Source organism: Eubalaena glacialis, chromosome 5, assembly GCF_028564815.1.
Source record: "Eubalaena glacialis isolate mEubGla1 chromosome 5, mEubGla1.1.hap2.+ XY, whole genome shotgun sequence".
Classification (NCBI taxonomy): Eukaryota; Metazoa; Chordata; class Mammalia; order Artiodactyla; family Balaenidae; genus Eubalaena; species Eubalaena glacialis.
In genome coordinates, this window is record NC_083720.1 from 19,936,106 (window position 1) to 20,080,284 (window position 144,179).

The following is a 144,179-nucleotide window of genomic DNA, read 5'->3' on the forward strand; positions in this document are numbered from 1 at the left end:
AAGAGATTCAACAACCTTCCTTATAAAGGCAATTATTCACAGATTTGACTCACTGATTAAGATGTAGTCCACACAATTAATTTTTCCCCCAGCATCTGAAACTCTTCTAAGAAAGGATTTATTGAACTAGAAAAGAATCTACAGTGGCATGTGGATGGTGTTTTTTAAAACTGTTGACATTATAAAAATATTAACATATATGTTCGAACATTTAGCCAGGACAGTGCAGAGGGATTCAAGCATTATAATGTGATCAGACTAGATGTCCTTTAAGATACATTTCAAATCCACATAGTTCATGATTTTTTAGACAGTATAATCTCCTCCCTTTTTCTTTATCCCTAAAGTCCTTAAAGACATTCTACTGATTATAATATCATGTCAAAAGTATTAATAATTGAGCCATATGTTTTATGTTGCTGTGTGACTATCTTGTAATTTTAATTTTTAATCAAAGTTTGCATTAAAATTAGACCATTGAGCATCCCATGTATGTGGATATTTCCTACATATTTAAGATAATTTATTCCAGGTGAATATAGGGAGGGAGAAGCAGAAAACATTGTCTTCTCTCCCATTTCTCTTTCCTTTTGTATTCTCTTAACTCTTTGCCTAAATTGAGTTACAAGATAAAGGAGTTACATTTGAAGATTAGGGATAGCTAATTGGGGTCTGGGGAGGAAGGGCATGGTTTAAAGCAATGGGGAAACATTGTCCTTTATATATCCAGAATGTTTAAGTGAGGCCCACTTTCCCCTCCCTAAATCCATACCTAGTTAGACCTGATTAGGCATCAGAAAGTCAAGTCTCTCTTCATCCACTGGTGGTGAGTAGATATTTATGCTTTTAAACAAAACAAAGGAAGCTAAACTGCTAATATGGAGACTAACAACTTAATTCTATTACTGAACAATTCAGACCTTAGAATGGGATTGCATTTGCAACCTGTAAGTCATGTGCATGTAGCACAGAGTAAATTTGACATTAAAGAGCTATATGAGTAGGAAAAGGAAAGAGAATTGCACTTTAGTTTTTATCACCATTATTATTAATATGTTCTAAGGAGTCACCCTGCACAAAAATAATATGAATAAGAAATGATTTTAGCTCATTTCACTTATGGTGAATATACTATGATTGGAAAACTTGAACTACTCTATTTTCTCAAACTCCCTTTCTGACAGGTGACTTACATAGACACATTTCTGCCAGTTTTCCATTTGTAAGTGATCAGTACTTTTTCCTCCCTCAAGGAAGGACAAATATAACTTTGAGGAACATGTCTTTAAATAGGTTTTGGAAGAGGGTGGGCAGGGATCATAGGGATTAGGAAGAAGCAGAGTTGTTTTTGCCCATGCCAAAAATAGAGGCTGGACAGATTTGATTTCTGTATGTACGTGCAGACAGAGGTCGAGGAAATGAAAGCTAAATATTCACCCTCACCTCTCCTCAAGTCTCCAAACACAACAGCATTCGAAGCCTTGAGTAGCAGTGTTGGCTGAGTAGCAATGTCAAGCCACTCCTCAGATTGTCAACACAAAACTATTAGCACTCATAAAGTCTGTATCTTAAAAAGTAGAGGATATTGGGGCTTCCCTGGAGGTCTAGTGGTTAAGACTTCTCCTTCCAATGCAGGGGGTGAGGGTTCGATCCCTGGTGGGGAGCTAAGATCCCACATGCCTCGCGGCCAAAAAAACAAAACATAAAACAGAAGCAATATTGTAACAAATTCAATAAAGACTTTAAAAAAATGGTCCACATCAAAAAAAAATCTTATAAAAAAAATTTTTTTTAAAGTAGAGGGTATTGATTTCCTTTGGTACTGATTTCACATAAAAAATCATTAGCAAATATTGAAAAATTAATTAATAAATTAATGCATTTATTCTCGTGGGAAAGTTAATACAACCCCTCTCAGAACCTTATATACTCTTGGAGATTTCTGCTCTGGGGAGAGCTGTGAATTTTTTCACCTGTAAAATATAATAATTGTCAAGCACTCTGAGATTTTACACTCTTTGCAAGCTAACAAGTTGGTCAGTCACAGTTTCGTGGATGCTGGCAGAAGGCACAAAACTCCCAGACCAGAAACAAAGGACAGTTTTTTACTCACAGCCATAGCAGTAGCTAGAGTGTCACCATTCGTGCTAGTTCCCTGAGTCCCAACTCCCACAAAGTAACAGGAAGGGGGCCAGATGATCCCTGTACATGCAGTGGGTTGCATTACAAGAGAGGAACCCCACGCTTAGGTAACTGAATCTTTTATAAGGGTCAGTAAGCCTCCCTGCCCTTTGCCCAGTGGGAGCACCATCTTTATTATACTGGACAGTAAACAAACGTAGTCTTTGCTCCAGAGAGGGACACTCCCTCTGCCTTCCTAAGCTGTTAGCCTTACAAACACCCTTGAAAAGATATTCCAGAACAAAGGCAGACTCTCTCTGCTTGCAAGATGTATAGAAATGGGAGGCACTCATGGAGAATTGTCTTCCAAAAATAATACACTTCTATTCCTATTTTCTCAAGATTGAGACTACACATAAAGTCTCTAGCTCTGCCTCTTAGCCCTTTTTCCACTCCCTCCTCAAACTGCACCCTTTCTTGACAGTGCCATGGGAAGATGCTGATGAGGGGGCGGAGCGGGTGAATGTAAAATGTTTGGGAATGGTAACTTTAGTAACAGGGAAGATAAAAGTCAGAAACCCTGTAGGAAAGTTCCTCCTCGGCCAGCTTGCTACCTGGCAGTTCCTCACCCCTCCCCACCCCTGTAAAAAGTATCTTCCTTTCACTTCACTTTAATACACAGCTAGTAATTCCGCTAAATGGATATTCACTGCAGTTTTTGAAAAACGTAAATCTCTCAGAGCACTAAGGACTCCTAGATGTTCACACACATTAGTGTGAATTTGTGTAAGACCCTTTCCCTTTAATAGCTAGCTGAGGTTGGTTGCCCTGAAGGAAGAGCAATTTTGACTGGCAGGAGATAGAAGGGTGATTGTAAAGCATGGAGCACTTTTTGGGTTCAGCAGGCCAGAGAGATAACATTGTGGGATAATTCAAGCAACATGAAGGCACTGAGTCCATAGGTGCCAGGGAAGGCAGGCACCATAAGGTGGGAAAAGATGTGAGAGAAAGAGTAGAAAGATACCAGAGAGGAATTTTGCCCATTCCCAGATTTTGTTTGAAGTTGGCACTGTGCCCAAAGCAGAGGAAGTTCTCTCCCTCCTTCTCCTCGTACCTGGATTTTCATTCCATAAATATTTATCGAGCATCTGCTACTGCCACTGCCACTGCTACTATTACTAGTTACCGCTTACTGAACACTTGCTGTTTTCAGGTTTATGATTACACAGTGTGACAGTGTCAGATAAGACACTGTCCCTGCCTTCAATAGAGCTTACCGTCCAGTGGGGGAGACAGACAAATAAGTCAACAGCTTAGCAAATGCTATTTACTAAATACAATTATACAATTTAGTAAATGCTTTTATATGGAGGGGCATCTAAATCAGACATGGCAGCTCCCTGCCTTAGGATCCAGACTTCAGACTTCTATTGTAAGTTCTATAGTTTACAATAGTGAACTAATAATAGATAATTCTTACCAGTACCTATTAGGTGCAAGGCACAGTTTTCCATGCCTTTAACACCTAGAATCTTTATAGCAGCCTTATGAAATAGGTACTATGATTATATCTTCATTTTACGGAGGAAGAAACTGAAGCTCAGAGAGGTTAGGTAGCTTCCCTAAAGTCACAGAGCAGAAGAGGTGGGACTGGACTCCAGGCCTCTGGCCTAGAGTATATGTTCTTACACACCTCTCTATACTGTCACTGAAACAAGTTTAAGTTAAGTAAGCTTTTGTGAGCTGTCCAAGAACTATACCCGTCACTTACAACTTATTTCTGTGATAAAGTAAATGTGGAGTTCTAAACTTGTGACCCATGAACAAATTTTCAAAACAAACGTTTTAAGGTAGGAAACTACCTGAGACCTCCTGGGCCTGTAAGAGAGCTGCAAGCATTCGTGAGACCCTGTTAATAGAACCCTGCCAATTCTGTGTAAAAAGCACTAGAGTACTAATTACCACATCATACATTCAGGGATCCTCCTTTTTCAGGTTCAATTATCCCGATATGCAGCATTCCCCATCTTACTAGTTTATGTTGCTAAGAAAAATTAATGACTTATGTTTCCTTTAAAAAGCAAAAAATCAAGAGCATGAGAAGACAAGCCACAGACTGGGAGAAAATACACTAGTTTCCCCTTATCCTCAAGGGATATGTTCCAGGACCCCCAGTGGATGCCTGAAACTGCGGATAGTATCCAACCCTACATATACACTAAGTCTTTTCTTATACATGCATACCTATGGTAAAGTTTAATTTATAAACGAGGCACAGTAAGAGATTACCAACAATAACTAATAAAACAGAACAATTACAACAACATTCTTTGACAAAAGTTATGTAAATGTGGTCTGTCTCTCTCAAAATATTGTACAAATGTAATGCCTTTTCCATCTTAACTGAGCACTTATCATGCACTGTGGCTATAACTTCCGCAGTTTGAAGTGTGACAGCAAAACTAGCACAAATTTCTTTTTCCTTCCTCAAAATTTCATGAATAGAAGACTCATTCTTACCATAGATCTTAGCAAACGCAGCATACGAGTTCTTTTTTTTTCTTTCCTTAAATCAAGAACTTTCACCTTTTCACCTAAAGGAAGCATTTTATGGCTTCTCTTTGGCATATTCAAATTGCCAGAACCACTGCTCTTGTGCTTTGGGGCCATTATCAAGTAAAATAAGGTTTACTTGAGCACAGGCACTGCAATACCACAACAGTGGATCTGATAACTGAGGTGGCTACTAAGTGACTAACAGATACCTTACGTCCTGAGTAACGATAATTCACGTCCTGAGTGGGATCGAGCGAGATTTCATCATGCTACTCAGAAAAGCGTGCAGTTTAAAACTTATGAATTGTTTGTTTTCTGGAATTTTCCATTTAATATTTTTGAACCATGGAACATGAAACTGCAGATAAGCGGGGGCTACTGTATTTGCAAAAGACATATCTGATAAAAGGCTGTTATCCAAAATTTACAAAGAACTCTTAAAACTCAACTATAAGAAAACAAACAACCAGATTAAAAATGGGCCAAAGATCTTAACAGATGCCTCACCAAAGAAGATATACAGATGGCAAATAAGCATATGAAAAGATGCTCCATACCATACCTCATCAGGGAAATTCAAATTAAAACAACGAGATACCACTACATACCTATTAGAACGGCCAAAATCCAGAACAGTGACACCACCAAACGTTGGCAAGAATGTGGAGCAACAGGAACTTTCATTCAGCACTGGCGGAAATGCAAAATGGTGCAGTCATTTTGAGAGACAGGTTGGAGGTTTCTTATAGAATGAAACATACTTTTACCATATCCAATAACTGTGCTCCTTGATGTGTACCCAAAGGAGCTGAAAACTTATGTCTACACAAAAACCTGCACACAGATGTTTATAGCAGCTTTGTTCATTATTGCCAAAATTTTGAAGCAACCAAGATGTCCTTCAGTAGGGAAATGGATAAAGAAACTGTGGTGCATTCAGTTAATGAAATATTATTCAGTGCTGAAAAGAAATGAACTATCAAGCTATGAAAAGACATGATAGAAACCTAAATACATCTCACTAAGTGGGAAAAAAAGCCAATCTGAAAAGGCTACATACTGTATAATTCCAACTATATAACATTTTGGAAAAGGCAAAACTATAGAGACAATAAAAAGATCAGTGGTTGCCAGAGACGGGGGGAAGGGTGGGATGAATAGGCAAAGCACAGAGGATTTTTAGGGCAGCGAAACTACTCTGTGTGAGAGATATATGTCATTATAAATTCGTCCAAACCCATAGCATGTACAAGACAAAAAGTGAACTCTAATGTAAACTCTGGGCTCTGGGTGATAAAAATGTGTCAATGAAGGTTCATCAGTGGTAGCAAATGTACGGTCCTGGTGGCAGGTGTTGGTATTGGGGGAGGCTGTGCGTGTCAGGGTAGGGGGTCTATGGGAACTCTCTGTACCTTACACTCATTTTTGCTGTGAATCTAAAACTGCTCTAAAAAATAAAGTTTATTTTTTTTAAAGCAAAGCAAAATCCACTTGGAAGAGAACTTCTATTCTTAAGGAGGAAAAAAATGTGCACTGGGGCTCCCCTGGTGGCGCAGTGGTTAAGAATGCACCTGCCAATGCAGGGGACACGGGTTCGAGCCCTGGTCCGGGAAGATCCCACATGCCGCGGAGCAACGAAGCCTGTGCACCACAACTACTGAGCCTGTGCTCTAGAGTCGAGAGCCACAACTATGGAGCCTGCACTCTAGAGCCCAAGAGCCACAACTACTTAGCCCACGTGCCACAACTACTGAAGCCCGCGCGCCTATAGCCCGTGCTCCGAGACAAGAGAAGACACCCCAATGAGAAGCCCAGGCACCTCAATGAAGAGTAGCTCCTGCTCGCCGCAACTAGAGAAAGCCCGCACGCAGCAATGAAGACCCTGCTCGCTGCAACTAGAGAAAGTCTGCACGCAGCAATGAAGACCCAACGCAGCCAAAAATAAATGATAATAAATAAAAAATTTTTTTAAAATGTGCACTGTTTGGAACATTATACCTGTTTCCATGCTCTTGCTCCCTTGAGAAAACTGCTAAGTCTAAACTTCATCCTGGGGTGCAAGAATTACTGCTCAACAGTGTCTTCTTATTAGGTGTGTTACAGACAACCCTGGAAGAAGAGAGGGGGAGAGAAAGGAGACAGAGAGACAGAGAACAGAGCCTTCCACAGTGTGTGAAACAGATTTTAAAGAAGGTATAGCATTTCTTAGAGATTCAGGGGGAAAACTGGAATCCATCTTCTGCTACCAGGTTTTAAAAATTTGCTTTTATTTAATTTGGACTTATCATGAAAGTTATGCTTCTCTTCTGCCTCAGTGACCACCTCTACTTGAAAATAACCAGCCTCAACAGTTGATTTTCTGAATACTGAATACTGATTTTGTTGTTGTCGTTCTCCAAAGGAGTAATGGATTTTGAATGCATGTTAGGCACTTATTTCATGAGTACACAGACAGCCAACAACATATATACAGTGATAGACCCTCTTTTACAAAAGAAGAAAACCAAAAAGACAAAGCTGGCTTATGCCAAGGAGGTCCCTATTTCCTCTCTCTTCTAAGAACCTACTTTCTTTAGATTTCCTCTCCTCTGGGTTTTCGTTAATCTCATGAATGCACTTCTTAAGAATAAAAATGTTGGCAGACTCTGGATGAAACAGTTCCCTCAGCCCAGGAGAGTTAGTTTGTGTTATGGGCTGAATTGTGCCCCTGTCCCTCATTTATATGTTGAAGTCCTAACCACCAGTACCTAAGAATGTGACTGTATTTGGAGATAGGGTCTTTAAAGAGGTAATTAAGCTAAAAGTGAGGTCATTACAGCGGGCCCTAATCCAATCTGACTTGTGTTGTTATAAGAAGAGGAGATTAGGACACAGACACAGAGGGAGGACCATGTGAAGACTCAGGGAGAAGACAGTCAAGAGAGAGGCCTTGGAAGAAACCAACCCTGTCAACATCTTGATCTCAGACCTGCAGCCTCCAGAATTATCAGAAAACAAATTTCTATTGTTTAAACCACCCAGCCTGTGATACTTCGTTAGGGCAGCCCTAGGAAACTAACACCGTATGTAAGAGTAAACCCTCGTGAGTCCAGCATTCCCACAGTGCTTCTATCCAGAGCCTCATAAAAGCAGTTCATGCAGTTGTTAACATAATTATAAAGAACCTGTAGACTTCCTGAATTCATTCAACATTTATTGAGCTTCTCCTGCACATCAGGTACTGAGCTAAATGCAAAGACAAAAAGATAAACTCTCAAGAAGCTCAAGGTAAATAAGACCCCAAACCATCCTCAAGGAATTCAGTCTTAAAAGAGACAGGAATATAAGGAGTTAATTTCAATGTGCTATGACTACTGGTAAGATTGTAGTATGCACAGAGTGCCATGCGTGAGGACCATGAGCTGTGGGAACTTACTGGGAGGCAGGAGGGATATCAGATTGGATGCCGTACCTAATCTAGGTCTTTAGGGAAAGTAAAAGTGTGCCAGGTGGTTGAGGGGAGAGAGATGTTTCAGTGACAGGAATACCACAGACAAAGGCAGGGAAACAGGAAAGTGGCTAGAATGTAGGGTGATGAATGAGAAGTTCAGCGTAACTGGAGTTAGGATGTATATGAAGGAGGATGGGAGGAGAGACTGAAGAATTAAGGTCAGACCACAAAGGGCTGGGCATGCCAAATTTGGATTTTAACCTGAAAGCAGTGGGAAGCCACCAGAGATTTTTACAGTGAAAAGTCATGATCAGACTTGCTCTGAGCATAGTCTGTCTAGCAGCGTGGAGAATGAAATGGTGTGGGAAGAGGTGGGCTGCAGAAAGACTAGATGGCAGGGAGGGTGATGGGAGCCTTCACTGAAGCAGTGGTTTTGGGGTACGGAAAGCAGTCCTGCTTTAGAGATAGTTCAGAGGTGGAATTGAAGGGGTCTGGAAACTTGCATTGTGAGGATTTTGACACTTCTACTTCTATATGTGCTGGTATGGGAAGGGTGCTTCCAACTGTAAAACACCAGACATTATTTGTTTTTTCTGTACCAGATGTATAAATAAACATCATTGCTTCCTAAAACATACAGACATTATCATCTTAATAAAACACACAATATATTATTTACTTTTTAAGACTGACTGTAGTTCAAAAGAGCTAAATTTCCTTGTGCTTTGTTTAAATTTGAGAAGAATTGCTCTTCAAAAAAATACAGTATAATTGAACAGTGGTAAAAATGAGTATCTTATTTCATAGTAGCGTACTTGGTATTTTTGTGATTCTTCCAAGTTGGACTTGCTGGAAAGCTGTTTATTTGAGGCAATAGAAAGCTTTAGAAAATACACTTGCCTAGGTCTCATCTGAGTTTTCTATTACCTACCTTGAGTAGTTTACTCAGTCTCTCTAGGCCTCAGTTTTCTTATTTCTAAAACGAGGGATAAATTCCTTGATCCCTAAAACTCCTTCTGACTAAAATTCCACAAGTCTTTTCTCCCAGAAGAAATACTGCTCTTGAATTTTAAAATGCAATTTTTAAGTTTTAAAAAGAATACTTTAAATTTTGCTGGAAAATATTTCTTGGAAAGTATATAAATCTTGTTAGATGTTTTGAGATTCATTTAAAAACACACACACACACACACACACAAAAAACCCCTGAAGCATCATGCACGATTAAAACATTACCATTCTTGGCACTCAGGGAAATGTACTTAAACCTCTGTAGGTTCAACGAAGTCTTAGAGTAAGTAACACAACGAACCAATGGTGCTTGTTGAAACAAATATAAAGTTGAACAGGGTAAATACAACTGCAGGAAAATTAACAACCCAGACGACTTCCTTTTCCCTTCCTTGGGAAACTTGTATCTCTAAATGGAGAAAGGCTGTTTTGGAAGAGAAAGGGGAAATTGCGGAGGGAAGTTTCTCTGATTTCCTTACTCGCTACCTGCTGGTCTGTCTGATTTCCTCTCGAGCTTTCACTGTCTGATAAGGAATTGATTCTTCCCCTCTTCTCCCTCCCTCCCTCCCCCCTCTCCTTCCCTCCCTCCCTCCCTTCCTCCCTCCCTCCCTCTCCTTCACCCTGAGTAACTGTACTGTCCTAGCAAGTGATGCTGTCGGAGACAGGAGACGGGCACGGAGGAGGCATCGCCGTCGCCGCCGCCGCGGGGCGGGAGAGCGTTTCCCAGCACCAGCGGCCCGCTCGGCCCCGGGCTTCCTCCTCACAGCCACGGGCGTGGCGGCTGCCCCCACGGTTTGATGGTGGGCGGCGGCGGCGGCGACACGGCTTTGGTTCCCGCCTCTAACTGCTCGGTCTCGGGCCGCGCCGTTCTCTCTTCCTGCCTCCCCGCCCGGGGCTGCCCGGGACTGCTGGAGCCGCGGGAGGTAGGGAAGGGGCGCCGCGGGGAGACCGCGCGGCGGCGGCGGTGGAGAAGGAGGCCGCCGGCCGGCATCCCCGCGCTCGGACCGCGGCCGGCGCGATGTCCACCAAGGTCAGCAAGTGCAAGGAGCAAGCGAGGGTGACCTTCCCCGCGCCGGAGGAGGAGGAGGAGGGCGAGGACGAAGGCGCGGAGCCGCAGCGCCGCCGACGGGGCTGGAGGGGCGTCAACGGGGGGCTCGAGCCGCGCTTGGCGCCCTGGCAGCGGGAACCGTACGACTACTGCCTGCCGCCCTTCCCGCCGGGGCCCGACATGTGAGTACCCGGCCGGCCCGCGGCCCGCGCCTCGGGAGGACGGCGCCTGGCGGGGGGCGGGAAGGCGCGCCCACGGCCGCCTCGCGATTTGCCCCGGACCCTCAAAGCCCACCCTCCACGGCAGTCCTATGCGGGGCGGCTCGGGTGTACGGTGGACCTAGGGCGGGGTCTCGCACCCTTGGTGCTGCTCGGTAGAGGGACTTGGGGGGCGCCGAAGGCGTGGCCGGGGTGTCCGTCCCGGCTCGAGCGCACGAAACAGCCCCGCGGACTGACACAGCGGTCGCCAGGCACGCTTTCCAGTAAGCAGACGCCTGCTCTCCTGCAACCGAGGACCGGCGTGCCCCTGCCCGTGGTCAGGGGACCCCGGGGTCCCGGAGCTTACCCCGGGAGGTCAAAGAAGGGGAAGGTGTGCTTAGACCCCGGCGCGAGCTCGAACCCGGCCTCCTCCCGGCGTCCAGCGTGGAGCCACCCTGGGAGCCTCAGTCCCCGCCGACGCTCCCGGCCGTCGGGCGTGGGGAGAAGGGAGGGGCGGTGTGCGATACAGTGTGGGGTGAAGGTTTGCCCTGTCACCTCTTCTCCCGACGGTCCAGTCACAGTCTGGGGGTAAACTGGAGCCGAAGCCCCAGCGGGTCTCCCGGGGAGAGAGCGGGCGCGGGGCGGCCGCCGGCACCGCTTTGAGGTACTTGGTTGTGGTTCCCAGGCGGCTCAGGGTCAGTAGCTGTTTCTTTTTTAAAGAAAGGTAGAGGCCCGCGCTTTAATGTGTGAGAAAGAACAACTTTTCTTAATTGCTAAATCTTGGAAACAGCCTTTAACCAGCTGCGAGACGCAGAGAAGATGAAGAAGAGAGTGGTTCGTTTTATAGGGCGCGTGCTCTCTGTTTCTTTTGTCACGTACCTTGGGCGTCTGTCTTTTTTAGGATGTAGAGAACTTGGGGCCAGTCGTGACGGGCTGCACTAACCGCCTGGGCCGGGGAAGGGGTTCCCCCGGGAAGGGACGTAGGTTCCGCAGCGCCCCCTGCTGCCCACAAGCTGCGCAAGGCGGGGTGCGAGGTCTCTGGGGCGACCTCGAACCGGTCGGGTCGCGCACTGCTCGGCTGGTCAGAGACCGCACCTGGCTCGGCCGGACTTGTCTATTAAAAACGCAAATCATTGGCTGGGAGTAGATCGTCTAGGGAAGGTTTCTGATTTAAAACGAGCGACGCTTCCCAATGTGGTTCACTTATTGCTGAAGATTAGCCTGGATTGGAAATGGCCCAGGAAATGGAGGGAAGGTAGGTCCTTTCGGATTAAAGCGCGGCCAGCTCGCTTCCCCGCCTCCCTAAGGTTTTAAGACATTGTCCATTTTTCCTTTTGCCAATTTGGTTTTTATAACCCAGCTCAACTTCTTGATTCTTTAATTTTTTTTTCTTTTATCGTAAATCCACAATAAATGGGACACCAGAGCACTCTTATCTGAGAAAGTAGGGCGGAGCAGAGATTACACACTTTGCTTTTTGAAGCTTGAGGTCAATTACACAAAGCACTGGGACAAATTCTAATGTAGACTCGATGTCTAACTCGTAAGAGAACATCTTTCCTATCTATCTTCTGACTTTACATAATTCAACAGGTAAATGTTGTAGTGTACTTATTTTGTAAAGTAAATACAGCTGGCTGAAAAGACCCAGTCATTTGAAGGAGATATCCATTAATAAAGGTTCCTTTTAGAGGTAGAGCAGCAAGCTCTTCTTGTTTCTTTGAGGCCTGTCACTTGGTAACTGGCAGAGACTAACTTGATATCTGTAGCAGAGATTAGCTCTTTATTCCACCTTTGAGTAGAATATGGCCACAGTTTAATAGCTCAGAAAGTGAACATAGAGCCCCAGGATGGAATTGGAGAAGGATACCCAGTCTACCAAAGCCCCAGGGTCATTTTCAGTAGGCAGAATAGAATAGCCGAATTTAACATCCAGCAGAATGCCCAGGGTAGAATCCCACTTTTACCAAAAGGATTCCTTAGCATAACCCTGTTGCTCATTTCACTGCTCCGTGCTCCAGTATTCCATCTGGGAATTTTAAACAGACTGACTTAGGAGGAAAAGTGTCATCTACTATATCACTAAGAAGACTTTTTTTTTTATCCTTTGATAGAACTCTTTATCCAACCATTGATTCAAAACAAGACTTCTTTTTTCCCAATTGTTTGCAAATCTAGGACCAAGTAGTATGTCACTGGCAAGATTAACTCATTCTCGAGGTTTTTAGTTATTAAATATGTCTGATGAACTCCAAAAGCCTTTGAAGGCAGTTCTTATGAGTTTTAATTCAAAGGCATTTCTTAAGCATTTACATATGCAAAGTGAAGACTAGGTACAGTAAGCCACAAAGATGAGTATGACAACTTTACTGCACTCAAGGAGTTTAAAATCTCATAAGGGAGAGGTGGAAATGAAACTACGTATGAACAATTATGCTATAAGTTAGAGTAAAATAAGTGCTTAAATACACACACACAGGATAGAGCTCTGATGAGTCAAGTGTAAAGAAGAAATAGACAACACAAGGTTGTGGAGAAATCAAGAAAACCTTTATGAGCCTTAAAAAGTAAATAGGATAGGAGGCAGAGACAGGGTGGGCAATTAATTCAAGCCCTCCCACTTCCAAAATGCCAGGCATGTCCAGGGAATATTAATTGAGTTTTACTGAAACATAGCTTATTTGGGACATTAATGTATAGGATCTTGTATGTCAAGGGGAGGCAATAGGGAGCCATTGATTGTTTCAAAGCAACAACAGTTTGATCAAAGCCACTCTGAGAACAGGATGGATTGAAGTGGCAATTGACAGAATGTGAATAAATAAATTAGGGGGCTATTGTAGCTTTCCAGGCTGAGATTAGGATCTGTAATAGTGTAGGACTGGTGGGATGGAATGGGGAGAGATAAGAAAAGAGAATACACAAAGAATCTATGGGAATTTGCAGCTAACTGTCCATCAGGGGTTTAAAGAGAAAGCAGGGTCAGAGATGACTTGGTGATTTTGATGTAGATGACTAAGATCGTGATGTCATTGTTGAAAAGAAAAGAACAAACAGAGTAGAATCTGATTTTTCAGATAATTTTGATAGAAGTGTCAAGCAGGAAGATGGAATTGCAAGTTTAAAGCTTGGGAGAATTTGAGCGTCTACTGTCTAATGGGAATTGTTATAGAGTTGTGTGAGTTCATGATATTACCCAAGGAAGGAGTGGGAAGAGAGGAACAAAGGGAGCCTGAGCTAGTTTTCTGAGGGGAACTTTTTTGTTTAGAGGGGCGGAAAGAAAGAGTAGCAAGCAGAAGACATGGAAAAAGATGAAGGAGCAGGTGGTACTAAGACAAGGCTGCCTAGAGAGAAGAGGTTCAAGAAAAGGGAAGAATTGACCCATAGTTGGCAAATACTTGGTAAATAAAGAGAAAAACGTTGTGTTTTGTCTTACTTTTAGTAAGAAGACTCAATCCTTACTTATTAACATACATGCAAGAAATCATTAGATTTCTCAGCAGTGTTACCTTTAAGAGAGAAAGGCTTCTAGAAGAGAGGATTCTGGGGAATTCCCTGGTGGTCCAGTGGTTAGGACTCAGCGCTTTCACTGCCGTGGCCCGGCTTCAGTCCCTGGTCTGGGGAACTAAGATCCCGCAAGCCTCTCGGCCAAAAAAAAAATTATAATAAACATACTTAAAAAAAAAAAAAAAGAAGAGAGGATTCTGTTTAGTTTTTCTTGAGGAAGTGCTGCCAAAAATTTGTCATAATTAAAGCAGTAATTTGTGTTTATATAATACCTCATGCTGTCATTTAAATGAATTAACTTGAATCACACCTCTTTAAAGCAGGTTTTCTCATTTGGCAAATGAGGAAATTGATACACAGTGAAGTTAAGTCAATTGCTAAAGATTATTTAGTAAATCAATAATAGAGCTTCTGTATTCAATATAGTATTATTAACTATAGTCCCCATACTCTATAGATCTCTAGACTTATTCATCCTACATAACTGCAACTTTGTACCCTTTGACCAACATCTCCCCAATTTCCCCACCTCCCAGCCCCTGGTAACTACAGTTCTACTCTCTCCTTCTATGTATTTGACTTTTTTAGATTCCACTTATAAGTGAGATCATGCAGTTTTTTTCTTTCTGTGTCTGGCTTATTTCATTTAGCCTAATGTCTTCCAGGTTCGTCCATGTTGTCACAAATCGCAGGATCTCCTTTGTAGAGGCTGAATAATATTGATATTACATTGTGTATATATATATATATATATATATATATATATATATATATATATATATATATATATACACATACACCACAGTTTCTTTTAACATTCATGGGTCTATGACACTTAGGTTGTTTCCATATTTGGGCTATTTGCTAAGAGGGTAGATTTCAGGTTTCTTCATCACACACACACAAAAGGTAACTATGTGAGGAGCTGGATATATTAATTACCTTGCCTGTAGTAATCACTTCACTATGTACAGCTGACTCTTGAATAAGCCAGAGGTTAGGGGTGCCGACTCCCCGCACAGTCTAAAATCCATGTATAACTTTTGACTCCTCCTAAAACTTAACTACTAATAGCCTACTGTTGACCAGAGCCTTGCCGATAACATAAACAGTTGATTAACACAGATTTTGTATGTTATATGTACATATTATATAATTGTATTCTTCAATAGAGTAAGAGCAAGAAAACGTTATTAAGAAAAGCATAAGGAAGAGAAAATACGTTTACAGTATTGTACTGTATTTATTGATACCATGCTTATGTCATCTGTTTACAAAATGAATCATCTGTCAGTACCTACAACGATATTGTCTTATATGATACAAAACACTGCAGACATTATATGTATTATTGATACTAACACTAGACATCAAAAATGAAAAAATTATGTGATAAAGAAATTCATATTTATTTGCAGGTATAATGATTCATGCATTGATAACGAAGAAGCAGCAATATGATTGCTTTATGGTAGCCTAGTGTAATCGATATGGCTGCTTCACAGTAGCCTATAAACTAACAAATGAACCGTTATAAAATTCTGGTGGCATATGGTATTATTACCATGCCATATTCATAATACAGTATTGGAAACATGATTATGTTTTTTTAAAACAACTTACCTGTGATGATAGGCTGACACACATCTTCTCCAATTGAAAGAAAGAGAGAGAGAGAAGCATACTATATGGTAATGTAATTCTTTGAAAGCAAAGTTATAAAACAGTAAGAAAACTAACATTATTGCTATTATTAAATATATTTAAAGTATATTATTTAATTATTTAAACATTATAATTAAATGTCACTCACCTTATGCCTATGTAAGGATAGGCTAGTATCTACATATATCTTAGGCATTCATGACATACCTAACTTTTTCTTAGTTTTTTCAATATTTCCAGGCTACAGAGTTTGCCTGTGAGTTTTTTCAAATTGTCACAAATCTCCAAAACTTTTTCCAATATACTTGTTAAAAAAATATGTGTACAAATGGACTTGCACAGTTCAAACCCGTGTTGTTCAAGGGTCAACTGTATATGTATATCAAATCATCATATTATATACCATAAATATATACAATTTTTATTTTGAAAGTTATATAAAATAAAGCCACAGAGTGATTAGAAGATTTAAAAGAATAATAGAGCTTCTGATGCTCAACTTTGTATGATAGGGGATCTGAAGATGAGTACACAATGCCTCGTAACCCAGATTGTCTACTTGGATGTTAGTTTCTGTGGTGCTGGCCTGTGAAAACGTTCCAGTACAGGTTTAGCTTGGCTGTGGGATTGAGAACAGTGTTGTGCATGTTGGCTTGTGTTTCAGACTGGAAGCAGCACTTCCCTTCCACCGCTGGAGTGGAAATCAGAGATTTGCCAAGTCACTGTTGAATCTCCAGGGATAGGAATTTGGACTTTAAGGACTGAAGTCAAACTAGCATTATTAAGGAAGGGGCAGGTTTCTCCATAGTTAATAATTTTCAAGAATAGTACAGCACGGCATTAGACTTGAGACCTTTAATAATCTGAAACTTTGAATTATATTTTTAGTTTATCCCGTAGAGTAGTAATTTCACTATGTACAGTAGAGAGTTGTCATTTTTGTTGGTTTGTTGTAAATTATTTTATATAGTATCAAAGTAATGCAAGAATATAGTTTTAAAACTTAATGCTAAAAATAGTGGCTTATAAGAACAACAGCAAACCCATGGCAGTTCCCTGGTTTTCTCCTTTTTTCTTCTTGTCCCCTCCATTTCATTCCACTTACAACTCCTTCAGGTATAGCTATCTTGTTATTCATGTTTTTAGATGTCATCAGTATTCTCAGGCAACAATTTTCACTCACTTATACCTTTTATTCTCCCCCATCCTCCATCACATGGTTTGGTACAATTTGTGGTTAATATCTTACTTAAAGTCTTCGTTATTATGATCATGTAACTATTATTCACTGCTGAGTCAAGTAGTATAGTATGATTGCATTTCTTTTCTTTTATAATTAGTTGTTTTTCATGGAGTAAATATTTGTTCCATCTTGTTCTTGCCTCTTTAGCAAAATCTTTTACAGTCTCTTACTGTGTGTGTTTTCCTGAAGACATCCCTTCCAAAACCCTCTGACTTCCTTTGTTTGTGGTTTTTAATTTTTTTTTTCTTCAGGAAGCTTTTAGAATGATCTCATCATTAGTGTTGCTCTGAAATGTCTAGATGATATGCCTTGATATGGGTCTTTTTTTCATTCAGTGAACTGGATACTTGGTGAACCCTTTCAGTATTTGGAGATTATGCCCTTTGGTTCTGGGAAGTTTTCTTGTATTATTTCTTTTATTATTTCCTACCTGTTATTTTCATATTTCTTCTTTCTTTCTGGAATCCTATTATTTGGACTTTGGATCTCCTGGGCTGATCCCCTAGTTTTTGTATCTCTTCTATCCTGTTTTCCAGTGATTGTCTTTTCTGTTCTTTCTGAGATATTTCCTCAGCTATATTTCCCAACTCTTTCACTGAATTTTTTTCCATTTTATCTATTATATTTTTAATCTCTAAGAGCTCTTTTTGTCTTATGAGTATTCCTTTGTTATAGCATTCTTTCTTTTTTCAGAGATGCAGTATCTTTTTTTTTTAATGTCACAAGGGAGAAGGGGTTGGGAGATAATAAACCTGGCTGCTAGTATTCTGGAACTGGCCAGGGTTCCCCCCATTCTTAGTCCCTCCCCTCCCCTGGGTCTGGTATCCCCACATTTAGAGAATCTCTGTTTCTATTTCTCCAGAGATTTCGTATCCTATATTTCTTATAGGGATGTGGGAGGGTTGTCACTTGATCATATCAGTTGGAGGTTAGCAATCTAGGGGGAGGGTTACTACACACCACTTACACAAAATTTCAGCTGATTCCTCCATTTTAGGCTCCTGCCTTGTCTCTGCTTTCTGAGATTTCTTTTGCCTTTAGTTTCCAAGTCTTTTCTGGTATTGGGTGGATCAGCTTATTTTTTGTTACAGGCACTCCGGTTAGACCTTCCTTCTCTCTGTTAAATCATTCACCATTCTTCCAACTTATCTCCTTTTCATATATTGTGGAGTGTGGTTACAAATACTTCTGGTTTCATGGAAGATGAAATTTGTGTTCTTTGTTTTCTGTGTTGTTTAGGGGGTAATTTTTGAGAGGTGAAGGGGTGAGAAAGGCCTTTATTCCATCATCTTGAAACCAACATCCTTACAATTGTGTTTTAGGTATTCATTTAAGCCCAAATGAAGACAGTATTATTAACAGAACCAAGGTTGCAGAAGGAAGACTATTCTTAATTATGACTGATCTTATTAGGCAAATGAAGTAGATAGTAATCTATACAGTGTGATTTGAGGATCATCTGAAGTCCCCCAACTAAAATCATCTTAGAATCACACTTCCTAAATTTAACTGATGTAGAATATGATGAAGAATAGAATGTTTGAGTCGAAAAGGATTTCATCTAGTCCAGTTGAGAAACTGAAGCTGAAGCTTGACATTGAATTCACAGCAGCCCCAGGCCTTGTGAAATCTCCAGTTTCCTTTGACTGTAATGTTTACACTGTGGCTGAGTTTGGGTTAAGCATTTCTCTCTTCCTCAAAGAAATTTTCGATGCATTTACTCCTAGGAGGAGCAACACAGGAAACTAATAATTAGTATTAACTCATTTATGAGATTCAATTAATTCATCATTTCAATTTGACTACTGATGGCAGATCAACTTGAAAAAGTTTTAAACTAAGTAGGAGGATTAAGAATTGGGCGGGGGTGGGTGGGTGGAGATAAGAATATCTCAAGGAACAATTGACCCCTTCCAAATATCATTTTTGGTTTTCTCTTTTCTTAATATCAAAGAGGTAAAAGGATCCTGGACAACATCTGAAGAGTAGGTTAGAACTTTAGGAATTTTTCATTACCGTGCTAGGATAGCAAACGTCTGTCTGTTCATGTTTTCTCCTTATAAAACTTCACAGGAAATGTAATGGGAGGAAGACAGCTGTTTTTGCAGAGCTCTCTGCTCTCCATAGGAAGGAATACTTTCAACTTCCTGGCTCAGGATTGAGATAGCCCCCTTCAGGCAATCAACACTACGTAGTTATCAGTCTGGCAGGGGAGCCAGAAGAGTGGCCTGTGCAGGGTGTACACAGAGGAATCTGGCCCCAGATAGAAGGTCTGGAGTTGGGAACTATGGGTGCCAAATTCACACTTGTGCATAAGGGGCTCAGCAGTGACTTTATGAGAATAATTAGGATTGTTATAGCATTTTGTCTTTAATTTAGTATCTAGGTCAGGGGTATTTGTCTACACTTATCTAGTCAGAAAATTTCCCCTATTCAAAAGAAAACTCCCCTCTTTTCTTTGCACTATTCAAATAATAGGTGACTATATGAATTTGGCCCTAGACCTTTTTTTAAAAATGAGATTTAAATGTCCACAAGTGCATGACGTGTTAAGGAAAGAGCATGACATTACTAAATATTTTACACCAGTTTTGCATTTCTAAATACATTTTGTCAAATAGGACTGATGCATATGGATTCTCTGTTGAAAAATAGGTCGCAGGGTGATGAGATGGGAACAAGAATCTAAAAACCTCAGACTTTTGACTTCAGATATGGATGACAATGACAGAAAACCAGATCATTTTGCTTTTAATAACATTAGAAGTTAATATATATCTAATTGATAGTGACTAATATGTTTAAATAGCTGAATATGAACTTCTCTTGGGTCAGTAGAGGTTTTTGATTTTATTATTGAGTTCATTTTATCTCAAGTTCTTGATCAATTATAGACTGAATTTGTATTTCATTTCTAATTTCATTGTCACTAATCTTCCTGAAATAATAAAAATTAGTTTTAGAAAGTACTGAGTTTAATAAATGAGTTTGTTTTTGAAGATAAGCTTACTTATTAACTATAAAAGCTTATTAATTCTAAGATGTATCCTCTGTTTGCCCTCAGATTATCCTGACAAAATATAACTTTATGTAAGATCAAAATCACAAGCTGTAAGATTCGTCAGTTATTTTGTGGTGTAACTAAGAACTGAATGTGATTAAGCAGAAATCTGTTTTGAAAGAAGAATGATTGTTTACATTACTTTAATTCCTGGTAATTAATTTATATTAATGTATTCATGACATTCTTTTTTATAGAAGAATGACTCCAAATTCCCCTCCACCACTACTTCCACACATTATTTTATGTGACCAAGGGTATGCTTGAATCTGAAGGGGAAAAGTGTCTGTTCCCTAGGTCTTCAGTCTTAACGCTTTAAGCACACACACATCTGTGCCTCCGATAGATAGATATTCATCAGCCGTGTACTAACAGCCAGGCATATAGAGATATAGAGAGACAGTCTCTGCTCTTTAAGTATGTTACAGTATTGTTGAGGAGACTGTCACGAAAGCAGATAATCACAAAGCAATACAATAGTCAGTTCAATGGAGTTACACACAAAATGCAGTTCCTGGAAACAGAAACATCTAAGTTCTAGAAGGCATTTACCTAAACGCTTTTCTGGGCACATATGTTTAAGAAGCATCACCAAGAACTCATGCAGGCAGTGGTTAGGGGTCCTCACCTCTGCTCCCAGTGGACTTTTAGAGGGAACAACACACTCTTAAAAGCTTTTTTGCTTTTCTGGTCTTAGCTGCTAAAGGGTCTGGCAGAGCTTTCCTGAGAGGGATGACGGGGAAAGCGATGAAGAGCAGAGACAGGAGCTTCCCTCCAACCACAGCTTCTTGTCTCCGGCTGAGTCATTAGGGCATATACCAAAATTAGCAGATTTATTAAAATGATGCATGGAGAATTCTGAATATAACACTGGCCAACAGAAACTCTCAGGAAATTAATGACTGTGGAGATCCAAATCTCTCCCCAGACTTAGAAGTTCTGGAATCTCCACATTCTAACTGTTTTCTGGGGTGGGACTCTTTAGGCATGAAAGTGACGCGTTCCTGTTTCTGAAGCGGAGTGCCTTGTCTTGCTGCTTTGGCCGCGGTCGTGACAGCATGTTGTCGGACTGTATGTGGTGATGGTAGAGGCGGGCTCAGCAGCAGGTGGTGTGGAAAGCGGCGCTACCCATAGCGCTGTCCCCGCTACACCAGACAGTCGGACTGATTGGGCTGCCTCTCTCCAGCCTTGTGCGCTGGTGCTCGTCGGGGCTACTCAAGTTCAGAGTGCCCCGCCACTCTACTGCTTCCCCTCCACAAATACACATATAAGAGATTTTTCAAAACGTGACATTATCGAGGCTGTCAGATGCCCTCTCCTCGTTCCGAGCACACTCACACGTAGGCGTAGCGTGTAGCTGTCAGATGTCTCCAGAGGCGACCACGTTGACTGACAGGTGCCTGCTTCCCTGGGGGACTGTGGGGTTTGTCTCTTTTGTGACTTTTCATCTCTGACTTTCTTGTCCTCCGTCAGGTGCCTGCTGCTTCCCACCTTCATTACCACTTCCAATTATCACCATCCCTAATACGGTAGCTAACATGGTGGTGGCTCTCTAACACTTTTTCCCCCTCCTCTGTGCTTTTCTCACTACTTATCTTCCGTGGCTCCTCCTGCTTTTCTTGCCCTTCACAGAAGGACAGACCGGATCCTAGCCAGTGGGCACATTTGCCTCCTTCAGTGTGGTGAACTGATTAGTCAAAACAATTTGCCCGTTTTTCTTATGGCTTTGGCTCACGTTGTTGGTGGTGTTTACTTTGCTCGGTTGCTGGCTGGCTCGCTAGATAGATTGAGTAGCTGCTTAATTCTTCACCTCACTTAAATAAAAGATTTGAGGGGACTTCTTTAATAATGTCCATTTGTTGCTGAGTGCTAAAGAGCTTGTGATTCAACCCAAAGAGCCATTTTAGAAACTGTTTTTATAGAACCAAAGTATTCCAATACATAAGCTCAGCCTATATATATTTTAATAGTGCTATTTTGATTTGCAACTTGTTATTCATTTTTCTTGTTCCCTAGAGACAGCATGGTAAAGTAGAGAGACCCTAGGAGAGAACCTCTGAGCTCTCATTTTCTAATTCTTTTCCTTTCAGTGACCTTACGGAGGTTAACATTCTGACTGAGTCACTTTATCTGTAGAATTAGCATCAATTGACAAGTATTTTTGAACATATACTGCACTATATTAGGCACTATAGAGGTGGCTAAGAAGTATGAAAAATAAGATAGGAAGCATGGGGCATTTATTCTCAACCAGACTTAGGGGACATGAATATCATAGGAGACAATAATCAAGGAGACAGAATCAAGGAGAGGGAAAAAAAAGTGTATAGATTTATGGGCAGACTAGCAGTATTGCAAAAGGTCAGGCTGAAGTGGTCAGAAATGGTTTCAGAAAGGTTCAGAAGACAACATTTCAGAATGAACGGAACCTTGCAGGTCTTCTAGTTATTACCGTGTGAAGCCTTACCCTCTGTTTCCAGAGGTGTAATGTAAGCTGGACCACAGAAGGTAGGAAGGATTTGAATTGGCACAGGGCAAGAATAAGAGTATGCCCAGGGATAGAAACAAAAGGAACATCCCAGAGGCAGGTGTAGCAGGAACAAGAAACCAGAACAACTTGTATGGGCAGCATGTAGCTCGCATAAACAGGCCTTTCCCCTGAGCCTCCTACCTGCTGACTAGTGGGGAAAAAAATTGACCAAATGTTCAATCTGTGGTTTAAATTAGTTTTTAAAATTCTGTTTTGTTTTTTGCTTGCTAAACAGACATTCATTCTCATTCAACAAGTGAATTAAGCAATCAATAAATTAAGCAATTAAGTTAATTAAGCAATTAAGCAATTATGTGGGTTAATAAGATGGGAATCCTTGACCTACATTATCGCAGGGATCTAGTCAACTAGGGCAGTGTCTCCCTGTGCTGCGAGCCGGTGTCTAAGGGACCTTTGCTTACTGATTCCTCCCTGCAATCTCCATAAGGGGTTGGAGTCTCTTTCTGGTCCGCATGTCCACCCCCGGTTCAGGGCACTCTGGAGGGATGCTATGAGGCCAATTTCACTGCTCTTAGTTTGATAATATAAAGTAAGTTTCCTTTTTAAGAAATACTGTCTCACTTGGATAAAATTGCTCAGGCTCTTGGAAAGCCGCTCCTTCTCTTCTCTGTAGCATCTGGGCATTGGGGGAGGGGAGCTTATGTGTCCCCTGGAGGGAGGAAAGGGTGCTATTCTCTGACTCTTCCGATCTTGGGCAGTGTTCATTGTCTGCTGGGTGCTGCTTGTCAGTGGCAGTAACTTGATCTTGGCTGACTTGACTTTGTCACCCAGATGTGCTCTCTGGCATATGTGGTTTCAGCTCAGCTCCTGTGGGCTACAAAGCTGGGTGCCTGCAACATCCTCTATCCAGCTCACAGCACCAGCGGTCGTCCTTAGTCTTGGTGCAGGCTCCCTGGCTCTCAGCGCAGGGTCCACACTACATGGAAGCTGAGGGTGGCTTGAGAAAACCCAGACCATTCCCTACTTAACCAGGCAGGACTGTTCCAGATCTCCAAATCAAACAAGCGGGGCAAGAATCCCCCTACCCTCAGTGGTTCCTCACCTTACTAAATCCACATCTTGACTTTTACTTCCTTTCTGTTATTTCTTTCTTCTCCCAGGACAGTAAGCATCATGGCTTTGTTGTCAAAAGTGGGAGAATTATCTTGTCTGCGTGATGAGAGCACTCAGTGATCAGGTTCTTTTGGAATTAATTAGAGAAATAAAGGAACTAAGCAAATTCTTCCTCAAGACAAGTTCCCTTTTCCCAAATTCTGCTTACAAAACCCCATTTTTCTTGCAAAAAAAAAAAAAAAAACCACTAAAAATTACCTTGATCTCTCTATGTGCACTCCTCCTCTAAAATTTATCTTATTTCCCCCTAAACTCATGCAACTCTATACTGCATCCCTCCCCCACCCCAAGGCTGAAGCAAGATGTCCCCGAGTTAACCAGGGTCAAGATCTTGTATTTGGAAAGGCAAAATTGAAAAGCACCTTGCTAATTTTTCAAAAAAATATCCTTGATGGTATAGGATACTTTATACCTGTACCCTTTACTGTACAGAAATAAGCAGAATAATATGTTTATAAGACAGTGAAGAATGAATCTGAGGAGCAAGGAGAAGAAGGTTGGCTAGGGAGGGTGGGGCAGGCTGTCAGCATCCCTGAAAATCAGCTGGAGGACCTAGTTTGTTTTTGTTTTTGTTTTGTTTTGTTTTTAAGAGAAGCGTGACAGTAAAAGCAGAAGTTAAGAAGTGCAAGCTGCTGGGGATGTCTGTGGGGATACAAAGAGGAAATCAGGAGCAGCACGAAGTGCCAGGAAGAATAGGAGTCAGACAGACCCTAGGTTGAATCCCAGTTCTGCATTTTACTCTGTGTATTACCTTGGGCAATTTCCTTTGAGCTCAGTTTTCTTATTTATGAAACAGAAAATAATACCTGCTTCCTGGCAATGTTACGAGAATTAAATATGAGAGTGCATGAGAAACAGACACATATATCAGGAACTCAGTAAAGTTTCGTTGCCTTCCCTTGTGCCATCTCTGCCGGAAAGCCGTTCCAATAATCCAGCCACGACAAGTTAAAGATCTGGAGGATAGCTCTGGCAATGAGAATTGGAAGGAAAGGTCCGGTACAGGAAACATTCCAAAGGAGAAGCTTCAGAACTTTGTGACTGACAGGATCAAGACAGTGAGTCACAGATGACCTTGAAATTGCTAAGCCTGAATACTGGACTAAGATGCAAATGTTAGGAGGGGGAGCTGGTTTAAGGGAGAACGTGAGTTGGGGCATTTTAGAGTGACCAGAGGACAGATGGTTGTACATGTGGGAGCTGAAGTCAAGTGAGAGGATAGGGCCCAGGAAGAGATTTGAATACTCAATTGAATAGATATTTATTGAGTATCTACTCCCTGTGGGGCATTGGGTAATGACAAATAAAGCATGAGCTTACCATCCAGGAATGTGGGCAGGGGTGGCCCATATGAGGGGGTATTTATTAATACTCTGTTTTTCAAAAAAGAATTTAGATAACCATAAAATAGTTTTAAGACACATGGAATACAGGATAACTGATTTAAAATCTATGTCAGAAATCATTTAGGAGAAGGTGAAAGACTGTGCCAGAAACCTGGGTTAGGATACTGATGGTAATTGAGCATTTTTAGATCTAAGCTAAATTCCTAGGTACCCTGGGCCACAAAAAAAGACAAGGGTATACAGTTCATATTATTAGATTAAGGGAAGCAAACTCATCTGGAGAGACAGGCTTCTTGATACACAATTCTAGGTTGATTTTAGCACTTGAATTCTCATAAAAGGTACAATAGATACTATAATGGAAAACCTCTTTAACCCTTTAAAGGCAGTTTTGAAGGAAACATAGTAACCCTTTAAAAATATCAATCCTTGATAAAAGAAAGAGCATGACATTAAATGGTCACTGGTGAAGGCATTTTACAGGCTTCTTATTTACTGTGATTCAGGTGAATAGCTTCCTGAAGATCAAATTTTAAGTGGTAATAAAGGGTAGGGAACCTAAATGAATGTAAGGCTGCTTGTCCCTTAGCCTGCACTGCTCAAACATATTATTCCAACTTTGCTTTTGGCAGGGGCAGTGTGACAAGTGTTTACAGGCCTCCTAGCCTGGGGTCATTGATCCAGGATATCTCCATTGTTTTTATACTGGAGGTTTCCAACCTTCAGTGTGTGTAGGAATTGCAAAGGATGCTCATTTAAAATATATATTCCAGGGCCCCACCCCCGAGAGTGATTTAGTTCATCTAGAATGGGGCCCAGAAGTCTGAATTTTAACAGGTATTCCAAGTGATCTTGAGGCAGGTGGGCCTCAAGTCACACTGTTAGAAGTCAGATGAGTGGATGGCAAAGTTACGAAAACTGAGGAGTGTTGCTTATATTTTTGCCTCTGAATAGAATGGAGCAAAGGATTGCCTTTGGGTGCACAAAAATATTTCTCAGGAAGAACTTTTTATCTGCTTAAGTGTTTGGACAAGTACTAGGAATCCAAAGTTTGTTTCATAAAGCATGAAAAAATTTTTTTGCCTTAAGATGTATGGTCAGTGTCTTACTCAGCTTGGGCTGTCATGCCTAAGTACCACAGACTGGATGGCTTAAACAACAGAAACATATTTTCTCACAGTTCTGGAAGCCAGAAGTCTGAGATCATGGTACCAGTATGGTCAGGTTCTGGTGAGTGCTCCCTTCCTGGCTTGCAGATGGCTGCCATCTCACTGTATCCTCACAAGGAGGGGGTGGTGGGAGGGTAGGGAGAGCAAGCTCTCTGTTTTCTCCTCTTACAAGGGCACTGATTCCACCATGAGGGCTCTACACTCATAACCTTATCTAACCCTGATTACCTCCCAAAGACCTCATCTCCACGTACCATATTGGAGATTAGGGCTTCAACATATGGATTTGTGGCGGTACAGAGTTCAGTCCATAGCAGTCAGCTATTACCAGCCATCCATATCAGCCAGGAAGGAGCTCGCACATGGTGCTTGTAGGGCAACTGATTTAGGTCAGTGGTTCTCCAATGCTTTTACCCGAAAGAAGACCCTGTCCAATGCACCCTTGCAGTGCTGAATAAGTTGACCCACTGGGTGAGGATCTAAAGGTAAGAAAATGTCTGGCAAAATGATTTTAGTGTTAGCATTACTAAGGTTAGGCATCCTCTCCCATTCACCCTCACTCTTTCCTTATTTCTCATGCCAGAGGAGATGCATTGTCAAGACCAGCCGAGATTGAGGCCATGCTAATGCATTGTGGATGAACTGATTGTGACTCATACCATTTTATCAGTCCAGATTAATGAAGCTTATCTTAATACAGTAAGGAAAGTTAAAAAAAAAAAACAAGACACTTCTTATGTGGATTCACCATGAAGACAAGTAGCACCAAGTCAGTACTTTTATTTTGAAATAGCAGTATAACTTGTTCTAACTGAAAAATCTTAATTCACACTTAACTCAGTGTTAGAATCTTTTAAAGACAAAATCAAAATGGCTCATGTGACTTGTGTTGTATAGTACTAAAACCCCACATTTCAGCTCAAATACACAAAACGGAGGTATAGGTTCCAAAAGAAGAAGAGATACTAAGAAAAACAACTTTAAAATACTAAGAAATGCAAAGAAAAAATTTATGAAAGAATCATTTTCTGGTATTTTCAGATCACTCTCTTTTGGGAGAAAAGGTAGGGTTTTTATGAGTGATTTTCTTTGTAGGTAGCAATCATTAGATAAAAAGCCCTATTCCATTAAGATGTGACACTTGAGTAATGAGTTTATTTCCCCAAAGATAACCCATCTGAGATAGAGTGGAATTCTGCAGACTTACATATTCTGCATATATATTCTGTAGTCATAAATAATGTCAATATATTATCAATGGTAAGCACAAAATTCATCATTTATACAATATGGGGGGCTTCCCTGGTGGCGCAGTGGTTGAGAGTCTGCCTGCCAACGCAGGGGACACGGGTTCGAGCCCTGGTCTGGGAAGATCCCACATGCCACGGAGCAACTAGGCCTGTGAGCCACAATTACTGAGCCTGTGCGTCTGGAGCCTGTGCTCCGCAACAAGAGAGGCCGCGATAGTGAGAGGCCCGCGCACCGCGATGAAGAGTAGCCCCCGCTCGCCGCAACTAGAGAAAGCCCTCGCACAGAAACGAAGACCCAACACAGCCATAAATAATAAATAAATAAATAAAATTTAAAACAAAAAACAGAAAAGCCATTAAAAATATATATATATATACAATATGGAAGTTCTAGCCATTTGAAGAGTACCGGTTTGTAGCTTAATAGTAATATTTAATCTAATGAAGTCAGTACTACTAATGTAATAAGAAGTATGTCAACTTATTACAATGACAGTATTTTTAAGATTTTTAAAGACCCTTGTCATAGAGTTTGATCTTGAAGCAAAGGTCTCTTCTATGCAGTTCAGTGAATGCTATTTCCCAGTTCTTGTTCACCTAAAAAATCATCATTCTACAAACAAAGACACACACACACAACACAAAAAACACACACAAAACACACGCCCCTAACCAGCCTTGCACCTCCTTGTTTCCCACACACACACCACACACTTTACACACCTCACTCCACACACTATTCTACACACCACACCTACTAATAATAGTCAAACATATGGCATTTATTTAGCTTCAGAAAGACTATAGTGTAATGGTTATGTATAATGTAATACATACGTATATTTAAAAAATTTTTGTCAACTAAGGGATTAAAATTTTTTTTAATTTAAACATAAATTTTATTTTTAATAAAAATATTCAAACTATGGTTAAAACTATTCAAAATGTGTAAAAGCTGTAAGTGAAAAGTAAGAATCTCCCTTCCCCTGTGGCTCCTCAGTTCCACTCCCCAGAGCCCCAGGTATAAATACAATGAAAGGCTTCTTGTATTGCTTTCTAGAAATTCCTACACATAGATACATGTGTGTGTACATATGTGTATATATAAGTATATTCATATAAATGTGTGTGTATATATAAATACTACATTTAATTTTTTAAAGTTGATCACCTGACACTAGTTGAGCTGTTAGAATGGGGGGCCAGTCACAGCACCCTCTGCCCTTGGACAAGTTTACAAGCTTGTCGGGGGACTTCTTTGAAAGGTTTCCTTACCTCTGTAGGTTTGCCTGGCCACATTTCCTTGGTCTCTATCTGGGAAACCTCTGCCAGTGGCTTCAGTGCTCCTTTCTTAATTTGGGGCCCACAGAGCTGAGAACTGAGGGGACACTGCTACCCGCCTCTGAGTTCACCTGCTGGAGATGCTCCCTAATGCCAACCTCCAGGCCCCCCGCGGAAGACAATGCCTCTCTAGTTAGTTTTCAACCCCTGACTCTGTGAATGCTATTTTGTCAACGGTAGTTGCTTTATTCATAAAGTAATACTAGTGATTTTTAAACCATAAATCATACCATATCCTTTTAGTTCAAAGAGGTAACTATATAATATTGGTAATTAAACAACTCATTACACAGTTATTTTCAAAAAAATAAATCTAGATTGATATTCTCATTTTATAATTGCTAAATCTTGTCTGTGTTATTGAAAAAAAATGAATCTTGTAAGTGTTTTGGAGGGGTGGGGGAGTGGAGTGGGATACCCTTAAGAGAAAAAAATAGCAAATTTAAGATCCTGAAAGATAATACTTGGCCTAAATACTGGGCTTTGTGTGTGTTTGTGTCAATGATTTTATTTAGTTAAAAATATGCAGTGACTTGAGAGGATTGTTCTGGCCTAATTCTTGAAATTTTTAATTTCTTTAGCCTTCAAGCCTAGTGCTTTGGTGCCAGGTACCTGCTCGCCCCTATTTTCAAGACTTTTAAGAGCAGTAGTAAGGTTATTTCCACAAGGTATGATGAGTCCCATCTTTACCAGGGTCGCAAGGGAGACGCGGGGTGTCTGGAAATCGTTTATATTATTATTCCTTGTGAGTGTCATTTTCTACGGAACAGGAACTCTTGTTCTGAAGGGCTTCCGGCCGCTCTCTGGGTTCTAGCAGCCCGTGTTAGGTACAGGTGTAAATTTCAGGCGGGTGTCAGCAACGGACCTGGCTGTCCTCGGGCCACAGATGTGCACGGTGGATGCTGTGTACTCCAGAAATGGCCCGACATCTGGGAGGAAGCAATATGCCTTAATATTATACATCTGGGGTTTTTTTTTTTTTTCCTTGTTGCTGTTGCTAATTAGGTCAATGGAGGAAAGCCCTTCCCTGAGGCGTAAGACGGTGATGCGCGAGAAGGGCCGGCGCCAGGCTGTGCGGGGCCCGGCCTTCATGTTCAACGATCGGGGCACCAGCCTCACCGCCGAGGAGGAGCGCTTCCTCGACGCCGCCGAGTACGGCAACATCCCGGTGGTGCGCAAGATGCTGGAGGAGTCCAGGACGCTGAACGTCAACTGCGTGGACTACATGGGCCAGAACGCGCTGCAGCTGGCGGTGGGCAATGAGCACCTGGAGGTGACCGAGCTGCTGCTCAAGAAGGAGAACCTGGCGCGCATCGGCGACGCCCTGCTGCTCGCTATCAGCAAGGGCTACGTGCGCATCGTGGAGGCCATCCTCAACCACCCGGGGTTCGCGGCCAGCAAGCGCCTCACCCTGAGCCCCTGTGAGCAGGAGCTGCAGGACGACGACTTCTACGCCTACGACGAGGACGGCACGCGCTTCTCCCCCGACATCACCCCCATCATCCTGGCGGCGCACTGCCAGAAGTACGAGGTGGTACACATGCTGCTGATGAAGGGCGCCAGGATCGAGCGGCCGCACGACTATTTCTGCAAGTGCGGGGACTGCACGGAGAAGCAGAGGCACGACTCCTTCAGCCACTCGCGCTCGAGGATCAATGCCTACAAGGGGCTGGCCAGCCCAGCGTATCTGTCCTTGTCCAGCGAGGACCCCGTGCTCACCGCCCTGGAGCTCAGCAACGAGCTGGCCAAGCTGGCCAACATAGAGAAGGAGTTCAAGGTAAGCTGTGCGCTCCACCCCGGCTGCCCTGCGCGCTCTTCCCCTTCCGGGCTGCCACCAGGCGCTTTCCGTAGTTTGCTCCCGAATCAGTTTCGCCCAGTGGATTTAAAACCGCGAGGGACTGGGAGCGTCGTTCACAAACGACCTGCTGATTTTCCTTTCTCACCACGGAGCTGTGATAAATTCGCTCTGAGGGTGGGTATATACTATATCAGAGAGCTGTAATTGCGGTGCTGCTCTGTGTTCTGGGTAAGAGTTAAGTCGTACACGAGCCTTCTCTTTTGTTGAAGGAGGGATGTGGTGTGATCGGCTCCCTTCCAAATTCTTCCTCTTTTGTAGTTGATTGTATGGTGGCACCCAATATAGAAATAGTATTAGTTTTGCATGCACTGTTTATTGGCCCAAACATTTGTATATCTCTTTTTTTTTTAATTTATTTTATTTTTATTTATTTTATTTTTGGCTGCATTGGGTCTTTGTTGCCATGCGTGGGTTTTTCTCTAGTTGCGGCGAGCGGGGGCTACTCTTCGTTGTGGTGCGCAGGTTTCTCCTTGTGGTGGCTTCTCTTGTTGCGGAGCACGGGCTCTAGGCGCACGGGCTCCAGTAGTTGTGGCTCGCAGGCTCTAGAGCGCAGGCTCAGTAGTTGTGGCACACGGGCTTAGTTGCTCCACGGCATGTGGGATCTTCCCGGACCAGGGCTCAAACCCGTGTCCCCTGCATTGGCAGGCGGATTCTTAACCACTGCGCCACCAGGGAAGCCCTTTGTATATCTCTTTAGACTGAAAGTCAAAAGGCTAATATAAAATTTTAAATGAATGACTAAAGTCATTTTATTTGTGACAAAAATGGCTGTACCTGAAATCCACAAGTGAAATCCACAATATTCAAAATGGTGAGCCATAGACATGAGATCAACCCAGAAATATAAGGACAGCAAATTGATTTGCTTTAATAGATTTTTTTGTTTTTTTATGAGTGAACTTTTTTTCTGGACATCATCTCCAGTCAAGCAGAATTATTTATTTTTATAAAAAACTATACATTAATAGTGGAACATTTTTAAAATTTAATTGTTATAGCCTGCTGTGCATTTTGGATGGTTCTACCTATTAAATCTGGGGCAAAAGGAGATTTCGTAGATCGGGTGAAAGTCAGACTGTTTTTCAGCAGGTTCTTGCCTCCCGTTATCCACCTAAGAGGATGATTCTAGGCATAAATTCCTTGAATTATTTTCTGTATGCTGAGTTAATCTTTTTAATTTAGTGTTGTGGTATCAGATCACAGAAAAAGTGATGATTCTGCTTTTCAGATATTATTGCAGTCTTTCACACTTAAGTGTGAGTTACACAAATGCAACTAGCAATATAATTCAAGGGAAGTAGTTGAAAGAAAATGGTAGGAAAGTTTTGTGGGGGTTTTTTCCCTTCTGTATGCACCAAATTCCCTCGACATCCATCAACACTCATCTTGTCCTTCTGGAGATCTGGCCTTAGTATAATTTTATTTGTTATTCCATTACATTCTTTTCTAATATAAAAGCTACACATATTTATTGTAAAAAAGTTGGAAAATGTGGGAAAATAAAAAGAAGAAAATAAATATCACCTATATCTACTCCCGTTGAAAAGATTCATTATGTGGTATTTGAAAAGATTTATTTCCTTGTACCTAAAATGAATTATTATTTTTCTGACAGAACTCAGGTAGAGCAAATTTAAAACTTCAAATTCTGTTTGAAGAGAATAGAAAAGCGTTCAAAGTCTAAATGTCACTTTATTTCAACATAGTAATAAAAAGTATAATTCTAAATTTGTTAATTCACTATTCCAAGTGTCACTCAAACCTTGTTTTTAAGCGTTTTGCTTGCTATATACTGAAAGTCTGTAGAAGAGGTTCTACAAAAGGGAATGTTCTAGATTGTTTTTTGTTTTTTAATAGATATTTATTGGAGTATAATCGCTTCACAATACTTTGTTAGTTTCTGTTGCACAACAAAGCGAATCAGCCATATGCATACACATGTCGTCATGTCCTCTCCCTCTTGACCCTCCCTCCCATCCTCCCTATCCCACCCCTCTAGGTCATTGCAAAGCACCAAGCCGATCTCCCTATGCTATGCTGCTGCTTCCCACCAGCCAACTATTTTACATTCGGTAGTGTATATATGTTGATGCTACTCTCACTTCACCCCACCTTTGCCCTCCCACCCCATGTCATCAAGTGCATTCTCTTTGTCTACCTCTTTATTCCTGCCCTGCAACTAGGTTCATCAGTACTATTTTTTTTTTTTTTTTTTAGATTCCATACATATGCATTAGCATACGATATTTGTTTTTCTCTTTCTGACTTACTTCACTCTGTATGACAGATTCTAGGTCCATCCACCTCACTACAAATAACTCAATTTCGTTTCTTTTTATGGCTGAGTAATATTCCATTGTATATATGTGCCACATCTTCTTCATCCATGCATCTGTTGATGGACATTTAGGTTGCTTCCATGTCCTGGCTATTGTAAATAGTGCTGCAGTGAACATTGTGGTGCATGTCCCTTTTTGAATTATGGTTTTCTCAGGGTATATGCCCAGTCATGGGATTGCTGGGTCATATGGTAGTTCTATTTTTAGTTTTTTAAGGAACCTCCCTACTGTTTTCCATAGTGGTTGTATCAATTTACATTCCCACCAACAGTGTAGGAGGGTTCCCTTTTTACCACACCCTTTCCAGCATTTATTGTTTCTAGATTTTTTGATAATGGCCATTCTGACCGGTGTGAGGTGATACTACATTGTAGTTTTGATTTGCATTTCTCTAATAATTAGTGATGTTGAACATCTTTTCACGTGTCTCTTGGACATCTGTATGTCTTCCTTGGTGAAATGTCTATGTAGGTCTTCTGCCCGTTTTTTAACTGGATTGTTTGGTTTTTTTGATATTGAGCTCCATGAGCTGTTTGTATATTTTGGAGATTAATCCTTTGTCTGTTGTTTCATTTGCAAATATTTTCTCCCATTCTGAGGGGTTGTCCTTTTGTCTTGTTTATGGTTTCCTTTGCTGTGCAAAAGCTTTTAAGTTTCATTAGGTCCCATTTGTTTATTTTCGTTTTTATTTCTGTTACTCTAGGAGGTGCATCAAAAAAGATCTTGCTGTGGTTTATGTCAAAGAGTGTTTTTCCTGTGTTTTCCGCTAAAAGTTTTATAGTGTCTGGTCTTACATTTAAGTCTTTAATCCATTTGGAGTTTATTTTTGTGTATGGTGTTAGGTAGTGTTCTAATTTCATTCTTTTACATGTAGCTGTCCAGTTTTCCCAGCACCACTTATTGAAGAGGCTGTCTTTTCTGCATGTATGTTCTTGCCTCCTTTGTTGTAAATGAGGTGCCCATATGTGCGTGGGTTTATCTCTGGGCTTTCTATCCTGTACCATTGATCTGTATTTCTGTTTCTGTGCCAGTACCATACTGTCCTGATTACTGTAGCTTTGTGATTAGATTATGTTTTAATAATTTCCGAAAGATGGTGATGTATGCAATTCTGTCCAGAGAAGTAGTCTCAGTGAAGCAATGTTAAGAAAATTTGTTATTCATAGTTTTCCCCTTGAAGCCAGCTAAACCCATATTGATAATACTTGGAATCTCCTTTACCCTGACATAAAGAGTCACCTCTGATAACCTTTCAAAGGTGGGAAACTATTATAAGTGAAGAGGCAAAAAGAGGAGAAAACACAACTGAGTTTAAGAAGGCATCCATAAAGCTGCCAAATATCTAAGGGTATGCAAAAATCATCTAAATCTCACAGTTCCTTTTTCTGAATTATATGGAAAGCAGTCGTGTAGCATAAACATCTCTGAGCCAAATACAGACACTTCTTTGGAAGTTACAGTCTCTAAGGACTACAGGTCTCTCTCCCCTGACTAAATGTTCCTTTTCTTTCCCATTATTACTTGTCCTTGTTATTCTTCTCTTATCTGCCTTCCTTTCACCTCTTTGCCTTCTCATCCCACACTCATGTCCACCTGTCAGGGCTTTAGACAGACAGAGAAAATAGTGCTTTCACAGCACTGACCCAGAGACTCGGAGCTCTGAACGGGCAGGAAGTGAAGCTTATTTCTGTGGCAGGGTCACTTAATTTGCCCTATTCCATGGTGTTCACTATATTCTTTCCACAGAGGCTTTGAGCTCAAAGTACTGGCCTTGAAATGAAAAAAAAAAAAAGACAACGTGTTCCCTAGTGAAAAAGACGTGATTTTTTTTTCCGTTTCAGACACGTATGACTATTTTATCTTATCAATGGCCTGTAAGATGCAGTATCTCATCCCTCAAACTGCCATCACTTAGGTGCTTCACGGAAGGTTCTCAGCCACCGTGCAGTTTTCAAAGTTCGTTGAAGAGTGCAGGAGGCATGGTGCCGAAAACATGTGAAGGTCATTACCCCAAGGGTTGAACATTCTAGGGTATAGATATAGATAGATTAATGGAGGACAGCTTGGTGACAGGTTATTAAAGAAGTATTTTCGATGTGCAAATGCTATCTGAAGCTATTTTGAGAAACAGAATATTAGACAGGATGGATTCCTTGTCTAATCCTTCAAATGTCAGTGGCAAGGAAGCTGGTCATTTATTAAGCTGAAATTTACTAATTTCCTAATTCTGAATCAATGATGCACTTTTTTTGCAAAAAAAAAAAAAGCCATTTGTTTTCTCCGTGCCTCAAATTTCCCCTCTTTGAAGCAGAAAAACAATTTCAACTTATATCACAGTAGGACTGTAAGGAAGAGGAAAATGAATGTAATCCAAAAGCAAGATAGCATTTTATAGCAGGAAAATACTCTAGGAATCATCTGACTATACACACCTCTCATTTTACAAATGAGAAAACAAAGACTGTAGCCAAGGTCCCATCTGCTAAGCCTAGATTTGGGTGCCTTGGGTCCCAGTCCTAGCTATTCTATGTAACATGCTGTACCTGGTAACACTGAAGCAATTCTATAGTATTCGATGTGTACCAAGCACACTCAAAGCATTTAATCCTCATAGTAGCAATATTAGATAGCCTTATTCTCATCAGAGAGGCTAAGTAACTTCTATAAGATCACACAGTGGTAGAAGCAGTAAGTGGTAGAAGCAGTGTTTGAACCTAGGAAGTCTGGTTTCAGATTTATCCTTTTAATCACTACACTATCCTGCCTCTTTTATTATTAGGGAAAGGATCTGACAGGACCACGCCTCCTTAGAGTTGGATTTCAATTTTCCTGTTAAGGATAAAAAGGGATTAGAATGATGATTCAACCATACACATTAAAAACCTGCTGAAACCTGTAGACAGGTTGTGATGAGGCCCGAGCTTCGTTGTTCTTCCTCTGGCTTGAGCACGTCTTCCAGGTTTTGAGTTCCTGCTCTGTAAAGTGGGCTGCAGATCCATCTGGTAACTTTGTGGAGGGCCATGGTAATGGAAAAGCGGCACAGTGAAGATGATCAAGCAAAACGAAATTAAGACAGCATCATTAGAAAATTCAGACCAGATAAACGGTCTGAGTTGTGAGACAACATGAGACAGGACCTCATGGTAGAACTGACAGAGTCAGCTCATGTTGCAATTCAGACTTTAGATAGTTCCTTCTGCAACTGAGGAAAGGCCATCTTTAGTGGTGCTCTCCATCTTTCCCTGAGAGCTCTGCATATATTGGCAAATGGTATCCCACAACCCCAGTAGAAGAAATCGCTATTACCTCCAGCTCTGATTATTTTCTGTACTTGGATAGCAGACTTCTTCCAGCAGGAAATGTTTAAATTGTTATGAAAACAGTGTTGTCCTTGCAACTTGGTTACCTGTTTTTTGCTTTTTGACTGATCTTTTAGTGGATATGAAAAAGCCACAAAGCTTTCCTTAAGATCGGATAATTTTACAGATTATAATTTTTAAAAATAATGAGTTATTATTCAGGTATTCCTGCAAAATTGGTTCCTATGTTTTCTTCAAGAATAGAAAATAGTCTCTTTTATTTCTGATCAATGGAGAATTGGCCATCCTGTGTTGTACCAAATCTTACAGAACAGTCTGAACTGACGAGTAACATGAGGAAATTTCATCTAAAAAATTGTATTAAAAGGGGAGCTTTATATGGAAACAGACATGGATAATACTTCTTCTGGATGCTATAATAAAATATTTCATTAGTCTTTCAGGAATGGAAGGCAGATGGATATTTAACTGACACTCTGCATAGAAACCAGAGACTGAACATTTTATTAATTTTATCAGTTGCATGGTACCAACTTGAATGGAAACCAAAGATTGAAGTTTTTATTCATTTTATCTGTTCCCTTATGAGGGGAAAAGGATTAACTGCAACTGTTCTGTATCTGGATTTCTGATATCTGAAATGGAAACTATTCTAGTCTGTGTAGCCTTTAAACTGTCTCTCCTCTTCTTGTTTATTTTAGTTGGTGACATGAGTTTTGCCCATCAAATCAAGTTAATTAATCATTTAAGGGGAAAAAAATTGAAATTCTTCATGTCGTTTTTAAAGTATGATTTTTGGAAGCCCAGAAATTCTGCTGTGCTAAATGTTACTCAGTTATTAGACATATACAGTATCTCAGGACATGTTGGAATGAGGGATTCTATTTTCCTCAAGTGCACCAAATTAGATTATCATCTGATTAATTTTCTTAATGGGCTAAAATTTTAGTGAAAGCCGTAGAAGTGGAGCTGGAGGTTGCAAAAGTAAGGCCCTTTCCCAAGAGATGGTCATTGACACCTAGACTGGAATCAATGGGCTAGAAATAGAGCTCCATTCAGTAGGTAACAGGGAATGCTGACAGCTGACTTCCTCATACCAGTTCATGACACTATATAAATATGCTCATGAAATTAAAGATTCACAGATTATTTTTAGCAAGGTGTTAGTTCCAGTAGCCTGAAAATTTTTCTCTCAGGTATTGATATTCTGCAACCCTTGAGAATTCAATTACATATAATCAGACATTTCTCTCTCTCTAGAAGCTCTGCAGGACATTATAATGTGCCCTTCAGACAAACAAGAAAAAATACCCTCCACGTTGGTACCTATCCTTCTCTTTGCCTTCACTATGAACCATCATTCTCAAACACAAATGTGTATCAGAAACACCTGGAGAGTGTGTTAACACAGTTAACGTCAGTTTCTAATCAGGACACCTGGGGTGGGATCTGAGCATTTACACTCCTAACACATGTCCAGGTGCTACTGAGGCTGCTGGTCCGAGGACTACAGTTTGAGAAGCACTGTCTCCAATGAGGCAATGGATGGTAAACCAGACAGGTTATTTTCATACATAGTCAATCTTCTATGCCAAATTGCCACTTAATTTAAAGAACTTTCATCGCAGAAATGGTTTTGTTTGAGCTTTAAGAAAACTATTATTCATCTGTACAAGAAAGATTCTTTCGATTCTTTGGTCTTTCAGCATTAGCATTTATTTAGCCAACATCTCTTAATATAAATCAGTCACTGACATGCACACCATTTTCAGAACTGTCTCACATGGTTGTACAGGTTGTAGAAGGTGCTGGCTAAGGGGGTAGGTGGGAGCAAATCCAGCTGGTATCGAACTGAACAAAACTTGCATCCACCTGGGGGCTGCAACTTCCTACCCAGAGGTAGGGAGACTTTTTCTAATTCACAAAACCCCTAAACACTTTCCATTGAATTAAAGCACATTCTCTGTATTAAACTCTAAACCTCTTGGTCTTAGAATGACTATCGCAAGCTCTCCATGCAATGCAAAGACTTCGTAGTGGGTGTGCTGGATCTTTGCCGAGACTCGGAAGAGGTAGAAGCCATTCTGAATGGAGATCTGGAATCGGCAGAGCCTCTGGAGATGCACAGGCATAAAGCTTCACTGAGTCGTGTCAAACTTGCCATTAAGTATGAAGTCAAAAAGGTGAGTGGCCTACTTTCGTCCAGCTCCATATTAGAATAAACATGTAATATCAACTATGCCATAATCCCAGGAAAGATTTTAAAATAATAGCAGTAATAGATGTTATTGATAAGAAGATTTATTTTACTTCATGAAAGAGATTAAATGAAGTATCATGGTAAAGTTGTGAGTCAAGTATCTAGCTCCGATCCTTTCCACTTTTTATCCATTTTTGGACCTTGGATAAGTCATAAAACTTCTTTAAATTTCATTTTCCTCATATAAAAGGAGAATAATACCTCTTATCTGTCTCAGGGTCTTGGTGGGATTTCAGTGGATTAAGATATGCAAAAGAACTTTGTAAACTGCTCATTAAAATGCGGTTAATGATAATAAAATCTGTTACTTGTAAACATTTTTGTAAGGCACTGTTACTTACATTCGCATGTTAATCTTGCAATAAGCCTTTGTTATTATCCATTTCTCATATAAAATAGGTGTTCGATGATGAGATTTCTATTCTATAAGGAAACCGAGGTTCACCAAGCTTAAATGACGTGTCTAAGATCACACAGCTATGGAATTTTATGCAGTTGCCAAAAAAAAAAAAAAATTATGATTACTTTTTTACTCTGGTTACTGCAGATAGAACAGTTATGTATTATGTGTTTGCTACTTGTATGGGCCTTTGAAATAATTCATGTAAATTGTAGTTAGGACGTTTCACTTATAATAAAAATCTCAGTTCTCCAGAATCTAATCGCTTATACATATTTTATATAACTTAAATTTTTGTGCTTTAAATCACGAAGAAGTAAGCTGTTGTCGGGAATAGATCTGGTTTCGTGAACTGGTCAATCTATGGAATCTTCTGTCCTTCCTGTGGTGTGACATGGTGCATAAGAGGGCAGGCCCTGGAGCCAACTTGCAAGAGTTCAAGTCCTGACTTGTCTTCTCTGTGTGACAGGGCAAGTCACTTGATCAGTCTAAACTTCGTTCTGCTTGTTGGTAGTGGGGACAGCTACTGTTTCAGTTGTTTTAAGGATTACATGAGCTAATGCAAGTAAAGTAATTAGCACAGGCATCGTACATGGTGATTGCTCAACAAGTATTAGCTAATCACATTTCTGCATTTGAAAATTCATTCTTAGAATGATGGCTCTTAAACAAGTTCAGTTCTTAGTCATCAAAGACATTTCATGTGTATTGTGCTGGTTCTCATTCTTAGTGGTAGACCATAGCCAATTTAAACAGAAAAAAATTTAGTTAAGGTTATTAGGAGGCTCACAGAATCATTAGGAGAGGTGGAGGAACAAGCTTATCTAAGCTGTGCTTGCAGAAAGCTTGCCCAGAACCAGGCCCAGAACTGACCTGGTAAGGGAGTTTCTGTGGCCCAAACAGAACAATTCTGCCTCTGCTGCAGATGGCCAGCTCCCCACTAGCAGAAAGGATGCCCTGAGTGCTGCCTGTTATAAAAGGCCCCTTCCAAATCAGAGGTCTGCCCATATGCCTCTGACCAGTGGAACCTAGGCCAAAGTTTGCACCCTAGTAGCAAATGAGGACGGGGGAATCTCTCTCTCTCTCTCTGTCTCTCTCCCTCTCTCTCTCTCTCTCTCTCTGTGTTTCTATGTGTGTACACACACACATACACAGTTCTACCACAATGTAGAGAACTTCCACATTGTAATGTTCACAAGATTATAGCCAGCCATTAATGACAGATCTCCCCTCTACTTAATAAGATAGTGAAATGTGAAGATTCTCAGTAAATCTTGAAGTAAAATAACTTTTCAAGGAATTGTCAGTTACAAGGTAAATGAATTGGCTTAACTGCCCCCCTCTCAGAGCATTCTTGCTAGTTGAAGTTTTGCTATATTGGAAGAAAAAGATAGTTTTGCATAAGATTGATATTAAACTGTTTTTAGAAAACTGTCTGGACATTTATTCACAGATCTTACAACAGGCATCTCTCCTCTTTAGCACCTGAGCAGAGAGAATTGATTTCGGTTGTCACTGGTTCTTTATCATTGCGCTGAAAGTGTCATATTAGCAGAGATAGCTCATCTACAGATGTGCTTCTGTTAACCAAACTGTCTTGCAGAGTGAATGTCTTCTTGCATGTTGATTTTAAATAAATGGATGTGTAGGTTACAATGTATGAGGTGTCAATTAATAATAAATTTGCTATCAGTCAACTACCAGGAAACAGCAACAATAAAAATGTATTCAGAACTGAAAGGAGATTTAGGACTTTGCAGGTATTTCTGGTTTTGTCTGTTTTATGCTATAAAAGGAATATTAGTTAAAATCTTTGATTTGGAATCTTCACCCAATAAATGTATATGAGAACTTTATTCTGGAATGCCCCCCCCAAAAGCCCCAGTTCCTCTTTCTTTCTCTCCAAGGCTTCCTTCATTCTTCACTCAACACTCACCCATCTCCATCTAGCAAGGAGCAAAAATACCCCCACCCACTTCTGCTGCTTCCTTTTTCCATCCTCTCATTTCTAGTCCCCAGGTAAAATAACCTCTTGGGTTATAATGATTCATGAACCCTACCCACTGTGGCACTGAAGTAACCCATAGCTACATGCATGGCATTGGGATTTCAAAATACTGTATATGTTATGGAATTTTCCCCCCCTGATAATATAATAAACTTGTATATGTTCAAATCAACCCGTAATTCCACCAAGGAAACCAGTTTGATTAATGTTCATTTGTTTAGGTCCCGTAAGAGACTCAGGGTGTCTCTTCTGCCATCTGCCCAAGATCCACTCCCAACTCTGATTCTGAGTCTGTTGGGTTCTTTCTGGGCTCAGGTCTTCCCTAGGAATCACCATGAGTTCACCTTAGGCCTTAGAGACTCAATGACAGTTAATGAAGACAATGAAAATATAAAAGATCTGAATAGGAGAGGTCTGAACATGAATTTAATGTTTATGTGGGAAAGGATTTTTTAATATAAAAGCAGTAGAAGAGATAAAAAACAAAAATATAAATTGTCTGACAACATGCAACTTAAAACCTCTGTACATCAAAAAGATCATAAACAAAAAAGGTGAAGGGCAAACTGGGAAAAATTTTTTCTATACTATAACTTACAGAGGATTGATATTCTTAATATCCAAAGTATGCAAACAAATTTATAGGGAAAATTTCCAGAGCCCTGTAGAAAAATAAGCAAAAGGCGTGGATAGGTAATTCACAGAAAAGAAAATTCAAATGGCTAACAAACGTATTTTAAAATTTCAAACCCTCTAGTAATAAAAGAAATGCATGCTAACATACAGATACCATCTCCTCTCGCTCAAATTATTAAAGAATTAAAAATTACAATTCTCAGTGCTGTTGGTGAAATGAGCAATCATACGCTACTAGTGGGGAACAAACAATAATGTATCTTCTATCAGGGAGTGGATGTTGAAGCTTATTCATCCCAGATTCACTTCTGAGGGGTCTTTAAGGTAAATAATAAAACTGGAAAGATAGTAAATGTTGTTACCGTTTGTAGAGTTACCCACATTATTCTACAAAAGAGAATGGAATAGAGTGGAGGGTGAAATTTGGTTTTTTGAAAATAAGTACAAGAAAATTAAATTTTAGGCAAACCATTCATTATTTTCCAATTAGAATAATGGACTATTTGCCCTCCAAAAAGTCCTGAGCTCTATTTATGACTGTACCTCTATCTTCTCTGACTTGAGGATGAATATCAATCCACTCCCCCCATAGAAATAACGGGAGTCCTACCTATCTCAAGTGAGCTTTGTCTATTTTAAGAGAGCCCTTGACAAAGATAAAAGATACTAGCACTGGATAGATCATCGAATCTGGAAAACTGAGCTCTTGAGAAAGAGGAAATCCTTTCTTGAGTTCTTCCCCCTTGCTCTATTTCCTACAGAGAGAGATTAGGTTTAACCGTAGAAAGATCATCTAGAAACGAGACATGCAGCAATATAGACACATAAAATTATCCACTGTATATGCAGAAAGTGTGAAAAGAAAGCCCAGAAAGTGAGCAGTACAATGAAAGAGTGGTAAATCCACTGCAGAGACTTTGGCGTGCATGTGGCAGCCGGCACGGGAAGGGGTCCTGCACTGCAGGGCTTCTGCCATGTTTGTGCTCAGGCACCTGAGAGGCAACAGTGGGTTAGCCCTTGGTAACAGCATTCTGCACTCAGTGGGTTTGAAATCCAGAAAACGTGTACAATGTAAGTTTTCAGGGGCTTTAAAAAAAATTTTTTTTTATCGAAGTAGAGTTGATTTACAATGTTGTGCCAGTCTCTGCTGTGCAGCACAGTGGAGTTTTCAGTTTATGTTTCACAATTCAAAGAACTTTAAAAAGAAGATGAATGATCTAGTTTTTATTCACAAGAATATTTTCTTTTAAATATTGTAAACTGTGGCTCCAGCAATGTCATTAAAAACAAAGACAGAGTGTTCCTACCATGTTTTTGTACAACAGTATTCCCATGAAGATAGCTCTTGGAAAAGGTAATTTGATAAAAAGACAGTGTAATTTTTTTAGGTTGAAATTTATCAGCTGCCCTGATTGGTGGTTCAGTTTACAATCTGTCAGTCATTTGGCAGGGAATAAAATTTGTTCTCTATGCTCCAGTAGTTTTGTTCCATTGAAAGATTGAGACTTTCTTGTGTGTGAAGCATTTTCCCTTTATATCAGAAAACCTCAAATAAGGGTATTATTTCTGTAATGGTTTCAATTTGTTGGTCCACTGAAGTTAAGAAACAGCATACAAATTTTATCCAGCTAGCTGTGACTGGTGTGGCAGCATAAGGACATTTTTTAGGAGGTAACACAGTTTTAAGAGATAAAGGTTACTGCCCTATTTTGAAGTCATTGAAAAGAGCAAAACTCATCTGCTAGAAGGATTAGCTCTTTTGCCCTCACTTGCTACTATTATACTGGTTTTATTTTCTTTTTTAAAATGTTCCTTGTGTACTTGTATTAGGATTTTAAATCATTGGAGGAAAATATCTATTTGTGTTTGCTTTCCATGGATTAAATGCCATATGGTGCTGTATTATGATCTCAGTTAAGAAGAGGGTAGAATTAATAGTATAGGAAATATACCTGTTAGGTTGAATTTTAAAGTATAACAAGTGAAGTGCAAACACCATGATTTTGGCTAGTATTTAACATATATTAAGTGTCTGCACTGTATTGTACAAGTCACACCAGGTCAAAGATTGATCATTGCATAATGCCATATGGAAAGGATTGATTTCCACCAAGTCTTTGAGGGCTTTGTAAACTTTATACAGTATAATTAATGCCATAAAGCATTTAAAGATTCAAATTTAAAGATTAGCTCAAGGAGGAAGAGCAAGAAGAGGGAGCCATACTACAACATTAATATTTCTGTACTCAAGAGTTTAAAACCTAAGAAAGAAAGGCTGGACAACCACAAAAGGGAAATTTGTCCATCAATTTCACAGGGACACGTGTCCAAGTGTCTCTTAACTTCATGTGGATTTTCTGTTTTACAGAAACCCTTGGCCTATAAACAAGTGCATGTTGACTTCCCAAGTGGTAATCTGATCTGATGACATTGTATGCTCTACCTGTAGATTTCTCTGTATGCACCATTCCCATTCCTAAGCTGAGCTTAGCTGGAGTCACAGGACTGCCTTTTAGTTACATCTCTCCAACTTCCCACAAATGCAGATCCTCCAAACACCAAGACATTTGGACCAACGTTCAAATTAAGACTATTTTAAATGCTGATTATTTATCTTGGCAAGCATATGGAATCCAAGTCTCCATTATAATAACTTCTTCACATTTATGAGGAGCTTACTGTTTGCTCTACAACAGGGACCACTTATCACTTACTGCAATACTGATGTTCCCGTTTTGGTCTTCTTGTACCAAATACCTAACACCTGCCTGGCGTGTAGGAGGGGCTTATGACATTTTGAAGAATGAATGAATGAATGAGACAGACATTTAAGAACCGTAGAAGGGGGACTGCCCCGGTGGTGCACTGGATAAGAATCTGCCTGCCAATGCGGGGGACACAGGTTGGATCCCTGGTCCGGGAAGATCCCACATGCCGCGGAGCAACTAAGCCTGTGTGCCACAACTACTGAGCCTGTGCTCTAGAGCCCGTGAGCCACAACTACTGAGCCTGCGTGCTGCAACTACTGAAGCCTGCGTGCCTAGAGCCCGAGCATCGCAACAGAGTAGCCTCTGCTACCTGCAACTAGAGAAAGCCCACATGCAGCAATGAAGATCCAGTGCAGCCAAAAATAAATAAAATTAAATCTTAAAAAAATAAAAAAGAAGAAGAACCGTAGAGGGGATGAAGATTCTTAACACAAAAGGAGGGGTGAAGCAGGAAGGTAATGATCCAATAGAGTACAGGGGCAGAAGTGGAAGTTTGGAGAAATTCTCAGTAAGACTCCTAGGAAATTGTTACATAGACCCCAGGAAGCCTTCAACCTTGATTTTATTTCATCATGAGTTCAAATAATGACTGCATTGATCTTGAAATACTGTTTTCAAAATCAGAACTTTGGAAGAGTGACAGAATCTTGAATTTGGAAAGAAGATCTAATATATACTTAGCCACTAGCAATGACCCATGAGCCTCAGGACCTGGGATTTTTATAACTAAATTAAGAGGAACTTACAAGATAAAATATGCTTTTTCACATTGAACTCATCAAGCAAGAAAAAAATAGCATCTTCCTTTTAGTACTTTCAATCTTCCAAATCCTGCTGTTCATTTCCTTTGTATTATTGGAAAAAAATTCAGTTAAGTATTTCAAACCTGATATTTGTAAACTCATCCTCACCACCTCTGTCAATGGATTGTCAAGTTTTCCTTCTGCACAGTGGTGGCAGCTGTCATAGCAAAGTCAGTGGACTTCCCAGAGGGCGGGTGCACACTGGGGGAAAGAGTGGGAATTTGAGGAAAATTGTGCCTCTACTGCCCAACCTGGGAGATGAGGTTTTATTTTTGTTTTTTCTTTTCTTTTTTTTTTTTTTTAATTAGAACAGCTGATGGGAAACTCTACACCACTAAGTGGAATCCTGTTCATTTCCTTGTAGGTATGCTATTGATAAATAGCCAGGTAACTTGAGGAATTGCCTAGAGTTACTAAGAAGCATTCAGATCATTAACTAGAACTTGATTAGTTAGTTAGTTAGTGGGAACTGCGGCTGCCTCCTTTGCCTCTCAGAATTTGCAAAAACATTTCATGGGTACTTCCTAACAGGTTCTTTGTTGTTTGTTGCGTTTTATAGAAGACAGTTATACCTTGATTTTTGTGTTGCTAAGCACTCTTTTTTAAAAATATGTTGACACTCGTAGCTGATTTGTGAATGACCCTGAATAATTCCCAAGCTTGGGCAAAGTGCAGCTGGCCGTTCAAAGAAAGGCATATCCAGCTGCAGATAGGCACCTTTTGACGTAGGGACCTTTTCACATGGGCCTGACTACAAATATATTCTGCTACCTGAATGAAGACAGGACCTTAATGAAATCCCAGTTCTTCTATATAGATGTAGGCAGATGACTTAGCAAAATCAGATGGCAAAAATAAAATAAAATAATAAAATAAAACAAAATAATAAAATAGCAAGGCTAAAATAAGTATAATTTGCTCATGTTTTTCCTGATTAGAGCTGTAATTATAAAAGAATTGATAGAGATAAATGTTTGTGTTTTTTTTGACCTGTGATAGAGGAAGCAACAAAAAGAGTACAGATTACTAAAATAGGATGGACGTGATATTTGATGCCAATTCCTGGAAGCAGAGCAAATGTGGATCAAGCATAACACTTGGAGGTTCACTGAGTTTTTGCAAATCTTTTGCATATTTGCTATGGTAGGGCATACATCCACATAGGACATATCATGTATGTAGTTTTCATAGATGTATCATTTTAGGAGTTGCTCATGAAACAGTAACACATTTCTCTTTTAGCTATAGTAGCCAGTAAACCAAATAACTATTTTCTTTTCCATTTTGAACTGAATGCAAGTAAGCTGGCAGACAGCAACATGGGACACGTTTCCGCAAAGGAAAGCATATGTCACCCAGATTCCATAGAGGAGTCTGCAAATACAGAGAGAAAGAGCTATGATTAAGGACAACGTCAGTTTTACCCTCATGTTTCCACTTTAGTTCTTGTAATAGTTCTGAAGCAATTTTGAAAAACAAAGGGAAGGTAAAGAATATTACCAGAAACCTTCCAGTGCCTATATCTGGAAACAAAATGTGCATTAATATCTTTAGGATGCACATGCATTCGGTAGCCGAACTGTCGACAATGGCATGGTAACCTACTTCTCTTTCTCCCTCTCTCTCTGTCCCGACCAACAGTTTGTGGCTCACCCCAATTGCCAGCAGCAGCTCTTGACAATCTGGTACGAGAACCTCTCAGGCCTGCGGGAACAGACGGTAGCTATCAAGTGTCTGGTGGTTCTGGTCGTGGCCTTGGGCCTTCCGTTCCTTGCCATCGGCTACTGGATTGCACCTTGCAGCAGGGTACCGGCTTTTCCACCTCTGTTTCCTCTGTGGTTGGTGTACTATGTCCTTTGAGGATGAAAAAGGAAAAAACTTCCTACTTAAGGCTCTTATCAGTTTTACCCTGAATGTTAATTGACTCAAGAACACGAATTCTGCTTTTTAATGACTGGATTAGTTCAAATAAGGGATGAAAAGGACTTGGTACTAGTGGGATAGATCATATTTGCAGGCATATAATACTTAGGCTTTTAAGATAAAATCCCCATGGTAAGCAGGAGGAAAAGCTGCTTAAGTGAAGTAGCAATTGTACGGATTCTATTGCCAGCTTAATAAATAGTCTACCAGGCTGGCCTGTGGAAGAGGAAGAGCCCTCCTGCAGTGGTTCCAAGAAACAGTTAACCTGAGAACTGAAAAGGCAGCTCGGTTGAACCTGTCAAAAAGATCTGAGGCTGGGTGTATTAAGCTCGGTTCTGAACAGTGGTATTATCCAAAGTCTTCAAGAAAGCACATGTCAGGTTCCCCTAGCCCTTTGTTCCTTCAGGAGATTCTAAAAAATGTTGAATTTGGGTTTGGGGGGCTTTGGATTTTTTAGATTGTTCATCTATTTAGTTTTGTTTGAATCATTTTGTTCACTACCTTTATCCCTCTCTCAACTTTGCCAGTATACAGTCAATTTAATTGTGCCTAAGAGATCCTCTAAACAAGATGTGGAAAGGAATAGGAGTCATGCTAACAGAATCTGTATTAGGTTAATAAAGGACACTGCCAGGGAGAATAAACAGTTCTGAGATCCTTTAGTCCTATTTTTATATTCTAAAATCTGGTTTTGTTAAAATCAGAGGCAGTTTCAGGCAAAATGAGTCAAGGCCACTCACAAATGACCCTGGAAATCCGTCATCTCTCTGGCGCATCTGTCTCCGCCTGCAGAGTCCGGCTCTGCAGGCCCATATACGTGTAAGAATATTCATCCATCTCACTTCGTCGTTGAGCTGCCCATGCAGTTTAAGGCAGAAATGTTGTCATTTTGATCAATTTTGATGACTCAACTAAGTTCCTTTGTTACATATCATGGACAAATACCTTACGATTCTGCTAATACATAAACACTAAAGACTAAAAACTATAAATAAGGAGAGAGCATGCATTAAAGCAAAAATCATATCCCACCCAAATAATTTCCCTTCCTGGGGGAAATGAATTGGAATGTTCAGATTTATACGTGTTTGTCTCTTAGGGCAGCTTACCCAGTTAAAACATATTGAGTTTGAAGTAGGCATCTTGAAGTCTATTCTTTTTTCTCTCCACTCGTAAAAGTGCAGCTAATGATGTGGTGAACTCTGCCCAGCAGAGAAGGGAAAGGAGGGAATTGAGTTGTTTCTGGAGCCCACATTTATACCTGCCATATACCACTTATCCTGTGGTGAAAGGACAATATAGTAAGAATTCTCCACATGTATCCCTTTTTTTTTTTTTTTTAATTAATTAATTATTTATTTATTTATTTTTGGCTGTGTTGGGTCTTCGTTTCTGTGCGAGGGCTTTCTCTAGTTGTGGCAAGCGGGGGCCACTCTTCATCGCGATGCGCGGGCCTCTCACTGTCGCGGCCTCTCTTGTTGCGGAGCACAGGCTCCAGACGCGCAGGCTCAGTAGTTGTGGCTCACGGGCTTAGTCGCTCCGCGGCATGTGGGATCCTCCCAGACCAGGGCTCGAACCTGCGTCCCCTGCATTGGCAGGCAGACTCCCAACCACTGCGCCACCAGGGAAGCCCCCCATTTTTAAGATAGGCATGCTGCTTTTTTTTTTTTTTCCATGTTATTGAACATTTTCAAAGATCAACCTTTAGGAGAAACAGACTTGGCGACTCCCCCCCAATCACTGTGTGCTATGGATGAACTACCCCAGTGTGTCCTCTCGGCAGCTGTGGGACAGCACAGTGATATGTAAATGAGTGGTTTATTTTTCTGTGTCTAATATGGAAAATGTGACATTTGTCTGTGTGCATTCATGTCCAATCCCAGAAATGTTTGACATTCTTTGGTTATTTGTTGACATCAAATTAAGTTTCTGGACATACAAAAACATTTGTTTGAAGTTACAGTCTTTTAAATGTGAACCTTGGTACTTTTCAAGGTCACAGACTGAGTTTGAAAGTAGGGTCTGAGTATGCAGAATAGAGAACTTATCTGATAAATCTACCAAATATACCTAATTCTTAGACTGCAGAAGCTCTTGGGACAGAAGGAATTGTTTTCATTTCTACTAGAACATATGGCTTTTAAGGACATTATATCACATGGGATTTTAAAAGAGTTACCTTAAAATCATTATAAACTGAACTTTAAAAATGCTTTTGTACTATTTATATGATTTTCCAAACTCAGGGATGACTTTTCATTAAGTTAACCTATTTAGAGGTTTTAATTATTGTGTATCTCTCTGCTCTTATTGGATAGTAACAGATAAAATATTTATGTTTATTATAATATTTTCTGCCTTTTTATATCATACAAAGTACAAATCGATTTTGGAATATGTAGAAGTGAGAACAAAAATTTACTTCTGTAGTAGTAAGTTTCTTTTAATCTTCAAAGGGTTTGTAATGTGCTACAAAAACATCATAACATTTCAATTATAAATGAATGAGTCTACAAACTCATCATAACATTTCAATTATAAAGAATTACATATTACAAATTTGGAGTTTCTTTTCCTAGACTCTAAAATCCTGCCACAGCATAATCTTTCATGTAAAAATAAGAATAACCAGTATATGCCTTGTAATTTCCAGAAATGCATCTGTGAATGAAGTATATCCTAAGACAAATTGGATATTTAGAAACAATGAAGTTTGAAGACCTCTTAAATTATTCTTAGAGGAAGCATCCCCTAAAAGGAGTAATTTTTACAATGTATAACTCTTCAGAAACAAAAGCAGAATTTTGAGAGTGTTCTCATTTTATCTGTTTTTTTTTTTTATCCTGTGTAGTAGTTTTCATAAGTGGAGGCCAGATTTCCTCAAGTAAAAGGTTTTGGTGTTTTTTGTTTTTGTTTGCTTGTTTGTTTGCCTTCTTACAGCTGGGGAAAATTCTGCGAAGCCCTTTTATGAAGTTTGTAGCACACGCTGCTTCTTTCATCATCTTCCTGGGCCTGCTTGTGTTCAATGCCTCAGACAGATTCGAAGGAATCACCACGTTGCCCAATATCACTGTTACTGACTATCCCAGACAGATCTTCAGGGTGAAGACCACCCGGTTCACATGGACTGAGATGCTAATTATGGTCTGGGTTCTTGGTAAGCCTTTTATTTCAAGTATTCTAATTTCTCCCAAAATAGCATCTATATAATGATTGCCATGTTCTATTTAAAATGCTGTGGTACATCATATGGTGACAACAGCCCCACTGGAAGATAAGCAAAATAGCAAATACTGGAATAATGTGGCAGCTTGATAATGCTGCAAGGTATCCCTTAACACTAAACAAAATTTTTATGAGTAACGTAAGCTTAATTATCAATATACCATGTTTCAGAAATCCAACTTCAATTACTGAATAAAATGCCATTTTTATATATACACTACCAACTGTAAAATAGATAGCTAGTGGGAAGCAGCCACACAGCACAGGGAGATCAGCTTGGTGCTTTGTGACCACCTAGAGGGGTGGGATAGGGAGGCTGGGAGGGAGACGCAAGAGGGAGGGGATATGGGGATATATGTATATGTATAACTGATTCACTTTGTTATAAAGCAGAAACTAGCACACCATTGTAAAGCAATTATACTCCAATAAAGACGTTAAAAAGACAAATTAATTAAAAAAAATAAAACGTGACTCATTGTGATGATCAAATATTTAATTGAAATATTTCTGAAATAACCTAGTGGCTATTAACTGATGATTAAAGAACATTTATTGCTTCCGTTTCAGAGGTTTTTTTAAGGAGAGTTTCCATTTTCAGAATGTTTGTTACTTCACCTCACAATAGCTCGTTTTGAATAACTATGTTAAAGTAAACATTTTAAGCAATATGAGAAAAAAATAAAGATTGGAACCAGTTTATCTATTGATCACTAATCCAAAGTCATTTTTGTGTATTCTATTTCACACAGAATGTTTCTTATTATCTTCTCAGTTCCCAAATTAATGGGTTGGTTCTCCTCCTCATTCACTCCTGTGGCCTTAACCTGGGTCAATTAATTATTTTATGAATTTTATTTTGAGCCACTACATGTCTTTTAAAAGCGCTGCAATATTTTCCCCTTACATAGTCAGGACAAGTTGTTAAACTGGCATATTTTGTCCTCTTCTCCCAGAACGACATTTTCTGCTTTCAGTTTCTTCATAATGTCCTAGGGCCTCCTGCTTAAGGGTTTCTTCTTTTTCCAATGACATTCCTCACCTTCTCAGCGTGAAGCTGAAATGAGGAGAGAGGGTAGGGGAATGAGGTAAGTGTTCCTGGATGACTGGAAGACTGTTCTTGTTAAAAGTGTAGATTATGGTTCTCAATTAGGGGCTTATTTCTCTAATAATCACCATGATTTGACAACCATTGTCATTTTATAAAGATGAATTTTCTCCTCTCCTCCAAGTGTTTCATGGGCCAAAATCATTTGATGTGAAGAGCCTTCCTTGCTTATTTCCTTCCCTCCCTCCTGCCCTGCCCCCATAAGAGTAGCACCATTTCTTGTGCCACATGTAGAATTATGTTTCACCAAAATCTAACTTGATGGAGTGAATCATTCCTTCAGTCGAAGCTTCTTCTTTCATTTAACTCTGCCCAGCACCTCCCTTCCCGAGCTGTCGTCCATCAGTGCTTTACGGCGCCTAGTGGCATGCTTTACACTGGGGCATTTTATAGGTGGGGACTGATGGTGGACGAAATAGTAGCTTCCCGATCCAAGCAGTAAACTCTTGTCTGTAATCTGTGCGTCTTGTGACAGGAATGATGTGGTCTGAGTGTAAGGAGCTCTGGCTGGAAGGACCCAGGGAATACATTTTGCAGTTGTGGAATGTCCTAGACTTCGGGATGCTCTCCATCTTCATTGCTGCTTTCACAGCCAGATTCCTGGCTTTCCTTCAGGCAACAAAAGCACAACAGTATGTGGACAGTTATGTCCAAGAGAGCGACCTCAGTGAAGTTACACTTCCACCAGAGATACAGTATTTTACTTATGGTAAGTTATCGGCTGCAGAATCCTCTTTTGTCTCAGGAAGGGTATTACAAGCACATTTTGGAAGGGAGTGCCAATAAAGAGTATGTTTAGTATGAGATGCGTGTTGAATGTGTGGAGGTGGTAGAAAGAACATGAGCTTTAGAGCTGTATAAAACTAGATTCATATCAAGGCACTGACTCTCCCTAGCTGTGTGACTTTGTTCAAATTAGTTTACTTCTCTGTGCCTCAGTTTTCACATCTATAAAAAGGAGATATTGCAAGGTGGGAGAAAATTACCTTTAAGCCTAACATCATGATTATGCTTTATATTCTTAGGACATGAAATTGTCTTTAAGTGGGGGGTGGAAATAGCTTGCTGAATTGTTTGATGTGGAAGATGAGTCCCTGAGAGCCTGGGTTAGAGGAGATAAAATAATAAAAGGTGCTAAACTGCTGTACAGGGAAGTGAACAAAAATTCAGCAGAGGCAGGAAATAGGAGCTAAAGTGACAGTGAGAATGTAAGCTTTGCAGAACCAGCAGGAATGCTGGGAAGGATGTTGTGCTCCTACGACGTGGGATGGAGAAGCCAGGCTTCTCTAGATCATAAGAGCAGGAGACCCCAGTGACATCAGATGTGCATGGATACCGATGCCTTCCTTGCCCACTGCAAACCGATATTAAGTAATGTTAGCTTCCCTTCCCTTAAGGCAAAATTGGGAAACCGCAATTAACAAATTTTCATATAGTTGCAAAATCTTAAACCTGGAAAAGATTTTAGCAATTATTGTCTAACCCTCATTTTACAGATAAGGAAACTCAGGCACAGAGTTTAAATGCATTCTGATTGTGAGGAATAACTCTTTATAAGTACATTGTGATACGTACCAGCAGCATGTTAACATTATTGAAGAAGGCTGAGTGCATGCTCTAAAATGAAGGTGTATGTTTTACACATTGTGAAATTTAAACACATTATCTCTTATTGTCAGCAAGCAAAGATTTTTATACACCAAGGAGGCCAGATCAAATGAGCAAGTGATTACCACTTATAATTAAGGAAATAGCTTAGATTGTATTTGTGTGTAACATATATCTTGACTATTTCAGTACCTTCTTATTTAAATTTACTTGTGTGTGTCTAATGACTATCATCTGGAGGAATGGAAATCTGTGAATTTAGGCTTCACTCCTTACTGTGATTTTGATCAAGTTTTTAACCTTTCTAAGTCTTGGTTTCTGCATCTTTGAGAAGAGAATAATAACCTCAGATCCATAGAGCCATTGAAAGCACAGTGTCTGGTAAAAATTAAACATTCAATAAATGTTCATTTTTGTTGTTGTTGGAAATGTCTGCAGTGTACCATCCTTCTGGGAGTGAGCCAGTTCTCACAGAATTAACCACATAGTGTTTCGCTGATCTTCCAGGGAAATGAGTATCCAATAGTCTGCTGTGAACTTACTAAAGTAACCTTGAAAGGGGTGTTGGGGGTCCTCATTTAGAATCTGTTGCCAAGATTTTTGCACCTCAGTAGCATTTTATACTTTCCAGGAACCAGCTGTGTTGCTCAGACATCACGTTGAGAGCACCATTGTGATTCAGTGACATTCTCACTTCTTATAATATGACATTTTACTTGCATAAACTGTTAGATGAACTAGTTTTCCCATGAAATAGGGAAAAGAAGATTTGTGCCAACTGAGCCTATAGGATGATAAAATAGCCGGTCAATAAATCTGGTAACTGAGGGGACAAATCAGTCAGGTCAGTTGTTTTGTCATCCTGGACACAGTCTGTATCTAATGAAGCATTTTCACCTCTTTTTTCATCCCTTGTACTTTATTCTGTTTCTGCTCAATGTGAAGTCAGCTTTGTATCTTTATAATCGCGTTTCCTCCATTAAAAGAAACCATATGAATGTAGAATTCATATGTTTCTGGTTTAACATGAAAAATAGTGCCTGGACAGTTCGTTAAATGTAGAGTAGTTTCAATTGAGATAATAACCACCTACCTACAAGGTAGTTCCTATTTAAGGTATTCCACATAGTTAGCAATGAATAGAAAGTTCCATCTTTAATCGCTCTCTCTCTTTTCTTGTAGCCAGAGATAAATGGCTCCCTTCGGACCCTCAGATCATATCGGAAGGTCTCTATGCCATAGCTGTCGTGCTCAGCTTTTCTCGGATCGCCTACATCCTCCCTGCGAATGAGAGCTTCGGCCCCTTACAGATCTCTCTTGGAAGGACTGTGAAGGACATATTTAAGTTCATGGTCCTCTTTATTATGGTGTTTCTTGCTTTTATGATTGGCATGTTCATACTTTATTCTTACTACCTTGGGGCTAAAGTAAATGCTGCTTTTACCACGTAAGTAAAACATTTTACAAAAAAAGGTAGGATGAAGGGAAATTCTGACAAGTCTAGATGAAGCAAAAACATTTTTTTCAATGATTGTAATAAAGATGTTTTTAAGAGCAGGAAAAAAATCCATTAAACATAGTTAGTGCCTCAAATAACAAATGTTAGCGAGTATGTGGAGAAAAAGGAGCCCTCGTACACTGTTGGTGGGAATGGAAATTGGTGCTGCCACTGTGGAAAACGGTATGGAAGTTTCTCAAAAAACTAAAAATAGAACTATCATATGATCCAGCAATGCCATTCCTGGGTATATATAAGAAAAAAAAAAAAACACTAATTCAAAACGAGGCATGCACCCCAATGTTCATAGCAGCGTTATTTACAATTGCCAGGATATGGAAACAAACTTAAGTGTTCATCAACAGAGGAATGGATAAAGAAGATGTGGATGGACTTGGAGTGAGCTAACTGAAATAAGTCAGACAGAGAAAGACAAACCGTGTGATATCACTTATATGTGGAATCTAAAAAAATACAACAAACTAGTGAATATAACAAAAAAGAAACAGACTCAGAGATGTAGAGAACAAACTAGTAGTTACCAGTGGGGGGTGTAATAATCGGGTGGGGGACTAGGAGACACACACTATTGGGTATAAGATAGGCTCAAGGATGTACTGTACAGCGCAGGGAATATAGCCAATATTTCATCATAACTGTAAGTGGAGTATAACCTTTAAAAATTGTGAATCACTGTGTTGTACACCTGAAACTTATGTAATATCGTACATCAGCTATACCGCAAAAAGAAAAAAAGGAAAGGGATGGGGAAAACCTAAGAAAACAAAAAACAAAAACAGTGCTTGTGTGAGATTACATTGCTCCAAAGGCTCATCTCTTTGAGTTTACTGAATGTTTGACCACAGAATAGATCAAAACTCAGTGAAATCCTAGATAAAACTAGCTATTTTAAGAGAATTGGGTAGCAAATTTTTAATACTGGATATCTCTTACATTATGTATGACATTAAATTTAGTTTCATCATTTTGTAGCCATTACTATTATTTCAAAAAGAAGCATTGGCTTTTTTTTTTTTTTTTTTGACTGCATTGGGGCTTCGTTGCTGCATGCGGGCTTTCTCTAGTTGCAGCGAGTGGGGACTACTCCTCGTTGTGGTGTGCGGGCTTCTCTTGTTGTGGAGCACAGGCTCTAGGTGCGTGGGCTTCAGTAGTTGCAGCACGCAGGCTCAGTAGTTGTGGCACAAGAGCCCGAGAGCACAGGGTCAGTAGTTGTGGCGTTCGGGCTTAGTTGCTCCGTGGCATGTGGGATTTTCCTGGGCCAGAGATCGAACCCATGTCCCCTGCATTGGCAGGTGAATTCTTAACCACTGCGCCACCAAGTAAGTCCCGGAGCATTGGCTTTTATGTTAATGTATCATTAATCAGTACAGGGAGTTGAAGAAGAAGAAATTATAGCTAGACGTTGTACCGTCCACTATACAGTAGTACCACTTCCTTCCTTCGATCACACTGGCGTCTGCACTGGAGGCTTACCTTCCGCATGAAGTCTTCCTTGAATAAGCTTTCTTAGTCATTGTCCCTTTAAGTCCCTCAGCGTGGAGGAGTCCACATTGTCAGATCCTCTGTCATCCATTGCTGTTTAGTGGTCAGGGAGGCGGGCCCTCCGTCTGTACTGTGGTCCTTCCAGGTGAGGAGATCAGAAGGTCCTCCGTGCCTCCCTTTGTACCCTCTGTGCCCTGTAATGCCACAGCTGAAAACAAACTAGACTTTCAGTAAGTTCCCTGTGGACTAAAGTAGAATATCAAGCCCTTCCAGGCATCTAAATTGTTTTGAAATGAATTTTTCCAAGTAGTTAATGTAGAGCAGATCGTAGGGGTGAAAGAGAACTGAAACTCACTTTATTGTAATGAAAAAAAAAAACTCTGTTTGAACCTGGGGGGAAGGACAGAGAGATCCTGCACACAGTAGTACCCCTTTGACCTCTATGAGAACTCATCTTATACACTACATTTCATCACTGCTTTGTGTGAGGACCTGACAACACGATATAGTGGAAAGACCATAGGCTGGAAAATCAGGCAGACCTGGCTGTGAATGCAACGTCTGCTCTTTTCTAGCTGTGGTCTTTGGTTAAGTATCCTAACATTTCTCAGTATTAGTTTCTTGTTTTTAAAATAAGTGTTATAGGGGCTTCCCTGGTGGTCCAGTGGTTAAGATTCCTCGCTTCCACTGCAGGGGGTGCGGGTTCAATCCCTGGTTGGGGAACTAAGATTCCCCCATGCCCTGCGGTGAGGCCAAAAAAAAAAAAAAGCACAATAAGGTTTGAATCAGGTCATTGTAAGGATATGGAAGTAATTTATATAAAGCCTCTTGCCCATAGTAGGAGCTCAGGAACTGCCAGTGTCCTCTCCTTTTCCCTCTCCCCCTCTCCCCACACATATGGATTCTCGGGAATCTATATTCCCAGCGTTAGAGGCGGGAAGGTTTGCAAAAGAGCAAGAGGAGGGAGTGGGGGCATTTTGTGATGCTGTTAAATTCACGGCAGGAACAAAGAGGCTAATAGTCTTTCCTATTCTTCCTTTAGCATCTATGCTATAACATCACATTATCAAATGTTTCATAATCGAGAGTAACTCTACAGGAACAGGAACCTTTCTATTCAACCCTCTATCCCCAGGGTCTAGCACAATTTCTATAACATAATAGGTGCTCCATCAATATTTGTTGAATGATTGAATTAAACTAGTACTAAAACCTACAAATCTATAAAATTGTTGCTTAGAATCTGTTGTAACAAACCAAAAAAAGTACTATTTCCATACATTTTTCTTTGAAAAAAAAAGGGCTTACTTTTGAACCCTCCTTTTTACTAGAATTCTACATGTGTAACTGTTTAGGGATTATTCTCATGGTTCACAGATCAGTGATTACCACTCGGTTGTATGACAAAACCAGCCAAATTCAGTTGGCATAGTTCATTTAAGGGATATAAGTAGGTAATTAGTCTGGTGAGGGCTTAAGTGCTAACTGCTGTGATGGAAGAATCAGGAGGTAGACTATATAAATTAAGGGAAAAGAATAGGAATCTTTAATTCTGTTGCCTTCTCTTCACTTCCACTTAAGTAAAACTTTTAGGTAGGTAATATATTCTTGTGGTGAAAAATACATGTAGAGCAGTATCTACAGTGAAGAGCCTGTCCCCTTCCTCAGCCTTGGACCCCAGTCTCTTAGTTCTCCTCAGGTACAGAGGCAATGGTTTCTTTTGGTTACTTTCAGAGATGTTTTTTGCATAAACAAGAATATAAGAATTTGTATACCCCTCTTTGTTATTAAAACAGTAGACTATTTCACACTTGCTACATCTCATTTTTTCTCTAATAATATATCTTGGATATCATTTTATATAAACACATGAAGGCAGATCTGTCTCATTTTTTTCCCAGTGGCTGCATAGCAATCCATTTATAGATGTACCAGAATTATTTACCCACTCCTCTATTGATGGATATTTTGGTAGTTTTCATTCTTCCCTGCTGCCATGCTGCAAGGAATAAGTTTGTACATACTTTTTTTTGAAGTGGGTATATAATTTTAATCCTAATCTTGTTCTACTCCAGAAAACCTGACTTAAATTCCTAAACCACCTACAAAATCAAACCCCAAACTTCCATCCTTCTAGGAAAAAGGAATGGGTATTGGGGCATGACTTCAGCTTTCCCCTGCCAAGCTCAGAAAATTTTCACTTGATGATAACTTAAAGAAAAACTAGGCATCGGCACCATTTAATCACCAGTTCCTAAAAACCTGAGAGAAAATTTTCTATTAAATATTATAACAAAATTTTTATGATCAGGGTATTATGATGATAGTTTAATACAATAGCATTTTACATCTGTGCAGTATTCAGACCTTAACTTGTTTTTACTTTTGACTTTTTCATACTGAAAACTATTTATTTATTGACTCTGTGCCTTATTCTTTCAACAGTGTAGAAGAAAGTTTCAAGACTTTGTTTTGGTCAATATTTGGGTTGTCTGAAGTGACTTCCGTTGTGCTCAAATATGATCACAAATTCATAGAGAATATTGGATACGTTCTTTATGGAATATACAATGTAACTATGGTGGTGGTTCTACTCAACATGCTCATTGCTATGATTAATAGCTCATATCAAGAGATTGAGGTAAATCCGCTTCCTACCCACTGTGTCTGTCCTTGCCATTTCGTTCTAACAGCACACTGCGTCTGCTTTTGTGCCCTGTGCTGGAGCGCCTGCTCTTGTCAACAAAGAGGCCTAGACCACAGCAGGGCCTTTCTCTGTGTTTTCCATCTGGATAGGTGGTAATACACCTTCTAGTATCTTCTAGGAGCACAGCAGGGGTCCTCATGCATTTACCATCACTCTGCCTTCTCTCAGGGTATATTGCTGAATTAGTGTCTAGAAGAAGTATTGGCCATAGGGAAATTATTCTCTCCTACGTTGGCCAGCCAACCATCTGAAAGATCCCAGTAGAGGAATTACTAGATGCCTGGTAAACTTTGATGATGTTCTTTATCTAGTCAGAATTTTTAGTATTCTAGAAATCACTTTATTTTTGTTTGGGATTGGGCTCGATTTGGTGCCTTTCTTCATCACTGGATATATATTCTCTTATGTACTCCAGTTTAGTATGCTGTATCTCTTTAGCGCTTTACTGTTTGTTAAGTCCATCGAGTCTCTGTGTTTTAGAAACACATTAAGATAGTGTTCTCAAAGCAGAAGTTAGGTCCTCCAGAGATGAAAACTGGTACTCTGAACACCTGCTTGGGTGTAGTAATGGCAGACTGGGCAGTGTGAAATGACTGAGCCAACTTCTTCGAATCATGGACTGGCTCCGTTTCTTCTCTCCATTCTTCCTACCAGATAGAATGTTTATGCTCACCACCAGGGGGCAGCACTGAGGATAAAAGGAGATTAAGACAGAAATAGGCCACTGAGGGCCTTATGTGACATTTGAGTACATATGACAGACACAGAACCTCCAAAGTGCAATTCATCTGAATGCTGCTGTCTTTTTCCTTTGCCCTTTATAATATGCTGTGTCTACAACCTGGCTTGGATGGGTGTAGATGAGGAGGGGAACGGAGAACTATTGTTGAATACGCAGAATTGGAGGGAGTGGGGAGGGAGGGAGGAATTAATCTTTTCATCCTTCCTCGACCCTGAATTTTTCTTGTGCTTATGCTTTGTTTTTTGGATAGGGGACAGGAAATTCTGGTTAAATTTCAGTGGGTACAGACAGAGGCATATGGAAGAGAAAAAATTTTCAAATATCATGAAAATGATATTACTTAGAATATTATATAGCCCAATAGAGATTATATGCAGATAAATGTATATATGCCACTTCTGTATTTCAAAAGCATAATGTATGTTCATTGTAAGATCAATTACTAGAATATTTAGTTTTTAAAATCAGTTGTTATATTTTTTCTATTTTTGTGACACAGGATGACAGTGACGTAGAATGGAAGTTTGCTCGCTCAAAACTTTGGTTATCGTATTTTGATGATGGAAAAACATTACCTCCACCCTTCAGTCTAGTTCCTAGTCCAAAGTCATTCATTTATTTCATCATGCGGATCATTAACTTTTCCAGATGCAGAAGGAGAAGGCTACAGAAGGATATAGAAATGGGAATGGGTAACTCAAAGTCCAGGGTAGGTATCAAAAGCTTACTGAGACCTGAAGATAAATGTTTTGTCTTTCTCCTTGTCTTTTGACGTTTGTTCAATAATTTTTATGTGTGAACTTAGAAGATGTTGAAAGTAACTGTCCATTCCATAGTCTTTCATAGACTAATACTTAATATCTTCATAATATATCAAGAAGTCACTTAGTCTATGCCTTGTTTTAGGTCAGAATTTCATGTAAACTACCAAATTAAAAACAAACAAACAAAAAACTTCTTTAACTTGTTAAAAGTAAACAGAAAAGTTATTGCTAGAAAACACTTTGTTTTTTTGTGTGTGTTCCATGCTTCTCAATTGTTATTCTGAAGTTAAATAGTTCTAACATCACATTTTTCTCTTGGTTGTATATATAGTTCACCACCAACATATTATTCTTATTTGTAGAAACCCTTTATTGGGCTAAATAATCTTTTTTCCTTTAATATCATAAACTTGATACAGGCTTAAGAGCACCCCCAAATATTAACCATAAATACTCCCTTTTATAAATAATCAAGAATGGTTTGTTCTTGAGTCATACTAATTGAGTCATACTTTGATTTTAACAAAGATGAGTTCCATGCTAGCACTTTAGTATCAGGAACTTAATTTGTAGAGGTGGAATTGGTATAGGAGACAGAAGGATATTGGCAGAACCTCAAATAATAGGGAGTGAAGCAGACAGGAGCAAAATTAAAATATAATTTTGCCTAAAAGTTGTGAAAATGGAGCCCACAAGATAGCAACGTTACCTCCGTAAAGTGCATATTTTTTCTGAGTTGATGCTGGGGAAAATGACAGGATTAGTGCAATTTAATTTCTCACTTTTTAAAAGAGATGTGCATTTCCAAGATTTGTAATACTCTACATCTTACTCTTTAAGAAGGTAGCCTTTTAAACCTTCTTTGTTTGACCTGAATATGGTCTCTTAAGGCTCTTAGGTTGCAAGACAGTGATTGGCTATGATTTCAAATAATATCTCACTGTATACAGTGAGAAGCAGCATAATGTAAGGAAGAGAGCCTTGGTATTAGACCTGGGTTTCAATTCTGGCTTAAGGCTTAGTAGAAAGTAACATGGATACATCACTTCATTACCCTAAGCCATAACTGTCTCACCTGAAAGAGAGAAAACTTCACAGGGTTATTGTGAGGACGATATGAGAGGCACAAAATTCCAGCCTCAACAAATATCGGTGCCCTTCCTCATTCACAGTTTACAAAGTGCTTTGCCGTACATTTGAACCTCATGCAACGCTGTGAGGTAGGTATTATTATTCCCATTTTATAGATAAGACCACTGAAGCCATTAAAACAACTCACCTATGCAAGGTCACAAGAGCTAGCCAGTGTGGGGTAGTCGTGGAATTGGCGTTTTCCGGCCTCAGAGGTCTAACTCTTTCTGCTGCACCTGGCTGCCTCCTGCACAGCAGCTGTGGCTCTGGCTTGGTTACTGCCCCACCTCCTCCCCACCGGCTGTGCCTTTAGCTGCAGCTTAGCTGGTGTCTTAAATGGGTTGGGTTCTAATTGCCATCCTGGGCAACTCCTGCTACTGCTGAGATGGACTTTGTTTGGAAGGCAATTTGTTTCTCTGGGGATTGATTATTATTCTCTGAGGCTTTATTATTTAAAAGGGAAGCTGTTCAAGCATGGGAACGCACAGCTCCAGCACTTCACACCCTCAAGTTTTCTTTCTGTAGGCAAATGGTTTCACTGACATTTGACTTCATTCCTGATACTGTCATAATGTAGAAGGGGAGAAATACTAACAGGTTAAGAAGAGCACATTCAAGTTGGCTGTGGCTACCTAGACCCCTGTTTTTAAAAAAAAAAACAAAACAAAACAGCTTGCTCACAGGGATGTGAGGGCGGCAGATGTGCTCTGTTTAGGGTGTCCTCTCCTGCCTGTATTGCAACAGCGGCAGGAAGAATAGCTTTCTTCAGAGACGTCGCTGGAAAGAGAAGAAGGTTGAGCACTGACCTTTCAGGAGCCATGCTGCCTGGCTTCCTAGTCGCCCCATATCTGGTTAAAAACTGCCATCTGGGGACTTCCCTGGTGGTCCAGTGGCTAGGGCTCCGCGCTCCGATTGCAGCGGGCACAGGTTTCATCCCTGGTCAGGGAACTAAGATCCCGCATGTGGCATGGTGCGGCCAGAAAAAAACCCTGCCGTTTTGATTTTATTTCTTAAATTGTTCATGGAGCTGTTTTTATCTCTTTAATCTTATTAATCTTTATAGATACTCTCTGTGTCCTGAATTTAGTACACATTTGGAGAAATTATGTTTCTGCTTTTCTTTTTTAGAGGACAGGAAGGAACCTCAAGAAATCAATCTAACGTTTACCTCTAACCTCAGTCAACAGTCAGAGACTGACCTCTAGTGGCAAATAGGAGAATTAACTTTGTTAGCTGAGGTTTTCTCCTGCCACACTCGAAAGAGGACAAAACCAGGAGGATCCTTACCTATAAGCGCCACTTCCTTCCCTTCTAGTATCCCACCCCTTCCTAAGTTATGATGGTGGGAAGACAGGTGGTGGAGTGAATACATTTTTTTGGATAAAGGGCCCTGCCTTTGAATCACACTGTATAGGTAGCAGCTTATCTGCAAATACGATGCAGGCCCTGTTCACATACGTGAAGGGTAGACAGTAACGACAGTCTTCTCTTGCTTTCTGTTCCTACCCACTCAAAAGTTAAACCTTAAAAAGAAAAAGAAAAGAAAGCCAAAATACTTTAGTCCAATTCTCTCCAAAGTGTTGAACCTGGCACAGGGTACTTCCAAGATACTTAGGAAGACGTTTCGTTTTGGCTCATGTTTTAGGATTACAAAATACCAAATGATACCCTATACCCTCTGAACTTGTAGTGTGTATCTGTTCAAGTGTAGGAGAGGAGCACAGGCTCAGGAGCAGATAGAGTTGCTTCTGTGCAATTTCTCCTTCTAGATGCCATGAAGACGTTTTGATAAAGTGTACAAGGACCCCAGGAAAAATTATGTTTAACACGAGCCAACTTTTAAAAATATTTTTTCAGTTAAACAGTTCTATTACAGTACATCTGTCCAACATTTTGATAAATGTGAGCATGTTGCTCACATTAATTTTTGCCTTTGGAAATATATGAAGTCATTCATAAAACTCAGCTTCCACAGAATGTCCCTCGGAAATGTTGACTCCAGAAATGTTATCAGGGAGAATAAAGTAGATTATATTTATGATTTCCAAATAAATGTATTCTAATTTACTAGGTTAATTGTATTTTTTCCTAGTTAAACCTCTTCACTCAGTCTAACTCAAGAGTTTTTGAATCACACAGTTTTAACAGCATTCTCAATCAGCCAACACGTTATCAGGTAAGCATTCATTAGACATATCTCTTTATCTGTATGTAGTTCCATATATGTCTCTGTGTTCATGTGTGTGTGTGTGCGTGTGTGTGTGTGTGAGAGAGAGAAAAGTGAGTAGAATTATTTCTTCAGTTCTTCAGATGTGCTATGAGGGTAGAACAGAACAGAGAAAATGGTATGTTAGAGGGCACTTTAGAAATCAGACTCCAAGTTCTTCCTCTTCTTCTCCTTCTTCTTCTTCTTGCTGTTGTTTTGCTTGTTTGTTTGTTTGATTGAGGAAGAAGAGTTCCTTTGTGACATTGAAAGCAAAGTGTTGCCACAATTTCCAAAGGTCACTTTCATACACCTTGAGCTGGAGAAAGCAGTGGGAGATGTGGTATATTAGGAAAATAATGTTCTCACAGTACAAAAAAACCTGGTACATTTCTCCAGATAATCTGTGTTTCAAATGGAATCTTAGGCTATACTGTTGCATCAGTACCACTTTAAAATATCTGTTGCGCTTTGATCTTGGATGTGACATTTCAACACTATTTTCCAACTCAGAGGAGGGTATAGTCCTTCCCATCTGGTTGATCACTTTGACTACCAAATCTTTAGATTTCTGTTGAGTACAAGATCACAAGAACGAGGATCAAAGAATTTATAATGAATGGTAATGTCAATTAATGGGTATGCTCCTGTTCATATGATTTTCTTGGAGGCAGCACATCCTGCAAAACTGCTTAGCACACTGACTGTCAAAGTCTTACTTTGTAATGGTTATGTTATATCCCATTATATGGTTGTATTTAATTTACCAGCCTTCTATTGATGGAAATAGAGGATATTGCCAATATTTAGCTATTACAAGCAATACAAGTAAGTAACCTTGTATGCATGATATTTGAAACGTGCAAGCCTATAGAATTGTCTGGTTAAAGTATATGTGCATTTTAATTTTTTAGCTATTATCAAACTGATTTTGATGGAGCTTGTACCAACTTATGTTTTTTTTTTAACACCTTTATTGGAGTATAACTGCTTTACAATGGTGTGTTAGTTTCTGCTGTATAACAAAGAAAATCAGCTATATGTATATATATATCCCCATATCCCCTCCCTCTTGCGTCTCCCTCCCACCCTCCCTATCCCACCCCTCTAGGTGGTCACAAAGCACTGAGCTGATCTCCCTGTGCTATGTGGCTGCTTCCCACTAGCTATCTATTTTACATTTGGTAGTGTATATATGTCAAGGCTACTCTCTCACTTCGTCCCATCTTACCCTTCCCCCTCCCCGTGTCCTCAAGTCCCTTCTCTACGTCTACGTCTTTATTCCTGTCCTGCCCCTAGAACCATTTTTTAGAACCATTTTTAGAACCTTTTTTTTTTTTAGATTCCATATATATGTGTTAGCATACGGTATTTGTTTTTCTCTTTCTGACTTACTTCACTCTGTATGACAGAATCTAGGTCCATCCACCTCACTACAAATAACTCATTTTCATTTCTTTTTATGGCTCAGTAATATTCCATTGTATATATGTGCCACACCTTCTTTATCCATTCATCTGTCGATGGACACTTAGGTTGCTTCCATGTCCTGGCTATTGTAAATAGAGTTGCAATGAACATTGTGGTACATGACTCTTTCTGAATTATGGTTTTCTCAGGGTATATGCCCAGTAGTGGGATTGCTGGGTCATATGGTAGTTCTACTTTTAGATTTTTAAGGAACCTCCATACTGTTCTCCATAGTAGCTGTATCAATTTACATTCCCACCAACAGTGCAAGAGGGTTCCCTTTTCTCCACACCCGCTCCAGCATTTATTGTTTGTAGATTTTTTGATGATGGCCATTCTGACTGGTGTGAGGTGATACATCATTGTAGTTTTGATTTGCATTTCTCTAATGATTAGTGATGTTGAGCATCCTTTCATGTGTTTGTTGGCAATCTGTATATCTTCTTTGGAGAAATGTCTATTTAGGTCTTCTGCCCATTTTTGGATTGGGTTGTTTGGTTTTTTTTGATATTGAGCTGCATGAGCTGCTTGTATATTTTGGAGGTTACTCCTTTGTCACTTGCTTCATTTGCAAATATTTTCTCCCATTCTGAGGGTTGTCTTTTCGTCTTGTTTATGGTTTCCTTTGCTGTGCAAAAGCTTTTAAGTTTCATTAGGTCCCATTTGTTTATTTTTGTTTTTATTTCCATTTCTCTAGGAGGTGGATCAAAAAGGATCTTGCTGTGATTTATGTCATAGAGTGTTCTGCCTATGTTTTCCTCTAAGAGTGATAGCCTCTTTAGGAGTCTCTATGTATAGTATCATGTCATCTGCAAACAGTGACAGCTTTACTTCTTCTTTTCTGATTTGGATTCCTTTCATTTCTTTTCCTCTCTGATTGCTGTGGCTAAAACTTCCAAAACTATGTTGAATAATAGTGATGAGAGCGGGCATCCTTGTTCCTGATTTTAGAGGAAATGGTTTCAGTTTTTTCACCATTGAGAATGATGTTGGCTGTGGGTTTGTCATATATGGCCTTTATTATGTTGAGGTAAGTTCCCTCTATCCTACCTTCTGGAGAGTTTTTATCATAAATTGGTGTTGAATTTTGTCGAAAGCTTTCTCTGCATCTATTGAGATGATCATATGGTTTTTCTCCTTCAATTTGTTAATATGGTGTGTATCACATTGATTCATTTGCATATATTGAAGAATCCTTGCACTCCTGGAATAAACCCCACTTGATCATGGTGTATGATCCTTTTAATGTGCTGTTGAATTCTGTTTTCTAGTATTTTGTTGAGGATTTTTGCATCTGTGTTCATCAGTGATATTGGTCTGTAGTTTTCTTTTTTGTGACATCTTTGTCTGGTTTTGGTATCAGGATAATGGTGGCCTCGTAGAATGAGTTTGGGAGTGTTCCTCCCTCTGCTATATTTTGGAAGAGTTTGAGAAGGATAGGTGTTAGCTCTTCTCTAAATGTTTGATAGAATTTGCCTGTGAAGCCATCTGGTCTTGGGCTTTTGTTTGTTGGAAGATTTTTAATCACAGTTTCAATTTCAATGCTTGTGATTGGTCTGTTTATATTTTCTATTTCTTCCTAGTTCAGTCTCAGAAGGTTGTGCTTTTCTAAGAATGTGTCCATTTCTTCCAGGTTGTCCATTTTATTGGCATATAGTTGCTTGTAGTAATCCCTTATGATTCTTTGTGTTTCTGCAGGGTCAGCTGTTACTTCTTCTTTTTCATTTCTAATTCTGTTGATTTGAGTCTTCTCCCCTTTTTTTTTTTAATGAGTCTGGATAGTGGTTTATCAATTTTGTTTATCTTCTCAAAGAACCAGCTTTTAGTTTTATTCATCTTTGCTATTGTTTCCTTCATTTCTTTTTCATTTATTTGTGATCTGATCTTTATGATTTCTTTCCTTCTGCTAACTTTGGGGGGTTTTTTTGTTCTTCTTTCTCTAATTGCTTTAGGTGTAAGGTTGGGTTGTTTATTTGAGATGTTTCTTGTTTCTTGAGGTAGGATTGTATTGCTATAAACTTCCCTCTTAGAACTGCTTTTGCTGCATCCCATAGGTTTTGGGTCATTGTGTTTTCATTGTCATTTGTTTCTAGGTATTTTTTGATTTCCTCTTTGATTTCTTCAGTGATCTCTTGGTTATTTAGTAGTGTATTGTTTAACCTCCATGTGTTTGTATTTTTTACAGTTTTTTTTTCCTGTGATTGATATCTAGTGTCATAGTGTTGTGGTCGGAAAAGATACTTATTATGATGTCAATTTTCGTAAATTTACCAAGGCCTGATTTGTGACCCAAGATATGATCTATCCTGGAGAATGTTCCATGAGCACTTGAGAAGAATGTTTATTCTGTTGTTTTTGGATGGAATGTCCTATAAATATCAATTAAGTCCATCTTGTTTAATGTGTCATTTAAAGCTTGTGTTTCCTTTTTTATTTTCATTTTGGATGATCTGTCCATTGGTGAAAGTGGGGTGTTAAAGTCCCCTGATATTATTGTGTTACTGTCAATTTCCCCTTTTATGGCTGTTAGCATATAGCATTTGCCTTATGTATTGAGGTGCTCCTATGTTGGGTGCATAAATATTTACAATTGTTATATCTTCTTCTTGGATTGCTCCCTTGATCATTATGTAGTGTCCATCTTTGTCTCTTATAATAGTCTTTATTTTAAAGTCTATTTTGTCTGATATGAGAAATGCTACTCCACCTTTCTTTTGATTTCCATTTGCATGGAATATCTTTTTCCATCCCCTCACTTTCAGTCTGTATGTGTCCCTAGGTCTGAAGTGGGTCTGTTGTAGACAGCATATATACGGGTCTTGTTTTTGTATCCATTCAGCCAGTCTATGTCTTTTGGTTCGAGTATTTAATCCATTCACGTTTATGGTAATTCTCGATATATATGTTCCTATTACCATTTTCTTAATTGTTTCGGGTTTGTTTTTGTAGGTCTTTTCCTTCTCTTGTGTTTCCTGCCTAGAGAAGTTCCTTTAGCATTTGTTGTAAAGCTGGTTTGGTGGTGCTGATTTCTCTTAACTTTTGCTTGTCTGTAAAGGTTTTAATTTCCCCATCGAATCTGAATGAGATCCTTGCTGGGTAGAGTAATCTTGGTTGTAGGTTTTTCTCTTTCATCACTTTAAATATGTCCTGCCACTCCCTTCTGGCTTGCAGAGTTTCTGCTGAAAGATCAGCTGTTAACCTTATGGGGATTCCCTTGTATGTTATTTGTCACTTTTCCCTTACTGCTTTTAATATTTTTTCTTTGTATTTAATTTTTAATAGTTTGATTAATATGTGTCTTGGCGTGTTTCTCCTTGGATTTATCCTGTATGGGACTCTCTGTGCTTCCTGGACTTGATTGACTATTTCCTTTCCCATGTTAGGGAAGTTTTCAGCTATAATCTCTTCAAATATTTTCTCAGACCCTTTCTTTTTCTCTTCTTCTGGGACACCTATAATTCAAGTGTTGGTATGTTTAATGTTGTCCCAGAGGTCTCTGAGACTGTCCTCAATTCTTTTCATTCTTTTTTCTTTATTCTGCTCTGCGGTAGTTATTTCCACTATTTTATCTTCCAGGTCACTTATCCGTTCTTCTGCCTCAGTTATTCTGCTACTGATTCCTTCTAGAGAATTTTTAATTTCATATATTGCATTGTTCATCATTGTATGTTTTCTCTTTAGTTCTTCTAGGTCCTTTTTAAACATTTCTTGTATTTTCTCCATTCTATTTCCAAGATTTTGAATCATCTTTACTATCATTACTCTGAATTCTTTTTCAGGTAGACTGCCTATTTTCTTTTCATTTGTTTGTTCTGGTGGGTTTTTACCTTGCTCCTTCATCTGCTGCATATTTCTCTGTCTTCCCATTTTGCTTAACTTACTGTGTTTGGGGTCTCCTTTTCACAGGCTGCAGGTTCATAGTTCCTGTTGTTTTTAGTGTCTGCCCTCAGTGGCTAAGGTTGGTTCAGTGGCTTGTGTAGACTTCCTGGTGGAGGGGACTAGTGCCTGTGTTCTGGTGGGTGGGGCTGGATCTTGTCTTTCTGGTGGGCAGATCCACATCCGGTGGTGTGTTTTGGGGTGTCTGTGAACTTAGTATGAATTTAGGCAGCCTCTCTGCTAATGGGTGGTGTTGTGTTCCTGTCCTGCTAGTTGTTTGGCATGGGGCCTCCAGCACTGGAGTTTGCTGGCCGTTCAGTGGAGCTGGGTCTTAGTGTTGAGATGGAGGTCTCTGGGAGAGCTCTCACCAGTTGATCTTACATGGGGCCGGGAGGTCTCTAGTGGTCCTATGTCCTGAACTCGGCTCTTCCACCTCAGAGGCTCAGACCTGACACCAGGCCAGAGCACCAAGACCCTCTTGATGTCTGCTTTCCTTCCTGCTACTTTCCTTCTCCTCCTCCCTTAGAATCCTCTTGCTGGCAAAGCTGCTTGGTTTTCTCTGCCAGCCACAAAGAAGCTGTCTTTAACTGTGTCCAAGGGTGGGTGGAAGCACTTGAGTGCTCCTAGACAACCAATTCAGGTTTATTATCCTTCCCCTACACGGTAGCAGTTTCTCATGAGTAAACAATTCTCTATTGATAGTGTGCCTTTTATCATTCTCTTGGGTCTTCAAATGAGTGTAATAATTTTCCCGTTTCATACTAGACTGAATGGACTAGGATTCACTTTCCTTTTCATGTATGTTCAACTCTTTTGCTCCTGCCTCATTTTGCCAGGATACCATTTCTTTGGGTACCTGTGCAGGTGAGCTGTGTCCCCTACTCAGGGCCTCACACAGGAGGCTGCACGGGAGCTGCTGGTCAGGGCTGGAGACTCATTTAAGGCTCCAGGTCCTCTAGCAGGCACATGGTTGTTGTTGGAATTCACTTCCTTTTGGTTGTTGAGCTCAATCCCTTAGCTGATAGAGACCATCTGCTATTCCCTCACATGTGGGCCCCTCTCCAAAATGGAAGTTCACTCCTCGGGCAGCCGTCCTGTCACAGAGTCACCGGAGGGCCGGGCATCCTGTCGGGGGCTCCTTTCCTCAGGTCCCAGAGACGCCTGAGCGGTGGCCTCTTGTCAGGGGCTTCCCGGTCAGGTGCAGTCACCTGAGGGCCGGGTGTGGGGTCTGAGTCATGTGGGGCGCTGGGCACTCGCCTTCTCTGCTCCCGAGTGCACCATCGGGGGCTTCGGCCTGCGTCTGAGCCCAGTTTATATTCTTAACAATAAACGTACAAGAGTGCCCATTTCCTCCTTAATTTACCAATAGTATGTTACCAAAGGTTTTTATCTTGTCCAAATTGATAGGTGAAAATGATACCACAGTGTCACATTTTACTTTGCATTCTTTGTAATGAATGAATTTGACCATCTTTTTAGGCTTAGTTTTCTATATGCTTAAGACCCAATATTTATTTGCTTTTCTTCATGGGCTCTTTGTTATAAATTAGGAAGAATTCTTTAAGAATTAAGAATTATTTTAAGAAAAATCAGCCCTTTACCTGTGATAGGAGTTGAGAATTTTTCCCCCAGTTTGTTGTGTGTCTTTTTAATATTTGTGGGTATTTTTTCCCAACCTTTTAGAACTGTGTAGTCAACTTTACAAATTGTTTATGGCTTCAGATTTTGTGTCCTATTTCAAAAGCTCCTCTCCCATATGAGGATATTTAAGAAATTTTTTACCCATATTTTCCTTGGTACGCTAATGGTTTCACTTTTTACTTGATAATATTTGATCCGTATAGAATATAGTTTGATGCAATGTGTGGGTGGGGATCCAATTTATTTTTTTTCCAGATGATTACACAACTGGGTGTGTCAAATAATCTGTCTTTTCTATTGATTTGAAATATCACTTTTATCATTTACTAAATTCCCATATCTACTTAGATTTATTTCTGGGCTTTCAATATGCTATAGAACCACATTGTTTTAATTACTATAGTTTAAAACAAAATCAAACAAAATACACAGAAACACATACATATGTCCTTACTTTAAGACTCTTACTTGAAGAGACTCTTACTCAAATTATTTTGCATAATTTTCCTGGTTTTTCTTTCTTGTTTATTTTTCTACTTAAACTTTAGAGTCAGCTTGTATAATTTGCAAAATATTCTGTTGGTATTTTAGCGGTTGTGTTAACTTAAGAAGAATTGACATCTTTATAATGTTGTGTCTTCCTTTTCAAGAATATGACACACCTTTCCATTTGTTCAGATCTTCATTCGTGTACCCAGTATCATTTTAAAGTAGTCCTCAGAGTGTTCATATTAATTAGGATTAAGAGGTGCAAATCACACAGAACCACCAAATACCAACCACTAATAGCTGAAAGAACATAGAAATGTGTTTCTCTCTTCTCTTCAAGAATTCTGGAGGTGGTCATTCCAGGGCTGGTATGGTACCTACCACTGTCAGGGGCCCAGGCTGTTTCTATCATATTACTCTGTCATGATTGGCTTTCATTCTAACATGACCTCACAGTCCAAGAAAGCTACTGGAGCTCTGACTATTATTTCTGCATTCCAAAATATAGTCAGACAGTGATAGGGAAGAAAGATGCCTCCTTCCTGTAAGGAACTTCTGTAAAGTTACACAAACAACATATCTGCAATGGAGGCTGGAAAATAAGTCTTAATTCCTAGTGGCCATGTGCTGAGCTAAAAAACCAAGGAAGAGAATTGGCAGTCTCTACCAAAGTGGATTATATTATTTGTCTTGGTGCTTTACACATACTTATATCTGTTATTTGATTTATAAATTTCAAGTTTTATCTTTTGACCCTCCAGCTCTAAAATATGAAAAAATCAGTATATTTATTTTATCTTTCACCATTTTTGCCCTCCTCCTCCCAGCTTTTGCTAGTTAAATCATTAGAATTGTAGGGGTGGAACAAAAAAACCTTTCCTCTACCCATTAGGTTCTGTAGCTGGGGCCTGTGAATTAAACTAACAAAAGGCAGATTAACAGGAAGAAAAAAAGAAAAAAAGCAGAGTTTATTTATGCATGCAACGTGCAAACACATGGGAGAATTTGGTGATGAGTAACTCAAAGGGGTAGTTAGAAATTGAGGCTTATATATCATCCTAAAAAGGGCAATGAATTTGTGGAGAAGTGACAAGACAAAGGAAAGAGGATGTCTTTGGGCTCCCAGGGGTGGTAAATTGTGGGAAGGTAAGTATATATGTGGGGGAATTAATGGAAGATTAGGGTTACTGTAGTAAGGTTTGTGTTTGTGTAGACCCATCTCTGAGCCAACTTTCTGTTTCTAGTGTTGATGCTTGTTTCTCTTCCTCTTGGTATGGGAGAGGGGAGGGAGAAGATCTTCACAAAGGGAGATTTATGTCCTGTTCTTGGGCAGTTGGGAGGAAGGCAGTGAGCTCCTTCTCTGTCTTCTGCTTCTTAATTGCCTTCAGCTCAAAGTAATCCTATGTCAAAGTGATATATTTGGGGGTGATATTTTCTGATCCCCTTCACTACCTTGTAAGATTATAATTCACATTTGTTTTAGTTTTAGTCCCACAGTTAAACAGTCAGTACTCACCACCAGTCTTTTTGCCTTAATTTTCCATTAATCTCTTTGTCAGGTAAAGTTTGTCTTCCTCCAGTTTCTTCAAAAAGAGCTCATGGGAACTACGTTCTCTGAGTTATTTCATGTCCTAAACTGTTTCCTATTTTCTATATATTCATATTGACTAGCTGTAAAATTCTTAGATATGACTTTATTTTCTTGATGTATTTGTAAGCATTGCTCCACTGCTCCTAGAATGGAATGTTGATATGGAAAAGTTTGAGGCCAGCCTGATTGTTTTTCTCATATAGTTGACCTGAGATTTTGATTTGAATGCCCAAATTTTCTTTGTTTATCTTTTGAATCCAATAACTTGCAATTGATTGTTCTGTAGGTGGATCTACATGAATTTTTCCTGGCATGGAGTACGTCCTTTCAAATTGTACATTCAAGTCTTCTTTTATTTCTGAATAATTTCCTTGAATTATACCTTGAAATATTTTTTCTGTTCCATTATTTGAGGTCTCATCTTCAGAGATACCAATTAGATGCCTGCTGAATCTTTTTTTCTCTATGCCTTTTGAATTTTTCATCCATTTCTCTCTTTGGCTCCTTTTTTTCCCCATCCTGTCTTTTATTCCTGTCTATCTTCATATATGCTGCTTCAAATATATCATTTCTGTGATGATTTAACTTTTTTCTTCCTCCTCTTCTTGAGATTTTCCAACTTATATATCATTTCCTGCTTTGACTTACCATATTTTCCTTGTGCTCTTATTTTGAAGACATGATTGGTCCCTATTTTTAAAAGATTATGTTTCAATAATGGCATTATGTGTTTTCGTCTTTTCTTTAGCATTTTTCTAGTGAGTGTTCTTTGTTTGCTATTTGTTTTTTCCCTTTTTTTCTTGGACTGTCTTAGTGTAGAAGTTTTGTAGATTTCTTACTGACTATTACTCAGTTTTGAATGAAGTAAGTTCTTCTCGGACCAGCTGCTTTCAGGAGGTTGGAGTAGGGTCAGAGAATTCCAGGGCCCGTCCCAAGCTAGCAGGAATTTGCCTTTAGACACAGCATTGTGTATGTGAGTTCAACGTATTCTTTATCATCTCTTGTCAAAAGTAGCACTGCAGGATCGTTCACAAGGCAGACTCTCCCTCTCCACCTCACTCACAAAGTACTTCTAGCAATTATGGCTTTTCTTTATAATTTCTCCTTCAGCCCTATAATTCTAAGCTTCTGTAGCCTTTGTATCAAAAGGTCAAGTGACATTCTCAGCCATGAATGTCTGCTCTTGGCATTTCTCCATATCCCCATTTGACCTTTACATATAACCTATCTAAAAAAAAATATGGGTTCCTCTAAGTCTCATTAATGAAGGAGTTAGTGTTTCTGTTTCCTATTCTCCTTATTGCTTTTGAGTGATTTAGAAGAAGTGGAGAAACTTCTAAGTTTATTGTCAAATTGAAAATGGCTATGCCTCTGCATGAGATGATCCTTGCTAAATGCCTAGAGACTCCAGAATCCTGTATATTTCGTATTTTCTAAAGAGAAGAATTCCCTGTGCCTGTGGCATAGTCTTCTGTAGCTCCCCAAAAGTGATAGCAGAAAAAGAGAAACTGAGGGAAAAAGTCTCAATCAGCTATATACACACCAAACTTCATATAAATGTCTTGATTATATTTAGATAAAAATCTACCTGTTATGAACTCCATGAGTGATAACAATTGGTTTATTTGTTATGGATTTTTGTTTCATGTAGTGTGAGTATGTGATTTACCTTAAAGAAATTCCAAATCTTAATCTGCTAAATGGGGATTTTTTTCCTTCAAAGGGATGACCTTTGGAATACACTAATTCTAATGGTTTATATCACAGATCAGAATATTTTTGGAATATCTCTAAAGAGTTACTTCTATAATTAGTTTATAAGACACACAAAAGTGCTTTGTTACTTTCTCAGTCCTGAACTCAGCTAATCATTCACCTTATTAATAAGACAGTGCCATCTGACTTCACATTTTTTCGAAAATAGTCACATCCTGGGACTTCCCTGGCGGTCCAGTGGTTAAGACTCTGCGCTTCCACTGCAGGGGGCACAGGTTTGATCCCTGATTGGGGAACTAGGATCCCATGTGCCGCAGGGCTCGGCAAAAAAAAAAAAAAAAAAAAAAGTTACATCCACCTTCAAAAAAATGTGTGGCCATCACCAATCAGGTCATCATCTTACATGTTTTACATTCAAATGAATGTTTCCTCTCCATGACAATTACTTCAAAGACAGAGATTCAGATGTGTCTCACAGGGCAACAAAGGAAAAATTTTTAGGTGCCTTGATCAATGGCAGTATTATTTATATTAATATTAATTATTAAGAGCATGCAGAGGTAATTTTTATGTATATAAAGAATTTTTTGAAAAACTGGGGATGATTTTTCTGGAGAACATAAAGACTTGGAGGGATAGCTATGACTGAATTCTGCTCATGAATACCTGTGTTAATTCAAGTTAAAAGTACATAGATATGCTAATATGACCTTGAGAAACGAGAATATATTGTAAGCCTCCACAAAAGCTGGGCTCTAGGTTCTTATCTCTCTGCTCTCTTCTGTGGCAGCTCTGCTTTAACAACCTTCTTTGGCTTGGGAACAGCTCTGGCTCAGATAGTGTCTTCGGCCCACATGATGGTCTCTGATCTAATTCATGTAGGCTTGATTTTACAGGAAGTACATGGTAATATGAGGAATTCACCTTAAGCTTCATGGCACATTCAGGATATCCTCTGTTATGCATGGTCTTAGGCTGTAAGACTACAAATATACAGTCCATGGCTTCAAGGATCTCTCCACTGGAGTAGAAGGGCAGCACGGAGGTGGAGAGGAAGGAAAGGAAAGAAAAAAGTAGGTGAACGTTCATACAACCTTGGGATATGGCTATGTGGTATAAGTGAGATATAAATAAAATGGTATGGGAACCCAGGGAAACCCAGAGGAGGAAAATATTTGAAAGCTGATCAAGTAGAAGGAAATCTATTCTCTGTTTCTCCAAAGAACAAAACTTGGACCAGTAGTTAGAAAGTACAGTGAAGCAGATTTTGGCTCAATACAAAGGAATTTTTTAACAGCTACAATTGTCCAAAAATAGACCAAACCAACTGTCTGGAAAAAGTAGCAGGGTCTGAATCACAGATGTTTATTCAGAGGCTGTGCAATGGTGATCTGTCAGGGTATGTATGTCACAATGAGTGGTATGAAAAAATGAAAAACACATGATTTCCAAGGACCCTTCCCTCCCTACAATTCTGCTCTCTACTTCCAAGTTCTTTGTGTTTGTCCAAATCAATCTTATTACCTTATAGTCACACTTTATAGGTTGCTAAAATTCAGATTATAGAATCTACCGATGTCAGTCAAATTTGGCTTCTCTGTAGGAGTAAATGAGGAAATAAATGTCAAAGTATCTGATAGATTACTTAACAATTGTTAGTTGAATTTGAATCAGTAAAAAATAAGCAAGTGAAAAAAGCTTTGATGCTTTTTGGAAAGGCAGGGCATACATATGCAACCATCCAAATCTCATTCCTTCTCCTAGTCTTAATGGAGGGCTGAGAAATGAACTTGGATTTGTTTGCAAGAGATAATGTTTGAGGTAACTAGGACCAAGCTTTCCACACCCTGGACAGAGGAAATCCATAGTCCACTCAATAATATTACAATGTCTTCCTTAAACAGTGACTCACATGCTCATATCGAGAAATATAGATAATTCCTGGAGGTCTGTGGAATGTGGAAGTTAATTTATAGACTTCTGTTGCATTAGTTACCAATTTGACCAAGAGGGAAAGAAGATGATTCTGTTATTGATCGATCTAATTTGTGGTACTGGCTTTGATTAAAGAATCCATCATAAATTTAGGTAAAGATAATATTTTAAATGATATTTTTACTTATTACTCACAAGTTTCATGATCTTTGCCTACAGTACCAGCATTATTAAGATGGGTTAATCAAAATTTTCTTTATAAAAGAAACATAAATTATAATAAGGAATAAGAGTTACATTAACTGAGCACCTTCTATGTAATTAACTTGTATTATCTTTTACAAGATAGATGCTAACATTTCCACTACACAGATTGTCACCAAGATTTGATTGCTTGTAAATAACTCAAAACACACTCAAATCCAAGCTATTTGTCCTTGTATCCCACTTTCTCAACTGCTGTACAATACTGCCTTGGGTTCACCAGACAAGCTACCTAATAGAATGGAAATGGCTAAACTTTGCACCTTCTTTGAGCTGCAAATCATTTTGGAATTCACATCAGTTATCTTTCCAACATGAACTAAGGGATAGACTATTACCAGGTAGTGTCATATGTGGGGAAACTGATTTCAGTCCAATAGCAGGTGTCTTCTTGCCTTTTAGAGAGACTCCAACTTGGTGCAGTGGTAGAAAAGTATATTTAAGCTGTAAATATTAAGGTGAACATTTTTGTGGGATACATGGAAAGCTTAAAACACATCAAATTTTGAAGGGAAAGATTTAAGCCCATGACTATAATTTTCCCTGCGGGTTAAAGATGAAATGGAGATGAATATGCCTTCTTCTTTTCCCTTCAATGAGGGAATTTAATCTGAATAGTTTTGTTCAGGATATTTCTAGGGAACTTGAACACTATATGAATGTTTAAAATATTTTATTTTCCTGTTATTGTCCCTTCTGGCAGTAAATGTAAGTTTTCATAGACTTTCTAAGTGTGGTTTTGAATAATGTTACAGAAATGTTTTAGAGTATTATACTAGGGAATGTGGGTAGCAGTATCTTAGTCCTCAAACTTTATAAATAATACCAACAAGAGCTGTCCTTTTCTAAGCAGGAACTATGCTTTTTACATGCATTTGGTTATTTAATCTGTACAACTTATTAGTTGAGCTTTATTACCCCCATTTTATAAATGAGGAAATGGAAGCTTAAAGAGTTTAAGCACCTTTAATTCACTCAGCTAGTAAATAAAGGCCTGCATTCAAATTCATAGATTTTTGACTCCAAATGCATTCTGCCCCACTTAAATTTTTAGAAGTTTCATTTTTTGTAGAGATAGTATTTCTAAATAACGCATGTCTGAATGGTACTAAATAAGACCTTTATAAGCCCTGAGTTATTCTCAGTTTCTTTACAAGATGAAGTTTTTATAGCTTTGTTTGTAAAAGTGGAAAATATTTGTTTATCATGACTGAAGGACTATTGGCTACTGAAGATGGAATGAATGCCCAGGCTAGCGAGGTACATCGATTTGCTAGGCAGCATTAAAAACCTATTTGTAAGAGTATTTTAATTGTTTTTATTTTATTATATTTAAATTTTGATTATGGACTATTTCAAACACAGAAAGGTATCACAAAATGTCCTGTTAGACATCTATGTCACTACCATCTTACTTTAACAAATATTAACATTTTGCCACATTCTTTTTGGGTCTCTTTTGTAAGGAAATTTTGATACAACTAAAATACCCCTACTCTATTACATTAGCTTTCATCCCTCTCCAGCGATCTTCACTATCTTGAAGTTCTTGTGTGTTCTTCCAATGTATACTTTATTTATTATTTACATAAGTATATTCATACCATTATGTATGGATACTAGTTTTATGTGGTTTTGAAATATATATAAATAACATTACATATTCTGTTTTTTTTCACTTATCTTTATATTTTTGAGAATTATCTATGTTGATACACATATATCTTGTTTTTCATTCTAATTGCTCTATAATATCCCATTGTATGAATACACAATTTTTGTTTATTCCTCTGTTGATGAAAATTAAGTTTATTTTCCATTTTTGCCTATTATAAATAATGCTGTATTGAACATTCTAGTAAATGTCTCCTTTTGCACACTTGTAAGTGTTTTTCCGGGTTGTATACCTGGGAGTGGTTATATCAATTTCTATTTCCAGTAACAGGATATAAGAGTTTCCCGATGTTCTCACAAGAACTTGGTATTATCAGAATTTTTAAATTTTGCCAACTACAAAACAACTTCCCTTCATACTTCAAAAACGTCAGCATCATGAAAGACAAGGAAAGGCCAAGGAGCTGTTCCAGATTAAAGGAGACTGAAGATACATGACATCTAAAAGCAACATGTGATCCTTGACTGGGAAAATGAGACAGAATATAGACTATGTATTAGACAGTTTGATCCATGTTAATTTTTCTAAAGTTTGATCATTGTAGCATGGTTATATAGGAGAACATTCTTAGAAGATGCTCATGGAAATATTTAGGGATAAAATGACATGATGTCTGAAAATTATTTTCAAATGCTTTAGCAATATAATAATAATAGACACAGGGAGCAAGATAAAGCAAATGTGGCAAATTTCTAACATTGGTGAATCAAGGTGAAAAGTCTGAAGTCACTTTATTTTACTTTCAACTTTTCTGTGGGTTTGAATTTTTTTCAAAAGAAAAAATGTTTGCCAAACGTATATGTGTGAATTGGTATTAATTTTTTAAATGTACTCTTCTCTGATTACCAATGAGATTGAACATCTTTTCATATGTTTGTTGGTCATTCAGTTTTCCTTTCTTGTGAATTTAAATTCTTTTTCCTAATTCTACTTGGCTGTTTGTCTTTACCTTAGTGACTTGTCAAAATTCTATCATGTCCTGGATACTGCTTCTTGGTCAGTATGTTTTGCAAGCAGCCTCTCTCCCTCTTTGGTTTGTCTTTTAACTTCATGTAATGGTTCACTAAGGAGTCGCAGCCTGTGAATGTATAAAAGTGACTTTGTTTTTAATAATTTCCCACTAAGTGTCTTATTTTGAACTCTTCTTTTCCACTGAATGGAGGAGCCCTTTACAACACCTTGTCAAGACTCCACAACTTTCCAGTGACTTTGTGTTATTAGAAAGTCTCACGTTTGTAATTAAAGAGATAGTTATGTTTATTTTGAAATTTGAGAATTCCCTGGCAGTCCAGTGGTTAGAACTCGGTACTTTCACTGCTGAGGGCCCGAGTTCAATCCCTGGTGGGGGAACTAAGATCCTGCAGGCCATGCTGCATGGCCAAAAATAAATAAATAAATAAGTAAATAAATAAATATTAGAGAGAGAGAAAGAGAGAAAGAAAGAAACAAACAAACTCTCTAAATCAATCTAGCACTCTTCTCCTCCTCACTCCTAGCACAAGCTAAACCTCTGAAGGTGACTCCAGTGGCTGAAGACTGTGGTCTGCTTTGTCCACACCTCCCCCTGTTAACTCTTCTAGGTGTTCATCCTGTGCTATGTGGAGAGGGAAGGGGAAAAAGCTGAAGGGTAAACATCTTTTCCCTTGAGTTAACTGCAGGTTGCAGTCTCTTCCTTGTTGTTCATCACTAGTGCTCTAACAGTGATCAAATTCTGATGTCCTGCTTGTGGCCGTCACCGAAGTGCTGCCTGTCTAACTGGGTGGGGGCATGTTTAAAGGGTTTGAAAAGGTGATGCACAGCTCCCTGATGCAGAGATCTGGCTCTCACTTGAGGTGTGGATCTAATTTTCACCTTTCCCATGAGGATAGCCCATTGTCCAAGCCCCATTTATTGAAAAGATTATCGTTTCCCACTGATGTGTATTCTACCCAACATAGTGGAAATTTGTCTCTGTTTGTCAAATATTGAGAGTACAGGTTGACCCAATGGCTGTTCCTCTCTTATCACAGTTCTTTTTCCTTTCTGACTAAATTACCAGGATCAGGCCAGCAAGCCTGCTAGAACAGACATCTAATTGGGAGCAGGATGCCAGGCTCCCTTTCCTACAGGCAACCCTAAACTTTACATTGCCTTGGATTTCCTTCTTCCCTTTGCTTCTAGGAGGCGGGGTGCACCTTCTCCCTTCCACACAGGTAAGGGAGAGAATAACCTCTCTCCCCGCAAAGCCCATGATCCCTCCCATGTCTCACTCTTTTTCCTTATGTGAGGTGAGGAGAAAGTAGTTGGTAAGTTCAGTACTGGTCCAGTGAGTCTCAGTAAGCCCTGAGGGGAGGTGGCTGGCTCCAGCTGCAGGGGGCAACGTGGTCTTAGACCATGGTGGCTGACGTGGTACTTAGCATCCTTTTTCATCAGTCTTGGGTTTATCAACAATTCCAGGACAACAGGAAAAATCCCATCTGACATAAGATTACATGTTATTGATATTCTTCCTTGTATGAAAGTTTTAAATTGTCCTAATATGGTCAGATTTATCAACATTTTCCTTATGGCTTATCCTTTCTGTTAGCTTTCTCAAGAAACATTACCATATTCCTTTCAAAGTTTTTGCTTTTCACATTTAGATTTTTCATCCCTTTGGCTCTTTTCTTTAATATATGGTGTGAGGAAGGTCTAATTTTAACTTTCCCTGTAAGGATAGTCCATTGTCTAGGCATTATTTGTTGAGCAGTCTTTTCTTTCCCACTGATTTGTATTACTGCCTTTCAAGCTGCTTTTAACTGATAAACACTTCGTTGTTTTTTCTTTCTATAGGAATATGCCTGCATTGTCCCCTAAACTTAATTATATCCCACCCGTCACAGTGAATTGTTCGAGTGAGGTTTCGTTGGAGCAGGGATTGTGTTCACTGTTGCATCTCCAGTGCCTAGTATGGTACCTGGCAGAGAGCTGGCACTCACTAAAAATATTTGGTGAATGAATGAATGAGTCCTGCCTAAGGTCTGTCCTGGGGTCCAGATTCCACACAACTCAACAAGTTTTATACATATTTTATTATGACTGATAAAATGGACTTTTCCTTTTTGATAGCATGGGCTTCCTCTCAATCTGTCATTATTCTCTGAGACAGACATTTTGAATTATCCTAGATTTCTCCTTTCTACTTGACCTTGGCATCTAGTGGGTCACTTTGGTTCATAATTCATACTTTCTTAAAACTGAGGTACATTTTCCACCCTCACTATATCTGCATTTCAGTTAGAACTTTTCTTTTCTTTATTGTCTTTTTAATGTTTGATATATGCACAAGAATATGTGCAGCACGTCAATTATGAAGTATAATTACATGCATACCTAGGAAGCCACCACTTCCGTGAGAGGGATAACATTATCTGTCCACTGCCTCTGCATGGGTACTCCTCCCTAGGCCACACCCTTGCCTCCACCTAAGGGGTAGTCACTATCTGGAAGTTTGGGTTTCTCATCCTCTGGCTTTGGCTTTCTTTTCAAATATAGGTTTATCACAAATATAGATAGTCCTAAAAATGCATTATGTGGATTTACTTTTATTTAGTAACTTTATAAGGATAGTTTCATACTTCGTGAAGTCTGCAACTTGAATTTGTCATTCAACATTTATGCTTCTAAGATTCATCCATACTGTTGTGTGTGGCCATGGTTCATTAATTGCATTAATTAATTTCATTAGTGAACAGAATGACATTACATTGTGTAACATACCATGATTTGTCTATTCTTCTGTTGGTATTTGTTTGGATTGTTTCCAGGTTTTTTGCTGTCTCAGACAAGATTGCTATAAACCTGTCTATGTCTGTCTCTTGGTCCATGTGTGCTAAGTTTCTCTAGGGCCTATACCAAGCAGTGGCCTTTCTGAGTGAAAGGATATGCAGGTGTTCAACTTTAAAAGATAATGCCAAATTGATAGGGGATTAAGAGGTACAAACTACTATGAATAAAATAAGCTACAAGGATATATTGTACAGCACAGGGAAAGATAGCCATTGTTTTATAATAACTTTAAATGGAGTATACTCTATAAAAATATTGAATCACTGTGTTGTACACCTGAAACTAATATAATATTGTAAATCAACTGTACTTCAATTACAAAAAGATAATGCCAACTTGTTTTTCAAAGTGGTCTACTGTACTTGTACTCATGCCAGTGAAGTACAAAAGTCCCATTGATCCATATCCTTTCCAACACTTGGCATTATAAGATTTATTAATTTTTCCCTTTTTAGATATAAAATTGTATCACTTTTTTCCTTTTTTCCAGTTTTATTGAGATATAATTAACATACAGCACTGTATAAGTTTAAGGTGTACAGCATAATGATTTGACTTACATACATCATGAAATGATTATCATAATAAGTTCAGTGAACATATGAGTCATCTCATATAGATACAAAATAAAACAAATGGAAAAAAAATTTTTTTCTTGTGATGAGAACGCTTTGGATTTACTGTCTTACCAACTTTCATATATAACATAAAACAGTGTTAATTGTATTTATCATGTTGTATATTACATCCCTAGTACTTATTTATCTTATAATGAAGTTTGTACCATTTGACTGCCTTCATCCAATTCCCCTCCCCACCCCCATGTATCTCCTTTTAATTGTAATTTGTATTTCCCCAAGAAAAGATTTTGAGATTGTTTTATATGCATGTTGGCCATTCACAATTCCATTTCAGTGAAGTGCCTCTTTGTCTTTTGCCCATTTTTCTATTGGATTATTTGAGTTTTTCATATTAAAGTTCTTCATATATCTTGGATCCAAATTCTTTACCAGTTGTAAGTATCATCGATATTTTCTCCCAGTGTGTGGCTTGCCTTTTTACTTTCTGTATGGTATCTTTATAAACAGAAGCTTTAATGAAGTTTTAATTGTAATGAAGTTGAGTTTATAAATCTGAAAAGTAGAAATTATAATAGAATTATAATTATAGTAGAAATACTATAATTAGAATTTTTTATCTTGTTTAAAAAACATCCAGTTGTACACTGAATTTATAAATATATTCTCATACTTTCTTTTAAAGAATTTAAAAGATTTGTCTTTCATATTTAAGATGCATGTGGAGTTCCTTTTTTTGCGCATGGTATGAAGTAGGGCTCCAATTTAATTTTTTCCGTATGGATAAACAATTATCTTGTAAGAGCATTTATTTCGTTTGAAATATATTCACAATATATATTGCTATGAGAGGAAAACATATAATGTAACAGAATATATGGTATTTAGACAACATAAAATGTAATACATATAGTAATTAGTATATATACAAAATTTAAAGATATTGGAAAGACATGCACTAAAATAACAACAATGATTATCTTTGGACGGTGGGATAATTGATGATTTTTGTTTATTGTTTAGTTCTCTGTATTTTCCAAATTCTCCATATTGAGCATATATTTATATATTTTTTAAACAGTGAGAAATAAGGTAGTATCTATAGATGATAATTTAGTGTCAATGAGCCTTAAAGAGAAATCATTATTTGAAAGAGAAGCCACGAATTGAAGTCTTTCAGCTTAACTTCTTTTGAAGCTTCTTGCATCCCCGGAGTGGGGTGGCAGTGGGGGTGAAGGCTGGGTCAGGGCAATGTTTGTGGATCATGCAGTAAAACTCAGTACAAGGTGAAAAGGGATTATGTTCTGAAATCTGGGTGAGTCTTCTGTAAATAGTTACATACAGCTTCTCTCCCCTGAGTTCTTTGCTTTACAGGTATGTAAGGCTCTTTGGGAAATAGGATCCAGATTACTTATGTGTATCATTGGTGATACAATTTTTTTTTTTTTTTGGCCCCACAGCAGATAATGAAAAGACTTATAAAGCGGTATGTTTTGAAAGCACAAGTAGACAAAGAAAATGATGAAGTTAATGAAGGTAAGCACCTTCAACTTGAGAAACATCCTTTTACAACTAATTTAATGAACTTGGAAAACTTCATATTGAAGGATACTTTAAAAATCCAATATGGGAGAGTAAAAAATGAAAGTAAAAGTCAACCAGAAATAACTATTGTTAGTGCAATTCCTTCTTACCCTGCTTTCAAAAAAGAAAAAAAAAAGAAAACAAATTTAAGTTGATTTTGCAGTTGCCTTGTATTTTGACTCATCATACTATATCAAAACAAGACTAAGCCACTTAATCCCAGTAGGAAAGATGGGGGCATTACTGATTTCAATACAAAACATTTTAATAATAAATTAAAATTAAAACGTGTGAAAAAGGAAAAAAAAAATCCAATCTCATGTAACTGTTTGGGTTCCTCCAAGATTGACAGGAGAATCTTATGCTACATTTCTAAAACTCTGTCTTTTTAAAGAAACAGTTATTTAAATTGTCAATCAGAGACAGTTTATCACTACAGAATGCCCTGATTTCTTAGAATGTAAAGTCTGCCATCTTTTTGGGAGTTTCTAGTCCCTATTACATAAGTAGTCTGTAGTTTCACTTCTGTTTCAGGGAGTTCACATTGAGTGTTAACATTTTTCCGGTGATGCAGGTAAAATAACGTTGGCTCGAACAGAATCCACATTTCTTCAGAAAAATCTTTACTTTGTTGTCCAGAAAGAAATCTCTAACCCATTTTTCTCATCTGGTGTTTCTCTTTTGCCTTTCACTTTTCTTCTTGGCACCTGTTTTCCAGGCATATCCTAGGCAGCACGTCTGTCTGGACTATAACACTTTTTCATCAAAGGCTGGGGTATAAGCCAAAGTACAGGTCCAGAGATGGAAAGAAATCAACCAGGGAGAAATAAGTTGCCCTAAAAATAGAAACTATAGCTTTCAGCACCAGTGAGATGCTACTAGATATAGCTACACTGATAAGAAAAGGCTAAACTAAACTGTTGATGAGCTTTGAAGCCATTACTTGATTAATGCAAGGAATCTCTTACAAATCTGAGTCAATACAATGGTATGTGTTTGTAGAAATCTAAGAATGTGTGATTGGAAACCAGCAAAAATCCAATCATGGTGACCTAGAAACAGTCTCAGTGAGACAGGATTGGAACTGAGTTTTAGTTTAGAAAGCAGAAACCTTATTTGTTGTACCATAACCTCCCTTATTTGTTGTACCATAACCTCATAACTTAAGTGAAGGGGGCAATGGGCCACCATGACAGCATCAAAAACAAAGAGTCATCTTCCAAGTCCTTTTATACAAAAGAAGAAAATGAATTAAGGAAAATTTGGAGTTTTGAACAAAGTTCTAACTAAGAAAGTATATCATATAATTTAACCTGTTCACTGAATAAATGAAGAAGCTGAATTCCAAAGAGGTTGAGTAATTTGTGTTTCCTGTATTGGCAGACTAAGTACAACACTTAGTGTGTAGGCTTCCCATAACTCAAAAACAAAAAAGAAGAATGTAGTAGTAGGGAGGTGAAAGAGGGCCCACTGGCCTTATGGTCCAAATATGATATTAAATGCTGTGAGAATCCATTTCTTCCACAAAAGACTGGCCTTGCGATTTCAAATTTGATCAGTTTATTTCCTCTATGTTGACAAATGCGAAAGGAAAAGCCCCCCCCCAACCTTTTTTTTGGCCACAAAAAGAATCAAATGTTTTGTGTGTATTCTTGAGGAAGAGTTAGAATTCTTTAAAATAAAAGGTTCTGACGTTTATATAATAAAAGAACATAGATTATACTTTAAAGCATCATAAAGATACCAGGAAATATCATGAAAAATATGTTTCACATATGATTCTATTATAGAAAGCTATTAAAGTGCCAATGATTTAAAGAATCATTTCTTGGATTCAAGATAAATTCATGCCCCAAGGTTTACCTTTCAAGGTCAATGGCTTATCTACATTACAATTATTTGCAAGAGAATCCAGTTATTAATTGCAATCTACACATGCTCAGAGTATTACCAAGCTAAATTATGGGAATAGTTGTGTTTTAATAGCCAGAAGTTTCCTATGGAGACTTCTATGTATGTAAACATTGCCAGTGGTATCACATCTAAACTCCTTAATTTCACCATTGCTTGTTATTTCCTTCTACATCATCCCCTGTGCCACAGAAACTAATTTGTTTGTTCCTTAGCTCCATGTTCATTGCCATTGCCTTCCCTAAGAAATACCCCTACTCTTTTTCCTTCCTTTCCCTTACTTCAAACTTGACCTCAATTTACTTCTTACATGTGAGTCTTTGCCTGTTATATAGATTGATTCATTTTTAGAAATGTTTCATTTTGCTAGGATTCCCTTCCAGCCTAGCAATGGGAGATAATCCATATAGGTGTCAACCCTTATGGCTCAGGGAACCAGACAAACTCCCTGAAGATAGAAAGGAGATACTCTGATTATAGACCAGTTAACAGAGAAATCACCCTGTGTTAAAAATTGGCTGAGCCACAGGACAATACTTTAGCTGAGTTTTACTTTTAAAACATAGCTGAACTACTTTTTATGGCTTTTTTTTCCAAAGTCAGTACGTTTTTAAAGGCAGACATTTCTTAAACATTCTAAAGGAAAACACCTAAAGTAGCTATGTTGGAGATGTTATGAGACAAATGCATTCATGTATAAATTTCACTCTTGTTTTTTCTAAATACGAAGGGCAAATTACCAATTATATGTTTTTTAATACAAACACTGTAGGTGAATTAAAAGAAATCAAGCAAGATATCTCCAGCCTTCGCTATGAACTTTTGGAGGACAAGAGCCAAGCGACTGAGGAATTAGCCATTCTAATTCATAAACTCAGTGAGAAACTGAATCCCAGCGTGCTGAGATGTGAATGATTCAGTAACCTGGAATTATGGCTTTGACTATAGCACAAATGTGGGCAATAATATTTCTAAGTATGAAATACTTGAAAAACTATGATGTAAATTTTTAGTATTAACTACCTTTATCATGTGAATCTTTAAAAGTTAGGTCTTAATGATTTTACTGTTTTATCACATGCAAATGGTCTTCATTCTAATTGTCTGCCTTGACATTACAAACAATGACGTGCCATTGTATTTAAAGGCCCAATATTACTACATTATTGATATTTTTGTCCATTTTAGAATAAACTCTACGTCTTTGCACTACCTGTTTGCCTCTAAGAGACTGTAAGCTCCTTGGGGACAGGGACCATGTCTTATTCATCTTTGTGTCTCCAGCATCTAGTACAGTGCCTGGTACGTAGTAGGTGCTCAATAAATGTTGTCAAAACTGACTGAACTGAACTGCCAACAAAATACAAATAAAAATTAAAAGGCCATCACTATGTAGCATATCTTCCCTTGTCCAAGTGCTAAAGAGATTTTTTTTTTGAAAAATATAAACTGAAAAAATTTTACAAAGAGCTATGACTTGGTCAGATTTTCTTAGAATTTTTGACATCACTGATAATCCTAGAACCTTTGAGCCCTGAATGAAGAATTTCACAATGAAATGGGTTAATAGAAAATATAATTACATTACATATTTGTTTCATAGAATTGTTCCAAACAACACATTAAAGATTTTTCTAAAGTATATACTGTTTGCCTACTGTCTTAGATTTTCATTTGTTGTTTTTCAGTAATGTGAATTTAGTCAGTGGGGTGGTGAATTTTTTAAAGTCGGGGGTTATGCAGGGTTGTTAGTTTGTTTTAACCTCCTAATTTCTGCCTCTGATGCTTTAATGCTAAATAAGTTATCAACAACTGACTTCATATCTTGCCTGTTAGCTCCACTCTGAGTTTTGGAGGGTATGCTTTGGGGAGGAATAGGAAGGAGCAGTGACTGTGTACCTGGAAAGCCATGTCCAAACATCACCAGGTGTGTTTCATTTTCCTTTGAGGCATCTCTTGCCATCATTGCTTACAATGATTGACATCCTTTTCCTTATCAAGGCACTTCACTTACACTTGCTACACAGAATAGGTTGTGATGTATGTGTATGACTTACTATGTAACTGAGCTGAACACTGGTAATATCCGCAACGCCTCATGACTTTACTAGGAAAGGGGATACAGACTGGTAAGTTCCCTCCTCTCTTCACAGACCATAAAGCGTCGAAGTATTTTTTTGAACCAGCTAGGTTTAAATCTCTCATAGAGTTATACTTACTGTCCTAATTCTCTTCAGTCTGTTCCTCTCAAATCTTACCAGAACACAAATTATGATCATAGCTCAAAGATAGTTTTATAGGTTCTAAAAGCCAATTACATACATAATACTTTGAGTCATTACTATCACGCAGGAAGGCTTTCTAGACATGAAGACAAAAATGAACATTAAATGGAACTACATAAAGCTCTTTAAAGATTATTTCTTAATTTCTACTTTTGGGGACTTAATTAAATTAAGAAAAGAACTTTATACATTTTTTGCTGCCATTGTAGGATATTTCATTAACTTTTGTGCTATGATAATAGTATTTTGTCTTAAACATTTTTCAAACTTTGTGTATTTTATGTTATACCTCAGAACAGAATAAAATACTGAATTTTTCATTGTTATATGTTACTATACTTTATATTAAAACAGTAAAGATATGGAGTTTCCATAATAGACAACACTTTCAGTCTTATATACATAGTATTGTCTAGGATTCCAAGTGTGGATATTTTTGCTTACAGCTATGGAGCAGAATAATAAGTAATATTTTTAATTGGGGTTGGAAAAATGTTGAATGTAAAAGTGTTAAAAGCAGCTAGTTTGGGCTTCCCTGGTGGCGCAGTGGTTGAGAATCTGCCTGCTAATGCAGGGGACACGGGTTCGAGCCCTGGTCTGGGAAGATCCCACATGCTGCGGAGCAGCTGGGCCCGTGAGCCACAACTACTGAGGCTGCGCGTCTGGAGCCTGTGCTCCGCAACAAGAGAGGCCGCGATAGTGAAGAGGCCCGCGCACCACGATGAAGAGTGGCCCCCGCTCGCCGCAACTAGAGAAAGCCCTCGCACAGAAACGAAGACCCAACACAGCCAAAAATAAATATAAAAATAAATAAATAAAAGTGTGACTCTGTTCTGTTTAAAAAAAAAAAAAAAAGCAGCTAGTTTAGGATTCTTGGAGTCTTGAGTGAAGATAAAACTCATGTCATCTATGCCATGTGAGTACATACATCTTTTCAGTCCATACCTTTCACAACTCTAGAGCTCTCAACATAGGTTTTTTTCTCTTTTATTTACTATGCTTGTGTAAAACTAGTATGTTTTTGATATTTCACATTTTTTCTTTTTTTATAGTTTCTGGGTGGTAGTCAAGAGGAAGATGTGACACCAAGGTGTGGTAGATGCCACTGATACTATGGATGCCCTGCCCAGATCCCCTTTAATGGACCAGGGCATGCATCTCTCAGATCCTGAGTGTTGGCTCCTTAACAGTTCCCAGCTATCCTGTTCCCCAGGGAATTGCCCTCAGCTGAAAGAAAGCAACCCTGTCCTGGTCTGGTCGTTATGACCTCCCCTCCTCACACCAATAAATGACCAACTGGCGTGGACGCACAAAAAGCTGTCCCCTTGTGTCAAGGTAGGGCCAACTCTTTTGGTGCAATTCATGTTTCAGAGCTTTGGATAGGATTAGGCTGCAGCTAGACTCCAGCTGAGACCAAATCTTTTTTTAGCTTCTTCCCTGTTTTATCCTTCTTCCCCCCCTTCCTTTCTCCTGAGAGCATTCCCTCAATAAATCACCACATCCAAATCAGACTTTGCGTCTAGGGAACCACCCTAAGACGTAGGTATTACTGTGGTAACTTAAGGGTGAGGTGAAGATTAGTTTAGAGGATTACCGTGAGAATTAATACTTCTTTGAGGTTAATGATAGCCCTGGGCCACAAAGTCCTTGACCCACTTACTATTGTAACAGGCATGTTGGGCTTAAAAGTAAAGCTCAAAGAAGTTGGTGGGGCAACTTGGAGAAGGGAACTTTAACAGGACCAAAAGCAACTTGTCTAGCAAAAGACATTTAGGTGCTTATGATTAATTACAGGACTATCAAAGTCCAATATCTCTTACTTTTTGACCTCTTTGCTATGCTTAGTTTTTTCCTCTGTTACAGAGAAGATCAAGGAAAGGAGGCAACACTCAACTGGCTTCTTAGGCTTATTGTTTAAAAAGTTTGGCACTTTGTAAGTGCTTGCTGTATTAAACTTATCGAGGACCCTTGACTTGATGGAATTCACAATATGTTGAGAAGCTTGGATTCATAGACCTGAAATAAAAGAAGGGACTATGCAAAATAGTATCCAGTGTCTTCAAAAAGTTCTGTGCACTATTGAAACTTAGAAATGACATAAATATGTTGTGATTATTAAAAGCAAAGTTAGGGAATTCCCTGGCGGTCCAGTGGTTAGGACTCCACGCTTGCTTTTACTGCTGCGGGCCGGGTTCGACCCCTGGTCAGGGAAATAAGATTCCACAAGCCACACCGCTCCAGCCAAAAAAAAAACAAAGTTAGTATAATTTAGGATAATTCTCTTTCCCCATCATGTCCAACATATTTCAATTCAAAAGTGTAAACCAAATGAGAGCACCTTTTGTAAATGGGATGGTAAAGTGTCATATGGCCAATGTCTAAAGGAAACTGAAGCCACATTAATTGTTAATTGTGTGGCCTGAAACAAATCACTTAACTTCTCTGGTCTCATACATTGTCCAGTCAAACAGGGTTATGCTACACCAGGGGTTCCTGGTCTCTGGGCATTGTAGAGGTGTTTCAGAAGGTTAATATCATCTTCCAAGGTGGTAATGATCTCTGTTTCCATATCTTGCTTTTATTTAAAGTCAGTCTAAAAGGGCTATTTATTATTTTTCTTTTTCAATTGTCTTTTTTTTTTTCTTTTAAAACAAGAGTTTGAGAGTTTCCAAATTGGTACCACATATTGGTGGAGAGCAATATGTATACTCATGACTCAGTCACTCAGCCAACCACCTCTAGCTGTGTTGATGGTTTTAACGCAATTAATGAATAACGAATTTAATGCTTCTATTCTTAGTAATGAGTTGTTTAATTTATGCTTACAGTGATTGATTTAAGACCACAACATAAGGTTATAAGTTACTGAAGTGCATGGTAATTCAGTAAATTTGTCTCATGGCAGTTTTTATCACATCTGAGATGCAATCATCTGGGGTTTTGTTTTGTTGTGTTGTATTGTGTTCTGGGGTTTTTTTGCTTTGTTTTGTTTTGGCTTTTGGTTTTTTTTAATGTAGCCCACCAAGATGTCGCTACTACCTTAAGACATGTTTAAAAAGACAAAATATAGTGGCAATTTTGTCTAACTTTGCATTTCATTTATTGTGAATAAAAACTCCCCACCCTGCTAATTAATTGAGAAGCGCTTAAAATTAGTAGTTTGAAACCTTTGCTCATTATTTTGAAACAGAACACAGCACTTAAAAATAAAAAATACATCCCTTGCCTTTTCTAGATGCAGAATGAAAGAATTCCAAGTAACATATCATACAAGCTCTTTTTATTTATTTTTGATAATATGTCATAACCTCATTTCTATGTTTTAAAAGTTGATCTTCAAAAGAAAACCTCTCATCTTTTACACAATTAACTGAAAGTGAAATAAACAGTGGGCATCACTTGTTAAATGGAAAATAAGCATTGCCAGCCTATGTTTTTATTACAAATATTATAAATATTGTATAAAGATGAATTCTATAATGCCACCTTAATTAAATAGCAATCTAAATACCTTTTCTTTAAAGTTACATTTCTATGCAAAAATTATACAAAATTAATTGCAAAACCACACAGTGAAAAAATTAAGTTATTATTAAAATTCCTAAGGGCTTTGAAGGATTATATACTACTATGAAAATAGTTTGTGAATCCAAAAGGGAAAACATTGAATTAATGTTTTCTAAGATTTCACCCAGTCCTGGAATACTATTAATACTTCCCAAGCATCATTTTTAAAAAGATAATGTCTGTCCACTTCACCAGGTTTTTGACATTTTGATGGTTTGTTTGTTACAATACAAAAACATAACAATATTGATATTGGTACCATTTTCCTTAAATTGTTAACATGAACTGCCAGGACCTAAAAAGGGAAACAAGAAAATAGACGGTGGGAAGATTCGGTACTCACCGTCTTAGAATACCCTTTATCAGAAACTTGCAATCACTGGGACAGTGGATTGCGTACTTTGGAAACTATGCAGAGTTAAACAGATGACTCTTAAAATAAACACCTTATGGAAAACAAAAAAACAGGAGGAGAAGCTCATAATTCTTCAATTTATAACCGACTAAAGTTTTTTTGGTATATTTCTTAACAGTCTTTTCCTATAATTGAAGTCATAGTATACACACAATTTGATATTCTTTTAAAATTATCATCCTGAGCACTTTCCACATTGCTATACAGCCTTCATTATTTTCACTTTCAATGGCTGCATAGTAGCCCGGAAAGTGGAGGGATGCAGTACTCCCCTATTATTGGACAGTTAGGGTCCTACTTTAAATAATGCCTCGATCATGGCCTCTAACCTATTTTGTGTTGTTTTCATAGACTAAATATCCAGAATGGGGGTAATAGGTTAAAAATATCACCCCATAATTTATAGATTTGGATATACATTACTAAGTTGCTTTTGAAAAGGGTTTTATTACTAGTTTAAAGCATCATGGATGATGAGAACACGCTCTCTCTACAGCATATAGTGGTATCATTTAAATTTATTTTCCAATTTGAAAGGCAAAAAAAGGTATCTTGCTTTAATATTATTGATTACAAGTGACGGTAACAAATTTCTATGTTTGTTCAGCAGCCACCTTCTTTGTGTATGGTCTGTTCATGTTTTTCTTATTAGAATAGTTATATTTCTTTTTTTAATATTTGTATGAACTGTTTATTAAGGTACTAACTGCACATATTTATCCTAAATTTTTTTGTTTTTTGTTTATACATTTATTTATTTATTTATTTATTTTTCGGCTGCATTGGGTCTTCGTTGCTGTGCGTGGGCTTTCTCTAGTTGCATTGAGCGGGGGCTACTCTTTGTTGCGGTGCGCTGGCTTCTCATTGCAGTGGCTTCTCTTGTTGTGGAGCACAGGCTCTAGGCGTGCGGGCTTCAGTAGTTGTGGCACGTGGGCTCAGTAGTTGTGGTGCACGGGCTTAGTTGCTCCGCGACATGTGGGATCTTCCCAGACCAGGGCTCGAACCCGTGTCCCCTGCATTGGCAGGTGGATTCTTAACCACTGCGCCACCAGGGAAGTCCTAAATTTTTTTGTTTTAAAATTTTTGTGACATATTGAAATGTCTAATCTTTGTTTTTCATATCTGTTTCTTCTTTGTGGCTTCTTCTATTCTTTTTAAGATGAAACAAATTCCTTTCTGTTATGGGCTGAATTGTGCCTCCCCCCAACCCCCCGGCCCCCACCAAATTCATATGTTGAAATCCTAACCCCCAGTACCTCAGAATGTGACTGTATTTGGAGAAAGGACCTTTAAAGAGATAATTAAGTTAAAGTTAGGTCAGTAGGGTTGGCCTTTATCCTGCATGACTGATGGCCTTATTAGAGGAGGAGATTAGGACACAGACGAACACAGAAGGAAGACCATGTGAAGAAACAGGGAGAAGACGGCCATCTACACGCCCAGGAGAAATGCCTCAGAGGATTGGTTTGGTTCCCTGCTGACAACTTGATTTTGTAATCCTAGCCTGTGAGATCATATAAGAAAATAAATTTCTGTTGTCTAAGCCACTCAGTTTGTACTACTTTATTATGGTGGCTCTAACTAATACACCTTCCAACCCCCTAAACTCCATAAAATTCTATAACAATTCTATTTTATCTCCTCTATGGCTTTATTTTTTCAATTTACTTCTAAAATTTATCTGTATTTTTGTTGAGTCTAAATTGATATTTTCTCCAAATTTCTACACAGCTAAACCATCTTCAGGCATTGTTGTCTATTTCAATATTGAGTTATTTTGGCCTCAGCAAAAGAATTGTCTGGAACATCCTGGGACCTAGGCAAAACCTTCTCAGATCTCTGTGTAGGAAATAATTTCTTTTCTTAAGAACCTCTTCTCAGGAGCTTAATTCTTGTTTCAAAAACATTTGTGAACTCTCCCCTAGTAGACCACAGAAATCATTTGTGAACTCTCCCCAGTAGACCACAGAAACCACTTATTCATCTGTAGTATTTCTGTAGAGTGTGGTATGCACAAAGGAAGGACTGACGAAAGTGAGTCAAGGAAGGTCAGCTCTCAATCAGATCATGGGTCACTATAGGCCAGCAATAGTCAGAGGGTCCCTGAGGCCTTTTCGGGGAGTCTGTGATTTTGAAGGTATTTTCATAACACTAAGATGCTACTTGCCTTTTTCACTGTGTTGACATTTGTACTAATGGTACAAAAGCAAGGTTGGTTAATACTGCTGGTACTTAAGCGTGGATCAAGGCCACACATTGACAGGAAACAAAGTTTCATGTAAAAATGTTCTTTATGAAGCAGTGAAAATTGTTAATTTTAAGCCTCTACTCTTAGTACATATCATTTTTATTTTTTAATTCGGCCACGCCACGTGGCATGTGGGATCTTAGTTCCTCCACCAGGGATCGAACCTGGGCTCCCTGCAGTGGAAAGGCGGAGTCTTAACCACTGGATCACCAAGGAAGTCCGAGTACATACTCTGTGGGGTGACATGGGAAGTATGCATGAAGCATTTCTACTGAATACGGAAGTACATTAGTTGTTTCAAGGAAAAGCACTTGTATGATTATTTGAATTGCTAGCTGAACTCGCTGCTTTTTTCATGGAACACTTTTTTTGAAAGCACTACTGACAGACAAATTATGATTATTTAGACTTGGATACTTGGCATACACTTTCTTGTGAATTCAAGAAGGAAAACTATCATTTCAAGGAAAATAATTGACATTTGTTGCCAATGCTTCAAATTCAAGCTTTTAAGCACAAATTAGAATTTTTCAAAAATTTGTATCTGCCATCTGAGGTTGACAACTTTCCAACACTTCAAAACTTTTCTGATGGAATCTGTGATGATATTAACAAATGGACTTTTGGGGATGTTGTATAATGAAGCCACATTCCACATTGCAACTAACTTTTCAAAAACTACCACTTGTATAGTTTGGACCACATTTTCTTCATATACTTACAAAGAAACAAAAAACAACATATACCAATAGATTGTATGCAGAAGTAGATCTGGGACTCCCCTGTTCACTGTTCAGGTGAACAGTGAATAGATTTGCAAACAAAGCCAGTCTTTTTACTTTTCTTTATTTTGGAAAATAGCTATTTTTCATTAAAATATTTATATAATGAGTTCATTATTTTTTTCAATATATTTTTTAGAAACTTAGTTCTAATTTCTAATATGGTAAATATCAATAGATAATTCATATAACCAAAAGGTCTTTGGGGTCCTGGGGTCCTAGGGCCAAAAGTTTGAGAACTCCTATGCTGCTGTAAGCTAACTCCTATGGCGGTGAAACCTAATTCTTTCAGGGATCCTTTCTAGTGGCGGTGAAACAGGTCAGAATCTACCAGGGCTTCAAGTCAAGGCTCTACACAGAAAAGACTTAAGACTTGGGGCTCAGGGCAGTGGCGGAGGCGTAGCCAAGACTGCGTCTCCGGTCTCCCTGGAAACCACCCTTCTCAGGTCTCCTGGACCTCGCCCTCCGTTCCTCTCCGCTTCTCATTGGAGCGGGTTAAGTCAGTGGGCGGTCTGTCAGGAGGGGGGTGGGGCTTCATTTCCATCCGGGGCCCTCTCGCAGGAACGTACGGACGTCACGCAGGACGCCGCTGCCCTGACGCTCCGCCTTTGCATCCCCCACTGAGCCCTTAGTAGCTGGCGTTGGCCCGCGGGTGGGAAGCGAGCTTTTTCCCTTTGGAGGCCTGGGGTCCCGCAGCCTCTACCCCACCTGTCCTGGCCCGGCGCTGCCCAGCGCGTCCGTGCCTCCGTTATGGATCTGAATTTAAACCGAGCGGATTATTTACAGGTAAACCTGAGGGGTTGGGGCGGTCGCCGCGCGGGGTGAGCTGCGCTCCCTGAGAGGATTCGATCCTTCCACTGGCGTCTGTTGGGGTGTCTCGGCGCCGACGCGGCGGCACAGGAGCGGATCTGGGTGCCACCCTCCAGACACCTTGCTCACGGGCAACTCCGGCTTGTTGGTGACGGTCCACGGGGACTTGGAAAGAGGGAGCCCGCGCCCCCGCGGTGCTGGCGTCTGCCAGGTCCTGAAGATGCTCCGAATGTCCTGATGCGCTCCCGGATTCCTCCCCGGGGCCCTTCTCCTCCTCCCCGGCTGCAGCTTCTAACTCCCTGATCTCCATCTGTACCCAGTCCCTTCTGCCCATCGCCAGACACCTGTTTCTTACTGTGAGCTGGACCCCACGAGCCAGATCATAATAAAAGCAGTGACAGCCGTTTTCGAGCGTCTAGTTTATTCTCAGATCTTAACACACGTACATATATTTAATCCTCATAAAAATTCCCAAAGTAGGTACATGAGGATCAAGAGGCGCAGAGAAGGTGATTTACACGATAGCGAAAAGGATGGAGTTCCTATTTGAAACAAAGTCTCTGACTCCAGAGCTGGTGTTCCTTCTGTTACACCACCCTGCCTCTCAGTATTTCAGCCCTAGACTTTCTCTCCTTCTCCATCTCCTTTTTCAGTAATCCTATTTTGGCTAATGGTACAAATGTTTGTCCTGTCACTTTCCTTGAGAGTCATGCTAGGTACTTCCCACCTTAATATCTTCCATATCCATCTGGTCACCACATTTTGCTGCTTTTATCTCCTAAATATCTCATGAATCTGTCCCATTTGCTCCCTCCATCTCTGTTACCCCTAGTTCAGTCCTCATCTTCTCTTGCTTGGATAATTGAAATAGCTCCTAGCCTCCAGCTTACCTCCCTCCAAGCCATCCTTCACATCATTGCTAGATTGATGTTTCAAAAATATGAATCAGATTAAACTTTAATACTACTCCCTAGAATACAGAATTAAAGGATAGACCTATACTATATGTAAATTCTTTCGTGGTCTGTTGTCTCCTCCAGTTTCTCTCTCTTTGGTCCCATTCTCCTGCCCTAACCATGCACCACTAGTGACAGTGCCCTGCAGAGCAAACCGTGCTGTTTTCATCTTCTGTACCTCTTGTAAAATAATCTTCATCATCAGTTAGATTGGATGTCATTGTCATCAGCATGGTGGTATTTTAGCTAAAATCTTTTATGTTTCATTTTCAATAATAACGAATCTATTTCCAAAGATTTTAAATTACAAACACACTTTAACAACTGTATGAAGTTGTAAAAGAAGGCTTATAGAAATATTTTTTTGGTGTGAAGTATCTTACCAGTAATGCCACGTTATTATTTTTGACCTGACAACTTTATAGCATAAATTTTACTATTTTTGATTGTTTCCTGTATTCTGACTTTTGTAGCATATTTCATTAGAAAAGTTCGTTGCTGATAATAATTATTTCATATCACTAATTAATTGCAATAAAAAAACTGAGGCTTACTATGATTAGAATCTGCTGGTCCTTTTAATCTCTGATTTAATAACTTCAAATTAGTGTATCAGAAATCACTCACCAGGCAGCTGATGTGTTTCCTTAGGTGGGAGTGACCTCTCAGAAGACTATGAAGCTGCTTCCTGCTTCAAGATATAGAGCCACACAAAAGGTAACGTAGAGATACTGATTTCTCCATATCTCTTCAGCTCTGACAGAGGAGAGGGTTATATTTCCTTCATTATTGATAAGTTTTTTTTTAAATTCCAAGGCTAAAATGGAAATGAATTTCTTTTCATTTGAACAGAGATTGGAATACCAAGGGACATTTATAGACAGTAAGTTTCTTGGACATTATAATTATTATGTACAATTAGTAAATAGTATAAGCAAACTAGTTGAAAACCATATTCCACTTTTCTGGTAATAATTTACCCTGTGTGTACTTGTGTGTACCAGATTGTGTATATGAAAAAAGAAATAAAAAACACAATAGATTGTAGAGAAAATGCTTTTTAAAAACTTTATCATATTTTTAAGAGTAATTAAATATATTGATGTTAATCTTTACATTTAACTAACAATATTGATTATTTTTATAGAAATATTAATCCTGTGATTTCCATAAGACAATTATAATTTCTTGGTAGACTAGTAGGATATTTTAATAGCTGCAAAATAAATACAGTATTCCTATATATTAACATTTTATCAGGATAAATCAACAGATTTTTGATTGTCATTTTTTGTATTCACTCAACTAGAGCAACACTTCTCAAACTTTTTGGTCTCAGGACTCTTTTACACTTTTTTTTTAAAAGATCATTTTATTATTTTATTTATTTTTTATTGAAATATAGTTGGTGTACAATATTATATGTTACAGGTGTACAATATAGTGATTCATAATTTTTCAAGGTTATATTCCATTTATAGTTATTATAAAATATTGGCTATATTCCCTGTGTTATACTATATATCCTTGTAGCTTATTTTATACTTAGTAGTTTGTATCTCTTAATACCCTACTCCTGTGTTGCCCCTCCTCCTTCCCTCTCCCCACTGGTAACCACTGGTAGTTTGTTTTCTATATCTGTGAGTCTGCTACTTTTTTTTTTTAATATTCACTAGTTTGTTGTATTTTTTAGATTCCACATACAAATGTCATCATACAGTTTGTCTTTCTCTGTCTGACTTATTTCACTTAGCATAATGCCCTCCAAGTCCATCCATGTTGTTGCAAAAGGCAAAATTTCATTCTTTTTTATGGCTGAGTAGTATTCTTTATCCATCATCTGTTGACGGACGCTTAGGTTCCTTCCATATCTTGGCAATTGTAAATAATGCTGCTGTGAACATTAGGGTGCATGTATCTTTTCGAATTCATGGTCTTGTTTTTTTTTGGATATATACCCAGGAGTGGCATTGCTGGGTCATATGGTAGTTCTATTTTTAGTTGTTTGAGGAACCTCCGTACTGTTCTCCACTGTGGCTGTACCAATTTACATTCCCACCAACAGTGTATGAGGGTTTCCCTTTTCTGCACATCCTCGCCAACATTTGTTATTTGTGTTCTTTTTGATGATAGCCATTCTGACTGGTGTGAGGTGATATCTCATTGTGGTTTTGATTTGCATTTCCTTGATGATTAGCTTTCCCTGATGATTAGAGGTGTTGAGCATGTTTTCATGTGCCTGTTGGCCGTTTGCATTTCCTCTTTGGAAAAATGTCTGTTTAGGTCTTCTGCCCATTTTTTAATCAGGTTGTTTGTTATTTTTTATGTTAAGTTGTATGAGCTGCTTAAATATTTTGGATATTAACCCCTTATTGGTCTTATTATTTGCAAATACTTTCTCCCATTCGATAGGTTGTCTTTTCATTTTTTTGATGGCTTCCTTTGCTTTGCAAAAGCTTTTAAGTTTAATTAGGTAAATCAACTATACGTCAATAAAAATAAAAAATAAAAAGTTTTAAAAATATCAACTAGGTCTGTCACAACCTCATTTTGATAATTTTTTTTTATATATAAATTTATTTATTTATTTTTGGCTACATTGGGTCTTTGTTGCTGCGTGCAGGCTTTCTCTAGTTGCGGTGAGTGGAAGCTACTCTTTGCTGTGGTGTGCAGGCTTCTCATTGCGGTGGCTTCTCTTGTTGCAGAGCATGGGCTCTAGGCGCGCAGGCTTCAGTAGTTGTGGCACTCGGGCTCAGTAGTTGTGGCTCGCGGGCTCTAGAGCTCATGCTCAGTAGTTGTGGCGCATGGGCTTAGCTGCTCCGTGGCATGTGGGATCTTCCCGGACCAGGGCTCGAACCCGTGTCCCCTTCATTCGGAGGCGGACTCTTAACCACTGCGCCACCAGGGAAGTGCCTGATAATGTTTTAAAAGTTAATCTTAAAATGTTCTTATGCTCCAGTTAAGGGAAAAAAAAAAAAATTGCCTCCTTGCCATTTCTGTCTCTATTTTCTTGTTCTGTTTACCTTGTAGGAACAGAACAGAAAGCCAGCTACTTCCATAACAACTCTTCATAGCCTTCTCTTTGGCCCTTTCTTACAATTCTTTGGTGGATATTTTTTGTGGGGATGTCTTTACTAGATTTTCTGATCTCTACTTTTAAAATCATAATTTATATATTGAGAATCTTGTTTTCCCCATATAAGTTAGTAGGGCATAATAACAGTAATTTTAGATTCTCTTCAATCTGTTACAGGTGGTTGTTGGAGATCATGATGGAGTAGTTATGTGCTTTGGCATGAAGAAGGGAGAAGCAGTGGTATGTGTACCTTTTGAATACTCCTACATTAAAATTTTTTCTAAAGCATAATGAAAAATAGGTTGAGGGAAGTAGTCATATGAAGTATGAGGCTACAGGCAGCATGAGAGTCATTTGCTAGCCGTTTGTAAAACACCTTTGACAGCCTAGGGTGATATACTAGTTTTTTATGCTGTGTAACAAGTTACCTCAAATTTAGGGGCTTAAGAGGAAACACATTTATTATCTCACGGGACAGGAGTCCAAGCTCGAGGCCTCATGTGCCTGCAACACAGGTACAGCCAGGCTCTGTTTCTTTCTGGAGCTCAGGGTCCTGTTCCAAGCCCATGTAGTTGTTGGAAGAATCCAGTTCTTTACTGTTGTTGGACTGAGGTCCCCACTTTATTGCTGTCCATAAGCCAGGGCTTGCTTTCAGCGTCCTGAGGCCCCCCACAGTTCCTTGCCATGTGCTCTTCTCACAGGCCCTCTCACAACATGGTGAACTGCTTCTTCAGGCCAACAGGGAAATCTGTCCAGTCTGCTGAGATGGAGTCTTATACAACAGTGTAACATGGACGTGACCATCGCATCACCTTTGCCACTTAATATAGCCTAACCAAGGAAGTGAGTTTTACATCATCATATTCCCAGATCATAGTTTACAAGTGATGGGTCTGAGATGTGAACTCTTATATTCATTCTACATTATATGAAATTTGCAAAAAGATGAAGAGGGTAAAAACTATCAGAAACTCAGTGTTTCCATTGTTCATATATCCTTCCAGATATTTTATTCTCTGTGTATAAGTCATTGACGGTGAAGGGAAGAAACTGATGCCAATAATAAAATAGAAAATAACGAGGAATAAACTAAGGATGCAAATGTTTCCAATTAAATAGAGAGATATGAAGTTATATGCTCAGGTTTTCAGTAAATTCTACAGTCCTTTATTTATACTACTAAAATTTATAAAATTGTAAGGGAACCAGGAGAGATTAGTTTTAAAAAGATGATTAGGGTATAAAAACATGTCCACTGGAACCAGCTGAGGAATCTTGGTAAAATGCAGATTCTCATTCAGTAGATCTGGGGTTGGGCCTGAGAGTCTGCATTTCTAATAAGGTAAGTGATGCTAATGCTGCTGCTTAGCGAACCCTACTTTGAGTTGCAAGAGTTTAGATTTTAATGATGTCATTGAAATGCAATGTGTGTGGGAATAAACGTTGCAAAGTTTGAAGATATTTAGCAAAAAACCCAGAAGACCACTGGATACATTTGTATCTAAAGGTGTTCCTATTTAGAACTATAATATTTTGTAAGTTTAAAATCACCGCATTTTTTATGGTAAAAGAAAATACTTGGAGTAAATTTGTGTACTTAATTTTTTCCTTAATGATTTTTGCAGACAGTCTTCAAGACTTTACCTGGGCAGAAGATTGCAAGATTGGAACTAGGAGGGGTTCTTAACACGCCCCAGGAGAAAATTTTTATTGCTGCAGGATCTGAAATTAGAGGCTTCACAAAGAGAGGAAAACAGTTTCTCTCTTTTGAAACAAACCTCACTGAAAGCATTAAAGCTATGTATGTTTATTCTCTTTTTTATTTTTACATGTCCATTTACAATATTTTGGATAGGTGACAAACATCAGATTAAGTATCACATCTTAGTAGGTTATCTGGGAAATAATTAAAGATACTTTATTAGTCGGAAATTAAATTTGACCTGGAGTCAATACAGAATCAATTGGGTGTTGAAATCTTATCTTTTTAAGACATTTATAGTACTTATAGCTTCATTTTTGACTAGTTAGTTCAGTTAAGATTCATCATCAAAGTATAAAAGAAGTGAAAGAAAATCTCCAGATATTTAGGTTCCTGTTGCTTTGCTGTCTCTGGTGGTTCTGATTTTGAGGTAGCATCATTTTGTTAAAAGGCTGGCCATCAAAGTTAATGACTACCAAAAAGGTATAATTTCAGGTGAGTCAGGTAAGACTCTAAGAGAAAAATAGCTTCCTTAATGGCTTCCTGTTATGTGAAATTTTGCAATTAAAATTTTAGTTTTTGAATCATGGAGAACTGGAAGAGGCTTTAAAGTTTATCTAATCCACTGTTCTTCAAACCTGCTACTTAGGAGAATCCCTTGGAAGCTTTAAACAATAGATTCCTTGTCCTACCTCATACCTGTAGAATCAGAATTATTAGGAGTAGGTTAAAAGAACAGTTTTTCATTTGAATCCTATGCAGCCATGTTATATAAGCAGCCAGACCTTGGTTTGGAAACTACTGATCCAGAGTTCTATTAATGTATAGCTGTCCTATGTAATTCTGTATAATGCACAGCACGTGTCCTGATGTCTGGGCTGTAAAACTTAGGTTTGGTGAGATTAGATAAGAATTAAACAATGGCAAATGGAAGTAATTTCAGTGGCTTAATAACAGTATCATTCTTTTGAAATGCTTTTCTAGATAGACATGGCCAGTGATAATTGTGAAATACTAAAACAAAAGTAGCTAATTATTAGCATACCTCCACATTCAGAAAGGTATATGGGTTGAGGTATGAGGAAGCTAAGGAGTTTCCCAGCCAATAGTCTCTTTAGCTAGTTTCTTAAATGTTTTTACTGGAGTGACAGAGGTAGGATGGAAAGGTTCTTTACTCAGTTTTTGAAAATTTATTATCTGAATCTCCACATTGATAAGGTTGCGTGGGAAAACAAGATTATAACTTGACAATATTCAGTAAGAAAACTGACCACTTATAAAATTGATTACCACTCATTAATCCTTCCCTGCTTATAATGCAGATGGATTTGAAAATGAAATTTCAAATCTTGTAAGAGATTTAGAATTTCATTAAGTTGATAAAAATTATATTAAGAGAACCTTTCATTTATTTATTTATTTTAAACAGCAGGTTCTTATTAGTTATCTATTTTATACATATTAGTGTATATATGTCAAACCCAATTCATCCCACAACCACCAGCCCCCCGCTACTTTTCCCCCTTGGTATCCATACGTTTGTTCCCTACATCTGTGTCTCTATTTCTGCCCTGCAAACCGGTTCATCTGTACCATTTTTCTAGGTTCCACATATATGCGTTAATATATGATATTTGTTTTTCTCTTTCTGACTTACTAGACTCTGTATGACAGTCTCTAGATCCATCCACCTCTCTACAAATGACCCAATTTCGTTCCCTTTTATGGCTGAGTAATATTCCGTTGTATATATGTACCACATCTTCTTTATCCATTCATCTGCTGATGGGCATTTAGGTTGCTTCCATGACCTGGCTATTGTAAATAGTGCTGCAATGAACATTGGGATTCATGTGTCTCTTTGAATTATGGTTTTCTCTGGGTATATGCCCAGTAGTGAGATTGCTGGGTCATATGGTAATTCTATTTTTAGTTTTTTAAGGATCCTTCATACTGTTCTCCATAGTGGCTGTATCAATTTACATTCCCACCAACAGTGCAAGAGGGTTCCCTTTTCTCCACACCCTCTCCAGCATTTGTTGTTTGTAGATTTTCTGATGATGCCCATTCTAACTGGTGTGAGGTGATAGCTCATTGTAGTTTTGATTTGCATTTCTATAATAATTAGTGATGTTGAACAGCTTTTCATGTGCTTCTTGGCCATCTGTATGTCTTCTTTGGAGAAATGTCTATTTAGGTCTTCTGCCCATTTTTGGATTGGGTTGTTTTTTTTTTAATATTGAGCTGCATGAGCTGTTTATATATTTTGGAGATTAATCCTTTGTCCATTGATTCATGTGCAAATATTTTCTCCCATTCTGAGGGTTCTCTTTTTGTCTTGTTTGTAGCTTCCTTTGCTTTGCAAAAGCTTTTAAGTTTTATTAGGTCCCATTTGTTTGTTTTCGTTTTTATTTCCATTACTCTAGGAGGTGGATCAAAAAAGATCTTGCTGTGATTTATGTCAAAGAGTGTTCTTCTTATGTTTTCCTCTAAGAGTTTTTTTTTTTTTTTAAATTTAGGAGAATCTCTGCTTTCCGAGGCCTTTATTATTTATTTATTTTTTTGGGTGTGTTGGGTCTTTGTTTCTGTGCGAGGGCTTTCTCTAGTTGCGGCGAGTGGGGGCCACTCTTCATCGCGGTGCACAGGCCTCTCACTGTCGCGGCCTCTCTTGTTGCGGAGCACAGGCTCCAGACGCGCAGGCTCAGTAGTTGTGGCTCACGGGCCTAGTTGCTCTGCGGAATGTGGGATCTTCCCAGACCAGGGCTCGAACCCGTGTCCCCTGCATTGGCAGGCAGATTCTCAACCACTGCGCCACCAGGGAAGCCCTCCTCTAAGAGTTTTATAGCATCCGGTCTTACATTTAGGTCTCTAATCCATTTTGAGTTTATTTTTGTGTATGGCATTAGGGAGTGTTCTAATTTCATTCTATTACATGTAGCTGTCCAGTTTTCCCAGCACCACTTATTGAAGAGACTGTCTTTTCTCCATTGTATATCCTTGCCTCCTTTGTCATAGATTAGTTGACCATAGGTGTGTGGGTTTTTCTCTGGGCTTTCTATCCTGTTCCGTTGACCTATATTTCTGTTTTTGTGCCAATACCACATTGTCTTGATTACTGTAGCTTTGTAGTATAGTCTGAAGTCAGGGAGTCTGATTCCTCCAGCTCCGTTTTTTTCCCTCAAAACTGCTTTGGCTATTCGGGGTCTTTTGTGTCTCCATACACATTTAAAAATTTTTTGTTCTATTTCTGTAAAAAATGCCACTGGTAATTTGATAGGGATTGCATTGAATCTGTAGATTGCCCTGGGTAGTATAGTCATTTTCACAATATTGATTCTTCCAATCCATGAACATGGTGTATCTCTCCATCTGTTTGTATCATCTTTAATTTCTTTCATCAGTGTCTTATACTTCTCTGCATACAGGTCTTTTACCTCCTTAGGTAGCTTTATTCCTAGGTATTTTATTCTTTTTCTTGCAGTGGTGAATGGGATTGTTTCCTTAACTTCTCTTTCTGATCTTTCGTTGTTAGTGTATAGGAATGCAAGAGATTTCTGTGCATCAATTTTATATCCTGCAACTTTACCAAATTCATTGATTAGCTCTAGTAGTTTTCTGGTGGCATCTTTAGGATTCTCTATGTATAGTATCATGTCATCTGCAAACAGTGACAGTTTTACTTCTTCTTTTCCAATTTGTATTCCTTTTATTTTTTTTTCTTCTCTGATTGCTGTGGCTGGGACTGCCAAAACTGTGTTGAATAATAGTGGCAAGAGTGGCCATCCTTGTCTTGTTCCTGATCTTAGAGGAAATGCTTTCAGTTTTTCACCATTGAGAATGATGTTTGCTGTGGGTTTGTCATTTATGGCGTTTATTATGTTGAGGTAAGTTCTCTCTATGCCCACTTTCTGGAGAGTTTTTATCATAAATGGGTGTTGAATTTTGTCAAAAGCTTTTTCTGCATCTATTGAGATGATCATATGGTTTTTCTCCTTCAATTTGTTAATATGGTGTATCACATTGATTGATTTACGTATATTGAAGAATTCTTGCATCCCTGGGATAAATTCCACTTGATCATGGTGTATGATCCTTTTAATGTGTTGTTGGATTCTGTTTGCTAGTATTTCGTTGAGGATTTTTGCACTATATTCATCAGTAATATTGGTCTGTAATTTTCTTTTTTTGTAGTATCTTTGGTTTTGGTATCAGGGTATTGGTGGCCTCATAGAATGAATTTGGGAGTGTTCCTTCCTCTGCAATTTTTGGAAGAGTTTGAGAAGGATGAGTGTTAGGTCTTCTCTAAATGTTTGCTAGAATTCACCTCTGAAGCCATCTGGCCCTGGACTTTTGTTTGTTAGAAGATTTTTAATCACAGTTTCAATTTCATTACTTGTGATTGTTCTGTTCATATTTTCTGTTTCTTCCTGGTTCAGTCTAGGAAGGTTATACCTTTCTAAGGATTTGTCCATTTCTTCCAAGTTGTCCATTTTATTGGCATAGAGTTGCTTGTAGTAGTCTCTTATGATGCTTTGTATTTCTGTGGTGTCCATTGTAACTTCTCCTTTTTCATTTCTAATTTTATTGATTTGAGTCCTCTCCCTCTTCTTCTTGAGGAGTCTGGCTAAAGGTTTATCAATTTTGTTTATCTTCTCAAAGAACCAGCTTTTAATTTTATTGATCTTTGCTATTGTTTTCTTTGTTTCTATTTCATTTATTTCTGCTCTGGTCTTTATGATTTCTTTCCTTCCACTAACTTTGGGTTTGTTTGTTCTTCTTTCTCTAGCTCCTTTAGGTGTAAAGTTAGATTGTTTATTTGAGGTTTTTCTTGTTTCTTGAGGTAGGCTTCTATAGCTGTAAACTTCCCTCTTAGAACTGCGTCTGCTGCATCCCATAGGTTTTGGATCGTCGTGTTTTCATCGTCATTTGTCTCTAGGTATTTTTTGATTTCCTCTTTGATTTCTTCAGTGATCTCTTGGTTATTAAGTAGTGTATTGTTTAGCCTCCATGTGTTTGTGTTTTTTACATTTTTTTTCCCTGTAATTGATTTCTAATCTCATAGCGTTGTGGTTGGAAAAGATGCTTGATATGATTTCAATTTTCTTAAATTTACTGAGGCTTGATGTGTGACCCAAGATGTGATCTATCCTGGAGAATGTTCCGTGTGCACTTGAGGAGAAAGTGTAATCTGCTGTTTTTGGATGGAATGTCCTATAAAAATCAGTTAAATCTATCTGGTCTATATTGTCAGTTAAAGCTTGTGTTTCCTTATTAATTTTATGTGTGGATGATCTGTCCATTGGTGTAAGTGAGGTGTTAAAGTCCCCCACTATTATTGTGTTACTGTCGATTTTCTCTCTTATAGCTGTTAGCAGTTGCCTTATCTATTGAGGTGCTCCTATGTTGGGTGCATATATATTTATAATTGTTATATCTTCTTGGATTAATCCCTTCATCATTATGTAGTGTCCTTCCTTGTCTCTTGTAACATTCTTTATTTTAAAGTCTATTTTATCTCATATGAGTATTGCTACTCCAGCTTTCCTTTGATTTCCATTTGCATGGAATATCTTTTTCCATCCCCTCACTTTGTCTGTATGTGTTCCTAGGTCTGAAGTGGGTCTCTTATAGGCAGCATATATGGGTCTTGTTTTTGTATCTATTCAGCAAGCCTGTGTCTTTTGGTTGGAGCATTTAATCCACTCACGTTTAAGGTAATTATCGATATGTATGTTCCTAATACCGTTTTCTTAATTGTCATGGGTTTGTTTTTGTAGGTCCTTTTCTTCTCTTGTGTTTCCCACTTAGAAAAGTTCTTTTAGCATTTGTTGTAGAGCTGGTTTGGTGGTGCTGAATTCTCTTAGCTTTTGCTTGTCTGTAAAGCTTTTGATTTCTCCATCGAATCTGAATGAGATCCTTGCTGGGTAGAGTAATCTTGGTTGTAGGTTCTTCCCTTTCATCACTTTAAATATATCTTGCCACTCCCTTCTGGCCTGTAGAGCTTCTGCTGAGGTATCAGCTGTTAACCTTATGGGAGTTCCCTTGTATATTATTTGTCATTTTTCCCTTGTTGCTTTCAATAATTTTTCTTTTTCTTTAGTTTTTGCCAATTTGATTACTGTGTGTCTCCGCTTGTTTCTCCTTGGGTTATCCTATGTGGGACTCTCTGCGCTTCCTGGACTTGGGTGGCTATTTCCTTTCCCATGTTAGGGAAGTTTTCGACTATAATCTCTTCAAATATTTTCTCGGGTCCTTTCTCTCTCTCTTCTCCTTCTGGGACCCCTATAATGTGGATGTTGTTATGTTTAATGTTGTCCCGGAGGTCTCTTAGGCTGTCTTCATTTCTTTTCATTCTTTTTTCTTTATTCTGTTCTGCAGCAGTGAATTCCACCATTCTGTCTTCCAGGTCACTTATCCGTTCTTCTGCCTCAGTTATTCTTCTATTGATTCCTTCTAGTGTAGTTTTCATTTCAGTTATTGTATTGTTCATCTCTGTTTGTTTGTTCTTGAATCCTTCTAGGTCTTTGTTAAACATTTCTTGCATCTTCTCAATCTTTGCCTCCATTCTTTTTCCCAGGTCCTGGATCATCTTCACTATCAGTATTCTGAATTCTTTTTCTGGAAGGTTGCCTATCTCCACTCCATTTAGTTGTTTTTCTGGGGTTTTTCTTGTTCCTTCACCTGGCACAAAGTCCTCTGCCTTTTCATTTTGTCTATCTTTCTATGAATGAGGTTTTCCTTCCACAGGCTGCGGAATTGTAGTTCTTCTTGCTTTTGCTGTCTGCCCTCTATTAAGAGAACTTCTGAAATCGTATGCAGAGCCACAAAGTGAAGCCATTTGAAGAATAATTGAAGAAGAGAAAATCAATGAGGATCATTATAGGATATGGAATAATTTTAGTATCAAAAATTTTTTAAATAGACCTTAGAGGAGAGGAAAAATAGGTGAAACCGTCAATAAATACCTTCTTTATGATCACGTGGTGATAGCTATCTAGAAGTGAAGATAATATACTAGTATATAATTTTTGTCAAAAATTTTAGCTCCCCAGTGAAAACTTGATTCATTCTAAGAATTATAACATAGTTGTGATTCTTTAAATTTTGTTAAATATAATTTGAAATGAACTTATTATTTCTTTTCTCAAGTTAAAATTCTAATGAAGTCATTTTTTCCACTGTTTGTTATTTAGTTTCAAGTAGATTCAGTTCAAATAGCCTTATTCTATTCAGTGTGGTAGTAAGAAAGCTAACTGTAGAGTTAAAAACTGAGTTGCAGTCCAGTCTACTGTCTACTAGTTCCGTGCCTTTATGCAAGTTACTTAACATTTTATTACTCTCCTTAAGGAATAATAATGGTCCCTAGTTTATAGAGTTATGAGGGTTGAACTAATACATGTAAGTCACTTAGGACAGTGCTTGGCACATAGTACACATTCAAAAAAGTTACTTTTTGATATATTAATTGTCTTCAGATATAGACAATTAATATTACCATTATCTTGTCTTTGTTTTCAGTTTTTCTGAGCTCAATTTTTGAGAAGCCTGAGGTCTGTAGAACCTCTTTTTCAGCTTTCAAAATCAATGCTTTACCAAAAGGCTAGAAATTAAGTGGGAGAAATGAAAACAAAAAGTGTCCTCTGAGTCTGTGATAAAATGATGGTAAAATGTATATAAATAAACTTTATTTTCATCTCTGAAAATAATTCAGGAGCTTCCTATGCTTATTTTTTTAAATGTTGATATCTTAAATTACTTTTAATATTCTCAGGCACATATCTGGCTCAGACCTTTTTCTCAGTGCAAGTTACATCTATAACCATTATTGTGACTGCAAAGACCAACATTATTACCTTTCTGGAGACAAAATCAATGACGTCATCTGCCTTCCAGTGGAAAGAGTACTTCGTGATGTACCAGTGTTGGCCTGCCAGGACAGAGTACTCAGAGTTTTACAGGTTGCTGTTATTTGCATTTTTATAGTTTTTCATACTTTAGGTAAAAAATTATTGCTAAGCAGTGTATACTTGAGATAAATTACTTTAGTGACTACTACCACTTTAAATATCCTAAAATTATATCTTGAAAATTTTTTTTAATATTTTAATTGACAAACTAATTTTTATTTTTTTTACTTGAGGCAGATGTGTAGAAATCTTTGACAAGTTTTTAGAGAGGCATGTATGGAAGAAAGGACACTTTTCCCCCCACACATAATATCTGAGTTAGTACAGTAAGAATCTAATGCCTTTGCTACAGGGAACCCTTCCTAGCTTTTCCTTTTTTTTTTTTTTTTATTTCCTCCATCACCCTCCCCTCTCCCAAAAAATCAAATTAAAGGAGGAAATTGGGTTGGGGAAAGGGTGTTAGGCTTTAACAGGAGAGAGTTGAGATCAGGGTTGTATCATTTGAATTTACCCAGCATTTATGACAGTATGTTGAACAGAATAAGCACTCAGTAAATGTTTGAAAAAGCATCTACTATCTTTATATTTCTATTAAAAACCATGATTGGCTAAACAACTACTTAAGGCCATTGTTATTAGTAGTACTAATTACAACTGTCTTCTTGAAAGTGACTTTTTTTTTTGGCCGCGCCACACGGCTTGCGGGATCTTAGTTCCCAGACCAGGGATTGAACCCAGACCCTTGGCAGTGAAATCGCTGAGTCCTAACCAGTGGACCAGCAGGGAATTCCGAAAGTGACTTTCAATAAAAAAGACGTACCCTCTCTCTCTTTCTCTTTCTCTCTCTCTCTCTCTCACACATACACACACACACACCCCCCAGGACCCATAAAACAAAGTTTAGATGTAAATAACATATAACAAGTGGATTAATTGGATCAAAATTTAGGATGATAGTGCAATTGAACAAAAAGTCTAGCTGTTTATTCTGTGCCACCAAAGGCTATCTCACTCTTTGGAATTTCATAGTTAGATGGCCTGTCTTGGCACCAGCCCTTTTATAGAAGACGAAATCCAGTGGTTCTATGAAGTTCTTTTTTTTTTTTCTCTATGGGGAATTAAAGTAATGTTCAAGGTTCACTCTAGGGGCGTGAATGATTAATTTCTCCCCCAGCCTATGCTCCCAAATATGAGTTGTTTGAATAAGGCTTTTAACGAGTTGGCTCACACCCATTTAGAAATTGATCTGGCTGAATTCTAGGATTCTGCTTTGTTTAACAGATCCATATGCTAATTGTAAAAAAAAAACTCACTAAGGTTTTGTGGAAAGTAAAAAGTTGAAGTCTTTCCTCTGCCCTGCACACTTTTCCCCTACTCCCCCTTTACCTTTGTAGGCAATCTGTTACCCCAAAGGTAGCCTTTTTAAAGAGTTTTGTGTGTATTCTTTTGTGTCTATATAGTTACATGTAGATATCTGTGAATTTTTAATGTTTTTTTAAATAAAATATAAAGCATATGGCTCTTATATATTCTATATATATTTAAAATTATTAAACAATAATGGTATACCAGATTTACTGTAATTTTGCCAATGTTTTTTCATTGAGTGATTTATCATATTTTTTCTATGTGAATTTAATACTTCTACCTCATTCTTTAACAGCTTCACAAATACTATTCACAAATACTATGCATTATAAGTGACAAAATTGAAAAAAAGACAAATAAAAGGATTTAACTGTTCTCTTATCTAAATAGCAGGTCATTCTGCCTCTTACTTGAGTGGGTTTCGGAAATATCCAAAGGCAAGGCCAGAATTTTCCTTAGGAAGTAACTTTGAGTCTGTTTGAATGTGCTCTAAGTTAAAGCCCTTGAGTTAGACAGGACAGAAGGAACAACTTGTTCCTGGAAAGTTTTGATAGGGAAATTTACCAGTGTCAAGTTTTCAAGCAAACGAAGTACCTAAAGTGAAAAGTATTCAAAGTGGAGAATATTTGAAATATTTATTTCCTCACTCTTTATATTTTATATATGTATATTTTTATTATAAAATGAGTCGACATGTGCAGAATTGCTAACAAATAGAAGTTAATATTCACAATCTAGTTTTTTTCAGTAGTTTTATTCCAGGGTTCTTTATATGAATATTGATATTATCTATGAATACCTCTATTATTTTAAATTTGTCTTTTGTTTTAGTTTTAAAATACTTGTTCTCCTTCAGGGATCTGATGTGATGTATGAAATTGAAGTTCCTGGCCCACCTACTGTTTTAGCCCTACATAATGGAAATGGCGGTAATCAGAGCTTTATTTTTGACAATCAAATAAGGGAGTGAGTTACGTTATTTAAGTTTAGATATTTCAGGTTTTTTAATCATTTAACTATATATTAAGTGAAAATGGGAAATTTTAGGAAGAACATGAACTGGAATAGAGACAGTTGTCTTCTAACTTGCCAGTAGCTAACAGTAATGTGTTATTGAACTTTAATTTTTTAGTTTCCTCATCTTAAAATTAGTTGATGAGGAAAGGTCTTATCTCTTATGGTTATAAATTCTGTGAATGTATAACCATCCTTCTAAATTAAGTAAGTTAATTAAAATCTGTATTTTTTATAATATTTTATATGAGATTTTTACATGAAAGACAATACATATGAAAATATTTCAATTTTAAAGAAATAGTGTGAATTGTGGGGTAAATATAATATGTTGACTTTAAATATAACTAGGTGACTCTGGAGAAGACCTTTTGTATGGAACGTCAGATGGAAAACTTGGGCTTATTCAGATCACTACATCCAAACCAATACACAAGTGGGAAATGCGAAATGAGAAAAAGAGAGGAGGTATTTTTTTTTAATTAATTAATTAATTTATTTATTTATGGCTGCATTGGGTCTTCATTGCTGCACGTGGGCTTTCTCTAGTTGCGGCGAGCGGGGGCTATTCTTTGTTGTGGTGCGCGGGCTTCTCATTGTGGTGCCTTCTCTTGTTGCGGAGCACGGTCTCTAGGTGCGCGGGCTTCAGTAGTTGTGGCACGTGGGCTCAGTAGTAGTGGCTCATGGGCTCTAGAGTGCAGGCTCAGTAGTTGTGGCACATGGGCTTAGTTGCTCCGCGGCATGTGGCATCTTCCCAGACCAGAGCTCAAACCCGTATCCCCTGCATTGGCAGGCGGATTCTTAACCACTGCGCCACCAGGGAAGTCGGGGGGTATGTTTTTGATGTAATTCAGATTCTGAATTTCAGTGATTATTAAATAAAATATACTGGGAATTCCCTGGTGATTCAGTGGTTAGGACTCTGTGCTTTCACTTCCAAGGGCGTGGGTTCGATAGATAGATAAATAGGTCAACCTACATTATATAGTTCATTCTGTTTTATTTATTCATAATGTATAGCAGACTTAGCAATTTACAGAGCCCCCTCAGGTTTATTTACTGTTTGTTTATTTAGCAGGTCTATCATACTTTTGCCATAATTTTTAAAGTAAGATATGCTAATAGTAAATTGGGATGGATAGGCTTTTATGGACTAATGTCTATCTATAACATTAATCTATGCTCAAATCCATTTTTCGTTTTTTGCTGTAGGGAATTAATTGGGATTTGGGAGTACTTGGTGTGAGGCAAAGAAGTGCAGTCGGGTCAGGGAATATTCCTTTTTTCTAAGGAATTTATACCTTTCTAAGGGGAATTTATATCTGACTTGGTAGGTTTGGATGGCTATTTATAAGTACAGCATGAGATCTGATTGACAAGAAAACGTGTTAACAATGTAAAAGATTTAGGGGAAAAGAATGTCCAGGAAGAGGAAAAAATAAAGGCAGAGGACTTGAAGCAGAGGTAAACTCGATTCATTTGAGGAGAAGAAGGAAGACCAATGTGGCTAAATATATTCGTATGGCATGAGATGAAGTCACAGAGGTAGGGTAAGGCCAAATCACGTAGGTCCTCATGAGCCTTGGTAAAGGGGTTTGAATTTTAATCTAACTGTAGTGGGAAGTCATTGGAAAATTGTAAGTGGGGGTATGATGTGATCTAATTTACCAAACTAAAACAAAAACACTCCGTGGAGAGTGGGTTTGCAGGGATGCAGGTCAAAATTAGAGGCATGGAGTTCAATTGGGAAGTTATTGTTATAGTTCTTCTGTTTTGTTTTGTTTTTTAAATTTTTATTTATTTATTTATTTTTTTTTTATATTTGCCCGTGTTGGGTCTTTGTTGCTGCGCGCAGGCTTTCTCTAGTTGTGGCGAGCGGAGGCTACTCTTTGTTGCAGTGTGCGGGCTTCTCATTGTTGTGGCTTCTCTTGTTGCGGAGCACGGGCTCTAGGTGCGCGGGCTTCAGTAGTTGTAGCACGTGGGCTCCGTAGTTGTGGCGCACAGGCTCTAGAGCGCAGGCTCAGTAGTTGTGGCGCCTGGGCTTAGTTGCTCCGCAGCACGTGTGGATCTTCCTGGCCCAGGACTCAAACCCGTGTCCCCTGCATCAGCAGGCGGATTCTTAACCACTGCGCCACCAGGGAAGCCCTATAGTTGTTTTAATTTACCCTGGTTGTTTTTTTTGTACTCTGATTTGATATATATATTTTTTCATTCATATTTGGTATATTTTTTACTATAATATCAATTTTATTGATAACTTATCACTTACCTTTTTAAAGGTATTTTGTGTATTGACAGCTTTGACATTGTGGGTGATGGGGTTAAAGATTTACTTGTTGGAAGAGATGATGGAATGGTGGAAGTGTATAGTTTTGATAATGCAAATGAGCCTGTTCTACGATTTGATCAGGTAAGTTCACTTTTATAAAGACTATATATGCTTATTATTCATCAAACAATTATAGAGATGACTGACAGTTTGTGTTTTATTAAAGGAAATATATTAAAATCTTGTGTTTGGCTTAAAATATCTCTGCTTTGATATTATCAAAATCTTCTCTAGACTACTCTTTTTTTTTTTTTTTTCTAGACTACTCTTATGTTTGAATAAATGACTATTGCCCTCAAGCTGAACAATAAATTACTTTTTTACTTGATTTCTAAATACTGTATATCCAAATTATTAAATGTATTACCTTAGTTTCTATAATGCATAATAGATTACAGGAGTAACATTTATATGTTTAGGTAGCATAAATGAGATTGTGTTGTTTTAAAGTAATAAGGTTTTAGGAATAAACTTCGTATTGTTAAGACAATATCAAAAATATCCTTAAGCAGAGAGGGAAAAGTAGCAATTTCACTTCTCGCCACCCAAGATCCACAGTGTGAGAAGAAATACTAGATAAGAGTAATTTTTAGTTCACAAATTTTAAGTGTAATTAAGCTTGTTTATCCCAAGGTGCAGAGTCACATGGAGAAGCATTCTGGCATAAACTGAATCTTTCATTTTCATAAAGTGGTGTTCTCCTGTCCAGGGTTTCCCCATCCTGCCTCATGCATGATGTATTGAGGCTGTTTAACAATAGCAACAAAAAACCACAACTCAGCATGAACTTTTCTTTCTTTATCTAATTTCTCTAATAGTGGTAAAAGTTCTCCCAGTACTTACTTTAATTGCATATCAGTAAATAACAGATATTTTGGTACATAGATAAAGTATATTATTATATAGATAATATGGGGATAAAAACATTATACAACTTATTTTCTGGATTTATTTTGTACTTGTTCATCTTTCTTTGGTGCAAAAAGTTACCTTGCTAATGATGCAAATAATAGTTTAGGCTTAAAAGTACATAATAATCCTGGGTTGGTGATCTCCCATTTTTTTCTCATCAACCCCTGAGAAACTTTCCCATTTAGACCCCAAGTTTCCTCTTTGACTTCTATTCCAAACCCCAGTAATGACATAGCATGTCTCCCCTCTGCCATGTGTGGCACTAAGAATTCCTGTCTTCCCAATCTTTCTTCTGTTTGTCTGATGATAGAGGTACTGCTTCCGTGTTGTGTTAAGGCTGCGAATATGCTGCCTCATCTTGATTCATGACGTCACTCTCTTTATTGTTTTCCTAATCAGGAGAAGTCCTCTTATCTGACATAGTCTGGACTGATGGTCGGTTAATCAAAAAAGTTAAGGAGCAGATCATAAAAAGATAATATGTACATACCTTAAACATCACATTTTAATTTAAACTTATAAATATATATTTATTCACCAATATTTTGAGCAGTGACCAAGGTCTTTTCTTGTGAGTTCCCCTAATTGGCATTCCATGTTGTTACTTACATAAAGCATGTCTATACTATGTTGTCTAGGATCTCCTGTGTTATGGTTCTGTGACTGTTTTTTTTAAGGTGTAAGTTGAATTAACTAAATCTACAACTCCAAGACTTTTATAAAAAGGTACTTGAAGTACATAAGATAAATGAATTTCATTAAAATGTTGTATTGGCAAAAAACATGTAGAAATTAACAGTTTTTAAATTTTTGTAACTTTTTCTGAGTATATTAGGTTAAATAAGGTACTTCTAAGTGAGTGAAAGAGTAAGTTATAATTAATAGTCACTCAATAAACCACTCAGAAAGTGAGAATGTGTGTGACTCTATTGATTCGGTAAAACATTCTTCTGTAGTCAGCTGGTTTCCAGTGTTTTGCTTTCAATAAATAGAAGGAGGACCTAATCAAGGTGTCAGATGATACATCATTAAACATTTTCAGTGGTAGATCAGATGATTTTAGGTATGTAACTTGGAAGATATTTAAACAATAGAGTGAACTTTCTTTTTTTTTTTTTTTTTAAATTCTGTTTCTACCCCATGAGTCCTCCTCCCATTTCTTCTTCTTTTTTTTTAAACAGATTATTTTTAAAATTTATTTATTTATTTATGGCTGTGTTAGGTCTTCGTTTCTGTGGGAGGGCTTTCTCTAGTTGCGGCAAGCGGGGGCCACTCTTCATCGCGGTGCGCGGGCCTCTCACTATCGCAGCCTCTCGTTGCTGAGCACAGGCTCCAGACGCGCAGGCTCAGTAGTTGTGGCTCACGGGCCCAGTTGCTCCGCGGCATGTGGGATCTTCCCAGACCAGGGCTCGAACCCGTGTCCTCTGCATTGGCAGGCAGATTCTCAACCACTGTGCCACCAGGGAAGCCCCTAGAGTGAACTTTCTGCAACAAAATTTCTTTTAGTCTCATCAGTATCTTTATGGGACTAAGCTCAATTAGTGCTTCTATCTATGAAAATGAAAAAAAGGAATAGGACTGATGTTGAACTCAGTCTCATTCTATCAATATATAAATAATACTCACTTGTGATACATGAATAATTTAGAAGGAAAAAATGTCCCATTCGTCTCATGAGATACATTTCCTATAGAATTTTGTTTTAGTGGTTAGTTATTATTTAAAAATATAAAACATATATTTGTCGATCAATTGTGAAATACTAATAGTTAGGACAATAGAAATTTCTAATGCTTAGAGCTTTTTAATCACAGAAGATAAAAAACTTCTATTTCTTTTTTCTTGGTTGCAGAGAAGTATAAAAGAATTTCAAGCATATGAGTACATTACATTAAGATAAATATATGTGGGGGAAGTGGAGTGAAAATAGAAGTTCAGGGGACAATGTAAAAATTCCAGCTGTGAAAGAAGGATTTGTTTTTTCATTTTTAAGTCAATTGTGTATATAAATTTGTCTTGATATTTAGGTTCATTGGGTATTATTGGGATGTGATTATGTGACAGTTTTATTTTAAAATTAAAATCTCTAAAACTTCCAGACATTACATTCTTTGTAACTATTTAAAGTGGTGATGAAAATCTGAAAGTCAGTTTAAAAATGTACACAGGGATGGATGCAGTTTTGTTTGTTTGTTTTTTCAGAATTAACTTTAGCGAGAACATGAACAAAAAAGTTTGAAGAATTCTAGTGTATATGAAATCCACTGGGACACTTGTTAAAAATGCACCTATTGGGGAATTCCCTGGTGGTCCAGTGGTTAGGACTCTGCACTTCCTTTGCAGGGGGCACGGGTTCCATCCCTAGTCGGGGAGCTAAGATTCCTGCAAGATGTGCAGTGCGGCCAAAAAAAAAAAAATGCACCTATGAACCTAGCTTCATGCAAATGTATAATCAAACCTTTGTTACTTGAATCTCTCAGGTAATTAGCTCAGGAACAGCTACGATAGCCTGATTTGCAGAATAGCTCAGAGGTTTGCCTCCTACAGGGAGGATGAAGAGAACTATCATTTTTAATGCTGGTGTCCATTCCCTCTACCTTCTCCTTTAGGACAATGGTTCTGGGCCTTGCCTGGTAATAATTACCTGGCAGAGCTACTGGTCAAACCCATTAATGGGTTGCCAACACATTTTTTTTTAAATGAAAGAGAATAGGTTAGAATATATCAGAATATAACAAAAACCTTTTAAGTTATATCTGTTGTTGTATATGTTCATGTGTGAATTATACCAGCTTGCAATATGAAACTTATTGCTTGCTTTCCAAATAGCCTGAAAGCCACTGACCTAGAGTGCTTGTTAAAAATACAGATTCCTAGTTGACTCACCCAAGTGATTATTGTCAGACAAGTTTGGGAAGTATCGCTTAAAAGAGATATAAACCCTGAACCATCTGAAAAACTTGGTTTCTCTCCATAGTAGCAAATTGTCTAAAGGTTCCATGTAAGCTAGCATCTTCTTTATTCTTCTCAAAAACTATTTGGAGAAAACACATGAGAGGTGGTCTGTGGAATTCAGATAATAAACTAAATGTATTGAGAGTTTTACTCGTGTAATTTTTTTTTTTTTGGCCACGTGGCTTGTGGGATCCTAGTTTCCCGACAAGGGATGGAACCCGGGCCCCCTGCAGTGGAAGCATGGAGTCCTAACAACTGGACTTCCAGGGAATTTCCCCTTATGTCATTTTTTTTAAAAAAACTTATTTCTTTATATAAATAAATGATTTTGCTCATTAGATGACTACTGTAGCTGAGTGGTACACACAAATATATGAATCATTTTCAATCTTCTTTCCCCAAATTAAAAAGCACTGGAATTTTCAGCCATTTGTGCAGGATTTTCACCTTTCCAATCTCAGTGTCTACACATAATAAGTATTCAATAAATATATGTTGAATGTTGGGAGACAGGAAAATAAGTTTTGTGGCTTATTATTTCACATATCTGTGAAATTTTATTGATGATGTGCTTGTTCTTAAATTTATTTTAGACATTGTCTGAGAGTGTCACATCTATCCAGGGTGGTTGTGTAGGGAAAGATGGCTATGATGAAATCGTGGTATCCACATATTCAGGTAAGGTAAATGGTAATAGCTAGTTGAAGAAAGAATCAATAATAAAAAATATAAATTTAATAAATTGCTTTTGATGATTACTTTTTAAAATGTTTATTAGTAAGTCACTCTTACCTACAGCATTAAAAGCTTTAATGGTTAAAAAATAAGAAAGGAAGGAGTAAGTGTATTGATTTATAAAACAGTTAATATTTGAATAATACTTTTTAAAAGTGCTTAGTATATCTCTAGCATCTTTGAAAATTAAATGCTATCCTTTGGTTTAAAAAGAATTATTTACTGAAATTTAGTTTGTTTTGTTACTGTGTACATTTCTTATAAAACTTGCTTTTGAGTAGGTCATTTTTGTATTCTCACAATAGTTATATGAGAGTTTAACTGCCCATGAAAATAATTTTTGAAAGACAACTTTTATTCATCAGCCAGTTTTTGCATTTACTAGAATGTGTTGACTTATTCCATACTTGAAAACTAAAACTTTAAATTAAGAAGTGAAAGATTTCCTTAATCGTAGTATTACAATATTTCAGGCAAAACAAAAATGGTATCCAAAGTAATTTCTTTATGGTTTGAATATCTTCTAGCTTGATTTCTTTTGCGTTTTGTTTTGTCTTGTTTTTTGAAAAGAAATAAGTCCAAGACTAAGTGAGGTTGATGTTGGTGGACACAGGGGCATGTATCTTGGGTTTCTTTTAACACTAGCAGCACTTACTGGTGCACGATTGTAATTCATCTCTGCAGGCTGGGTTACAGGTCTGACAACAGAGCCTATTCATAAGGAAAGTGGACCAGGAGAAGAACTAAAAATTAATCAGGAGATGCAGAATAAAATTTCTTCTTTACGGTAATTTTGGATTTTTGTTTGCTTCTTTTTTTTTCATTTCATAAAGTGTGTGATTGTTGTTTTTTTCTTATTTATAAATGCAGTATATTTTATTGGAAGGAATTGTACATTTAATTAGTTTATCACCTTTTTTAATGAAAGTTTATCAGTTTGAGAAAATTAGCAGTAAGTGCTGATTAATATTTTGGAGTTAGAAATACACTTTTTATATGTTTTATTCTATGTTGATTTTTTTCTTAGATCAAGAATTGTATTTTTTCATTCATTTATTATAAACAGTTACAGTGGTTTTTTCATTTGTTTGTCTTCATAGACATTAGAAAGAAACTAACACAGATGGCTCTATTCCTCATTAATTTTAATGTTTACTGCTCTTGTGGACCCTTCTGAGTCTGTAACTTTGGCTTATAAGTTTTCTTACTGGAAATGAGTAATGTTGACTCTCTTAGACACAGGGATTGCTTTCATGGCCTGTTCAGTTTGACAAGTCCTGTGAAAATGGCCTCAAGGAAAATTGCTGCATACAATGAAGAAGTGGGAGTCGCTGAAACTTTTAATGACTAGTCTCCTTACCCTAGCCCTTCAGCCCTCAGTCCTCAAGAGTGAGGGCTGATTCTTTTTTGGTGGTAGTTGATGGCTACAGAAGTTTTTGAGGCAACAAAATGCCACAAGTACTAGTTCACTAAAGCCACACCACCAGTTCACCACAAACCAGTTCACCAAAGTCACCAGGAGAGAAAGCTCTAATGTTCATGCAGCAAGGACACCAAGGAGAGTTAATGAACTACTATCTCATGTCCTCAGTATAATACCTCATATTTATAACCAAGTCAACCCCCTCCTGATTCCACTGGAATGTATGTTCACGAGAAGCTTATGTCTATTTTGTTCATTCAGCACCCGGATCATAAGTACATAGAGTCACTCAGTAAATATTTCTTGGGCGAATGAATCTTTTCCTTTGTTCAGTGCACAAATCCCTTCCAAGCGCCTTCCCAGACTTTTCCCCCTGAATTGGGGCTAGTAGCTAAACCTCATGTTGTTCTACCCTAGTTACTATTTACTTCATTTCCTTTCCCTTTAACTGGAGCAGCTCTAAGCAATGCCTGCACAGTTCAATCTCCAACACTTGGTAGAACTTCAGCTGTACCTCTGGCTCGTGATTATCCTTGTGGTCTCCAAAATATTCATACTCAGCAGCCTTCTTATTTTGTCTATCGCCCCTAATGTCTTACTGAAAGGTACATGTTTACTGATTTCACACGTTTTGTTTCTTCTTATTAAATCTAGTATGTTCCTCTACCCCAGAACAATCAATTTCTTTTCTGATTAGTGCTATATGTGACTGTAACCAGATTCATGTATTAGGATTGATTATTTGCAGCCTGCCTTGATTCTTACAACGCCTTATTAATATTGCTGGTGTGGGGCTGAGTAGATGTTTTAATTTTTAGATCAGAGATAAATAATGTGGAACCATTTGGTCAGTCATAGAAGTAAAAATTTTGTTCCTATTAGTGTTATAGTTCTAACTCAACCAATAAAAATGCATTTTGCAGCAGTAAATGTCTCAGACTTTTGTAAATATTCTAAGGATCTCAAATGTTTATACTTATAGGTGACAAAGTTGTATATATTTTCCTCTAGGAGTGAGTTGGAACATCTGCAATATAAGGTACTACAGGAAAGAGAGAAATATCAACAGTCTTCTCAGTCAAGCAAAGCAAAATCAGCAGTACCTTCATTTAGTGTAAATGACAAGTTTACATTAAATAAAGATGATGCCAGCTACAGCCTTATCTTAGAGGTGCAGACAGCGATAGATAATGTCTTAATACAGGTAAGCAAAATGTCTAATTTCTTTGTTTTATGGCTGGATCTATTTTGCAAACTAGTCATATGCACTAATTATTATTGAACACTTTTAAACAGTGATTTTAAATGTTTATCTTAATCTTCCATTAGCTAATCAGTTGGCTCATAGATTATTTAAATTATGTCTTTACTTTTTATTTATCCCGTACATATTAAACAAAAGACCAATGGACTTAAGTTTCAGGAAGACCTAGAAGGGACATTAAAGATTTGTTCTCTGATTAGCCTTTAGGAGAATCTTAACAGAGATGTGACTTAGAAAACTCCAGTATTTTATATCCTTATTAGAACCTTTTTTAAGTTCCAACTACTAAAATAATACAGCCTGCTCATTAACCATCAGTTTCTAGGTAGATAATCTCAAAAGGTGAAAATATGTATTGTGAGAATTCTTAGTTTTTCATCTGAACCTTTTTTTTTTTTAATATTGACTGTAGAGTGATGTTCCAATAGATTTACTAGATGTGGATAAAAATTCTGCTGTTGTCAGCTTTAGCAGCTGTGATTCTGAGGTGAGTAAAAATATAAAGAATTCTTCAAATGCTTTCTTCCCATTATGCCATTTTGTATAAAGCCTATAAATGCTACTAGTGTTTGATGTTTCTTCTGTATTTCCTTTCATAATCCTTCCCTCAAAATCTGCTTCTACTCTCTTTCCTTATCCTCAGAAAATCCAGAAGCTGGAGTGTTGTCTTAAATTCCTTCCTCTCTCTGATCTGTTAAATCCAGTTACAGTAGTTCCCCCTTTATCTGCTGGAGATACATTCCAAGACCCCCAGTGGATGCCTGAAATCACGAATAGTATGGAACCCCTGTATGATACGATGTTTCTTTCAGCATCACTATTTTTGCACTTTGGAGCTGCTATTAAGTAAAACATGGGTTATTTGAATACAAGCACTGCAATACCATGAAGGTTGGTCTATGTGATAACTGAGATGGTTCCTAAGTGACTAACGGGCGGGTAGCATATACAGCATGCATATGCTGGACAAAGGGATGATTCATGTCCCAGACAGGATGGAGTGGGATGTCGCGAGTTCTCATCACACTACTCAGAACGGTGTGCAATTTAAAACTTATGAATTGCTTATTTCTGGAATTTTCTATTTAATATTTTCAGACCACAGTTGACTGTGGGTAACTGAAACCCTGAAAAGCGAAACCACAGATAAGGGGGGTGCTGCTGTAGTCACTAATTTCTGTCATTTCCACCTCCTTGCTCTTCTACATCTACTCTGCTTCATTTGCACTTCTGTTAACCTTCCAGGCCCTCATAAGGCTTTTGCTTGAACTCCTCATCTGCCAGTTTCTGTGCCTCCAGTATTGCCTCTCACCTCCAGGCTATGCTGTGCACTGCCACCAGAGAGGCCTTCCTAAAAGACAAACATCACCGTGTCATTCCTTTTCTCAAAGCCTTTTAAAGATTCCTTATTTCCTGAGCTGCATGTAAGTCAAGATTCCTCACTGTAGCATAAAAAACTTTCCAAAATTCAGCTCTTGATTACATCTCCAACTTAATCTCTCACCAGCTGCTACCTTCCCTCCCATGCACATGATTTCTGCCAAACTGAAGTTCTTAAAATTTCTTGAAAATGCTATACAGTTTCACACATTCCTACATTTAAACATGATCTGTTCCATCTGCCTGCCTTTCCTCACTTTTTCTTGTTGACTCTTGCTTAGCCTTCATTCAACAGACATTTATTGAACACTTACTATGTGCAAAGTACCTGGGATGAGACCATATCAGAGCTTTTGGACGCGCTTACTGTATCACTTCTTTCTGCATGGTACTGGCTGACTAGCAGTCTCAGAGCTTAGGTGTGGCTCCTGAAGAGAAGTTAGGGTTCAGAGAAGGTCTGGAGCAGCTGCATTGGAGAAGGCAAGCCAGAGCAGGAAATGGTGACTGGAGTTGGCATTAAAAAGGGAAGGATAACAAGAGTAGATAAAGAACAAAGTTGATAGTTATATTAGGGAATAATTTTCAAAATAATTTCAGAGTAAAGCTTTTTTTTTGATAAGAGATTTTATAGCAGTTGTATTATGTTATCATATGTGCTTTGTCATCCCTGTTTGAGTACAAAACATAAAAGATTAAGACCTACATTTTTATGATCATTTAAAAAACAAGTTAGTATGAACTTCAGATCTTTAATTCCTAAGTTACAGTGAAAGATTAACCTGTTTATATCACTGCAGGATTCTTTGAAATGAGTATTTCATACTAATTTAAAACCTATTTTCTAGAATGATGGCTTAAAAAACAAATCTTATGGAGATTTCAAGTATATACAGAAGGACAAAGAATACTATAATAACCTCCATGTGCTCGTCACTGACTTTAACATACGGCCAGTCTTGTTTTATGCTCTTTACCCTCCCCCTCCCCATCCCAAACCAAATTCCAGACATTTTATCCCCTTTAATTAATCTATATAATTTTATCCATAAATACTTAAATATACAACATTTGTTTTTAATTACACAAAAGTATATTTATTTTTAAGTTGACTGATCCTCTGTGTTTGCTGAGTTTAAATTATTTGAAATTAAAACATTTGAATTTTCTTTTTAACATTAGCATTCTTTTTATTTCTTCAGGTATTTATTAAAAATAGGGAAATAGCAGTGCCTGAAAATTGCATATCAAATAGTTCATGTTGCTTTGTCTGATTTTGCAATTCATGCACGCAGATATACTTTTCTGTTTTTAGTAGTTTATTATTCAGTTTTAAGAAGTTATAATACTTGAAGTAACCTTTCCAATTTTGTTCAACAAACGTGTTGAATGCCTACAGTCTACTTGACACTATGCTATTTGCTGGGAATACATAGATGAGATATTTCTCAGTTGTCTATAAGTATGTGTGAAAATCAAATACATTCAACACTGAACATTGATGTTTTTACCTTTATAATACAAACATTCGGAGTTTGCACTGCTGGTTAAATTTTTGGGAGAACAATTAATATTTTAAAGTGTTATTGGAGAGATTTAATATGGAAAGAGCATTGAGCTTTAGAGTCTTAAAGATATGAATTTGAATACCAGTGTTATTACTTACTAGCATTTAGGAAATTTACCTAACCCTTCAGGCCTCAATTTCTTCATCTGTTAAAACTTAACCACATAGGGTTGTTTGTAGGAATAAGCGTAAAGCTCATAGCATGGTGCCACCCAAATGATAGGTGCTCAGTAAAAATAAATATTATTATTACTGTTGGTGCTGTTGTTATTGTTAAAAACATAGATTCATCCTTTTCCTCAACTTTGAATTCTTCCTAGTCAAATGACAACTTTCTTCTCGCCACTTATCGGTGCCAGGCAAATACCACAAGGCTGGAACTCAAGGTAAAACTGTTTGAGATTACCTTTACTTGAAAATTTGAACTTTCTTTTTTCCTTGGTAAATCTTGCAACATATGATATCATTTCTTTGCATTAAATTTCTCCCTGAAATTAGCATTTTGGAATAATGTCTTTTGAATGACCTATTAGGTTTTAATTCAGCCCAAACCACTCTCTTTTCTGTTAGCACTCAACCAGTCACGTTCTCTAAAATTACCAATCCCAAATTTCCTCTAACTGGAAATATTTTTTCTAATTTTCTATTGTGGAAAGTTTCAAGCATACACAAAAGTAATGATTCCAGTTTCAGCGATGATCAACTCATGACAATCCTGTTTATGCTGTCACTCTCCATTCCAAATTATTTTGAAGCAAATACAAGATACTTTATAATTTTATTAGTAAATATTTCAGTACATATGTTTAAAAGATAACTCTTTTTTTTTTAAGTGATTATGTAAAATTTGTATTTTTAAAAAAAATTTTATTGGGGTATAGTTGATTTACAATGTTGTGTTAGTTTCAGGTGTACAGCAAAGTGAATCTGTTATGCATATACATATCTCCACTTAAAAGATAAGAACTCTTTTTAAAAACATAACCACAGGGCTTCCCTGGTGGCGCAGTGGTTGGGAGTCTGCCTGCCAATGCAGGGGACATGGGTTCGAGCCCTGGTCTGGGAAGATCCCACATGCCGCGTAGCAACCAGGCCCGGGAGCCACAACTACTGAGCCTGCGCGTCTGGAGCCTGTGCTCCGCAACAAGAGAGGCCGCGATAGTGAGAGGCCCGCGCACTGCGATGAAGAGTGGCCCCCGCTTGCCGCAACTAGAGAAAGCCCTCGCACAGAAATGAAGACCCAACACAGCCAAAAATATAAATTAATTAATTAATTAATTTAAAAAAAAGAAAAAAACATAACCACAATACTGTGATCACACCTAAGAAAAATAATAATAATTCCTTAGTATTATCAAATGTTTAGTGTAGTGTTTTTTGTTTTTAGTTTGTTTGATCCAATCATGGTCCAAATGAGGTAATTTGGTTATTGAAGTCCCCGAGCGTTTGCCCTGTATTTTCCTATTATCTGGATTTTTCTGATTGCATTCCAGTGATGTCATTACCAACTATTCCAGGGAAAATCCTTGAAGTTTCCTTTTGCAATTTACTAACATAATCACTTTTATAATTAAATACTGATCGTAGCACACAAGTTTATTTTAAATTTTTTTTTTTTTTTTTTTTTTATTTATTTATTTTTGGCTGCGTTGGGTCTTCGTTGCTGCGCGTGGGCTTTCTCTAGTTGCGGCGAGCGAGGGCTACTCTTCGTTGCAGTGCGCGGGCTTCTCATTGTTGTGGCTTCTCTTGTTGCAGAGCACGGGCTCTAGGCGTGCGGACTTCAGTAGTTGTGGCACGTGGGCTCAGTAGTTGTGGCGCAGGAGCTTAGTTGCTCTGCGGTATGTGGGATCTTCCTGGACCAGGGCTCGAACCCGTGTCCCCTGCATTGGCAAGCAGATTCTTAACCACTGCGCCACCAAGGAAGCCCACAAGTTTATTTTAGTTACTTAATTTTTAGTGTGAAATTTAAAAAAATTTTATTTTTGATATGTTTATGATCCAAAAATTAAGCACTATAACTTTTTCCTGATGTTCTGAAACTCAAAGTATGCTTTTTTCAAGAGAGATGCTATTGCACAATAACTTTTTCACATCTGGTTAAGGAAGTTCCAGTTAAAATGTAATTTTTTTCTAAACAATTTATTTTCATCTGTATAAGTCCCCTTTCATGTATTTTGAAAGAAAAATTGAAAACTAGTATAAGTTCTAAAGGAATATACTTCAGCATATTTATGTAACCTAATTAAACATTTAGATTACATTCACTGAGCTAGATTGTGCCAATAAATTAGGAAGTAGGCCTAAAAATATTAAAAACCTATGTTCTTTTTTAAAATTGGATACAATAACTTTAAAGTTCAGAGGAAAGAGTAAATGCCTGAAAAGAGCCAACAAAACTATGATAAAGGAGAAAAGGTGGAACTTATCTTGCCCTATGGTAAAATGTACTATAAAACTACTATAATAAAAATAATGTGGGGTATTTACAAGGCCTAAATAAATAGGTCACGCAACAAAATAAAGTCTAGAAATATAGCCCAGCACATATTTATGGGAATTTAATGTACAGCATTTTTAGGTAGGGAAAATTCTATTAAATTACTATTTTTATTTAAAAATTGCTATTGGTGGGACTTCCCTGGTGGAACAGTGGTTAGACCCACAGCAACGAAGACCCAACGCAGCCAAAGATTAATTAATTAATTAAAAAAATAAAAATAAAAATTGCTATTGGCACAACTGGCATCCATCTGGAAGAATATTAAGTGGATTTTTATGCCATATATTATAAAAGATAAATTCAGATGAATTAAGTACCTAGTTATTTTCAAAAAGAAGCTGTCTTCCAGATAATGGGTGAGTATCAGAATATGAAGACTGCCTATAAGTTGTTTAAAAAGAGTACCCAGGGTGGGCCAGTAGTTAAGAATCCACCTTCCAATGCAGGGGACGTGGGTTCAATCCCTCGTTGGGGAACTAAGGTCCCACATGCCACGGGGCAACTAGGGCCATGCTCCACAACTACTGAGCCTGTGTGCCACAGCTAGAGAGCCCACGTGCTGCAACTACTGAGCCCATGCACTCTGGAGCCCACATGCCACAACTAGAGAGCCCACGCACCACAACTTCTGAGCCCGCACGCTGCAATGAAACATCCCGCATGCTGCAACTAAGACCCAACGCAGCCAAAGAAAGAAAGAATCTTCTTCCTTAAAAAAAAAAAAACTACCCAATTAGGAAAATAGGCCAATATGGGTAGGCAGTTCACAGAAGAGGGAATCAAAATAGCTAACAAATATTAAAGGAACATATTCTACCTCGTTATCAGTTAGGGAAACTCAAAATAACAAAAATCAGTTCTGCTTGTCTAACAGATTGGCAAAAATTTTGAACAAGCAGAATTACCAGGTGGCAGGATGAGGAAAAGGACACTCTCAATCATAGCTGAAGGAAATAAAAATTGTTATTGCTACTTTGGTAAGATAGGCTATAATCCCATTTGTTGGAATCTATTTCATAGCAATAAAATCACAGTATTGTACACACAGATATGTATATAATTAGATTGTGAGTATGCTTCTCTATTTTCATAGAAAGTCAAGAATTAAGTTCTTGGAAACATTTTTTTTTCTGTCAGTAGGTTTTTATAACAATAGCCATATGCTATAATACCCCCATTTCTGAGAAAATGAAGTATTAGTTGTTGACCCACTTATCCCTTCAACAGAAATGTCTAAATTTTAACCATTTTTTATGTGAATCTTATACAATATATTATACACCTATACTTTTAGATGTGATAGGGTGGTGTGTGAGAATATCTGTCTTTTGGAATGACAGACCTAAAAATATGTGGTGGGGATGACTTTCATAGAGGATTAATTTTGCTTTTGATTACCAAAATCTTTTAAAATTTTCTTTTACTATAGAGGTAAAAAGTTCTTGTTTAATAGAATGTCCTTATTTCCTTCAGCATATTACAGAAGAGATTAAGGCCTGAGTACCTGCTTACTTGTGTTGAACATTTTAAAGATAGCCTTTATGTTGCTAGATTATTCTTATTTTCTTTCCTCTTTTGTGTTCAGATTCGCTCAATTGAAGGCCAGTATGGCACACTTCAAGCATATGTGACTCCAAGAATTCAACCCAAAACATGTCAGGTCCGCCAGTACCTTATCAAACCCCTTTCACTCCATCAAAGAACTCACTTTATTGATCATGACAGGTAGGACAAAGGAGGGAGAAGTTTATTTTTAGGATATTACATGATGCAGATAAAGTTGCTTTTTATTTTAGTAGTGTAAATTCTGGTAGCTAGTTGTACTTTTAAAAAATTAAATAAACATTTAAATGCTGTGTACAGGTTTCCCCCGCTATCTGAAAGTAGAGTGTTCCTATGAAACCATTCATAAGCCAAAATAGCATAAAGCGTAGAAGCAGTTACTGTAGGACACATCTTGATAATGGATGCTCAAAATAAATTGGGATAAAGCACAGATGCTCACAGGCAGTTCAAAGCTATGTGACCTGATGCTAAGAAGCTGAGTGTAGTTCCTAGAGAAGGAGCTCGGCGGAGCCGCTCTCAGTGCTGCTGGGGTACGTGCTGCTTCGGTAACAGCCGCTGCAGAACAAACGCTGAGGCTGTTTTTGCTTTTCACCTTTTTTGGTAAAAGCAAAAATCCGCTTTGGATTTCTCTTGGTTACCGAAAATGGGCACTCGTGTAGGCCTTTCGTAAAAATAAAGTGGCATAAAGTGAACTTTCAAAAAGCAGGGGATACCTGTATTAATATTTCTAATAGACGTAAGAGTCTTTGTCTTCTTTTAGAGGCTGATTTGAGCTGGACTTTCCTATCTTTCTCATGTATTTACCATTCTGAAATCAGTAGAGTAACAGTTCTCTGTCTCAAACATCTATCGTGAGAAAATATTGTTTAGCATTTGAGTTCTCTGTAAACAGGACCTTATTGTATTAGCCTCAAACATTATATTTCCTTTCTACTTCACCTCAGGGAATACTGGTAGAGCAATTAGTTGTGATAGTCCCTATTATTTCTAACTTCCGTTCCAACTTAATCATCCTCCTGGTTATAGTTTTTCACTTTCTTTTCTGAAAATGACAGACCATGGCCTTAAATGAAGAAGGGAAAGAAATGAACAATTAGTGAATACTTTCCCTGTGCCATGCATTGTGCTCAGTGCTTAGGTGTTACCATTTAAGTCTTACGGCAAAACAAGTAGTAATGTTCGGAAAAGTAAGTAACTTGTTGATATGAGAAACAGAGTGAAGATTTGAGGCCAAAGCCTATGTTTTTTCTATTGCAGCTTGTAATTTTAAAGATACATAATTTAAATAAGATGTAAGGAGAAAAGTTCCTAAGGAAGGTTTTGGGAAAACATTAAAGAGAATGGATTCTCTGAGGGTGTCTTCCTGCTTAAAAGTCAGAGTTGTTAAAGGAGGTATAGTGTGGTGTTCTGGAAAGAACAGCAAACTGGGACTCAGGAGACTCAGATTATAGCCTTATATCTGTTCCTGCATGACTTTGGGAAAATAATTTAATCTCTGGGCTTTAGTTCTCTCATCTGCAAATAGAGTTGGTGTGGCGATCTCAAAAGTCCTTTCTATTCTGTATTCTCTTAAAATTCTTTCTGTACCTTTAATTCCATAAACTTGCATTTTCTTAATTCTTTATCCATTTGATTTATTTTAAATTTATTTGATTTATTTTACAACCTTTTGTGTGTATGTGTAATTTGCAGATAGAAAGTTAATTCCATATCCCTGCAAAATAGAAGGTATCATTCCCTAACTTTCCCAGTGGCATGCAGCTAGTGTTTCAAACCCATGTCCATCTCACTTAAAAGCCCAGTTCTTTGCCTTCACATTATGCTGATTTTTTCCTTTAGGAGATTCTTACGTTTTGTAGTTCCTATACTATAAACACTAGATGAACTTTTAAAAAATGGAATTTACCTGAGTAAACTGAATTGTATTTGTGAAGGCATGTTATAATGAAAACAAGCTATTTATGTCACTTAACTGAATATTAAAAGTACAGGTATAGATAAGCATTCTTTTTTTTTTTCCTTGAAATCAAAATGTTTATCTGATGGGTAATATTAATCTGAGAAAAATTAAATGGCTGCTTTTCTATTTGTAACTACTGTTGCAAAATTCTGTTTTTTAATGTGTTGAGTACATATAATACCTCTGTGTATTCCCACACAAATATGTGTACCTCTGCTATTAAATTGCAGACCCATGAATACACTGACTTTGACAGGCCAGTTCAGTTTTGCTGAACTTCACTCCTGGGTGGTTTTTTGCCTGCCTGAAGTTCCTGAAAAACCTCCAGCAGGAGAATGTGTGACATTTTACTTTCAGAACACCTTCCTGGATACACAACTTGAAAGTACCTACAGGTAAATAAAACTTATTCCTGGTTCACAAGTGTTTTTTACATAAATGGAACTTCTAAATTTTCATAAGTTTTAAGGCAGTAATAATTTGCAAATAATATGACTGAAAAACTGTACTGTTTAAGAGAATCTGTTGAAAAACAAATGGAATTAATGAGTTTAAAAAATGATTGACTAAAGATGAATATGAAAGAGCAATACCTTTCCAATTCTCAGCCATAACCAGTTAGAAAATAAATTGTTTAAAAAGATTCTTTCAGAGCAGCGATAACAATAACAAAATGTTCATATAAAATCTGTAGGAATATTCTTTATTAGAAATACATAGAACTTCATGAAGAAAACTTTAAAATTTTATTGACATTAAAGACTTGATTTAATGGAGTAATATATTCTATAGTTATCAATATGAAGACAATGTAAACATGCAAGTCCTTCCCAAATTGATTTGAACATTTATCCTAATTCCAGTAAGAATTACAAGAAGAATTACCATTGAATTTCTTTATGCAAAAATAGGAAATGGCTCAAGAACTTGAGAGCTTAGAACATGCAGGCTTTTGAAGCTACCACGTTGAGGTGAAGGTCATTATTCCTTGACACTCTTCTCAAGCTCCCAGTTGCCCTTCTGCCCCCTTCACTGTCACTCCCTACTCATCTCCCATAGGCTCCCCTAATTTCTGTTTCTGAATATAGTAGAGGCTAAAATTTCCTTCTCCTTTGTTCTTTTTCTTAATGTGTTGGGTAAGGCTGATTTCTCTACATCTGCTTTGAGCTTGTACGCTCATACTTCTTCAAGGTTTTTGCATTCTTATTCTCTCACATCTGTAGGTTGTTTTTGTTTGTTTGATCGTTTGTTTTTGTTTTTTGTTTTTTAATTTTGTTTGTTTGGAAGGGAGGAGGCTTCTTATCTTCTCTCTGTCTCTCTTTCTCTTAAAGCTTCTTTCCCTAAGCAGTTTACTGAGGTATTCTACTTTCTGCTTCCTAGCTGAGACTTTACCATGCTAGGTTCTGGAAACAACGGTGAACACATAATTTTACCTCTGAATATAGCCTTTGGGACCAAGAACTCTCCAGAAATCTAATTGGTTTTAGCATCAGTTCTATGGGGGCGTTTCACTGTACCCTCCAGGGGATCTTACCTGTGTAAACCTGGAATCATGACTTCAGTTTTGAAGTACCACAGCGAACCTCACGTTTTAATCATAGCAGACAATTTGACAGGCCCCTGGCATACTACATATTTTTATAATAGCATACCTTTGCTTTTTACCATTCTGTGTCTTTAAATATTCTTTCCTTAATAGTCAAAACTCTACTTATTCTTCAAGGCCCAACTCAATAGCTACATTTTTTAAGTCTTCCTTGATTCTCTTCTCTGTTCCCATAACATTTTATTCTTACCTGCCTTAGATTTTTATTGTTATTTTTTTGAAGTATATAATAATTTTTATGTAAGCTTGTCTCTAAATCAGATTGTAAGCTCTGGGCAGAGTTTATTTCTTAATTAACTTTGTATGTATCCTCCAAGTATCTAACACATGGCTTTGAACATAGTGGTACTCAATAAATGTTTTTTGTTCCATAAAATACGTATATATGGAAGAAGTATAGAAGCGTGTACTTTGGAGACAGACATACTTAGGTTTGAATCTGGCTCTGTGACTCACCAGCTATTTGCTCTTAGCTAGATTACTTAACTTTCTGAGTTTCAGTTTCTTTTCTGACGAATGGAAATAGTAGCACTTACTTCACTGAATTGTGATGCTTAAAGGGAGATAAACCACGTGAGTCACTCCACAGTGCCAGGTACTGTATAAGTATTTAATGTTAAATATCATTAATTAAAATTGAAGACTAGTGAAAAGAATCTCATGATTTCTAACACATAATTGGGATCAAAATAAGTGTGTATTATTCATCTTTCTAGAAAAAAGAATTAGCATTTGCCTACAGCACTCAATATAAAAGCAAATAAAAAGGCAACACTGAATACGTAAAAGATGGTATATATTAATTAGGAAAATTTTGGCCATCATAAAAAGGAACCAAACGTAAGCAGGCTTAACCAAATAAAAGGAATTTATTAGCTCATATAACTTAAAAGACTAGCAGTAGTCTGCCTCAAGCATAACTGGATCAGTGGCTTAACTGATATTGTCAAGACTTTATCCCTTTCCATTGCTCAGCTCTGTTTTTGTCTTCTCTTGGCTTTCCTATGTAGTGCCATGGTGGCCACCAACAGCTCCATCCAGCTTTATATCTTTTCAGCTACCATAGCCTCCCTTTCCCACTAGTTCCAATAAAAGTCCCAGGATTGAGTATCATCGTTGAGTCGTGAATCACTGTGCTCAGGGGTATGGAATATGCTGCTGAAAACTTCCTCCTGAAGTCCCAGAAATGGGGTTGGGGCCAGTGCCAATGAAACTATATGGATTGAAAAGGGTGAGAGAGAAAGAGAGAGAGAGAAGGAGGGGTTCCATAAGGAAAAAGAAGGGTCCTGTGAACATAAGAAGTGGCAATGGATGCTGGGCATGGAAGAACAGAAGATGTTACTCTTAGGTTTGATATTAGCTTTCTTTTAAGGATGAAGCATATAGTCATGCTGTAATTTATGTGATTACATAAAAAAAAAACTTATGTGAAAGCAAGCAATTCTAAATGCATTTTATATACATAAGGGGTTAGCTATTGGAAATTTTATTAGTGAAAATGAAAAAAAGGTGTTTTAAATGAAGAACTTACATAAATTGTATCTTTCGGAGGCATGTGTCTAACATCTTTTATTCAGTTTTACAAGTATGTTTAGAACTTGAATTGCTACAGCAGTAAAAGGTTATATGTTTAAATATGTTTTACATTAATAAAGAGATGTCTATATAAAGAAATCTAAAATTAAATGAAGTCTAAACACAAGGTCCTATTCGTAAAATATGTGTTTACTGGACATATTTATTGGATGTATTTCCTTCTAAAGCTGTTCTTTTAAAAATATTAATTTTATAGAAAAGGTGAAGGAGTTTTTAAATCTGACAACATTTCTACTATATCCATCCTAAAAGATGTGCTCTCTAAAGAAGCTACAAAAAGGAAAATTAACCTCAACATATCATACGGTAAAAAAAAAAAAAAAAAAAAGAATCATTCTTTCTGGTTTTGGGGGGTTGTTGTTACAATAAGCAAAGTGACTTATCTAATTGTGCCTGACTCAACTTCTTCTAGAGATAAATGAAATATCAGTCAAACACACATTAAAGCTAATCCACCCAAAGCTGGAGTACCAGTTGCTTTTGGCTAAGAAAGTGCAATTAATTGATGCTTTAAAAGTAAGTATTTGTGTCACGGGACTCATGATCATTATTTTATTGTGATGGGATTTCTAAAATTGTAAAGACCTTAAAGTTTTCCACTTTAAATCCACTTTACACTGGATTAAATTTTGAACATTAAGTGCTTCTGTTTTTAATTTTAAATAAGGAATTGCAGGTTCATGAGGGAAACACAAACTTTCTGATACCAGAATATCGCTGTATCCTAGAAGAGGCAGATCACCTACAGGAAGAATACAAAAAGCAACCTGCACATCTTGAAAGACTCTATGGTTAGTGAACTATTCTAGAATACCTTGTCATATTTCTTTTCTACTGGCTGTTTGCAAAGGATCACATGAGAGAAGCTGGGCAGAAGGAGATAGGCAAAGATTACAGCAGTCATGAACCAGTAACAACCCATGTACTGCCCAATATATTTATTTTGTCAAGTTGGTTTTAATGTTTAATATTTTTACTAGATAAAATACAAATAAACATTAAGAAGTGAAATAAGTGTAATGCAATGAATTAATCTATATATATGAAGAAACCCAGTGTGAAATGAATGTAACCTATGAAGCATTACAATTTAGGCTATGTTTCACACAAATAATTTTCAGTTTTTATTGCTATTCTGAAATATCAAAATGCAGCATTTAATATTTTTATGCAAAATTTAATAAGGGGTATATATGTGCTATGTCAATTTACGTTTAAAACTCATTCTGCTTTGGTGGTGAGAAGTTGAATGTTTCACAGTTGTATTGAAAAAGCAAGAGCAAGAGGGAGGAAGGAAGGAACAGCTTAAGGAAACATTTTTTGTGATCTTTATATAAGACCTATTGTGCATAGCACACCTATTTATTTATAACATCTTTGTAATCGGGGGGATATTTAATTCTTACAACAGCTCTGCAAGGTAGATAGTGTTATCTCTGGTTTTCACATCTGTAAACTGAAATCTGAGCTTAAGAATGTGTTGTCACATAGGTAGGTAGTGGCAAGGCCTTCATTAGAACCTCCTCTCCCCCAAATGCAAGCTTTTTGCACTGTGCCGAGTCTTCTGTAGAGTCAGTTGGTATCATCAGTCCATATTGATCCTTAAGATCTACCTAATGAATTTATTTTACGCCCAAAGACTTGCTCGGAAACGGTAACAATAATATCTAATATCTTAATATTTACTATGTGGCAAACACATGATCTTTTATCCTCATCACAACTTAGAAGATGAGTGGTGCAGAACCACCATCTCTTATCACCAATTCCACAGTCCAGAGAGCTTTGAAATCAAACACTTTGTTCATAAATCATTTGGCAATAAATCTGACTTGATCTGAATTAATGACAAAACCTCACTTAAACTGATACGAGGTTATTTATAGTTTTTTTATTCCACTTAGTATGAATATTCATATATTTTGTTGCAGAAATGTTATGTTATCAGATGCTGCCACTCACTTTCCACGGGTATTATGCCATATATATGGTATATTATGATATATTCCTTTTATTATCTTCCTAAAATATGAAAAATTCTGAAACACATCTTGCATCAAGAGTTTTGGATAAAAGATTGATAGCTTGAATTATTCCCACTATATATATATGCAAAAACTCAAAGGTGAAATAATTTGCCTGGATCTTTGAAACTAGAAATATTTGCCTTCAAGTCAAATCCTAAGAATGGTCAACATATAGATGGGATATTTTAATTCAGATAAAGCTGTTATGAACAGAATATGTCTACACTATGTCAAAATGGTCAGCCTGGTGGAAAAAAAAAAACCCCACTTGTTGTAATTTTATATATACCAATAACAGTTCAAAGCTGGCCAGCAGTTGATTGTCTGAATTAATAGCTTATAACCAATTGTTAAGAGGGTTATTAGCCAAATGATTTATATTTTGAAACTTGCCTTAAAATCCCCCCCAAATATTTTTTAATGCATCAATCCTTTCAGATTTCTGTATGTTAAATAATGGAATTACAGGTGCTTAGAAATAGATTCTCAAGCAGTCGCTTACTTTCATTAAATAATGTGTCATTAATAGAATTAATCAATGACAGAAACTTAACATTTTTTCTTTATAGGCATGATCACCGATCTTTTCATAGATAAGTTCAAATTCAAAGGCACCAATGTAAAAACCAAAGTGCCTCTTTTACTGGAGATTCTGGACAGTTATGACCAAAATGCATTGATTGCTTTCTTTGATGCTGCATGAAATATAAATAAGGTAAAGTTCCAAAGAAGTTGTATGTTTAAATGAAAAATGTTAAAACAGAATTGCAAGCTAACTGTATATACTTTTATTTCAAGTGCGTTTTTTAATATTATCTAAAAATACATGAGGTATGACTTTTTTTTAGTAATGCTTCTATTTTTTTGACAAATGGAACTTTTTAAAAATAAAGAGAATTTTTATTTTTAAAACAAGTGGAATGATTATAAGGGATTTTAATGAATTTTTTTCAAGTAGATGTTTTATAGTAATCATCATATAAAATAATCATAATTATAATGTTTATATAATCGAGAACTATTATTTGGAAAATAAAAATATATTCAAATATTTAATAAGCTAACACACATGTATAAACTGCTTTACAGTTTTCAAAATGTATTTACATATGTTACCTCATTTGATCTTTTTTCTTTTAATTAATTTATTTTTGGCTGCGTTGGGTCTTCGTTGCTGTGTGCGGGCTTTCTCTAGTTGTGGTGAGTGGGGGCTACTCTTCGTTGTGGTGTGCAGGCTTCTCGTTGTAGTGGAGCATGGGCTCTAGGCGCGCAGGCTTCAGTAGTTGTGGCTCGCGGGCTCTAGAGCGCAGGCTCAGTAGTTGTGGTGCACGGGCTTAGTTGCTCCGCGGCATGTGCGATCTTCCTGGACCAGGGATCGAACCCGTGTCCCCTGCATTGGCAGGCGGATTCTTAACCACTGCGCCGCTGGGGAAGTCCCTCCTCATTTGATCTTGACAACATATATTGATTATTTTGTCAAATCATGTAAGAAAACTGATTCTCAGTGAGGTTAAGTGTTTAAGAGGACATGCTATTATTTTGTAAAGGTGGAACCCAAGTTCTGGTGCCTGGATTGCGTTCTGGTTACTATGTATGTTGTCAACCAGGGGAAATAACATAAATTTTTTTTTAGGAATTGAGATTGATTTACAATTGATTTTGCTGTTGCTTGGTAATGTTTTGTGACCCATGCTCAGTTTGTAAAATACTTGAGTTGGCCAGGGAAATCAGCAGAACTTGCACAGACTGGGGGGGATCTTAATTTGATGTGCTGTAACCAGTAGGGCTATACAAGTGTACTACATGTGAATAGTGTCGAAATAGTGACAGCTTCTTAGATTTTCCTGCATTAATATCCACTGATTTCTTTTTTATCATAAATGGAGGGAAATATGACTTTAAGGCTATGGAAGTCATTAATCTTAATTCATATTTTATTCATATTCAGGTGAATATTGTACTTAAAGGTTGTTTAAAATAGCATAAGGATTATAATAGAAAATAAACTATTCTGTGTGTTTTCAAGGAGGGCACACTTATGAATTTGTTGGAAAACAACAGTGCTTCTTAATTATATACCATTATATTTATTAGTTATGTGCAAGCCTTGTATATTAAATGTGAAAATTTGTTAAAGGCACATATTGCTAAGAGAGTTTTACTTTTATAAGGTCATATTGTTTTTACTATGTTTAAACAACCTTCATTTCTAAATGGAACACATAATCATATCTAGGTCACTCGAATTTTACTCCGTGCTTTTTGTTGGCTGCCACACCTTGGGGAAAAAAGATAAAAATTAATGACTGTCTAGTTGAATTTCTTGTAGTACATTACTGTTTGTTACATATATCAACAGTAGTTCAAGGTGGCACTTTAAATTAATTGCATCTTCATTAGGAAAAATAAAAAGCATAAGACTGTGAAGAAACACCTAAATGGTAAGATGACATTATAGTCTTCCAATATTATATCAGTTACATAAGCAGCGTGTTAAATGATTTATGCACGTTATTTAATACTAACGACAACTGTATAACGCGTAGATATTATTCCCAATTAACAGATAGGAAAATTGAGAATTGGAGACACTGAATAACTTGAACAAGACCACCAGGCCAGTATGTGGCCGGATCAGATTTTAGACCTTGAGAAACTAGTCATTCAAGCTAACTGGAGGTCCTAGGGCAGAAGGCCGGGGCGGCCCGCTACTAATTGCTAAAGTTTAATTCAGTTTTTCCTAGAGACAGCCCTTGCCCCGAGACAGGGACCGCCTAGCGGCCCTGTTTAAAGTCACAGTAGACTTAGGCCCCGCCTCTCCGCCGGGCGCGCGTACTTCCTCCTGCCGCCGTTCGACATCTCTTCGCCCCGCTCCGCCCCTGCTCGGTTGCCTTCGCAGCCGCCTTCACTCGCCTGCGACCGCGTCGCCCCGCGTGACGTCACGGGCCTCGGCTCTTTTCATTGGTCCATTTCAATAGTCGCGGGATACTTGAACTGCATGAACAGCCGCCGCTCCGGCGGGCTGCTCGCTTCGTTTCGGGGGCGTCCTTGGCCCTCCACGCCCGGCAGTGCCTGCCTCCGCCTTTCGCAACCTCCTCGGTCCTACACGATCCCGAGCGGGCCAGCGGGCGGGCAGGCTGGCCCGAGCTGCGGCGGGCGGGTACGGCTGGAGTGTACCTAGGCTGGTCGGCGGGACGCAGTGCACGCTGCTTGGCGCCGCAGGCTGATCCCGCCTCGCCCCCGGGAGCAGTGATGTTGGGCAGCTCCGTGCCCGGGCCTGCGGCCCGCGAGGCAGGCTCGGCGCTGTTAACATTGCAGCAGACGGCGCTCCAGGAGGACCAGGAGAACCAGGAGAACATCAACCCCGAGAAGGCGGCGCCCACCCAGCAGCCCCGGACCCGCGCTGGGCTGGCGGTACTGAAGGCCGGGAACTCGCGGGGACCAGCGCCGCAGCAGAGGCCTAAGACGCGACGGGTAAAGCAGTGAGCCGTATCTGCAGGAGGGTGGACCGAGCGGGAGTTTTGCATGGGTTTAGCCGGCAGAGGAGAGTGGCGAGAAAGCATACCCTGGCCTTTTCGCGGGAGGCCAGGATCTGGAGTCCCTCGATCCCTGGTTTTCTGGAGTGTAGGATGCCACATTACTCCCATTAGTTTCTCCCATTACTCTCCCTGCCAGCACAATGCGTTTGTGCTGCCTGTCCGCTCTCCTCCATTGGGAGTATTTTTCTATAGATAACGAAGTCAAACCAAGCCCTACAACATGAGTATGGTCTTTGCCCGCCTCCACGCCTTTCTCTGCTTTTAAGCCCCAGGCACTGCTCGGACTTCCTTCATCCTCCCCATATGGTTAAGAGATTACCTCTGCTTTAGGAAAGGGTATAAAAAATACTTTTCTTTTGGTCAATTCCGCCATCTTACCGAATTTGCTCTGTTGCTCCACCCTGGGGCGAAAGAGGTAAACCACTTTTTTGCCATCTCTCCTAAATTTGGCATTTTTCGGCCTGCCACTCCACCCATCTCGTGGCCTTGATGAGTTTTGCCTAATTCCACTTAGTGTGACTCTAAAACCCTTGCAGGAATGCCTGTGACAAATTGGAACATCCCTTCTTTCTCCGACTACTCAAATTTCCTTGTCTGGATTTTCCCCCCTAAAGTTTAATTTTCCTGATAGAGCTATTGGGAGTAAATGCAGTATAAGGGGATGAAAGCAGAACAAAATTCCACTTAATAAGCTCAAAGCCAGTTATTTATTTTTTAGGTTGCACCTCTTAAGGATCTTCCTGTAAATGATGAGCATGTCACCGTTCCTGCCTGGAAAGCAAACAGCCAGCAGCCTGCGTTTACCATTCACGTGGATGCAGCAGAGGCAGAGACTCAGAAGAGGCCAGCTGAATCTAAAAAACCAGAAGGTGAAGATGTCTTGGCTTTTAACTCAGCTGTTACTTTACCAGGACCAAGAAAACCACTGGCACCTCTTGATTACCCAATGGATGGTAGTTTTGGTAAGTTTTAAAGAAAATTTGTATCAAATCAATGTAATCATAATTATTGAATAGACTGGATCAATGAAATTTTGCTTTTCAGAACATTATCTTACCTGATCCTTAACTACATTATGAGTTAGGTTTAATGTAACAAGTTTAGAAAGGGTGTGACTTATCTCAGGCCTCACAGCTAATGCAAGACCTAGTGACCTACAAAAGGATCCTAATCCCGTGCTCCTTCTGGTACACTGCTAATCCATCAATTTCATTAGATCTCAGACTTATTTTAATCTGACCCTGGAAATGTTTGCTTGATTGGGAGAATATATTTCAGTTGTATTCTTAAGACTCACTTTGTACATACCATTCTCAAATAGAGTGCTATTTGAGAATGCAGCTTTAAATATTGAGATAGCCAACATCTCTTCCACCTTTAAAACTCTGTTTCTGTAAAATCAGTCTGAGTGATTGTCTGTTACCAGAGAGGGACATTCTCCTCCTGTGAGTCAGAGTAGCTGCTATAGACAACTCTGACTACAGTTTGTGCTGCTTCTTTACCATCAGGCTATCGAGTCACTGGACAGCTCACTAAATTCAATCTCAGCTTTAGTTCTATGGATGAGAGGTGTAGCAGGGAAGTCCTATAGAAATAAAATAATTGGTGTAGTTTTATTTAAAATCTGCAATAAATTTTAACCTCACACCTTGAAGTAAAAAGAATAATGGATGATATTTTTTGCCTTCAAAGATAATTTAAACTTACCGAAAAAGAATCACCCGTTGATTTTAGTGTTAATGTGTTTGAACTGCCCATAACAAATCTGAGTTTCTCTTTAGCACACTTGTTAGCCCTACTTCTAGTTATTGCCTGGATTGTGCTTTGAATAGGTTAGACTTAGGGGTCTGCAAACTCTCTTGTGACAAATCCTAGATATCTCAAAACTTGGATTTTAACTTTGTCCTAGCAAAACCAGTGTACTCCTGTCATGGGAGATGAATGATACTTCAACATAATACCTGCTCCTCAAACTCATTTTCCTGTTAATGGTTTGTCAGTACTTCTTCTTGTTAATTAAAATCATTCCAAAACTAAGTGGACATAGGTACTAAAATCAGAGTTAAATCTTCTATGTACTTTGTCATAACAAGCTCTTTTAGTTGGATGAAATAAACACATTGGTAGTTTGGGACTCCTTACAAGGGCAATCACTTTTAGCTCTTAAATTAAGTCGAAAATGAAAAGTGAACTTCACTGTACTTCTGAATTCTCCCAGAGTCACCACATACTATGGATATGTCAATTGTATTGGAAGATGAAAAGCCAGTGAGTGTTAATGAAGTACCAGACTACCATGAGGACATTCACACATACCTTAGGGAAATGGAGGTAAAGGCTCTCTGAATCTACTTTTTATACTATTTGTTCACTGTGGTGAAAGGAAATTAAGAGGATAATGTTTTTAAATTTTTTAACTGCCAGTGAATTACTCTAATGCTATACTTAAGTTTCTAGCATATAGGCAGCATCTGTTAATGGTAAAATAATCTAACTGCAGTTTTAACACTATACTAAGTAACCTTCTCAACAGGTTAAATGTAAGCCTAAAGTGGGTTACATGAAGAAACAGCCAGACATTACTAACAGTATGAGGGCTATCCTCGTGGACTGGTTAGTTGAAGTAGGAGAAGAATATAAACTACAGAATGAGACCCTGCATTTGGCTGTGAACTACATTGATAGGTTTCTTTCATCGATGTCTGTGTTGAGAGGAAAACTTCAGCTTGTGGGCACTGCTGCTATGCTGTTAGCCTCGTAAGTACAACTTGGTTTGTTGGGTTAAAAGTGATTAGTAGTATTTCTGTGTAGGGAAGAAATTGTGATCTTTTGAAGTGTGACATTTTAACATACTATACAAGGCAGGGAGTCAGCAACTACTTTAGGGATGGTGGAGTGGATGAAACTTTTTAAATTTAGGACATTAATTTTCCTAGATCTGGATTTCAGGGCACTTTGAATGAACCTACAGACTGGCGACATTTTAATACACCAGGACTAGGTTACAGAGTGGTTCCTCCCACTTTAAAGTACTTTCTGGTATATAAGCAAAATCTTATCTTTTCTCCATTAAGACATGAAAACTAAAATGTAAATTATTTATTTTTCTAAGGAAATTTCCTACATTTTCAGTTCCTTGGTGAACTCTGGCATTGTTCCCATCTTGGGAAGTCAGTCTCTCACTTATTTCCTTTGACTGAAGTGGGAGAAATATTTGGGGCTTTTAATTAGCATTTATGTAGTCTTGGCTAGAAATGGTCAAGTATCAGTGGAAACAGGCAACTGGTTTTGGATTCGTTCCATTTATTCTGCTTAAGGGATTTCAAGTCGGGATAAACAAGCTTGCTTTTCTTATAAAAGGACTGATTACTTAAAACTTCTTTCATTGTAGAAAGTTTGAAGAAATATACCCCCCAGAAGTAGCAGAATTTGTATACATTACAGATGACACTTATACCAAGAAACAAGTTCTGAGAATGGAGCACCTAGTTTTGAAAGTCCTTGCTTTTGACTTAGCTGCACCAACAATAAATCAGTTTCTTACCCAGTACTTTCTGCACCAGCAGTCTGCAAACTGCAAAGTTGAAAGTTTAGCAATGGTAAGTTCTTTTCATTTTGTTGAATGAAGATTCTAAGGTCACAATTAGGGGCAAGCTCTAGTTTCATTATACAGCCTTGGTCAAGGGATTTAGTATTCTGGGGACAGGTTAGTGCTGCAGTATGAAAGAAAGCCTATCATTGGCAAAAGAAAACATAAATGGAGAAAGCACTAGGAATAGTGGTATGAGGATGAAGTCTTGGGAAATGGTAGCCAGAAGAGTTGTTTTTAAAGCTATTAAAGGAGGAAAAATACAGGATGAGAATGAAGCAAAACACGGTAGTAGATATATTTAAAGATGTGGCGATGGTTGCTACAGAGCCAGTCTTAAAGATAGCAAAATATTCGGTCAGAAGGTAAGGATTTGAGGTTTGAATTCCAGAGCTCTTATGATCATAAAGTATATTTACTTTTTCATTCCAGTTTTTGGGAGAGTTAAGTTTGATAGATGCTGACCCATATCTAAAGTATTTGCCATCAGTTATCGCCGCAGCGGCCTTTCATTTAGCACTCTACACTGTCACGGGACAAAGCTGGGTATGTATGACGACGTCCTCACACATCCACCTTGTGCTGTAAATGCTTGTGCCAGATAGGTTAAATAACTATCCTATACAACTGACAGCTGTCTAGGTGTACTGAACTGGAAGAGCTATTCAACCACCTACACTGTTTAAAGCATTTTGTCTTACCTGTTTAATAGCATCTGTTAGGTAGAAAGCTTGCTTACTATTAATACTTGGATTTGAAAGGTGTGCTTAAAGAATTCAGGCCATAAGACTTGCTGCTGGCAAGGAAAATAGTAAAAATTGATCTAAGTTAGCAAACAGAGCTTGAGAAAACTGGAAGATGTTAGTTGGAGGTGTTAGGACTGAAGTTTAACAAAACTCAAGCTTAATGCCAACTACTAACTTGTATTCAGTGTCTGTTACTAAAAACAAAACTCAGTGGTTCCGTCCTCCCTCCTGCAGCCTGAATCATTAGTACAAAAGACTGGATATACGCTGGAAACTCTAAAGCCTTGTCTCATGGACCTTCACCAGACCTACCTCAGAGCTCCGCGGCATGCACAACAGTCAATAAGAGAAAAGTACAAAAACTCAAAGTAAGAATTAACAGCAGTAGATACCAAAGAAGCTTGCTTT

General features: G+C 38.1%; 3 protein-coding genes across 8 annotated transcripts in view; all 3 read left to right on the plus strand.

Moving 5' to 3' along the window:
- Nucleotides 1-10,136: 10,136 nt before the first annotated feature.
- Nucleotides 10,137-86,964, plus strand: TRPC3 (transient receptor potential cation channel subfamily C member 3). Of its 5 annotated transcripts, XM_061191113.1 has the most exons (12): nucleotides 10,137-10,348; nucleotides 29,615-30,386; nucleotides 38,121-38,309; nucleotides 46,643-46,807; nucleotides 49,865-50,081; nucleotides 51,733-51,966; nucleotides 54,048-54,312; nucleotides 58,312-58,507; nucleotides 59,815-60,024; nucleotides 63,303-63,386; nucleotides 83,916-83,991; nucleotides 86,723-86,964. In XM_061191113.1, exons 1-12 carry the CDS (start codon nucleotides 10,137-10,139, stop codon nucleotides 86,863-86,865), a joined length of 2,763 nt encoding a protein of 920 aa, XP_061047096.1. In that variant the 3' UTR covers nucleotides 86,866-86,964. The 5 variants fall into 5 exon arrangements, with proteins under 5 accessions (XP_061047096.1, XP_061047097.1, XP_061047099.1 ...); XM_061191114.1 differs by lacking the exon at nucleotides 63,303-63,386; XM_061191116.1 differs by lacking the exons at nucleotides 10,137-10,348; nucleotides 46,643-46,807 and having other exon boundaries at nucleotides 29,619-30,386.
- An 8,912-nt stretch (nucleotides 86,965-95,876) lies between these two features.
- On the plus strand, nucleotides 95,877-139,262 carry BBS7 (Bardet-Biedl syndrome 7). Of its 2 annotated transcripts, XM_061192016.1 has the most exons (20): nucleotides 95,877-96,033; nucleotides 97,665-97,730; nucleotides 100,267-100,329; nucleotides 101,715-101,890; nucleotides 109,563-109,749; nucleotides 111,923-111,995; nucleotides 112,432-112,548; nucleotides 114,360-114,490; nucleotides 118,870-118,954; nucleotides 119,696-119,798; nucleotides 121,446-121,638; nucleotides 122,111-122,185; nucleotides 124,963-125,028; nucleotides 128,728-128,867; nucleotides 130,899-131,063; nucleotides 134,067-134,176; nucleotides 134,283-134,386; nucleotides 134,538-134,661; nucleotides 136,467-136,612; nucleotides 139,219-139,262. In XM_061192016.1, the coding sequence occupies exons 1-19, from the start codon at nucleotides 95,998-96,000 to the stop codon at nucleotides 136,598-136,600; spliced, it is 2,148 nt and encodes a 715-aa protein (XP_061047999.1). In that variant the 5' UTR covers nucleotides 95,877-95,997; the 3' UTR covers nucleotides 136,601-136,612; nucleotides 139,219-139,262. The 2 variants fall into 2 exon arrangements, with proteins under 2 accessions (XP_061047999.1, XP_061047998.1); XM_061192015.1 differs by lacking the exon at nucleotides 139,219-139,262 and having other exon boundaries at nucleotides 136,467-136,692.
- Nucleotides 138,905-144,179, plus strand: part of CCNA2 (cyclin A2) — a 5,759-nt gene continuing 484 nt past the window's right edge. The window contains exons 1-7 of the mRNA XM_061192018.1: nucleotides 138,905-139,371; nucleotides 140,155-140,398; nucleotides 141,655-141,767; nucleotides 141,970-142,193; nucleotides 142,828-143,035; nucleotides 143,458-143,571; nucleotides 144,006-144,139. Of these exons, the coding sequence (XP_061048001.1) occupies nucleotides 139,150-139,371; nucleotides 140,155-140,398; nucleotides 141,655-141,767; nucleotides 141,970-142,193; nucleotides 142,828-143,035; nucleotides 143,458-143,571; nucleotides 144,006-144,139 (1,259 nt within the window). The 5' untranslated portion in view covers nucleotides 138,905-139,149. The remainder of the gene's footprint in view (nucleotides 139,372-140,154; nucleotides 140,399-141,654; nucleotides 141,768-141,969; nucleotides 142,194-142,827; nucleotides 143,036-143,457; nucleotides 143,572-144,005; nucleotides 144,140-144,179) is intronic.

Coding starts and splice junctions, on each gene's coding strand:
- BBS7 (XM_061192016.1), top strand. CDS start 95,998: ATGGATCTGAATTTAAACCGAGCGGATTATTTACAG. Junction 114,491..118,869: donor CTGTTCTACGATTTGATCAG/GTAAGTTCACTT, acceptor AATTTATTTTAG/ACATTGTCTGAGAGTGTCAC. Junction 134,177..134,282: donor TAACCTCAACATATCATACG/GTAAAAAAAAAA, acceptor AACTTCTTCTAG/AGATAAATGAAATATCAGTC.
- TRPC3 (XM_061191113.1), top strand. CDS start 10,137: ATGTCCACCAAGGTCAGCAAGTGCAAGGAGCAAGCGAGGGTGACCTTC. Junction 30,387..38,120: donor ACATAGAGAAGGAGTTCAAG/GTAAGCTGTGCG, acceptor TCTTGGTCTTAG/AATGACTATCGCAAGCTCTC. Junction 38,310..46,642: donor TTAAGTATGAAGTCAAAAAG/GTGAGTGGCCTA, acceptor CCCGACCAACAG/TTTGTGGCTCACCCCAATTG.